Source organism: Musca autumnalis, unplaced genomic scaffold (genome assembly GCF_047663935.1).
Source record: "Musca autumnalis isolate F117 unplaced genomic scaffold, ASM4766393v1 scaffold_1, whole genome shotgun sequence".
Taxonomy (NCBI): Eukaryota; Metazoa; Arthropoda; class Insecta; order Diptera; family Muscidae; genus Musca; species Musca autumnalis.
Genome location: NW_027411644.1, coordinates 228,732,412 through 228,876,590, shown reverse-complemented (window position 1 = coordinate 228,876,590; position 144,179 = coordinate 228,732,412).

Below are 144,179 nucleotides of genomic sequence, written 5' to 3'. Positions count from 1 at the left end.
AAGAGTTTCTATCTGCAGCAGCTATGACAAACTGATCGTTTGCTTTATCACTTTATTGAAGAAAAAACATACAAATAATCACAGACCTACAATATCGTGAGAACTGACGTGCCAGTAGAAAGTAATGGTCCAGTTAAGATAAGATGATATGCACGAAACAATGGTCCGTATTGTCATTAACATATCAAAGTTCAGTGCCTTCCGTTTATAAAAAAGTGCTTCGATGGAATGAATGTGTACCTATGAAGAAATATTTATACCCCTAGTTAAACTAAATACCAAATTTCAGCTTCTTTGTTTGTAACGCACAGTGGTTCAAAATCGTTTTTTCTTTGTCAAAATTGTGTACCTTTTGAACGGATAGAGATATTTTCATATTTCGTAGAAAGTTTTCATCAAAATATGAGTGTTTTTGTGTTTTTATACCTTCCTATATATTAAGAATGGTCAAAATCCAATAAATAAGCTATATAAATACAAAACAAGTAAGAACCGCGTAAAGTTCCCCCGGGCCGAAGTTGCTATACCCTCTCCCACAGTTGTATTGAAGTAAAATGGGATAATCAGTTTCCTTTCGTTTCGTTCGGTAAAACAATGTGGCTAATCTTCAAAATGCCGATTTTCGGGAGGTACCGTTCTATGGGGGCTATATCAAAACGTCGATCAATTCCGACAAATTTCTGGCGGAAAGTTTTTAGACTCTAAGAAGAAAAAATACAAAAATTCCGATATTTCGGTCAGATAATGCGGTATTTTGAAGGTAAGCTTCTATGAGGGATATAGGAATACGTTGACCTATACTGATAATTCTCTTTTGGAATATTTTATAAACACCTGGAAGACGAAACAAAAATTTTTAATAACTTCGATGGGATATTGATGTCACAACCTTCAGAATTACGAAAATCGAAACGTGGACCGAATGTTTTTACCTCCAACATAGACTAATTACCAAATTTCAGCCGTTTCGGTGGGTTGTAGTGGAGCTATGCGAAGGCGTTGACTTATACTTACAAATTTCAGGTGAAAATTTTTATACCATCAATGAACACTAACTACCAAATTTCACCCATTTCGCTGGTATATTGAGGCCACAAACTTTTCACTATTGAAAACCGGCAGGCACCGTTTTATGGGGACTATATGTCTGGGGAAACAACAAATGTCTGAGGAAATGTTTTATACTCTATTTTAATTGTTCCACAAACATCCCATACGAGACAAAGGAGACCTTTCTCATATCAATGATTGCACCCCGATTCATATAGAGCTCAATTATGTGGGACCTACTGTTTATCGCCGAGTCCGAACGGCGTGTCTTAAAACACCACTTGTAGAGAAGTTTTACATGACTGAAATACTCAGGAAATGTTGCCAACATTAATGAGGGGTATTCTGCCACCATTGAAAATTTGATGTTGACTGCCCGGGGACCTCCAGCGTGTATTGCACCACGGTGGTCCCTACTAAGACCAAATACCAAATTTTAACCATTTCGGTGAGTTGTTGTGGCCACAACCTTCAAAATGCCGGAAATCGGGAGGTACCGTTCTATCGGGGCTGTATCGAAACATAGATCAATACCAACGAATTTCTGTCGGAAAAGTTTTTACCTACAACGTAGACCAAATACCAAATTTTAGCCATTTCGGTGGGTTGTTGTGGCCACAACAATCAATCACGATACATTTCTGGGGGAAAGTTTTATACCCGCAACGAAGACCAAATACCTAATATCAACCGTTTCGGTAGGTTGTTGTGGCCACAACCTTCAAAATGCCGAAAATCGGGGGGTACCGTCTATGGACCTGTACCGACAAATTTCTGGAGGAAAGATTTATACCCCCAACGAGGACTAAGTACCATGTTTCAGCCATTTTGGTGTGATAATGAGGCTAAAACCTTCAAAATTCCGAAAATCGGGTGGTGCCGTTCTATGGGAGCTATGTATATCAAAACGTGGGCCGATATAGCCCATTTGTAATATCACACATCCTAGGAGTAATAGAAACTTCTATACTAAATTACAAAGTTCTATCTTTAAAAATTGCGAGCGGTGATTTCAACAGACAGATAGACGGACGGGCAGACTGGCATGGTCATTTCGACTTAGAATTTTACCCTAATCAAGAATATATGAGGCGCTCAGCGCCAAAACGGCCTAACCCACATGCCAAAAAAATCAAACCGACTATAAACATCTAACTAGAACCTTTTGAAATAACTACTAAAAAAATCCATATTTTCGGGTTAGTTAAGCGAAGTCTGGATTGTGGTATATGTTGTATTTAAAGCTTCTCGACATTCAGTTTCCGTTACGTTTTCGACCGTTTGTTTCTAGGTTGTTCGTCTGAGAGAATGCACGTGGCCTTTATATACTGGAATCTGTAGCCGCCTACTACCATGTTTTGCCGTTACAAAGCGATCAGCCTCATTCCGTCGTCGGATGTTACATCATGGAGGCCGACCATGGAGCCAAATATATTTCCCTCCCAATTTTAACAGCAGCCAGTGCGAAAACTGCACATACTCTGTAAAGAGTCCGAATATTTCCGAAGCAGATTCACACATCATTGTTCTTAAAACTTTTGCGGGGGCCGTCAACTTTTTCAAACATTAAAAAATCCCAGCAAAAATCCTCATTACAAACCACCTTTTCCACCCGTTATTTTAACAAGGGCATGTCGCGCGTAATTTCTGGTTATTTTGTAACCACTGAAATAAGTAGATACCGAGTAGATTCTGACTACTTATTTCAGTGGTTACAAAATAACCAGATATCTCGCGCGACATGCCCTTGTTAATATAATGGGTGGGAAAGGAGGTTTGTAATGAGGATTTTTGCTGGGATACTCTCTTGGTTTTCATTAAACTCATATACTTAAAAAATGTCGATTTGTGTAAAAAAGTTAATTAATATGGAAAACGGTATAGAATACGGATACGTAAAATCGATTTCGGTTAATCGATTATTAGCCGTAAAATTTCTAAAAGTCGTACTTTCTAAAAGTCGTAGATAATTGTGGGCGACCATTAGTCGTACTCTATTATTATTCGTAGTTGACAATTATTCGGGGTCCACTATTAGTCGTCGGGGTCCATTAAGGAACGACCATCTTCTACGCTTTATGACCGTATGGGCTTTTTTTAGCTTTTGACAATTTTCTCAGGAAATATGGACGTGCCCGCAAAAAACTTGTACCGTGGTAATATGAACCGCTAGGACAGTAGAAAAATAAGCTAAAAGACATTATTTTTCTATTTTCAGAATTGTTTAGGTGTGAATTTGTTTTAATTTCTAAATAATTCATTTTTTATTTTATTTTGCTCTCTACGGGATATGATCATGCGAACTTCCCCAGCAAAATTTTAAGAAAGGGGTTCCATGCGATGTCTTGATTTCATGGCATCTTTTGCATTGCTTCAAACGAAGTCGTGACAGATCCGATCTTTCATTAGCATTTGAACCAATGCAAAGGAAGTCGTGAAAGATCCGATCTTTTCATTAGCATTTGAACCCATTCCATCGATCCAATAGAAATGCATTTTGTGTTTTTATTTATATAATTTTTTATATATATATAAGATTAATTATTTACAATAGGCTTGATGTTGTCGGAAACTCGAAATCACAACCATCGTTGTAAAAACTCTCGTCGTAATGATAATGTCATTGCAAAGGGTTGGTGAAAATGACATGCTTTGGCTCCAAAAATGAATAGCATCTTTTGGGTTCCACGCTCATATAAAATTCATTGATGAAGATGCTAAAAAGATGACATGCCAGATCACTTGCACCCATGATTGAATGGCATCGAACATTTTGCTGGGTCTGATTTGTAGCCGAACACACAACACACTAGGCGACGCGAACGAACATGTGCCTACATGTGCACCACCAACTGTTCTTTGTTTTGTTTAACAAAAAGTACCCGGCCGGCGGTGAGCTTTGAATACGCAACCCTCTGATTTGTTGTCGGACACACACGCTCTGCGCCACGGTACACATTACTTAGTAAGGAGTAGAGATGTAAATACCCGTTAAATACCAACACGGTGGGTAAATACCCATTTGTGGGTATTTATTTGGGCATTTACTATCTTGGGTATATGTTGTGAAATCGTTTCAAAATGGACATTTTTACAATACTTTATACAAGTGGGTAAATACTTGGGTAAATACCCGAGTATTTACCGATATGGTGGTTAAAAACTCTTTAACTGTCGAACCACTTGATGTATGAGGACGAAAATTGTGTCAAAAATTTCTTATATCAATAGTATTAAAGGTATTGAAAATGGAAAATGAAAGGGTACCCCGATTTCGAGTATTTACCCAAAAGTGGGTAAAACTCTTTAACCGTCGAACCACTTGACGTAGTCTAACAAGATTTGGCTCAAATCTTTCTTATATCAATAGTATTAAAGGTATTGAAAATGGAGTACCTGGGTCCATGTTTTGATATAGCCCCCATATAGCCGTACCTCCCGATTTAAGGTATTTTTTACCCATTAGCCACATTTTATAATCATACTGACTGTAATTTTGTACAGTGAGTTCCCAATATGTATGTCCACGTTTTCTTGTAGCCCCAATATGGGTTTCTGAAATCTGGAGGTAGGGTTATATGGGGGCTATATCAAAACATGGACCCAAAGATCCCATTTTCAGTACCAGAAGCTATTTGATAAAACAAAGATTTCAGTCCAATTTTTGCAACCTACGTCAATTGCTTCGGAAGATAAATAGTTTTTACCCAACATTTGGGTAAATACTCGAAATCGGGGTACCCTTAAAAGGGGGGCTATAAAAAACGTGGACCTATGTTTACAAATCTTTGCAAGGATATTTTCTACATATTGAGAGCTCACTGAGCCAAATTTCAGCCAATATGATTGTAAAATGTGGCTAATAGTTAAAAAGTACCTTAAATCTGGAGGTACGGCTATATGGGGGCTATATCAAAACATGGACCCAGAGACCCCATTTTCAATAGCAGATGTTCTCTTGGTATATGTAAAATTTCAGCCAAATTTCGTCAGCATACGTCAAGTGGTTCGGCAGTTAAAGAGTTTTTACCCAAGGTTTGGGTAAATACTCGAAATCGGGGTACCCTTATGTTGGGGCTAAAAGAAATCGTGGATCTACATTGAAAAATTTGTGCAAGTATATATTAACTCCTTGAGGACTCACTGTGCCAATTACATCCAAATTGGTTGTAAAATGTGGCTAATAGATGAAAAATAACTTAAATCGGGAGGTACGGCTATATGGGGGCTATACCAAAACATGGATCCAGGGACTCCATTTTCAATACCTTTAATACTATTGATATAAGAATGTTTTGAGCCAAAATTTTTCAGTCTACGTCAAGTGGCTCGGCAGATAAAGAGTTTTTAACCACTATTCGGGGCACCCTTATATGAAAAAAAATTTTGCAAAGTTATTTTATACTCATTGATGACTCACTGTGCCAAATTACAGCCCATTTGGTTGTAAAATGTGACTAATAGGTGAAAAATACCTTAAATCGGGAGGTACGGCTATATGGGGGCTATATCAAAACATGGACCCAATTTTAAATACCAGATGTTCTCTTGATGTAAGTAAGATTTGAGCCAAATTTCGTCAGCCTACGTCCAGTGGTTCGACAGTTAACGAGTTTTTACCCAACATTTGGGTAAATACCCGGGTATTTTCCCAAGTATTTTCCCACTTGTTTAAAGTATTGTAAAACTGTCCATTTTGAAACGATTTCACAACCTAAACCCAGAAATAGGGTGTAAGATGTTGTATTTGCTATTCAATATAGTAAATACCCAAATAAATACCCCCAAATGGGTATTTACCCGGTATTTACCCAATTTACCCAAATTACCGGGTATTTACCCATTGGGTATTTACCCACTATCCATCTCTAGAAAGGAGTAATATAAGTAGTTATTTTGGTTTACATTACTTCGTAATAGGTTACATCATGGCTAACATAACCGAATTTTTGCTGGAAGGTTTTAAAAAAATTTACGAAGACCAAATTTTGGACAAAATTGGTTTATCCACACGAGATTTATCGTCCGCTTCACTCAACCGGACAGACAATATTTATACCCAGTAGTCCGATCTGTAGGGGCCGAAAAGAGTTTTAATGATAACTTTTTGTGGACTTTATGCTTTAGAATTCAAAAAAATAGGTATTTTCTACCTCATTTCTTCGGGTCCATGGTCAAACCCAGTTATTCATTGAGAATTTTAAATTTAGCAACAGATTTTGTCTTTAACCTTTCTTTTCTTTTACGGACTTTGTCGGATTTGTTCGTCCAATTATGCTTGTAAGGATTTATTATCGTCCATATCCCCTATCTTTACCTAAAGCGATCTAATTATAAATGTTGAAAAAAGGTAAAGTCAAATTCTCCCGCTTATTGAGACTTATGTTTTTGAACTTCTCCATTTAAGGAAACTTGTAAATATATCGTTTTTCTTAATAGGGGAGATACCGCGCCACCTTCGAAATTCATGCCTACATGCACATTCTATAAAATGTCATGAAAATGGGTTCGTTAGTTTTCGAAATACTTAAAAACTGTCCGTGGTCGGGACTTCGGACACCAAGAGAGAACATTTGTTTGAGGGGCCATCGTTGTCTAGAAAATTAATTTGCAAGCCGATGCTTTCATCAGTTTAGCAAATATAGCGATTATAAAACAATAGGCGAAATTCATAAACATATATAGCATTTTGGACTACGGGACATTCCTGAACATTTCTGAGAATTACATGAAATAAGGTTTAGAAGTTTCGAAAAAATAATGTATTGAAAAGAGTGGTCGTGGTCATCAGTTATCAAGACATAACACATATAAAACAATTGGGCGCTGTCAGGTATTTTGGCTGCAAATATGAAATCGGTTCAGTAGTTTTGGACTATAACATATTTAAAAAAGTAAGCGTGGTCGCGTCTTTATGACCAAAAAAGTACCTAGATTGTAGATTAATTCGTGAATTTTCAAACCGATACATTTATTTTAAATAGCACACAAAACACGCAGCATATTTTCACCGGGGACCATCCCTGTATATTCCCTGAAAATTTCAGTAAAATCGGTTCAATAGTTCTTTAGATGTAACATATTTTAAAATGTGCAAGTTGTCAAGTCTTTGGGTTCCAATTAAGTAGGTAAGGTCGAAGACACAACCACAATTGTCTAGAAAATTAATTTCCATACCGATACATTCGTAATTATTATAAATATAGAATTTTTAAAGAAGTAGGTTATAGGGGAAGTACCCCGCCCTTTCCTAAGTTCAAGTAATATGTAGCCTATTTTCTCCGGGGACCAACCCTGTACATTCCCTCACAATTTCCGGAAAATCAGTTCTGTAGTTGTTGTAGAAAAAATTAAAATTGGAAAAATTGGGCGTAGAAGGGGGGGCGGTCAAATTCCCTTTGCACAAAAACCTAAGTTGAGTTATGGCGAAAATTTCCAAAAAAAATTATCCAAATCGACCTTTCCATTATCCAGCCGTTCTCAACTGATGTCATTACCAACGAACGACATTTGATTTTTATTAAATAGATATAGCACTTTTTAAACAAATAGGGTATCGGGGATGTACCCCGCCTATTTTCAACGGAGGCCATCCCTGTAAATTCCGTGACAAATTCAGGAAAATCAGTTCAGTAGTTTTTGTTTTGCGTATGTCGTGTGGCCCTAAAGTTTGTTTTGCTTACAGTGACTTCATAAAAACTTTAAAAGCGTTTTGTGCGGAAGCTTTCACCTTAGCGAATCACAGTTTAAATAAGATTTTATATAATCTTAGGTAAAAGCTCGCTATAATATGATACTGGGATATGAGGTTTTAAAAAAGTCTTAAACCTAGTATATACCCTTAGCCTAACAGCTGATTGTATAATTCTCTGCATTAAAACAGTTTTTGCCTGTTTTGGTTTTTATACAACATTCATTAAAAAAAAAAAGTAAATAGAAAATGAGACATCAAAGAACATCTCTTTTACTATTTCAATCACCACTGATTTATAATCACTTTAATAGATGACTTAAGAAACAAACTCGAAATTGACAATTTGTGAGAGTGAGAAACTCATTGGTTGAACTTTGCAGAGAGTATCCATTGTCTCCGCCTGAATATTTCGTCAACGGGAACCTGAATGTTTGGTACGAAGATAACAAAATGAGAGGATGAGAAAGAAAATAATTTGTTGTTTATGTGGTGTTATCACCTGAATATTTTGTCAATATCAAAACCTGAATGTTTTGTAGTAAACACAGTATGTTGGTTGTATCAAAACTTAAAACTTTTGTTCGATCCAACACTTTAAATAAAATTTGATTAAGGAGTTATCCCTAGTTGTGCAGACCAAAAAAATTATGATTTTTTTTTAAAAAGACTATCATTATTTTTTAGTAGTTCTTATTTTGGATTTTTTCTTGTTGACAAATATTGCATAGCTTTGTGGTAAATGGCTTGTAAAAGCGTTTTGCGGTTTTTGGATTTTTTGCGGCATACCTGTACTTCAAAATAAGCCTATACGAAGGAGCATTTGAATTTGAGAATGTAATGAATAATCCTATCGCAGGCACAATAAACTTAATTCAGTAATACCCGCTGGTACAATAATTGCTGAACCATTTTCAAACTCGAAAAATTAAACTCTTTTAGGATGCTTTAGGTAAATTCGTAATTAAAACAACAAAACGAATGTAAAACAAGTAAGAAAAGTCTATAGTCGGACGGAGCCGACCATCGGATACCCTATACCACTATCCCTGGACTATCGCTCCCCACGGAACTTCTTTTCAATGATTGTGCAAATTTAATTATCAAATATCAGAGATGTAATGTATAATACTTATGACCAAAACCAAAAAGTTATCTAGCATGACAAAGACATTTTTGTAGCAGGAAAGGAAAATTTAGTTCACACAAACTAAAATGTAATGAAACCCACTCATGTAGTACTACTACATTCGCTGTTTAACCGCTACGTTATTGAAATTTTTACCAATTTCACACAAAAGTTTCAGTCCATTTAACCCGCTAAGTATTATCTGATATTCACGTTGGTTTGTACGCTTCTTCTTCATCATAAACTCAAATTTTGTTTACAACTTTGCGGGTTATTATTTTGACCTACAGAGCCGCTACAAAATTGGTTAAAATTTTGTTTTTGGTCCATTTCATTCCCTGAACATTTCGCGATCATCAGCAAAAACTAATCATTTCTATTTTGGCCCGAACCCAACCTCCTTAAGAAATTCGTTACAATCTGTCCATAATTGCGGCCTTAAGCTTGTTTACAATTTTTAATGGACGGACACACAACGCTAAATCGCTTTATCTCGTCGAGATGTGAATTTTGGCATACCAAATAAGGGGTTTAGGACGAATATTTCGTGGTGTTACATAAACTTTTGGAGAGACAATATGTAGCATGGGACAAAAATGTGGTTCTCTACACAGAACCCATTATATATTAGGCAGTAGGCTCGTTATCTAGCAAACACTTTACTGCAATTTACATCAGAGGAAAGGTCAGTAGTTTTTTCCCATATATGGGCTACTTTGCGAAATATATATGTCCTCAAGGAATTAAAATATCGACCAAAAATAAAATTTTTATATTTTTCATAAAAAAGTAATTGTCCATTTCACCCGCTAAAGAATATCAGATCATCATTCAAAATTGTAGGCATCTTTTTATACCCTCCACCATAGTATGGAGGGTATATTAAGTTTGTTTTTCCGTTTGTAACGCATTGAAATACTCATTTGCGACCCTATAAAGTATATATATTCTTGATCAGGGTAAAATTCTAAGTCTATCTGAGCACGTCCATCCGTCCGTCCGTCCGTCCGTCTGTGGTAATCACTCTAGCATCCACAAAAATGGAGATAGGACGCTGAAATTTTGGGAAAATGCGTCTTTTGTTTGCAGGCAGGTCAAGTTCGATGATGGGCTATATCGGTCCACGTTTTGGTATAGCCCCCATATAACGGTACCCACCGATTTACGGTATTTTGACGTTTTTAGCTACATTTTCAGACCGATTTGGCTATAATTTGACATTTAGGGTTCCTAAGTGTCAATAAACATATATAACAAAACTTGTGGACATAGGTCCACGTTTTTGTATAGCCCCCATATAACGGTACCCCCGATTTGCGGTATTTTGACGTTTTTAGCTACATTTTTAGACCGATATAGCTATAATTTGACATTTAGGGTTCTTAAGTATCAATAAACTTATATAATAAAAGTTGTGGACATAGGTCCACGTTTTGGTATAGCCCCCATATAACGGTACCCCCCGATTTGCGGTATTTTCACGTTTTTAGCTACATTATCAGACCGATGTAGCTATAATTTGGCATTTAGGGTTTTTAATGTCAATAAACTTATATAACAAAAGTTTTGGACATAGGTCCACGTTTTGGTATAGCCCCCATATAACGGTACCCCCCGATTTACGGTATTTTGACGTTTTTAGCTACATTTTCAGACCGATTTGGCTATAATTTGACATTTAGGGTTCCTAAGTGTCAATAAACATATATAACAAAACTTGTGGACATAGGTCCACGTTTTTGTATAGCCCCCATATAACGGTACCCCCGATTTGCGGTATTTTGACGTTTTTAGCTACATTTTTAGACCGATATAGCTATAATTTGACATTTAGGGTTCTTAAGTATCAATAAACTTATATAATAAAAGTTGTGGACATAGGTCCACGTTTTGGTATAGCCCCCATATAACGGTACCCCCCGATATACGGTATTTTGACGTTTTTAGCTACATTATCAGACCGATGTAGCTATAATTTGGCATTTAGGGTTCTTAAGTGTTGATAAACTTATATATTGGAAGTTGTGGACATAGGTCCACGATTCGGTATAGCCCCCATATAACGGTACCCCCCGATTTGCGGTATTTTCACGTTTTTAGCAACATTTTCAGACCGATGTAGCTATAATTTGACATTTAGGGTTTTTAATGTCAATAAACTTATATAACAAAAGTTTTGGACATAGGTCCACGTTTTGGTATAGCCCCCATATAACGGTACCCCCCGATTTACGGTATTTTGACGGTTTTAGCTACATTTTCAGACCGATTTAGCTATAATTTGACATTTGAAGTTCTTAAATGTCAATAAACTTATGTGACAAAACTTGTCGACCTATGTCCACGTTTTGGTATAGCCCCCATATAACGGTACCCCTGATTTACGGTATTTTGACGTTTTTAGCTACTATTTCAGACCGATATAGCTATAATTTGACATTTAGGGTTCTTAAGTGTAACTAAACTTATAAAACAAAAGTTGTGGACCTAGGTCCACGTTTTGGTATAGCCCCCATATAACGGTACCCCCGTTTTACGGCATTTTGACGTTTTTATCTACATTTTCAGACCGATTTAGCTATCAGTTGACATTTAGGGTTCTTAAATGTCAATAAACTTATATAACTAGTGGACATAGGTCCACGTTTTGGAATAGCCCCCATATAACGTTACCGCCCGATTTCAGGTATTTTGAGAAATTTATCAACAAGTTTTAACCGAATTATCTGTAATTTGAACATTTGACATTTGAAATTCTTAGTGGTCACCACACCTCTCCACCAAAAATTGTCAAGAAAGCCCCCATATAACGGTACCTCCCGATTTTCAGTAAATTGATGATTTTAGCTACAATATTAAACCGAACTAGCAGTAATTTGACATTTGAAGTTCTTAGTGGTCGCAACACCTCTCCATCAAAAATTGTCAACATAGGTCCATGTTTGGATATAGCTCCCATGTAACGGTACCTCCCAATTTTCAGTAATTTGGCAATTTTAGCTACAATTTTTAACAGAACTAACTGTAATTTGACATTTGAAGGTTGTAGTGGTCACCACACATCTGCATCAACAATTTTCAACATATCCCCAATACAACGATACTTCCCGATTTTCGGTACTTTGAGGATTTTACTTAAAATGTTTAACCGAACGTAGGTCTATATTTTCCGTACCTTAGCTTTATTTTTTGGACGAACTTTCTGTAATTTGAAATTTAAAAGTCAACAAAAATTCTGCAACAAAAATTGTTCATTTAAGTTCATATTTTCGTATAGCCCACATACCTCCGAACTAGCTGTTAATGACATTTGGTGTCCCCATGTTATGTACCAATTTTCGGTATTTTGAGGATTCTAGCTGCAATTTTTAACCGAATTAGGAGTTTTTTGACATTAAAAGCTCCCATCAAAAACTGTCAACATAGGCCCATGTTTTATTATAACCCCTATATAACAGTACCTCCCAATTTCTAGCCCACCAAAAATTGTCAACAGTTAGATATAGGCACCATAAAAAAGGGCCTCCCGAATGAAGCATTTTATGTACATTATCTGATATTTTAACGTACTCACTTAAAGTTGGGGACAGGAATGGATAACACTGCTCAACAAAATTGAAAAATTTGAATGTTTCAACCGAAGTTGTTGTTGTTTCTAAATGAAATCGGCGAGCTATTGTCAAATCTGGTCACGGTTTTTCTCCATCAGCTCTTGTTCTTGAGTTATAGCTCAAAAACGGTTTTTACGAGTTTTACCCAGAATTTCGTTATTTTCGAATACAAACAACTATTATTTCGGGTTTTTCGACGCTAATATATTAAGAGGATGTTGCTCGCTCGATACAAAACGTTTTTTGAAATAATTATGGCGAGTATTTATCAAAAAATATAGAAAACATAAGATGAATCTCGTAAAAATTGCATATTTTGAGTACTTTAAGCTGTAATTACGTCATCGGGGGAAGTCATAGAAGCTTCATATGGCATTCCGGATATGCTCAGGGTGTCTGCTATATAGTCCTGTATTCAAATATTTAATATAAAGTTCATAGCGCACACGATTGCCCATAACCTAAAAATCGTCATGAAGACTGCCATTGAAAATAGATGGCATAATTGGTAATGATATCACAGGTAAATGATTTCCCTTTAGCAGTCTTCATGACGATTTTTAGGTTATGGGCGAATCGTGGGCGCTATGAACTTTATATTAAATATTTGAATACTGGACTATATAGCAGACACCCTGAGCATATCCGGAATGCCATATGAAGCTTCTATGACTTCCCCCGATGACGTAATTACAGCTTAAAGTACTCAAAATATGCAATTTTTACAAGATTCATCGTATGTTTTCTATATTTTTTGATAAATACTCGCCATAATTATTTCAAAAAACGTTTTGTATCGAGCGTGCAACATCCTCTTAATATATTAGCGTCGAAAAACCCGAAATAATAGTTGTTTGTATTCGAAAATAACGAAATTCTGGGTAAAACTCGTAAAAACCGATTTTGAGCTATATCTCAAGAACAAGAGCTGATGGAGAAAAACCGTGACCAGATTTGAAAATAGCTCGCCGATTTCATTTAGAAACAACAACAACTTCGGTTGAAACAAAAGTCGTGTTGACCAGTGTAATTTATGGTGGAGGGTATGAAAAGTTCCGCCCGGACGAACTTAATGCTTTTTTACTTGTTCGACCTATACTCTTACCCGGTGCAAAATTTCGTGACTATTGATGCATAATTGCGACTTCTAGCGAGTTTATTATTACACTACAAATAACGGAATATATTAGGCTGTAACTCTGTTATCAGATCATGCACACCAACATAATTGGCATCAATTGAAAGGTCAAACGTTCCACTTTCAAGTATATCGCACTTGTCCGGAATGTCACTTCCAGCAATTAAGATATAAGTTGTATATTAAAAATTTTCACAATTTTCACACAAAAGTTTTGGTCCATTTAACCCTCTAAATATTATCGGATCGCCATCTCAAATTGCAAGCTTCTCCTTTGTGATATACTCTTACCTTTTTTAAAATTACGCGTTGATCGGACTATTATTGAGACCTACAGAGCCGCTAGAAAATTGGATAAATATTATGTTTTTGGTCCATTTCACCCGCTAAATATTTCACGATCATCAACAATAAGAATAGGGATCTATTCTGATCTGAACCCGACCGCAATACAAAATTTCGTGACGATCGGTCCATAATTGCGGCCTGAAGCGTGTTTACAATTTATAATGGACAGACGGACGGACGGACATACATCTCAAAATCGCTTTATCTCGTCGAGATATGAAGATTGGTATACCACATCGGAGACCCGACAAATATTTCGCGGTGTTACATGAATTTTTACCAAAACAAACTTATAATACCCTTTTCCACATTGTGGTTATTATTTGGCAAAATAACAAATTTTTCACAATGGTAAAAAGGAAGAATTGTAGTGACAAATATTAAAAAAAAACACACAAAATAGCAATTATTCGAATCTTACTACCAAATATGACTTAAAATTTTTGTAAATTATCATAGTCAAATACAGAAAATTTTCAAGAAAATCGAAGAGTACAATCATTGATAAAAAATTTACTACAGTGCAATTTTTTCCTATCTTTTATTAGATAGCTGGAAAAAAAAACAAAAAATAGAAAAAAGATTTTTTCTATTTGAATCATTATTAAAGAAGATATGAGTATTTCTTTTTCAAAGCGCGAAATCACTGAACCTGTGAGTAAATAAAAAATCTGAAAATATAGTGAAATGTTTCGCTGATGAGCAGTATCGCCACAGTAAAAACTAAGGGATATAAAAAACTAAGGGATATCAAAAAGTGTCCGATTTCACTCTGAGATCTCCATTTGTATTATATGGAATTTAAATGTAAATAAATATACATATTTTAAATACAAGTTTTAATAATTTTACAGTACAAGTTAACATGTTGCTGGGAATGTAACGGAATGAAGATTGTATACTTAAAAAAAGTTCACAGCGGCTGACATCAGTTTGTCTGATCTGTTTTAATGAAGTTCAATGTCACTGTGCACCACTGAAAATGAATATGAAACTGGATATGTTTCTGGTTACATTTGTATCTGTCGTTGATGTTCAACTGCATCGAATCGTAATGGAGTGGTCTTATTGAATTTGTTGTTTTCATTGTTATTGGCAAATGTTGATATTAAAATTGCACACATTCAAACAATAATGATTGCTTTATAATGATGATTCATTTGCATGTCCATGGGCCGATGCCAATACAAATAATTACAGTAGAAAACAAAAATACAATATATGCATATTTTCTAAAAATAATTGAATCATATATACTTCATTTAAACAATAAGTATTTTTATTATATTTCTTCTGATTAGAAAAAATCTATATCAATCTCTGCAAGACAATATGTATATCGAATTGGTTTAATATAACCAAATATGACACATGCACATATTATAATGGCGTTCCGACGTTCCTATCGAATGGCTTATGGTAATGGATAACATCAATCTTGCTGTCTAGTTCAAAGTACTTAACCTCTTTTTATACCCTCAGCATTTATGCTAACGAGGGTATATGGCGAAAAACAAAAATCCTTTGCAATTCCATTTGAAAAAAATTAAAAAAATTTTTTGCGAGCACATCTACAATTTTTGGCATAGAGGTTAAGAAAAAAATTCTGGTTTCAAATCTGTTCGCGTTCACAAAATTGGACGATGCGCGCAAAAGTTATGGCGGTTTTTATTATCATATAAAGAAAAAATATTTAAAAATATCTTATTTGTTGTTATGAGAAAATTTATGCATAAATCGTTAACAGCATTCCATATCTATTCGTAGATGTTTAAATAGTTATTAAATCTATTATTATTTTCGCGGAAAATCAACAAATAGTACAAAAAATTTTAAGAAAATCCAAATTATCCTGTCCCAGAGTCCGTACAAACACTTAAAAATAAATTAAAAAATATATGCGGAATCTAGACAATGCGTATAAAAATATGATACCAAATTTATAGAGATTGGGTACATAAATTGCATATTATAGCAACAACAAAAGAGAAAAACTTATTGTTGAAAAATATTGTTGCAAATATATTTTTTGGTTTGATTCGAAAAATTAAAAAAAATATTTAGGAGTTCTCCAACTATTTTGCTAAAATCCCATACAATAATTAATGTGTACTACTAAAACTTCATCAAGAAATATGGTTTACCATCGTGAAAGCTTATTTGCTTACTGTGATAACTTATAAGGATAGAAAATTAAGAGTAATATTGAAATTACAATCATTCAAAAAATGTGTAAATTAAAAAGCCTATTATTCGCGAATAAAATAAAATCAGTTGATGCGCATTCGTTTTTGGATACAGCGAATCAATCTCTTTCAATATTTATGCATATTTCGATGTTTCACTCTGCGGTCAAAGTGTGCCGCCAGTTGCATCACACAATTCAAAAAACATTAAAGTGGGTAAAAATCGCGCAATTTGCATACGATTTTGATGCGCATCCGGTTTCAGTAGCACCCATCAAAAATATGTTTATCTGCACATATTTCAATCAGATTCTTCAAGAACCGCGGATGTGCCTCCACTTTCTATTTTTGGTAAAAATCCTATATTACTCGCGAATCTCTGTAATTTATGACACGCGTTTTCGCAAATATTGTAATCGCGTATAAAGGATTCCACTTACGTAAAAAAATTTAAAAAAAATCGCGGTTTGGTACGCGGATTTGTCAAAATAAATTTTTGCTGATTTTCCTATTTTCAGGGTATCTATATCCGAGGTTTTAGTGGATGGATTCGATCGCGGATGGGCTCATTAGATCCGTCGCGTAAAAAAACTAAATTCACGCGGGGTACAAGGAAATTGAATGACACTTGTAAATTTTAAACGCTAAAAATAGGTTTTTTAAAAAAAATCACACATCAAATATTGGACTTTAGACTCCAATTACTAGGATGCTGTAAGGAGCACACTCATGAGATAAGCCATAAACGACGTAAAATCACGAGTTTTATAATCCTATTATGAGTTTGGAATATTATCTTGTTGCGCGTCCGGATTATTAAAAAAATTCAAAAAACCCCGAAATTCCGGCTTCAAAATGTCAGCATCAATTTTAGGTGGATGTAGTGGATATATCGAAAAATGATACACTAGTATCATATTGCCCATGAAGTATTCTTTGAGTCTTTCTTTGGGCATATGTCTATAAAATGTAAGGTTAAGCCAGAAATCGGAATGGAGCATAAAAAAACTTGTTGGCTTCAACCCATTTTTACCTATTTTTCTACATTGATGCCAACACAGCTTCCACGTAAATTAATTTTAATGGTCGATATTATGGGATCCCTCCTAAAACACTTCATTTTAAAGAATGTTTATCATACTATATAGAATATGCTAACATTCCGCGAATTCTGAATGGGTGAAACTCGGATTCATCGATTGTAAAACATTTTTGTTTTTCGCCATATACACTTTCATACGGGCAAAATGTGCCTCGATTCGATCCAAAATTTGGCTTTCGTAATATTTTGTCCAAACTTAGTTTAAGTTCGAAGATGGGTTATATCGGTCCACTTCTTCCGGTACCTCCCCCCAGAAGTTCGAAAATGTTCGGAAAATTTGTACGTACGATAACTCTTTAAGGGAGTAACCGATTTGGTACATACTTTGAAAATCGTAAAATGTCTACCAGACTTAGATGAGTTTTCAATATGGACTCAATCGGTCCACTCCTTCGGGTACCTCCCACAAAAAATTTGGGATAAGTTCAGTTTAGGACCTGCTCTCGAATCGCTTTGATTTTTGTTTTAGCAACTTGTATTCACTACCCCCTATACGACGGTACAAGTTTCATCAGGGGCAAGTCCACACTTCCTGAGAAAATAGCCCCAAAGTTGCCAAAAAACCCTATGACACCGTGTGAGGTGGTTGGAGCGCAAGATAACTCCACTCCATTCGGTACCTCCCACACAAAATTTCGGGGCAAATCCATACTTCTTGAGCAAACAGCCCGAAGGATGTAAAAACCCCCTATGGCACCATATGTAGTGGCTGGAGAACCACTTCCATAATGGTCAATGTCGATCCATTCCTTTACGTATCTCCTCCGCAATACTTTTGATCTTTAATCCTAATCAACATTTTTGTCGGTTCATACATCCAAAATTTTTAGAACCCCCTAAATACATACGTTTTCTGAGAAAAAATTGTTTCAATATACACAGGCTGAGGGTATATCTCTGTCAGCAAAGCTGACTGATACTTTTTTACTTGTTGTTTATTTGAAGGGTAAAATTGAAAAACAACTATATTGCATTTCGACAAAAAATTGTAAATTTTTAATTAATTTCTCGTTAGAGACGAGCTTACTGACCAAGATGCTTTTTGAAAAAGGAAAGCCGGCGATACAAACCCACACAACCACCACTGTGTGACATGACATGTTTCACCTTTGGTTTAGGAAGGCTCCTCAGACAAATCGATTGTGGGGCGGCTTCGCTATCATCTAACTTTTTTCCTCTTTCAAATGCAATTTGTTTTTTACAAAGTTAAATTTTTTGTTCAAATCTTTGTATGGCTTTCATGACAAACGCTTATCGTAGCCTTTGAATGTTATGAGTTTGGTCCTGAACACTAACACGTCGTGCCAACACTTTTTTCCATGTGTTTTTCCGTGGGTTCGAACCCCAGCCTGGCTCAAGCTTTACTTTTTCAACGAGAAATTAAATAAAAATTAATAAAAAAGGACCTTCGCTTAATAGACAAAATTTTCAAATAAAAAAAAACAACAAAAATGTAAATATTTTTAAACGCTACTGTTTTATTCATGCCGCAGAGTTTATGTAGATGAGATCGCCATTATTTATAATTGTCTTGTTTGTAAACAAAATATTTATACTTCAACCAAACAACATGATTTTTATTAAATTACAAAAAATTGTTTACAATAAATAACAATGTGTTAGCCCTTGAGTGTATAACTTTATTAAGATATAAAATGTTGAGGGCCAATTAAAAATGTTGGTATCCTTGAATAATTTCGTCCGCACTTTTAACACGTATATTATAGCGACAATTTCTACTAAGTTCGAAGTGGATGAAATGGAAGAAAACGTACAATATTCGTCCTATTGGGAACATTTCGCGCTTATGTATACAAGAATATATTTTTAAATTTTGAATGACATCACGAAAGTAATGATTAAATAAGTCAAGAAAGGATCAAAGTATGGCGAGGTGACTATATGATACCCTGCACTACCACAATATAATTATAATTTATTAAGACATAAAATGTTGAGGGTCAATTAAAAATATTGGTATCCTTGAAAAATACCTTCCGCATCTTAGCTAAAGTAGTTTTATTGTTTTCTTAAGTAGTCTCCAGCATGTTTTATACACTTTTTCATGCGCTCAAACCATTTGTTGAAGCAACCACTCCGATTGAGAAACCTCCAAAATATGGGTTTTAAACGTTTTTACAGCATCTTCTGGCGACGAAAATTGTTGGCCACGACTTTTTATACCCTACACCACTATGTGTAAAGGGTATTATAAGTTTGTTTTGGCAAAAATTCATGTAACACCGCGAAATATTCGTCGGAGACCCCCAATATGGTATACCAATCTTCATATCTCGACGTAATAAAATGATTTTGAGATGTGCGTCCGTCCGTTCGTCTTTCAATTATACTCGTAAATTGTAATCAAACTTTAAGCCGCAATAATGGACCGATCGTCACGAAATTTTACATGGAGGTCGGGTTCAGACCGGAATAGACACCAATTGTTATTGGTGATGATCTTGAAACATTTGGCGGGTGAAATGGACCAAAACAAATAATTTTTATCCAATTTTGTAGCGGCTCTGTAGGTCGCAATAATAGTCCGATCAACGCGTAATTTTAAAAAAGGTAAGAGTATATCACAAAGGAGAAGCTTGCAATTTGAGATGGCGATCGGATACCCTACTATGAGAAAAGGCTATAGTCGGCACGGGGCCGACTATGTGATACCCTACACCAATACCTCTGTGCATAATCTTTTCACTCCAAAACATGTCGTTTAGGGAGATACGAAAGTTTTCACCTATCTGGCTTTTATACCAAATGACTTAAGGCGAACTGAACCAAAATAATTAATATTTAATTTTATATTTGATTACTATCGACATCACCAACATCAATATGCTTCTATCTGTGTGAAAATTTCGTGATCCGATCAAAATTCCGACCTGTAGTGTGATTGCAGAAAAAGTGGAAAAAGGGATGTTTTACCGACTATTGCGATATTTCTAGTATTTGACCACCTACGCCAACCTTCTTTGCATAAATTTAAAGATGGGATTTTCTACTTTCTTAGTCAGGCTTTGCTTTTAGATGGTCCCCAGCAAAAAAAGTCCTGCCAAAATCATGGGTTTTGTAAGGGATTTTTGGCAGCCGTAACTACTCACAAACCCCCTTTCTTCCCCATTATTTCTACAAGGGCATGTCGCACTCAGTTTGTAGTTATTTTATGACCATTAGAATAAGTAGTTATTCTATGGCCACTAGAAGTTGAAAAGTAAGTTGAAAAAAATTCTATTTTTAGAACAGTTGATGTAGAGATTTTTTTTTAATTTCATCACACTTCTTACTTTTATTTTACTTTATTTTATTTCGCTCGCTGTGCGAGTTGAACACATGAACCCTCTGATTTCTAGCCAAAGACACTACATACTATGCCACGCTCACGAACATTAAGGGTTGCTTAAGAACTTAAATGTGCAGTGCACATGTGCACCACGAACTGTTATTTTTTAATTAAAAAAAAACTCGCGTGCCGACAGTGAGCGTTGAACACACAACCCTAGGATTTATAGTCGGACACACACTCACTGTGCCACCGTCCTCATTACTTAGTGAGGAGCAAAGTAAGTAGGTTTGCCTTGTAATTTTTTTAAGAAGTATCCCAATAGTTTTTAGATTACTTGTAATGGGAAAAGAAGCTTGTTTACATTACTTTGTAATGGTTTACGTAATGACTACTGGATCCGAATTTTTGCTGGGTCCCCAACCAAATTATTATTAAAATCCCAACAAATTAAAAGTTGGGTTCTATTAGCGACTATTGCGATATCTTCGTTGTTTGATGATTGTAAAGGTGATATTTTCTACTTTCCTCGCTGCTTTTTACCCCTTACAGACGCTGAGATATTTGCTTTGGAATAAAATGTTGACTTTTTCTCCAAATAATTTTTTTGCTCATTCCGACCCCTAAATATTATCCGACCATCACCAAAATCAATAGTCTTCTTCCTCTATGAGACCTCCATTAACCCTCGAAATTTCGTGACGATCCGATCAGAATTGCGACCTGTAGCGTGATTTCCAAAAAAATTAATAAATGGGATGTATTACCGACTATTGCGATATCTCCGTTATTTGGTCACCTACGAGCACATACTTTACATCATTACTTTCATTGTCAGGTTTTGCTTTTGGTATACCCCATATAGAAGCTGAGATATTCGCTTTGGTAAAAAACGTTGTATTTGTATCCACATAAGTTTTTTTGCCCATTCCGAGCCCTAAATATTATCCGACCATCACCAATAGGCTTCTTCCCCTCCGGGATCCCCATCAACATCCAAATTTCGTGACGATCCGATCAAAATTGCGACCTGTAGCGTGATTACAAGGTTTAGATGGACAGACGGACGGACGGACGGACTGACGGACCAGATCGACTCAGCTTGTCGAGACATTCATTTTGATATATATAAGTATTAAGTATTTCGATGCGTTACAAACTTTTTGGCCAAAACCAACTTATAATACCCTTCCCACATAGTGGTGTAGGGTATAATAAGATAATATTTAGAGGGTTAAATGGACCACAACTTTTGTGTGAAAATTGTGAACATTTTTAATATACAGATTAAATCTTTATTTCTGGATGACACATTCCGGGTAAGTAAGCTATACTGGGAAAATGAACTCTTGACCTTTCTATTGTTGCCAATTGTGTTGGTGTACATGGTCAGATAAAAGAGTTACAGCCTATATATCCAGCTATTTGATTATAGTGTAATCATAAATAAATTTTGTGACTACTGCGCTACAAGTGCGACTTCTAGTAGCGCAGTAGTCACGAAATTTTGCACGAGGTAAAATTTTGGATGATATGATGTTATTTAGCGGGTAAAATGGACCATTACTTTTGTATGAAAAATATAAAAAATTTTATTATTCGTCCAAAGTAGCCTACATATGGAAAAAGAACTACTGACATTTCCTGATACAAATTGCAATAATATGTCTGCTAGGCTAGTTGTAGGGAACTTCATTTTCCTCCCATGCTACAAATTTTCCCTATCATGACAGAGAAAGTCCAGTTTTTGCATTATTGCAAATTACGTGGAGCCATAGCGTATAAATTGACCAATTGGTTTTTTTTATACATATACCACCTTTTTTTAAAAATCGAAACCTTTTTTTCAAAATGTTCTCGATGTCGCTACCATTAAAATATTAATTTTGTTGAAGGCAAAGGCAACCAATTTTAACCGCAAAAACGCGAGTGGACTCACACAAAACGCAAATTAATCCGCGATATTTTTAAAAATATTTTTTTGTGATTTCTTTAATTTTTGCAGTAGCCGTTTCTGCCATCCTTATGGATGGATTTCAAGATCTATGATTTATATGTTCCGGAACAAAAATATCACGGGGTACCAGCACACTCAAAAGGATATTATAAAAACTGCACCAAAAAATAGTTTTCTTAGAAAAAATATTGCACTAAATGTTGGCTTTGACAGTAGATTACTGTGATGCTTTGTGTGCTACCTAGTCAATATACATATCAAATTATGCGTAATCACGATTACTTTCATCCTTTTTCAGCCTTTTTTTTTAAAAAACCCAAATGCGCGTCCCAGTTAAATCAAAAATAGAAAAAAAAGCTTAAAATCAAAATGTCAGCATCCTTAAAAGGTGGATGCAGTGTAATCTTCACTTTGTATTCTCCTACTTTTACTTTGGACATATCGCTCATTTACTCAAAGAGTGACACATTTCCAAAAATCAAGTTTCGAGAAAAACGCGTTTTATGTTGCCGATTGAAAATTGACATCCCAACTTAAAAATACTACTACACAAAAAATAAAATAGCTACTTTCTTGTTGATTTATGCCAAACTCCTAGTAAATAACCTGTAGCTCGTTGAGTTTTAGAGATATCGACATTAAACTTTAACACAAGCTAAAGTAGAAGTCGTAGAAAAAATAGAAATTGCAAACTCAGAAAACGAATTTTTTGAGTTGTGTCACTCTTTAAGTAAATGAGCGACATGTCCATCATTTGAATGGTTTAACAAACAATCAAATAGCAACGTTAAAAAAAACCTCGTTAGCTACAACGTGTTTTTACCTACTTTTATATACTCCACCATAATATGGAGGGTATATTAAGTCTGTCATTCCGTTTGTAACTCATCGAAATAATCATTTGCGACCCTATAAAGTATATACTCTTGATCAGCGTAAAATTCTAAGTCGATTTAGCCCTGTCCGTCCGTCCGTCTGCTGTAATCACGCTATCTTCCGAATAGTTGACATACATGTCTGAAATTTTGCACACATATGTTTTTGGTCTGAACTTAAATCAAGTTCGAAGTTGGGCTATATCGGTCCACGTTTTGGTACAGCCCCCATAGAGCGGTACCGCTCGATTTCAGCTATTTTGACGCTTTTAGCTACATTTTCAGACCGAATTAGCAATAATTTGACATTTAGGGTTCCCAGTAGGGATGGCGATTCCGAAATCCCGAATCCAGAAACCCCGGGTTTTTTCGGTATTACTCAAATCCCGAATACCGGGATTTATTTCTTCCGGGTCCCGAGATTTTTCAAGTTAGTTTTCATTGGGGTTCTTCCACATGTGGAAAAATAATCCTCTGCAAAATGAGTTGTTGAAAATATATTTGATCCACTACGCCACGAAGGGTAGAATTTTAAATACGTTTAGAAAATGTTCCGTAAAGGAATATGTCAAAGACAATTTCTTAAAACAAATAATTTAAATTTGAACGAAAATTTTAGTTTTCAAAAAACTTCGAAAAGAATGAAAAGGAAAGCGCAACTGTGATACGTACTTCAATCGTAAAGCTATACCCACCTAAGTCATCCACTAATGCAGGTCGTTGGAAACACCATTTATAAGCCGTTCGAGTTACAACCCTAGACCTCGCATTGCTTCAATAATCTGTTCCTCAATGTGAAACGACGAAAAGTGAATTATTTTTTTCTATGGAAAACCATGTAAAATTCTGTAATCGGTTCCAGGCTTAAGAAAAAGATGAAAATTTAAAGATCAAAGTATAATAAGATTCGGTTCTGTTCCAGTTTTTGTTTGTTTTGGTAAAAATTCATGTAACATCGCGAAATATTAGTCGGAGACCCCCAATGTGGTATACCAATCTTCATATCTCGACGAGATAAAGCGATTTTGAGATGTGTGTCCGTCCGTCGTCGGGTTCAGATCAGAATTGATCCCTATTCTTATTGGTGATGACCGTAAAATATTTAGCAGGTGAAATGGACCAAAACCTTAATATTTATCCAATTTTCTAGCGGCTCTGTAGGTGTCAATAATAGTCCGATCAACGCGTAATTTTAAATAAGGTAAGAGTATATCACAAAGGAGAAGCTTGCATTTTGAGATGGCGATCGGATAATATTTATAGGGGTAAATGGACCAAAACTTTTGTGTGAAAATTGTGAAAATTTTTAATATACAGCTTATATCTTAATTCCTGGAAGTGACATTCCGGACAAGTGAGATATACTTGAAAGTGGAACGCTTGACCTTTCAATTGATGCCAATTATGTTGGTGTGCATGATCACATAACAGAGTTACACCCTAATATATTCCGTTATTTGTTTGTAGTGTAATAAGAAACTCGCTAGAAGTCGCAATTATACATCAATAGTCACGAAATTTTGCACGGGTAAGAGTATAGGTCGAAAAAGATGCCTACAATTTTGAATGATGATCTGATATTCTTTAGCGGGTGAAATGTACCATTACTTTTGTATGAAAAATATAAAAATTTTATTTTTGGTCGATATTTTAATTCCTTGAGGACATATATCTTTCGCAAAGTAGCCTACATATGAAAAAAAAACTACTAACCTTTCCTCTGATGTAAATTGCAATAAAGTGTTTGCTAGATAACGGGCCTACTGTCTAATTTATTATGGGTTCTGTGTAGAGAACCACATTTTTATCCCATGCTACTTATTGTCTCTCCAAAAGTTTATGTAACACCACGAAATATTCGTCCTAGACCCCTTATTTGGTATACCGAAATTCATATCTCGACGAGATAAAGCGATTTGGCGATGTGTGTCCGTCCATTAAAAATTGTAAACAAGCTTAAGGCCGCAATTATGGACCGATTGTAACGAATTTTTTAAGGAGGTTGGGTTCGGGCCAGAATGGAAATGATTAGTTTTTGGTGATGATCGTGAAATGTTCAGGGGATGAAATTGACCAAAAACAAAATGTTAACCAATTTTGTAGCGGCTCTGTAGGTCAAAGTAATAAATCGCAAAATTTTAAAAAATGTTTGAGTTTATAATGAAGAAGAAGCGTACAAACCAACGTGAAGATCAGATAATACTTAGCGGGTTAAATGGACTGAAACTTTTGTGTGGAATTGGTAAAAATGTCAATAACGTAACGGGTAAACAACGGACGTAATAGTTCTACATAAGTGGGTTTCATTACATTTTACGTGAACTAAATTTTCCTTTCCTGCTACAAAAATGTCTTTGTCATGCTAGATAACTTTTTGGTTTTGGTCATAAGGTCATTACATCTCTGATATTTGGTAATTAAATTTTCACAATCATTGAAAAGAAGTTCCGCGGAGAGCGATTGTCCAGGCATAGTGGTATAGGGTATCCCATGGTCGGCTCCGTCCGACTATAGACTTTTCTGACTTGTTTTATTACATTTTACTATTTTCTTATTTTATATGCTGAAATTTATTTAATTTTTCATTCAAAATTTGTTTATAATCCATAATTAAAATTATGGACATAGGTCCACGCTTTTTTACAGCCCCCATGTGGAGGTAACGCCCGATTTCCGGTATTTTGAATTTTGTAGCTACATGTTCTGGCCGAATTGGCTATAATTTGGCATTTAGGGTTTCTAGTGGTCAAGTGACTTCTCCAGCTAAAATTGTGTGCTAAGAGTATTTCATGGTGGAGAGTATAAAAAGTTCGACCTGGTCTAACGTAACGCTATTTAACTTGTTATTCATTTACGCGGTCATAACTTCCACTCAAATTAGTCGCCACACGGTCAGTTTTGCCGAAGGAACAGGCGACCATTTACTTTGAAGGCCACTTTTCAATTTCCCTTCAAATGGATAAGTTGTTAAATAAAATAATTTTAACTTGAATTTTGAGACAGTTTTGATTTTCAATAAAATATTAAAAAGGATTTATAAATTGGATTAATTACCAAAAATATTACTCGCACGGATTAATGTTTTCTGGTACAACGTCCGATTTTCGGCGACCCTCACGACCTTCCTTTCTTGGCGATTGTCGACCACGATTGAATTATTTAAACCAGTTTTTTATAGTGCTATAGGGTGGTCCTTTATAAAGAGTTAATTTTATCGATGTATTCTAGTCGTGATTATCTACGTCGAAGTTGTGAAAAATTATCGAACGAAAATGTTCACAAGCAAATTTCATTTCATTGAAAAGTGCTTTTATCAAGTCACTGTAAACAACAGAACACAAGGTCGTATGTCAATAAAACTGTGGTAAATATTCGCGTTTTCGTGCAGTCCTCGTTCAATTTGGCAAACTTATTTCCGAATACGATGTCATTTCCCAAATTTCATAAAAATTGGTCACAATTTGCGTGTTCGGTGCACCAAATACCTCAAATCGGGCGAACATACATGCATATAAATATTGGAGCTATACCCACATCTGAACCCATTTCAATCTAATTTGAAAAATTCGATGACATTTTCCAATTATAATGAGAATTGAACAGAACATGCGTGTAATTTGACAATGTAATTTGGAAATCTTTTTTTCTAGAAAAAACAATCCGTCACACGTTTTAAATTCCATCAAAATTTCACATAGATAACATGATTGGTGCATCAAATATCCCAAATCTGGCGGAAATATGTTCAACAAAAGGGTAGCAACTCAGAATTTTGTATTTTTCAGTAGAGACAAAATACTGTGGATACACAGATAGTAACTCTGAAGGAATGCAAAATGGCATAGTTCGTTTCTGAAAAAGGAGTAGACAAAAACAAATTGAAATATTTACATTTGTTAGAGTTGATCTTTATTTATCGTTTTTTAAACGAAAAGTGAAAATTTCAAAATTTTGAGTTACTACCATTTTGTTGAACAAGTGCGATATATCTTACCAAAAGCAATAGCGTTCTTCCTATGGCTAAAAAAATGATCTTCCCCAATTTTCAGCTGAATCGGACAAATGCGACCTGTCTGTTGCGAACGGAGGGACCGACGGACGGACCTGCATAAATCGACTCAGAAAGTGACTCTATGTATATCTCCAAAAGGAACTATGGGGCTATCTCGGTTTCTTTTGCATATGCCATACATATGCACAAAGACAAAATATCACTTACCAAAATGTTGTGTAGGGTATAAAAATACGATTTCAAGTATTTGCGTCATTCTGGAACCTATGAATATTATTGATTCCTCTGAGCCTATCGGTCTTATATTTCCCTGTTCAATTGATTGCTATAACATTTATATTATCATGGTTAAAATTTCTCAAAACAATAGTGGCAAATTCATTATGCATTGAATGCAATGTTGTCGTTCTCAGCTGTTTTTCTCACATAATAGGGTATGACTCTATTATGGCTATTAAGAGGCTACTACCGAGAGTGGTGTTAAGCTTATACATAGTCGGCACAACTCGACTTTAATAATTTTTAAACTATATTATTTAACAAATATAAGCAAGTTTTGGCAAAACTGTTAAACTATTCACGCTTAATTACCTCATGTCAAAAACATGATTGCAAACTTCTGTAGAAATTCTAAATACGTTGTAATGTAATTTCCACTAAGAAAGCATGTCACCTAAACTAAACATATATGTACATTTTAAATAAGTTGAACATTCCTGTAAGTATATGCATGCAATTCCATATAGTTCCATGATGTTTTTGTCTTTAACTAACAGAACTAACATAATTTCATTTGAACACTTTTTAGTGATGTAAATTATAAAACGGATAAAGGTTTAACAAGAAAAAAAGTATCAGTCGGCTTGACCGAAAGGGATATACCCTCAGCCTAAGACCTAAAGAAAATATGTAACATACAATATTTCTAACGTCTATATAATACGATGTACAACGTTTGGACCAAATTTTTTTTACAGCTTGCGGACCATTTTTTCAGGTAGTATGGGCTTGCCCCTGAAAAAAGCGTGTAACGTCGTAATAGGGGCAGCGAATCCAAGTTGTTACAACCCAGCAAAAATTTGGATCCGGTAGTCATTACGTAACCCATTACAAAGTAATGTAAACAAGCTTACATTACAAGTAATCTGAAAAGTAATGGGTTACTTTCTAAACAATTTACAAGGCAAACCTACTTACTTTACTCCTCACTAAGTAATGAGGACGGTGGAACAGTGTATGTGTGTCCGACTATAAATCCTAGGGTTGTGCGTTCAACGCTCACCGTCGGCACGCAAGTTTTTTTTAATTAAAAAATAACAGTTCGTGTTGCACATGTGCACTGCACGTTTAAGTTCTTAAGCAACCCTTAATATTCGTGTGCGTGGCATAGTGTGTAAAGACACTACACTAGATATCAGAGGGTTCGTGGGTTCAATTCGGGCAGACAGCGAAATAAAATAAAGTAAAACCAGTAAGGAAAGGATCAAAGTCGGGCGGGGCCGACTATATGATACCCTACACCACTGTGAATATGTATACCAGATCTTAGCCGATTTGGATATAATTTGGCACATTTATTTACAGACCGAATTCAGTCACACATTCCAAATATCATTGAAATCCGACTTATATAGGGTGTTCGGTGCAGCAAATACGCGAAATCGGCCGAAAATATATATTGGAGCTATATCCAAATTTGAACCGATTTCGATATAATTTGGTACATTTATTTCTAGACCAAATTCAGTCACACATTCCGAATTTCATTGAAATCGGAAATATATAGAGTGTTTGGTACAGAAAATAAATAAAATCGGCCGAAAATATATATGGGAGCTATATCCAAATCTGAACCGATTTCGATATAATTTGGCACAATTATTTCTAGACCGAATTCAGTCAATCGTTCCAAATTTCATCAAAATCGGACGTATATAGCGTGTTTGGTGCAGCAAATACGTGAAATCGGGCAAAAAAATATATGAGAGCTATATCCAAATCTGAACCGATGTCACTATTATTTGGCTAGTGTATTTCTAGATCTAATTCCGTGATATATTCCAAATTTCATAAAAATCGAACGGACATTCTGTATTTGGTGCATCAAACACGCAAAATCGGACGAAAATATATATGGGAGCTATATCCAAATCTGAACCGATTCTCACCAAAATAAATAGCGTTCTTCCGACGGCTAAAAAAACGAAATTCCCCAATTTTCAGCAAAATCGGACAACAAATGCGACCTGTACGTTGCGAACGGACGGACGGACATGCATAAATCGACTCAGAAAGTGATTTTATGTATATCCCTAGAAGGAACTATGGGTCTATCTCGCTTCCTTTTGTATGTTACATACAAATGCACTAACACATATTACCCCTTATCACATAGTGGTGTAGGGTATAAAAAGTTTTTAAAAACTGCAGAGTGCCTAAAATCTAGCGGTACTTTAATATGGAAACTATACCAAAAATCGGGGCTATATCAAAACGTGGACATATGTATGTCCATAATTTTGAATTTATTAAACTCCAAATGGTAAATTGGAGCCATATTTGGGGAAAATCATTAAAATACCTAAAATCGGGAGGTACCGTTATATGGGGGCTACAAAAAAACATGGACCTATCTTAACAATTTTAAGTGGCGAAATTGGAAATTGGCCGCTGGGAACCACATATGTAAAATTTCAGCTAGTTCAAGCAAAAAATGTGGCTAAGATCCCTAAAATACCTTAAATCGGAAGGTATCGTTATATGGGGACTATACCGAACCGTGGACCTATCTTGACAATTTTTAGGTGAGCAATTTCGCGGCCATTGAGAACCTCAAATGTAAAATTTTAGCTAGTTTGGGCAAAAAATGTGGCTAAGATCCATAAAATACCTTAAATCGGAAGGTATCGTTATATGGAGACTATACCAAACCGTGGACATATCTTGACAATTTTTAGTGGAGCAATTTCGCGGCCATTGGGAACCTCAAATGTAAAATTTCAGCTGGTTTGGGCAACAAATGCGGCTAAGATCCTTAAAATACCTTAAATCGGGAGGTACCGTTATATGGGGGCTATACCAAAACTTGGACCGATATAGCCCATCTTCGAACTTGATCTTCCGACGGCTAAAAAAATGGTATTCCCGAATTTTCAGCGAAATCGGTCAACAAATGCGACCTGTATGTTGCGAACGGACGGACGGACGGACATGCATAAATCGACTCAGAAAGTGATTCTATGTATATCCCTAGAAGGAACTATGGGTCTATCTCGCTTCCTTTTGTATGTTACATACAAATGCACTAACACATAATACCCCTTACCACATAGTGGTGTAGGGTATAATAAAAGTAAGAAGTGTGATGAAATTAAAGAAAATCTCTACATCAACTGTTCTAAAAATAGATTTTTTCCAACTTACTTTTCAACTTCTAATGGCCACAGAATAACTAGTTATTCTAAAATAACTACAAACTGAGTGCGACATGCCCTTGTAAAAATAATGGGGAAGAAAAGGGGTTTGAGAGTAGTTACGGCTGCCAAAAATCGCTTTCGAAACCCATAATTTTGGGAGGACTTTTTTTGCTGGGAAGAAGCAGCAAAACGATTCGAGAGCAGGCCTTAAACTGCATTTTCCCAAATGTTGTGTGGGAGGTACTCGAAGGAGTAAACTTATATAGTCCATATTCAAACTTGATCTATGTCCGGTAGAGATTTTCCGATATGAAAAATATAACCCAATCGGTTTCTGCCTTTGAGAGTTGTCGTGCGCACAATCTTAGGGGAAAGTTTTGACCTTTCGTGGGGGAGTTACCTAAAGGAGTGGAACGATATGGCCTATCTTCGAAGTTATACTAATTTTGGACAAAATATTACGAAGACCAAATTTTGGACCGAATCGGCCGATCCGTTCGAGAGTTATCTTGCGCTCCAACCACTACTTACGGTATCATAGAGGGTTTTTCAACCTTTGAGGCTATTTTGTCAGGAAGTATGGACTTGCCCTGGGTAAAACTTATACCGTCGTATGTAGGGCAGTAAATATAAGTTGTTACAACAACAATCAAATCAATCAATCAATCAGACAGACGGACAGACATGGCTAAATCAACTCCAAATTGTCTGCAACGGATTTCGTCCAAACATACTTGGGGTCTAAAACCATTATTTCGATGAGGCACATTTTGCCGGTATGAAAGTGTATACACCCTCGTTAGCATAAATGCTGAGGGTATATAAATTTAGTACGCATTGGACATTTTACGATGTTTATAGGACTATTCCGCTCTAATAAGACAGAGACGCATAGATATAACGATCGTAACCAACAACTATGGTAACAAACTTTTACGGAATGACCAGAGAATATCGTGCAGTTGGCTGACTTGACTTCCTATTACACAATTTTGTGTATTTTGTGGAAGGAAATAAGCATCTGGTGTTAAAGGGATATCAAAGTTATTAATACTTTGAATAAACTCCCTTCAACGATTAAAAAATATTTGTATAACTCTCTGAAAACTACTTTAGTTTCACCAGGTCCGATGCATGATTTGTCTTGTTGTATCTCATTAGTCATTATCACTGTTTCATTGTCGTATCTGATAGCAGACCACGAACATCAGAGGTATTGATCCCTGTATGCGTATTGAAGTTGTTTTTGGCTCTTACTGATAAACAACTCGTAATTATCGAACTGCATATTGTTATAATATACCGTGATCCACTGCTCTTTTTGGTACTATTAGAAAGTACAACATGCCAGCTCTCATTGCGAAGGCAATATATCCCGCCGCTTGGTGTACATCAAAACCTTGTATTCACTATATGGATCGATGCCTAATTTGGGATATCCTAAGGATTTGTGGTCAAAATGGGGTTGACATATTATATGACAAAAACAAGTAAAAAGCCTTGAGTTCGTCCGTGCCGAACTTGACATACTCTATACTATAAAATACATATACATTTACTCAAAAAGTGACACATCTCAAAAAATCACGTTTCGAGAAAAACGCGTTTTAAGTTGGCGATTGAAATTTTACTTCCCAACTTATAAAGATTATAACACAAAAAGTAAAATAACCACTTAGAACATATTTTGTAAACAGATAGCCAGATATCAGTGCTAAATTTTGTGCAAGATCAATAATGATTGGAAGTGTTTTAGTGCTTCATAAACTCAAAAAACTTTTTTGTTGAATTATGCCATACTTGTAGTAAATCAACGGTAACTTGTTGAGTTTTAGAAATGTCGGCGTGAAAATTTGACACAAGATGAAGTAGAAGTCGTAGTCTCTTAATCGGGACCACAAAGAGTAGCATCGGTATAATTTTCCAATAATTTTCGAACAGAATCTAAACTGCACTTAAACAAAAATGCTGAATTTTTGTGTGTGAGATACCCTAAGAAGAAGGCCGATTTCTGAATCAATATTATATTTGGACAAAATATAAGATGATCCAAAGCTTGGACGGTTGCTCCGTTCAACAGATATAGTGCGTATTGATATTTTTTTAACTTTTCGGGGATGGGGTTGGTGGCGGAAGTTGCTCACTGATTGTGCCCACCTACGAACAAAAACAAAGTTTGGGAAAAATATTAAGAGAGCCAAATGTTGGGCCGAATCGGCTTCGCTTCAGCCACTATACTACTATTTCCTCAGGACGTATAGACCTTTGCCGTCGAAATTGAGGCAGCGAATGCAAGTTACTTTAACAAACATGAAAGTGATTCGAGAGCAGGTGTTAAAGTGAACATATCCGAAATTTTGTGTGGGAGGTACCCGAAGTAATGGACAAATATAGTCCATATTCGAACCTGATCTACATCTGGTAGATATATTAGGATGTGTACAGTATGAAGCAAATCGGTCACTCCCTTCAAGTGTTATCAAGCGCACAATTTTTCCGAAATTTTTTGAAATTTTTTGGGGAAGGTTGAGTCCATATTGGAATCTCATCTAAGTCTGGTAGAAATTTCACGATGTGCAAAATATGTACCAAATAGGTTACTCCCTTCGAGAGTTATCGTGCGCACAAATTTTCCAAACATTTTCGAACTTTTCTGGGGGAGGTACCGGCAGGAGTGGACCGATATAATATATATCTTCGAACTTAAACTTATTTTGGACAAAGTATTACGAAAGCGAGAGTTATTGTGCGCTCCAGACAGACGTCTGTCGGCTCCAAATTGTCTGAAACGGATTTCGTCCAAATATTCTTGGGGTCTAAAACCATTATTTTGATGAGACACATTGTGGTCATATATATGGTAAAATCCAAATACCTTTTACAATTCCATTTGATTGAATTCTGGTTTCAAATCTGTTTGCGTTCACAAAATTGGCCTATGCACGCAAAGGTTATAGCGGTTTTTATTCTCTTATAAAGAAAAATATTTGAAAATTTCATATTTGTTGTATTGAGAAAATATATGCATATATCAGTAACAGCATTTGTAGATGCACCAAAATTTCTAATTTTTTTTTCGCTGAAAATCAAAAAAAAATTAAAACATGTAAAAAAGTATCAGTCGGCTTGGCCGACAGAGATATACCCTCAGCCTGTGTATGTATATTGAAACAATTTTTCCCAAAAAACGTATGAATTTAGAGGGTTTTAAAAATTTTTGGGCGTATGAAACGACAAAATGTTGATTAGGATTAAGGATCAATAGTTTTGCGAAAGAGATACTAAAAGGAATGGACCGACATTGACCGTTATGGAAGTGGATCTCCAGCCACAACATATGGTGCCATAGGGGATTTTTACACTCTTCGGGCTGTTTGCTCAAGAAGTATGGACTTGCCCCTAAAAAAACTTTTACCATCGTAATTGAGGCAGCGAATGCAAGTTGCTTCAACAAAAATCAAAGTGATTCGAGAGCAGGTCTCAAAGTGAACTTATCCGAAATTTTGTGTGGGAGGTACCGGATGGAGTGGACAAATATAGTCCATATTCGAACCTGATCTATATCTGGTAGATATATTAGGATGTGTAAGGTATGGACCAATTCGGCCACTCCCTTCAAAAGTTACTGTACGAACAATTTTTCCGAACATTTTGAAATTTTGTGGGGGAGGTACCTGAAGGAGTGGACCGATATGGCTTATCTTCGAACTTAAACTACGTTTGGACAAAATAATACTAAGACTAAATTTTGGACCGAATCGGCGGATCCGTTCTAGAGTTATCTTGCGCTCCAACCACCTCACACGGTGTCATAGGGGTTTTTTGCAACTTTCATGCTATTTTCTCAGGAAGTATGGACTTGCCGCTAATGAAACTTGTACCGTCGTATGGGGGGCAGTGAATACAAGTTGCTAAAACAAAAATCAAAGCGATTCGAGAGATGGCCCTAAACTGAACTTTTCCGAAATTTTGTGTGGGAGGTACTCGAAGGAGTGGACCGATTGAGTCTATATTGAAACCTCATTTAAGTCTGGTACAGGTTTCACGATGGAGAAAGTATGGACCAAATCGGTTACTCCCTTCAAGAATTACCGTGCGCACAAATTTTCCGAATATTTTCGAACTTTTGTGTGGGAGGTACCGAAAGGAGTGGACCGATATAGCCCATCTTCGAACTTAAACTAAGTTTGGGCCAAATATTACGAAAACCAAAATTTGAACCGAATCGGTTCATCCGTTCGAGAGTTATCGTGCGCACCAGCCAGCCAGACAGACAGACAGACGGACGGACATTGCTAAATCAACTCCAAATTGTCTGAAACACATTTCGTCAAAACATACTTGGGGTCTAAAACCATTATTTCGATTAGGCACATTTTGCCCGTATGCACAGTGCAAAATATGAGCACTTTAGCGGAACTTTACTAATAACTTTTAAGGAAAAGGTGTAGATTCCTAAAATTTTGCACAAATGTTTCTTATGTTAGTGGACAGTGTGGGGCTCAAATTGGACCACATAGACCCGCGGTTTCCTGTAGCGCTCATGTAACGGTGGCTGCCGTTTTTACGTTTTACATTCATTTTTCAATCGATTTTGATGCAAATTGGTATATTGAGTTTTCAGCGGATAGAAAACTTATGTACAACATATTTTCAATATAGGTTCGCGTTTTGGAATTGCCCCATATGCCGGGTTCCCTCATATTGGGTATTTTAAAGGATAAAGACAGAAATTGCAGCCGATTTTGATGCAAATGTAAATTTTAAGATGTTAGCGAATAAAAACCTCCTCACACAAAAGCTGTCAACATAGGTCCACTTCTGGTTGAAGCCCCACAACCCTACACATCTATTAAGGAGTAAAATGTCAATATTTTTTGTTTTCATTTGTATCTATAATGTTTATTGGTCCATTCAGCAGGTCTGTACCATTAATTTTGTTAATAATGTCTTTCAGATCAAGTTCAGGTCTGCACTGCATTACAAATATTAACGTATTTTGGTATTTGCACCGCAGCATCTAAATATGTTGCATTATATGTAAATCACCAACATTTAGAGGTCAAAACTATGAAAAACTGCGAGAGGTTTCTTAATTTTACAGAAATTATCATTGTTAGAATTAGTTAGTCCATTTCTTCAAAACACAGTCAACAATAGCGTTCATTGTCGCGTTTACCTTCCACTTTTGGAAAATGCAACTGAATGAAATTCCCGAAGTCTTTTTAGAAAATCTTGAATATCTCCAAAGACCGCGCAATACCGCACCAGTTTTATAGCTTTGCGAACAGAGGAGAATCCAATCTTTCAGATTATATATATCTTAACACGTGAATGTACGGAAGTCACTTTTGAAATGTCCACGGAAAATAAAAAATTTTAATTTTGAAAACTTCAAAAAATCACTTCTTTCCGACTAAAATTGCACGAAAACAATAAGGGTTTTTGCATTTTAAAAGGTGTAAAATATCATAATAGTTTTGTAAAATATAAAGAAAAATAAATCATGGCATACTGACTTACCATTTGTCCGCGCCACTCCATTTTTTTAATGAATCAAAAATACATTTCTTACAAAAAAAAAATTACTAAACAAAAGTGCAACTTTAAGTGCATTTTTTAGTCGTTTCGTGGAGTAAATCGACAAACTGAGTATGGACCATTTGCAGTAGAGTACTTAGCTAACGAATTCAATAAAAGTTAATTAATTTCATGTACTTTGAAAATCCCTTAAAGTTCCACTAAACTTCCCAAATTTCGCACTGTGGTATGGCACATTTTACCCTTTCTAGCCTAAAGGCTGAGGGTATAAAAATCTGGGAGTAAATCAAAGTTATACTACCTCAGCGTCCGTAAAGACCTTAAAAAAAACAAGTAAGAAAGTATCAGTCAGCTGAGCCGACAGAGATATACCCTCAGCCACGTACCCGAAGAAAAAAAGTTAACACAACACTTCTGTAGGTTTTTTAGCTGTTAGGAAAATTTTCCAGGGTGGAAAGGGCCTCAAAAAACTACATGTTGCAACAAAATTCAGAATTATCCAAGACGAGTGCATTTTTCCAAACTTTGGGTAGGGTGTACCCATAGGAGTGATCCGATGTAGTACATATTCGGACCTAATACAAATCTGTAGGAAATAATTTTTTTCTTTTTTAGTCTATTGATATTTTCCTTAAAAATGTTGCACTTAATTTTCTGAATTTAAATATATTACAATTCTACTTTTCAATTTACAAAGTTTGAGCTAAATCGATTTCTCTCTTAAAGGGTTATTGTACACATTAGCCAGTTTAGGTGGTGCCGGTAGGATTTTCTGGACCTTTTTGGGTCATTATCTCAGGAAGTATGGACTTGCCCACGAAAAAAAATTACATCGTCGTAACAGGGGCCGCAAGTGCAACCTGCTGCATCACAAATTATTAAGATCAGAGAGGAGTTGTTAAACTATACTTTTTCCAAATTTTGTGTGGGAGGTACTCAAATGAGTGGACCGATATAGTCCATATTAGAACTCGATCTATGCCTGAAAGTAATATTACCAATAGCAAAGTTTGGCTCAATTCGGTTATTCCCTCCTAGAGTTATCATGCCCACAATCTTGGCGAACAATTTTGAACCTTTGTGGGGGTGGTACCGGAAGGAGTGGACCGATATGGTCTATCTTCGAATGTAAACTAAGTTTGGACAAAATATTGAGACACCCAAAATTTAAAAAAAAATATGTTCATCCGTTCGAGAGTTATCGTGCACTCCAACTACGACACATGGTATTATATGTGTTGTTTGCAGTTTTCGTGCTGATTTCCGAGGATATATGGACTTGCTCCTGAAAAAAATTATATCGTCGTAATAGGGGTAGTGAATTCAACAAAAATCAAAGCGATTCGAGAGCAGGCCTTAAACTGCACTTAAGCAAAACTTTGTGTGGGAGGTACCCGAAAGAGTGAACCAATAGGGTCCATATTGGAACCTCATCTATGTCTGGTAAAAATGTCACGATGTGCAAAGTATGGACTAATTCGGTTACTCCCTCCAAGAGTTATCGTGCGGACAATTTTTCCGAACATTTTTGAACTTTTGTGGGGGAGGTACCTGAAGGAGTGGACCGATATGGCCCATCTTCGAACTTAAATCAAATCTGGACAAAATATTTTGATACCCAAAATTTGAACCGAATCGATTGATCCGTTCGAGAGTTATCGTGCGCACCAGCCAGACGGACAGACAGACAGACAGACAGACGGACGGACATTGCTAGATCGACTCAAAATTGTCTGAAAAGGATATCGTACAAACATACTTGGGGTCTAAAACCATTACTTCGATGAGGCACATTTTTGGCCGTATCAAAGTGTAAATACCCTCTATAGCCTAAAGGCTGAGGGTATAATTAAACAAGTAAAAAAGTATCAGTCGGCTAAGCCGACAGAGATATACCCTCAGCCTGTGCAAATTGAAACACTTTTTTCACAAAAAAACGTATGTATTTAGGTGATTTCAAAATGTTGGTCCTATGAACCGACAAAAATGTTGATTAGGATTAGAGATCAAAAATTTTGCGGAAAACGTACTTAAAGGAATGAACCGACATAGACCATGGGGTCGCCATAGGGGGTTTTTACACCCTTCGGGCTGTTTTCTCAAGAAGAATGGACTTGCCCCTGAAACAACTATTACCATCGTAATTAAGGCAGCGAATGTAAGTTGCTTCAAAGCGATTCAATAGCAGGTCTTAAAGTCAACTTATTCAAAATTTTGTGTGGGAGGTACGGGATGGAGTGGACAAATATAGTCCATATTCGAACCTGATCTATATATGGTAGATATCATGAGAATGTGTAAAGTATGGACCAAATCGGTCACTCCCATCAAGAGTTATCGTACGCACAATTTTTCCGAATATTTTTGAACTCTTGTGGGGTAGGAATCGGCATTTCCGTTCGAGAATTATCTTGCGCCTCCACCCATAAACATGGTGTCATAGGGTTTGGTTTTCAACTTTCAGGCTATTTTTTCAGGAAGTATGGACTTGCCCTTGAGGTAACTTGTACCTTCGTATAGTCGACAGTGAATACAAGATGTTACAACAAAAACCAAGGTGATTCGAGAGCAGGTCCTAAACTGAACTTTTCCAAAATTTTGTGTGGGAGGTACTGGAAGCAGTTTACCGATTGAGTCCATATAGAAACCTCATCTAAGTCTGGTGGAAATTTCATAATGTCCAAAGTATGGACCAAATCGGTTACTCCCTTCAAGAGTTATCGTACTCACAATTTTTCCGAACATTTTCGAACTTTTGTGGGGGAGGTACCGGAAGGAGTGGACCGATATAATCCATCTTTGAACTTGAACTAAATTTGGACAAAATATTACGAAAGCCAAATTTTGGACCGAATCGGCAGATCCGTTCGAGAGTTATCTTGCGTTCCAACCACTACACACGGTGTCATAGGGTTTTTTGTAACTTTCAGGCTATTTTCTCAGGAAGTATGGACTTGCCCCTAATGAAACTTACAGCGTCGTATAGAGGACAGCGAATACAACTTGCGTAAACAAAAACCAAAGCTATTCGAGACCAGGTCCTAAACTGAACTTTTCCGAAATTTTGTGTGGGAGGTACCCGAAGGAGTGGACCGATTGAGTCCATATTGGAACCTCATCTATGTTAGGTAGGAATTACACGATGTGCAAAGTATGGACCAAATCGGTTATTCCCTACAAGAGTTATCGTGCGCAAAAGTTTTGAGACAATTTTTGAACTTTTGTGGGGGAGGTACCTGAAGGAGTGGACCTATATGGCCCATCTTCGAACTTAAATCGAATCTGGACAAAATATTTCGATAGCCAAAATTTGAACCGAATCGATTGATCCGTTCGAGAGTTATCGTGCGCACCAGCCTGCCAGACAGACAGACAGACGGACGGACATTGCTAGATCTACTCAAAATTGTCTGAAACGGATATCGTACAAACATACTTGGGGTCTAAAACCATTTTTTCGATGAGGCACATTTTTGGTCGTATCAAAGTGTAAATACCCTCTTTAGCCTAAAGGCTGAGGGTATAAATACGTACAGAATCTAGACAACGCATAAAAATATGAAAACAAAATTATAAACATTTCGCTCATTTACTCAAAGATTGACATAACTCAAAAAATTGGGTTTTTTTCTACGACTTCTACTTTATATTGTGTCAAAATTTTCAAGTTGATATCTCTATCATAAATCATCAAAAAAGTTTTTTGAGGTGTTGCACAGAAATTTAGCACTGATATATGGCTAGCCCTTTACAGAAGGTGGTCCAATTAGTTATTTTATTTTTTGTGTTAAAAAATTAAATTTTTCTGTAATCAAATTTCAATCGACAACTTGAAACGCGTTTTTTTTCGAAACTTCATTTTTTGAGATGCGTCACTCTTTGAGTTTATGAGGGATTTGCTTTATAAATTTCATATTATAGCAACAAAAAAAGAGAAAAAAACTTATTGTTAAATAAAATATTATTCCTAATATATTTTTTGGTTCGATTAGAAAAATGAGAAAAAAATATTTGGGAGTTCTTCAACTATTCCGCTAAAATCCCATACGAATGTATTAATGTATACTGCTAAAACTTCACCAAGAAATATGGTTTGCCATCGCGAAAGCTTAACTGCTTACTGTGATTACTTTTAAGGATAGGAAATTATGAGTAGTATTGAAATTACAACCATTCGAAAAATATGAAAACAAAAAAGCTTTTTATTCGCGAATTGGTTAAAGTCGGTTGATGCGCGTCCGATTTTGGATACAGCTAATCAATCTCTTTCAACATCTATGCATATTTCGATGTTTCACTCAGCGGCCATTAAAAACTTAAAGTGGGTAAAAGTCACGTAATGTGCATACGATTTGGATGCGCATCCGGTTTCATTAGCGTGGATCAAAAATACATCAACATACACCTATTTCAAACACTACTCGCGTATCTCTGTAATTATGTAAAATTTATGTAAACATTTTTTAAGAAAATCGCGGTTTAGTAGGCAGAATTTTTAAAATATATTTTTGCAGATTTTGCTATTTTCAAGGTATCTATGTATATCCGCGGTTTTATCGCTGTAAACAGGGCTACAAGGGGTACCTTCGATTAAAATGTCCAAATGACTCGCGGACAAGCCCTTAACAGCTCTTAAACAAAAATGTTGAAAATTTATGTGGGAGGTATCCTAAGGAATGGACCCATAGGGTCCACTTTTAAACATAAACTAAGTTTGTACAAAATATTTCGAGATCCAAAGTTTGGACCAAATCGGTTGCTCCGTTAAAGAGAAATTTCGTACTTTTGTCGGGGAGCTACCGGAAGGAGTGGACCTATAAGCACCATCTTCGAATTTCATTTAATTTACGAACGCAGTATTTGGTTCAGGAGTTGTCGTGCGCATCAGCCACTAAACATGCTGGCCGTGGTGTTTTTTTTTACAATTTTCGGATCATTTTCTCAAGAAGTATGGACTTGCCATTGAAAAAAATTTTACCATCGTAATAGGGCCTTGAGTGCAACCTGTTACAAGAAAAATTCGAGAGGAGGTCCTAACCTGCACTTTTCCCAAATTTGGTGTGGGAGGTATCTGAAGGAGTTGACATATATAGTATGTTTTCTAACCTGATCTATGTCTCGTAGAAATATTACGATGTCAAAAGTAAGGGCCAAATCGGTTACTGCCTTCGAGAGTTATCGTGGCACCATTTTAGCGAAAAGTTTTGAACTTTTGTGGGGTGGTACCCAATCGAGTGGACCGATAAGGCCCATCTAAAAACATGATTTAACTTTGGGAAAAATATGGATCGAATTGGTTTATTCGTTCGAGAGTTACCGCGCGATCCATCCGCAACACATGGTGCCATAGCATTCAGGGCATTTTCTCAGGAAGTATGGACTTGCCCGTCGTAATGGGGACAGCGACTACAAGCAGTTACAACATCAAAGGGATTCGAGAAGAGGTCTTAAACTGCACTTTTTCGAAATTTTGTGTGAGAGGTACCCGAAGGAGTGGACCGATATAGTCCATATTCGAAACTTATCTATGTCTGGTAGATATATTACGATGTGCAAAGTATGGACCAAATCGGTTAGTCCCCTCGAGAGTTTTCGTGCGTATAATATTTGCGAAAAAACTTTTGTGGCCCATCTTCGAACGTAAACCAAGTTTGGACAAAATAATACGAAAGACAAATTTTGGACCAAATCGGTTAATCCATTCGAAAGTTATCGTGCGCTCAAGCCAGACAGACAGATGGACAGATATTGCTAAATCGTCTCCAAAGTGTCTGAAACGGATTTCGTCCAAACATACTTGAGGTCTAAAACCATTATTTCTATGAGGCATAGTTTCCCCTATGAAAGTGTATATACAATAGGTACTTTTTGACATTTTTTCTCAAAAATTATTTCCTGTAGCAGGGATGAATGAACTTTTGCCTAATAATCGTTTATTCCATTGAAATATAAAAAAAGTTCACGCACAAATCGATTTTAAAAATATAATTTTTTGAAAAAATTTATGAAATGAAAAAAGTTTTTGTTTCAAAAATTATGTTTTGTTGCACGAATGAAGAAATATAGGCCTACTTATAACTATAATAATGTTTATTTCATTCAAATATTGAAAAAGGTCATGCACAAACCACTTTGAAAAATTTTAAATTTTTTGTTTTTGTTAAAAAATTATATCTTTAAATAAAAGCGTTTACGACATTTTTACGATTCTCAGAATTGAAGAAAATTAGTGAGAAATAAATGTTATGTCAGTTTAATTATCTCATGTGACTCTAAAGTTTATTTTCAATTGTATATCTGCTTACAGTGACTTCAAAAAATTGTCCATAATTTTGATAAATTCAAATTTTAAAATCATTTTGTGCGTGAGGTTTTTTCACCGAATCACCTTATAATTATGATTTTATGTAATCTTATGGCAAAACTCATCACGCTATGCTACAGGGACATGAGGTTGTAAAAAAGTCATAACCCTAATATACAATCGTTAGCATAAATGCTGAAGGTATAAAAAGTCGAAACGACATCTCCCGAATTGGCAGCTTTTTAATTCCTTTTAAAATATTTTATTTATAATCAATAAATTTTACAAATTTACCAGAAGAAAAATCAGACTGTTCTTATTATGTCATTGGACTTCGCAATTTTCAAGACCCGTTGATATTGAAAATAATAGTATATCTAGCTGAATCCTTTTAGTCAAATTAGTACAATTGGATGGCTACAATATAAATGTAGAAAAATATACTTTGTGTTTAATTTTAAAGGTTTTCATTTCAGTCTATAAATTCGATTTTCCCAACATATTGTTAAAAATGTCTTAAACATATCTATTACCCTTACATAAAACTTTTCGAGTGTATACGACACATAGTTAATTTACTTTTTTTTTCAATCCATTATCTTTCAAATGAAGATACGGTTTTATGCGACTATCGGTTTTTCACATCAGAAACCTATCTATTCTTCAGTTATTTGCAAATGACCGAAATGCAATTTCCTACAATGACAAATCAAAAATGTTTAAAAGACTACAAACGGAAGTTGTTGCCAAATCATACTTGTGGCTGTTGATGATGTCCTTACTGCTACAGCTGATGATGACAATGATGTTTGCGGTGGTCATTCGACGAGATAAAGGGATAACGACGTACAAGAGGATACCAATGACTTTTGAAGATGTTGATGTTGTCCTTGCTGATTGTTCATATTAAACATTTGATTGTTTCCTTTCTTATAGTGCTGTTCATTTTTCGAATCTGTATTTTTTCAACAATTGATTGTGGGTGCCTGCTCGTGTGGGTGTTTGTTTGTGTCAGCTATGGGCGAATGTTTGTGTGATGTTTGCATGAAATGATATGTCCATTATCCATGGGCTATATCTGTGATTCTTGGGGCAAAAATTTGTCACATTCCAACAAAAAGGATATCTATCAACATAGATTTTTCGTTAGCAGAACACCCTTATTTCAAATCTGAACATAGCTTTTTTTTCTATTTCTTTTCATTTCGTCTCAGTTTTTTTGTGTCATTCAATCTTTTGTTTATTTTCCATTTGATCGAAGCTCCAAGTTGGGTATTTGCAATGTATTTGTGTGTGTATGTGCCTTTGTCCGTTTGTTCTAGTATTTGTTTGACTGTATGAATTTGCATGATAAGCAGAAATTATTATGGTAGGAAGTGATGAGTGTGCAAAAAGCTGTAAAGACCGGAAACGGATATGTTTGTAATGCAATTGAATAATGCTTGAATACTTCTGTTTCACTATATATTCTATTTTATTCTTTTGAATGTTGTTTTTTACTATTCATCCAATCCAAGTTAGTGTTTTATTTCCTTCTCTTCGACAGCGACAATATGAATTCAATTTTATGTAAATGTCTCGAAATTAGTTCGAATCTGCAATATTTTTATTTATGTATGTATGGAATGTGCAGGGGAAACACAAGAATCAATCAATAAAACGGATGAGGAAATAAGTTCGAGTGGCTTTTATAAGTTACTTGATTTCCGGCATCATTTGTGGCAAACCTTAAAGGGAATTTCCTTGTGGCTGTCATATTTAACATTCATTACATACCGACATTTCATTATGTTGGAATATAGTTTTATTTGTTAAACTCAAAGGGGGTGGCAAGTAATTGTGTCTGTACGTAATTTAATCGGAAGAAAACATAGCATGCACATGAACATGGTGTACAGTAATGTATTTGACAGACAGTAACATCTTCTGTGAAATAATAATAAAAAAACAAATTGGTTACAGAGACAAAAAATGTTGAATTTAATAAAATCAAATAAAAACAAGTAAAAAAGTATCAGTCGGCTTTGCCGACAGAGATATACCCTCAGCCTGTGTATATTGAAACAATTTTTTTTCCAAAAAACGCATGTATTTAGGGAGTTTTAAAAATTTTGGGCGTTTGAACTGACAAAAATTTTGATTAGGATTTAATATCAAAAGTTTTGCGGAGGAGATACTAAAAAGAATGGATCTCCAGCCACTACATATGGTACCATCGGGGGTTTTTAGAACTTCAGGGATGTTTGCTCAAGAAGTATGAACTTGCCCCTGAAACAACTTTTACCATCGCAATTGAGGCAGCAATGCAAGTTGCTTCAACAAAAATCAAAGTGATTCGAAAGCAGGTCTTAAAGTGAACATGTATCCGAAATTTTGAGTGGGAGGTACCGGATGGAGTGGACAAATATAGTCCATATTTGAACCTGATCTATATCTGGTAGATATATTAGGATGTGTAAAGTATGGACCAATTCGGCCACTCTCTTCAAGAGTTATCGTACGCACAATTTTTCCGAACATTTTTGAACTTTTGTGGGGGAGGTACCTGAAGGAGTGGACCGATATGGCTTATCTTCGAACTTAAACTATGTTTGGACAAAATATTACTAAGGCCAAAATTTGGACCCAATCAGTAGATCCGTTGGAGAGTTATCTTGCGCTCCAACCACCCCACACGGTGTCATAGGGGTTTTGTGAAACTTTCAAGCTATTTTCTCAGGAAGTTTGGACTTGCCCCTGCTGAAACTTGTACCGTCGTATGGGGGGCAGTGAATACAAGTTGCTAAAACAAAAACCAAAGCGATTCGAGAGCAGGTCCTAAACTGAACTTATCCGAAATTTTGTGTGGGAGGTACCCGAAGGAGTAGACCTATTGAGTCCATATTGGAACCTCATCTAAGTCTGGTACATATTTGATGATGAGCAAAGTATGAACCAAATCGGTTACCCCCTTAAAGAGTTATCGTGCGCACAAATTTTCCGAACTTTTTCGAACTTTTGTGGGGGAGGTACCGGAAGGAGTGGACCGATATAGTCCATCTTCGAACTTAAACTAAGTTTGGGCAAAATATTACGAAAGCCAAAATTTGAATCGAATCGGTTCATCGGTTCGAGAGTTATCGTGCGCTCCAGCCAGCAGGACAGACAGACAGACAGACAGACAGACGGACGGACATGACTAGATCGACTCCAAATTGTCTGAAACACATTTCGTCCAAACATACTTGGGGTCTAAAACCATTATTTCGATGAGGCACATTTTCATCGTATCAAAGTGTATATACTCTCCTTAGCCTAAAGGCTGAGGGTATAAAAACGAGTCTCTAGCAATTTCAATATGCCTTCTTATTTCCTTGGAGCAATCCCATTCGTCATTTAAAGTTATTCCGAGATATTTAATGTTTTGGAATCTTTCGATTGAGAAATTTTGTATTTTAAGGGAAATATTGCCGTGGCTATTCTTCCTGCTCACAACCATATATTTTGTTTTTCTTGTGTTTATATTTAGTCCATATTGGTTGCTGCATGTCACCAATTTGTCCATTAATTCTTGCAGATTTGAGATACTATTAGCTAGTATTGTAGTATCATTAGCGTATCGTATGTTATTGATGTATCTACCACCAATGAGTATACCTTATACCAATAAATATACCGTATTAAAAAGTATTGTTAGTATCTCAATATTGTTAGAGTCTATAAGTGGCGATTTTTTGTCCTTAAGTAATGCTATAGCGGATTCTATTTCACTTCTCGTTATAGGGGTTCCAGACTGTTGCAATTGAACCTCTTCGCTGCTGTCTGATCGGCTATTATCTGTGAACAGTTGTTGAACATATTCTTTCCAGACTTTTTCTTTTCTTCTATTGATAATATTGGTTTGTCCTTACTATTGTATAAGACTTTTCCTATACACTCCCGCTGCTTCCTTTAGTTATTTACGTAAAGTGAAGTCGTCGTGTAGACTCTGAAGCTTTTCGATTTCTTGACACTGCAAATTTAGTTGTTCATTTTTGGCAATTCGGATTTCGGCTTTTATTTCCTTATTGATGTTGTGATACAAATCGTAATTTTGATTTTTATATTTGCGTCGCTCTTCCATTAATTGTAGTATTTCATTTGTCATCCAACCATTTTTATTCGGCTTATTGTTTTTGCCAAGGCTGTTTTCGGAGATTGATCCCATGGTATTTTTTGTTTCGTTTGTATCAACATTAGATAGTTCTTCGTTTATCTTCTCTTTTATACTCGCTTTAATTCGTGGATCTCCTAGCAGTTCTGTGTTTAGCTTTTTCCGAGTCTTTTTCTTGGTAGTAGATAGTTTTATCTTAAGCTTCATTATTAGAAGTATATGATCTGATGGGACATCTGCCCCAGGATATGTTGAGGTTTTTGCTACCGACGAGCTAAAGCGCCGATTTATTAATATGTAATCTATTTGATTGCGTACGATGTTTCCTGGTCTATCTTGTGGCGATTTCCAGGTGTATAATCTTCTCTTTTTGAGTTAAAATCACCTTGTACAATAGTAATTTCATGGGGCTTTGTTAGTTTCAACAACTCTTCAATGTTTTTATAAAAAGTGTATATTTCTTCTTTGCTTTTGTCGGCAGTTGGAGCATATACTTGTATGATATTTATATTTATTGGTTTAGTTTCCAGCTTTAAAAGCATAGCTCTGTCAGTTTTGGGATGAATCCCCCTTTAACAAATTTTGCTATATTTTGTTTCAGTATTACTCCAACGCCATTTCTGTGATTTTTTGTAAGATTTCCTGAATAGAACATTTTAGCGTTTCGAGTACGTGAGACCCCCATAAACCTCCAAATTTCGTGAGGATCCGATCAAAATTTCGACCTGTAGTGTGATTGCACAAAAAATAGAAAACGGGATGCATTACCGACTATTGCGATATCTCTGTTATTTGACCACCTATGGCAACCTATTTCACATCGTTGTAAAGGTGATATTTTCTACTTTCCTTGCCAGGTTTTGCTTTCGATATACCTCTTATGGAAAGGATATATTCGCTTTGAAATAAAACGTTGGCCTTTTCTCCAAATAAGTTTTTTTTTCACATTCCGACCCCTGAATAATATCCGACCATTACCAAAATCAATTGCTTATTTTCTTGACGATCCTAACCAAATTGCGACGTGTAGCGAGATTACAAAAAATTAAAAAAATTGGTGTATTACCGACTATTGCGATATCTCCGTTATTTGCCACAAACGCCAACCTGTTTTACATCATTGTAAAGATGGGATTTTTTACTTTCATTAGCAGGTTTTGCTTTTGATATATCCCTTGTAGAAGCGGAGATATTCGCTGTGAAATAAAACGTTGACTTTCTCAACAAATAAATATTTAGCCCATTCCGGCACCTGAATATTTTCTGACCATCACCAAAATCAATAGGCTTCTTCCTCTGTAGGACCCCCAGAAACGCCCAAAATTTCGTGACGACCTGTAGCGTGATTACAAAAAAAATGAGATGTATTACCGACTATTGCAATATCTCCGTTATTTGGTCACCTACGCCAACATACTTTGCATCGTTGTAAATATGGGATTTTCTACTTTCAAAGTCAGACTTTGTTTTAGGAAGGTCCCCAACCAAAGCTGTGATATTCGTCATTATTATAAAATCGCAAAAATGAAAAGTTGGGTTCTATTAGCGGCTATTGCGACATCTTCGTTGTTTGATCACCTACGACAACCTACATTACATCGTTGCAAAGGTGATATTTTTTACATTCAGTAGCAGGTTTTGCTTTTGATATACCCCTTCTAGAAGCTAAGATATTTGCTTTGAAATAAAATGTTGACTTTTTCTCCAAATAAGTGTTTTGCCCACTCCGAACCCTGGGTGTTATCCGATCATAACCAAAATCAATAGGCTTCTTCCCCTCCGGGACCTTCATCAACACCCAAAATTTGGTGACGATCGGAATAAAATTGCGACCTGTAGCGTGAGTACAATCCCCACAATACCATAATATGGACATATGTTTGAAAAATTCTTATGGAGAAGATTCGTGACTACATGGAACATCAAATGGCAAATTACAAGTAGTTCCGTCCAAACATGTAGCTAAAATCCTGAAAATACCCAAATTCGGGAGGTACAGTTATATGGGGGCTATGCCAAAACAAGCACCTATGCACAGTGGATCCACTTGTGTGGAGAAAGTGGCCAAAAATATTTATAGTGTAAAAAACAAGCCAATGTGCCGGTTACAGCGTTGTGCTGCTGCGAAGAGTGTTTTAAGAAACCCCCTTTTGGAGGGGGTATACGGTAAGAATTGTTTTAAGCAGTTGATACAAAATGACATGCAAAAAATAGGCTTGGGAAACAAAACAATCTCCAAAACAACATAAAACCCAACCAATTTAGCGGATTAAAAAAATCAACATTTTTGTCTGAAAATTGGTAAATTTTTTAATATAGCTCTTATTGCGTTCTTCCTGGAAGACACGTACCGCCAACGTAAGACAAATTTGAAAGAAGGTTTAATCATCTTGCCACTGATACCAATTATGTTAATGTACGTGGTCAAATAACAGAGTTATACGAAAATATATGCATAGAAACCCTATTCTAGGGCAGCTTTAGTCAGCGGCCCACCATTTATAGTCTGGCACTAGATGGCAACAGATTTTAATACTGAGTAATCTTAAACCCATGAACTACTTTGGAAAATTATTACCGAGGTGGGTACAGCTGGGCATCATGACTAAAACCTTAGGTCAAATTTAAGTATATGATCGAACTAACTAGAATTCCACAACACGCTAAAACACTATTTTTTAATAAAAATTAAGCTATTACCTCCTCCTTCAAAATCCAATATAATATTTTGCTATACGTATTAGTTTCGCAATATTTTGAATATAGTTACTTGCACTTAACATATAGGTTGTACTCACAACAAAAATATTAGTCAAATGTTCCGATTTTTGAAGCTATTCTTATGAAGATCGCGTTCGAATGAAACAAAAATTAATATATTTTTAAAAAGGTCCATGTCATGTCTGTCGGAGTTGCCAGATGTTGTACCAAAATTTTAACATTAATTTTTTTATTTTTGTCCAATTTATTAGAAAGGTTTCGTGACTGCAGGAAACCTCAAATGGCAAATTACAACTAGGTCGGTCAACAAATATAGCTAAAGTCTTCAAACTTGACCAAAAATTATGATAGTTAAAAATGTTGTGTCGCATTACGTTAAGCTATTTTAAAGGTTTTTTAGTTGATTTTATATGCAATATTGCCACAAAGTACATACCACAAATATTGTCAATTATTTCATATTCCATTTCAAAAAAAGGTTAATTTTTTTCGCGCTACATCAAAGATTTTTGGTACATAGGTTAAGAAAAAATTCCCAAGTACGAATCTGTTCACGAGCCAATTTTGAGTTGTTGCGGACAAAAGTAACGGCGGGTTTTTCGTATTTAAAGAAACAAATATTATGAAAATGCTAATTATTTTAATGAGCACAATTCTTATTCAAAAGCTATCTCGAAGTGACTTCAGCGAGTATATTGCATAATACATGTAAAATGTTGCTCAGAATTCGAGGAATGTACATAAAATTGATAAATTATTGAATTTAAGTCAAATTTTGTCATAAAATTACATAAAATTTTTTGGTGGATCACAACTTCACTGCGAATCAAATGATACCGATTGGTGTTAAAGTTTCGATGTCACAGCCAAAATAATTCATTTTGACCCCAATGACATTTTGGTACGTAAACGTAATAATTTTTTGGGGCCAAATTTTTTAGTTTGGGGCCTTTTTGTATTGTGGTCATTTTAAAATTGAAAAAACACCTAAAAAATTGGGGTTCATTTTTATTTCCGTTTGGGGTGTTATTTCATGGGGCCTTATTTTGGTACGCCATAAAATGTCCCTCCCAGAATTTTGTTGGTATGGGTCCTCGCCTTCATATAGCCCCCAAAAAACGGTACCTCCCGATTTCCGGTATTTTGAAGGTGTTATTTCATGGGGCCTTATTTTTGTACGCCATAAAATGTCCCTCCCAGAATTTTGTTGGTATGGGTCCTCGCCTTCATATAGCCCCCAAAAAACGGTACCTCCCTATTTCCGGTTGTGGCCTCAATATTCCTCCGAAATTGTTGAAATTTGGTATCTAGTTCTCATTTGAGGTATACAGCTTTCCATATGAAATTTGTCGGTATAGGTCAACGTCTTCATATATAGAACGGTACCTCCCGATTTTCGGTATTTTGAAAGTTGTGGCCACAACAACCCACCGAAATGGTTGAGACTTGGTATTTAGTCTACGTTGGAAGTAAACCCTTTCCGACTGAATTTCGTCGGTATCTGTCCACCAGGACTATAATCAAAAAATACCACACCAGTACCATGTGCGGAATATTGTCCTGATAATGAAAACAAGTGTTTTAGTTCGATTCGGTGAAAAAGTTTCCGCACCGACTGCAATTACTAAAGCTCCTTAGATTTTTTTTTTAATTTTTTTTATATTCAAAAATTTAAATTTGCTTTGTTTGAAAAGAAATTTATAGAAAACAAATACGATTTTCCTATAAACAGTTTGTAACTTTCTCGATTTCGTTGCAAATGGCCACATATTGGCTTGCCCGATAGGTATAATAAATATAAACATCAATTTCATATCCACTGTAAAACATTTTGTTGTTATTCAAATACTTGAATACAACAAAATATGGACTAAATCTGAAATAAACACAAAGATATAAACATAACATTCGCGAGTTTATAAAGAAAAACAAAAAATTACAATATTGTCAAATTTGCATTAAATGCTCTGAAATATCGCGATTTCATAACAAATTGGTCCAGAATGGTTTCATACTGATTTTAAATTAGATTAAAACTATTAATAAGTTATTACGAAAAGTGTATATGTCGTTATAACCAATAAAAATAAATAATGCATTACTGACCTTCAATGCATTTGGTGAGGAAACTTTTTTCGCGATAGAAAAAAAATGACACCGTTTTTGATAGTAGTTTTTCATGCTCTACACGGCTATCCGGTGGTATTTTTGATATTTGCAAAAATTGCAAACAAATTATATCCCTACTGTCCACGTTGCGACAAAGCCCCCATAGAACGATACCTCCCGATTTTCGTAATTGTGAAAGATGTGACGTCAATATCCCATCGAAATGACTGATATATGTTACTTTGTTCCAGAAAAGAATTATCAGTAAAGATCCGCGTCTTTCTATATCTCCCATAGAAGCGTACCTCTTGATTTACTGTATTTTTAGGTTTTAACAACATTATCTTACAAAAATATCTGAAATTGGTTTTAGTCTTCTTTGAGTACCTCCCGAAGTTAGCGACATTGTTTGACCGAAATTGCTGAAATTTGGTATTAGGTCTTCTTCATGAACGATTTGAAATTAATTGTTCCATTTTACTTAAATATATATAACAAGTTCGGCGCGGCCGAACTTAAAGAAGTTCTTACTTGTTTTAGGGAAGTTTTGTAACCAGTGGGAACCTCATCTGACAATTTGCATTGCTAATATGTTATGACGCTTTGTCGCATGTAGTATTAACTATATAATCTTAAATAGTATAAGTTTTCTATTCATTTATACTATATCACACTTGAATTGCCTTGTATAAAATAATTCTCCTTAATTTAAATAGGACTTGAAAAAATATGTCGCACTGAATAAATATACCTTAACTTTGACGTGTTTACATATACAACTCACGAACATGTTGGGGATTATTTTTTTCCATTTGCCAAAAAAAAAAAAAAATGTAAAAAACGTTGATATGAAGAGAAAATGTTTACGGAAAACAAAACCAAACTAAATTTCCTGTTGCATGACTACAAACATGGGGTGTTAGTATCCAGCTGTGAAGTCTATGTGCGTAACAAAAATCACTTGTGGCAAGAATAATGCCAAAAACAAAAATAAATTCCACAAAAAACAAATCGTCGTCACAAATACCTACCATGTACAACACATTCATAGGTAATTTTTAAAGCAAACACATACTGAGTGAATACAACGAAAGGAATCTTAGCAAATCTCAAGGTGTGTATGAGAGTTATTTGTCTTTCGGCAGGGGGAAATATGTAGAAAGTTAAAATAACTAAACCGGAAATTTTTCCACACGCACTCGAGAAAAGTGTCTCCTTTTATAATTTATGTGTGTTACACTTTTCAATACATTCATTTCCGCACGTACTAGACAATGCAGGAGTACCAAAAAAATTTGGGAGTGTTTTAATAACTTGAATAAACAACAGTTGATGGAACACGTATTCTTATCGGAGATATTACAAACATTTGCATGATTTCAAAGAAAATCAAAATAATGTGCACATTGTCTATATTTTATTATCAAAGAAATAAACGTTTATTAATTTCCTGTTAATTTTAATTATAATATACACATTCTGACATATAATAAATGTAAAGAACAATGAGAAAAATCAGATGGGAAAAGTAGAAAATATTCAAACCAAATTTCCTGTACTTTGATGTATAAGATTCTCTCTGTATATAAACATTAACTTACACAAAATATAAAATATAAAATATGAAATATCTATCTATATATAAAATAGAAAATTGTTTGTTTGTACGTTTGTTAGTGACTTAATAACTCAAAAACCGCTGGACAGATTTTCCTGGAGTATATTCCAACATCGTCTGAAAGTAACATAGGCTATATAAATTTTTGAAATTCCGCGGGAATCTGGAGATATAGCATCAGAATCGGAGGTACCTCCAAAAAATGTTAATTTTATATGTGAATATCTATAGAACAGTTACCGATATTGTCTCTAGATTTTATCAACTTAAGCTGGAAGTATGTGCGCCTCATCTCTTATACAATAAGCGTGGTGGAGTCAAGGGGAGCGGTCCTCCCCTTAGTGCTGCATATATCAAATATCATCAATTTGAATCACTATAAGCTTGAAATACTTTAAGCTCATAAGAAGTTATGGTCAAAACAATCTAATGTGCCACGAGCAAAAAATCATGTTAGATATCGGGGGTAGTGGCGACAGAGGCCTATTAGAAATAACGCGTAGACGTTATTCTTCGACAAAAGACTAATGACAAGTGAACGCAGAGGTTCTGAGTGATCGCAGAGGATCTCATGTCATATACTAATACAATTACAATTATTCCAGTGAGAGCAAAGTGTAACAAAGTGAGCAAGCCGTCAACAACCGATGCCCAGCGGCGATCCGCACACTACGGTCTCCGCAGAGGGAGTTGTAGAGGTGATGCCAGTACGCCAATCAGCATCCGTGATTGATCGAGCAGGGGAAGTTGAGGGACAAAGTATCTAACTTATACAGTGTCACTAATGAAAAGATCTGAGAGTAGTGGCATGGGGAAAGTACCCCATAATCCATTAAAATAATAAATTTAATATATCAGACTCATTTTGTGTTTGAGAAATATCAACCTCGGTAAGGATCAATCTTATAGCAATATATGAAGTCGCGAAAAAATGCGGGTTGCCTCAGGGTAGGTAACAAAGAACCAAAATATCAAATTTGGTCCTTTTTATTCATCGCTGTATTAAGTTTGATATACATAATTCAAATAATTAATATTATATTTATTAACCACTATTTGCGCAGAATCATTCAAAGTTGTAAGAGGTTGCCCCTTATGAAAATATAATAAGGGAGAAATATCCCAAATGGATATGGTATATATTTGAATCATTATTAGTTTTAGAGTGCTTAAACTTATTAGAAGTAATGCAAAAAGCAATCTTATGCGTCACAAATAAAAACGGCGGTTTGTCAAAGAGAGACAGGTAACTCCAATAGGATCCAAGTAAAACTTTATAGACGATTCGAAACAAAATTTGGTCTATATGGATAGCCTATATGGACAGGGTAAGCTGGACATCGCATCAGACTCACTATAAGTGTGAGAAATATCAACTTCGGCAATAATAGCTGAAATAATATAATACTAAATACAAGTGAGAGTCACCCTAAGAACAATTTAGGGTGCCATAGCACGATGGAACTGGACAACGTTACTACCATAGGATAAAAGATTAAAATAATTTATAATTATCCTCAAGTTTGAAGCAATCAAACTTAGTGCCATTCCTACTGTAACGAATTTCTTGATAGGATAGATTAGCCTCAGGGGGAATGTACCTCTAATCGGACGAAATAACCTACAAGTCCTACATCTTGATAAATGTAACCCTTAAATTAATGTATATATAATATAAAATTTAATATATAAAATACAAGCAAATAATTCTAACTGCATACCGCCAACCAATATTAATTTTAGTACCATTTAGTAATTTTCATAGCCCTATAGCAGTTATTTCATTTCAAATTTCAGAATTTGTACATATTTCAAAGAACTCATTATGTTATCGATTATGAAATACCAAAATGTTTCCAAATTTAGGAATTTTTGTACACCTGTATATAGGCTTCAAACATTGCCTTTTTATATCAACCCTAATTACAAACCGCGTTGGTTTTCCTCCAAAACCAATCATGAGTATTATTTTACCCTATACGAAATTTAGAACGATTTAGTACTTTTCGTATATGTATTTATGGCACGTATTTCTTAAACCACCAACGCTTCACACCAACAGCTCTGTTCCAACACCCGATACATAGTTTTGAACGATTTAAAAATTTATTTATGGTACATATTTCTTTCCTCCATATAACAACGCTACACACCAACACAGTTTTCAGCTCTATCCCTACACCCAATAACAAATTGAGTGTCATTAATAATTTTCGTATACTTAGCAATTTTCGTATACCATTTAGTACTCTTCGTACCCATAAGTGCGATTTTCCAAAACTACCTCAATCATTCGCTTCAAAAGTAACATTAATTCCAAGTAACAGGAAGCCAGAGCTTTCCGTGCACTCAAAATCAAATTGTACCATTTAGTACATTTCGTACCCATAAGTACGACTTTCAAAAACTACCTCCATGTCTCAATCCTATACTCCAAAAGTAGCCTTATGAATTTCAAGGATTCCAGCTATATCCGTACGACTAATCTAAATTGTGCCAATTAGTATTTTTCGTACAACCAAGTACGAATTTTCACAACTACCTAAGTCCTACACTCCCACAGTAATCTTAATTCCAAAGTTCAGGAATCTAGCTCTATCCGTTTGTGCCAAATTTTGCCAAATTTAGTACCATTTAATATTGTTGTACCCATAAGTACGATTTTCCTAAACTTCCGCAATCCTACAATCCACACAGTAATCTTAATTCCAAATTTCAGGATTCCAGCTCTATCCGTTCATTCAAATCGAAATTTTGCCAAATTTAGTACTATTTAGTATTGTTGTACCCATAAGTACGAATTTCCCAAACTTTCTCATTCCTATACTCCAATAATAATCTAAATTCCAAATTTCAGGATTTCCGCTCTATACCTTCACCCAAATCCAAATTGTACCAAATTTATTACATTTCGTTCCCATAAGTACGAATTTCCAAAACTACCTCAATCATACACTTCAACAGTAATCTGAGTATAAAACTTCAGGATTCCAGCTCCATCTTTTCACCCAAATCCCCATTGTACTTAATTTAGTACTTTTCGCACCCATAACTACCAAAACTACCTCAATCATACACTCCCATAGTAATCTCAATTCAAAAGTTCTCTATTCGTTCGCCCAAACCCAAATTGTATCAAAGTTAGTACCATTTATTACTTTTTGTACCCATAAGTACGAATTTTCAAAACTATCTCAACCCTACACTCCTACCTTCCAACAGAAATCTCAATTCCAAATTTCAGGATTCCAGCTTTATTCGTTCGCCCAAATCCAAATTGTACAAAATTTAGTAACATTTCGTATCCATAAGTACGAATTTTTAAAACTACCTTCAGGATTCCATCTCTATCCGTTCACCCACATCCTGCTTTTACCAGTTAGTACTTTTCGTATACCTACGAATTTCCTGCATATCTCAATCCTACGTTCCTACTGTGATCCTAACTCCAAATTTCAGGATTCCAAATCTATCGGTTCACCCTAATTTAGCACCATTTAGTACTTTTCATATACAAGAGTACACATTTTCAAAATCACCGACTTCTCAACCTTGATTCTCCTTCCAAATTTCAAGCTTTTAGCTCTATCCGTTCACATAATATTAAATGGTACTGAATTTAGTACATTTTAGTACATTCATTTACTTATAGTTGGAGCTTTTACAAACCGTTTGATCATATTTTCCATCAATGACACTCGTTTCAAATTTCAGAATTCTAGCTCTACCGGTTCGCCAAATACAAATGATACCATATTTAGTATATTTTAGTACTGTTCGTACCCTTCTAGTTCGAGTTTCCAAAAACCAAACTTTATCTGACCCCTACGGACCAGGAGTGACCCTCATCCAAAATTTCAAGATTCTAGCTTTAGCAGTTTAGCCTGGGCGTTGATTACACTGTACATCAGCCAATCTGGGGTGTTGAAAATTCCAAGTGGAGGTGATAGTATTCGGTTAGTAGATCAAAACCCCAAAAGGCCTTTGGGTTCTCAAAGACAATGGATCCCCAATATTATGAGCTAAACTTCGCAAAATTAAGATAATGCTTTGAAAATTGGTACAGGCCTTTTGATTACATATAGATTCATTGGTACAAAAAATGGGTCATGTCGGTCCACTTTTTGGTATAGCCCCCATATAAGAGTATACCCCGATTCCCAGTTTTTTTTTTTACGTTTTACCCATATCATCCAACAAATTTCGCCAAATGATATTTTGAGTTCTTAGTTAAAACAAACCAACTATGTAAAAAAAATATAGGTCCACGTTTTGGTATAGCCTTCATATATAGGTATTCCCTGATTTTACCTATTTCGAGGGTCTTGACCCTATTGATGAAGCTCTAAGTTGGCATCTTCGTTTCTCAGGGGGTAGCACACCTATGTAGGTCCTTGTTTCGGAGTAGCGTCCATATAAAGATTTGAGGATTTTCAATATACTCGTAGGTATGTATAGATTTTGGTGTAGGTCCCTTATGGTATGGTATGGTATGGTATCGATTTGGTATGGGGTTGACCACACCCCCCAAAATGATTTTGAATTTTCAGGCCAATTTTTCATTTTATGATAAAGTCCCATATAAAGGTACGTCCCAAGTCCAGGTTCCAAACCGATGTTGTAAGGGTTGTGGTAAATTCGCAATTGAGGTGATGGTATCAAGTCAGGTGTGCAAAACCCCAAAAGGGTTTTGAATTCTCAGGCCAAATTTTCATCGTATGATAAAGACCACCCAAGTCCAGGTTTCGAACCGATTTGGTATTGGATGTGGTCAATTCCTAATGGAGGTGATGGTATTACGTCAGAAGGCAAACCCCCAAAAGGGGTTTTAATTCTTATGCCAATTTTTCATTTTATGATAGTGTTCCCATATAAAGGTACCTTTGAAGTCCACGTTTCGAACCGATTTTTCATGGGGTGTGGTACATTCCAAATGGGGGTGATAGTATTAGGTCTGAAAAGCAAACCCCAAAAAGGGTTTTGAATTCCCAGGCCAATTATTCAATTTATGATTTTTTTTATTCTTAGGTAAAGGGTAACAAAGTTCACTTGAATGTTACCTTGTTAAAAAATATAAAAATTTCAATAATTTAGTATTATTCATAAATATGCCGGAAATTCCTAATAGTTAACTATTGAAAAAATGTAGCAAGTTTTATAAAACACAATAAACTCCGCCCATGCACCAAAAGTGCAATTACCTTTTGCTAAGAAAATAGGCAGCGTATGTAGATAAAACATGGACCAATGAATCTATATGTAATCCAACGGCCTGCATCAATTTTCAAAGCATTATCTTTAATTTTTCGGAGTATAGCGCATAATATTGGGGACCCATTGTCTTTGGTTAAGGTTATAAAGGGTGATCCATATAGGGGTCCCTACATTCTTTAAAGAAAAAACTTAGAAAGAAAAAACAAATTGAAGTGGGAATGTTTATTATTATTTGAAAGAACATTCGATGGCATTTATTTATTGCAGATTATGTCTAACAAATATTGGCCGAGGCTACGTCTCAGACGATCCATCCGTTGAGTCCAATTTTCAATGACTCGTTCAAGCTTTTCGACTGGTAACTGGCGAATGGCACATCTGATGTTTTCCCCCCTATTCCGGAATAGAAGCGGCTTTATCCGCATATAATTTTGACTTTACATATTCTCAGAGGAAAAAGTCTAACGGAGTGATATGTGACGATCTTGGTGGTCAATCGACTGGTCCAAAACGTGCTCACCGAAGTGTTCTTTCAATAAATCCATTGATTGATGCGATGTGTGGCAAGTGGCGCCGTTGACGGTCGCCATTGACGATGAAGTTCTAACCGGCATCATTTTGAAGAAATAGGGTCCGACGATTGCGCAAACCCACAAACCGTTATTTTTTCTGGATGAAGTGGCAGCTCTTGAATCTCTTTAAGTTGTTCTGCTTCCCAAATGTGGCAATTGTGCTTGTTTACATACCTATAAAGCTAGAAATGTGCCTTATCACTGAACAAAATTAGGCTCGAAACAAACTCCCCATATAACGCGAATTTTCGTAATAACGTTGAGCGATTTCTAAACGTTGTAGAGGCGTAAGCTTTTCCACGTTGAAAAAAGTACTTCTTGTTGGATCAGGCGTTATATAAGGGGCTCTAAAAAAAGATTGGCCTGAGAACCAAAAACCCTTCTGCGGTTTTGATCTACTAACCGAAAACTATCACCTCCACTTGGAATTTTCCACACCATGATCCGTAAATTGTGGCACAGTATTATCAGTCAGTCATCATTAGACAGCGGAATCCTATGCAAATGCATATATAGTTAGGATGGTCCTAGAGAAAATCTGATTCGACAGAAACTCGTTTTATCACAAAATAAAACGAATTAGACCCAGAAATTTTTGCATATTTTGCATATCGTGCATATTTTGACATATTTCTACATATTTGCATAAAATGAGAATATGCAAAACCATATGCAAAAATATATACACGGATTTCTGGTTTAAAAATCTCACCGAATTGGCTGAAATGTGCTATTAAGTCTTCGTTAAGGGTATGAAACTTTACACCTGAAATTTGTCCGCATGGGTCCACGTCTTCATATAGCCCCCATAGAACGGTACCTCCCGATTTCCGATATTTTAAAGGTTGTGACCTCAACATCACACTTAAATGGCTGACATTTTGTATAAAGTTTTCGTTGGGAGTATAAAACTTTCCACCTGAAATTTGTCAGTATAGGTCCACGTCTTCATATAGCCCCCATAGAACGGTACCTCCCGATTTTTGGTATTTTGAAAGTTGAAGCCTCAATATAGCACCGAAATGATTGAAATTTGGTATTTAGTCTTCGTTGGGGGTATAAAACTTTCCACCTGAAATTTCTCGGTATAGGTTCACGTCTTCATATAGCCCCCATAGAACGGTACTTCCATATTTCCTGTATTTTGAAGGTTATGGCCTCAATATCCCTCCGAAATGGCTGAAATTTGGTATTAAATCTTCCTTAAGGGAATTAAACCTTACACCTGAAAATTCCTGATATGGGTCCACGTCTTCATATAGACCCCATAGAACGGTACCTCCGGATTTCTGGTATTTGAAGGTTGTGGCCTCAATATTCCTCCAAAATGGCTGAAACTTGGTACTAAGTCTTCCTTGGCGGTATAAAACTTTCCACCTGAAATTTGTCGGTATAGGTCCACGTCTTCATATAGCCCCCATAGTATGGTACTTCCCGATTTCCGGTATTTTGAAAGTTGTGGCCTCAATATCCCACCAAAATGGCTGAAATTTGGTATTAAGTCTTCCTTGGGGGTAATCAACTTTACACCTAAAATTAGTCGGTTTAGGTTCAAGCCTTCGTATAGAACGATACCTCCCGATTTTCGGTATTTTGAAGGTTGAGGCTGTGTTTATACATTTCTCTATTTTATTGACTTGTCTGAAAAGAATTTTAAACAGAAAAATTTTACATACGTTTTTGTACCTCTTATTGAAATATTTGTTGCATACGAAAATTTGTAAAATTCATCAATTTAGCATTTTGCATATGTCATATGTTTCGATTGCAATTGAATCAGAAGCCAAAAATATGCCTAGTCCCAAAATTTTACCTGAATCGGACCAAAAATAGGGGTTGCATAAAATTCCGCTGTATAGTCATCATTACTTAACTCTTTTATAAGTATAGATAAAATATAAAATGCTTGTGTACATATACATATGTTAAATTTCTTATAATATTGACCATATAGATTTTCTATGTTATGTACAGGGATGTGAAGGACTAGCAGCAAGAGAAGAATATCTTAATTCATTGGAAAAAAAAAAATTCAAGAGAATAGAAATCATGGACTATCTGTATGAAGGTTTTTTAGGTTTAGAACAGAGAAGGCAAACGCCCTTTATTATCACTGCATTATTTTGATCTAAATGCCGATGAAATGTTACCTTGAGCCCATTGTATATTTTAATTAGTTTTAACAGCAGTCTAATTTTGAAATGTTTCGTATTTATTGTTCACTAATTAATGAGCAATCTCAAAATAAAAACAACAAATCATTTAAATACCAAACAACCAATAGTAAATTATTGTTATTATTGCGCACTTGTGTAAATTACAAAAATTGATCTGCATTCGGTCATGAAAGTTTAACCAATTTATTCATATTCCACTTTATGGACACTTGAATGGACATATTAATGTTTAAGTGCATCCGAAATATAAACAAAAATTAATGAAGTATTTAACTCAACAATGGCAATGACATGTAATAATGACAAATGTTTTTGGAGTACAAAATTAAAATACTTCATGCAATGGCACTTCATTTAATATTAAAAGATAATTTTCATGGAATTTAAATTTTATATGAATAAATAAATACTATGAAGAAAATACAAAAATTTACCCTTTATTTAGGCATTTATATTTTCACCTTAAATTTCCCCCATTTTAACTTTTAATAAATACTTGATCAATTTAACCATGAAATACGAGTTGTCATCACTCCCCTTAAATTCCCCCTTTCACTTTTAGTGATCCGAAAAAATGATGCTCGCATAATATTACAACAAAAGTCTCGGGTTATTTACTTAGGCTTCTGTGTGTTTATTGTTTTTACAAATAATTCGTTCATATAACTTTTTGGTGACACAAGTGTTCGTGTGGTACTTGAATCAATCTTGAAGCACTCATCGTCTGTTGGCTATACCACTCCATAACAACGACATCATCAATCGACAATGCACTTTTGGCTTCTGTTAAGTGTTTGCCCAATTCACATATCTCATTTTAAAGTGTTATCGTTTGAGATGAGAAATCGAATAAAAACATTCCACAGCCAATAGATGAAGTAATCGAAAATGCACAAAATCAATAGAGATAAATTTCGGCGATATCTTAATAGATTTATGATTGTATATTTCAATGAGCATTTATAAAGGGACGCACTTCTTTGCAAAGACAGTATAGTGAGGGCGCCCTCTGAGTTGTTTTTGCATTTGCTTCTCTCTCTCTCAATTTCAGTGTAAGTGAGTGAAAACAAACAATAAAAATCATGTGGTTGTTGTTTTCTTCACACATACATACACACATACTAAAACATTGATGGAAATTCTTGGGCGACGCTGATTTATAAAGATGATTACGGGATTTACTCGTATACATAGACAAGTTATAATTCTGTTGAAATTCCATTAACGATAAATGGAAAAATGTATATATGTCTTACTTCTAAGAGTACAATTTAAAAAGTATCATCCTGCTTTCCCTACAGAAATATATCCACAGCCTGTGACTGACAACTTTCGCACTGGATACTGCGTTTGTCTAAGCTTAGCATGTTGTAATATTTCTGCGAATTTTAGATAGAGTTCGAAGTTGGTGCTCATCGGTTCAATCATCGTCCTAGAAATCTCTTAAACGGAATAACCTATCTGGTCAACATTTTGGATCTCGTATTAATTTGTCCAAATTTAGTAGTACCATGGTGACTCCCATTCCATTCCTTCAATTACATCTTCCGCAACACTATTGAGCAAAGCCGACTGATACTTTTGTAGTTCGTAAAGTCTTTGGATTTAATTTTAACAAATATTTTTTTCAATCTAAAAACTAACAGTCTGTTTATGTATGTCGACCGAAAGGTTTCTTGCGAAGAAAAAGTGAAAAGATAATAATTTTCTGTTCATGTAAACACCTTCGAAACGAAAATCTATGCGACCGACAAGCCATACGAAATAATACGTAAACGTACACTTCTCCATGTAAATTTGGGTTTATGTATTTCGAAAGGACTGTCTTTTGTAGAAAGAGAATGTCAAAATCACTCACTTGCTTTGTAGCTGTCGAGTAGAACGTAAACTCGCGAATAACACCGAAAATCTTAAAACAAATTTATGCAACACTTTCTTAAAACAAAATAAAAAAATTATAGACACGATTTGAGGGCGGTTTCATTCATTATTTAGATTAAAATTTTTTGAAGAAATTAATTAAATAAAATAATTCACAATACTGACACATTTTATTTTTTGGAACAAACAAATCACACATATTCCAATGTTTGTATGTATATGTGGATTTGGTTTTCAATTCTCATTTGGCTCTCATTTATGGAAGATAGTTGTACAAGTGTACATTCAAATTAGTAGTATTTCGCATAGGATACGTAACGGCAGTCGCACGGTAGTTTGCGAAATACATGAACGCCTTTTTAGACGGAAGTGGGTGACTGCTATCCTTTCGTTCGGGTTTTCGTGCGAGATACATGAAGAGGCTGTAAATACCAAATTTCAGTCATTTGGATTGAACAATGTGGGGCCCTGCCCTGCGTACATTTCAGTGCATTATTTACGCTCAGTAAGCGCATACTTCCTGTCGCTGGAGCAAATATTTGGCTAACGTGACCTTACCTAAACACTTCTCATATGTTTTGACGAAATACGCTTCAAAAAATTAGGAGTCGATTTAGCAAAGAGCGCCGTGTCACAGTGGGAAAAATGCAGATCTATCGTGCAGAAAATAAAAGTCGATTTTTTATTGTATATTTATCCATAGTTATATTAAGAATAGCTTCAGATTGACAATTTTACTTCATTTATTGATATATTTGGCCGATTTGTATTATCTATATATATATTTTTTGAAATAACTCCTATAGGGCGATACCTCCCGATTTATGTAATTCTGATGATTTTAGCCGCATTATCTAACTGAAATGGCTGATATTTGGTATTTAGTCTTCGTTGGGGGTATAAAATATTCCGACAGAGAATTGTCGGTACAGGTCCACTTTTTGATATAGCCCCATGGGAAGGTATCACCGGATTTTGGTAATTTTGAAGATCTTAGCGGCATTATCCAACTGAAATGGCTGAAGTTTGGCATTTAGTCTTCGTTGGCGGTATAAAATATTGCAACAGAGAATTGTCGGCGCAGGTCCACTTTTTGATATAGCCTCCATAGGAAAGTACCGCCCGAATTTGGCAATTTTGTAGATTTTAACCGCATTATCCAACTGAAATGGCTGAAATTTGGCATTTAGTCTTTGCAAGGGGTATAAAATATTCCTAGAGAGAAATGTCGGTGCAGGTCTACTTTTTTATATAGCCCCCATAGAACGGTACTGACCGACTTTCGGTATTTTTATACCCTCAGCATTTATGCTAACGAGGGTATATATTTCATACGGGCAAAATGTGCCTCATCGAAATAATGGGTTTAGACGCCAAGTATGCTTGGACGAAATGTGTTTCAGACAATTTGGAGTCGATTGAGCAATGTCCGTCCGTCCGTCTGTCTGGCTGGAGCGAACGATAACTCTCGAACGGATGAACCGATTCGGTTCAAATTTTGGCTTTCGTAATATTTTGCCCAAACTTAGTTTAAGTTCGAAGATGGGTTATATCGGTTCACTCCTTCCGGTACCTCCCCAACAAAAGTTCGAAAATGTTCGGAAAATTTGCGCGCACCATAACTCTTGAAGGGAGTAACCGATTTGGCCCATACTTTGCCCATCGTAAAATGTGTACCAGACTTAGATAATGTTTCAATATAGACTCAGTCGGTCCACTCCTTCGGGTAGCTCCCACACAAAATTTTGGAAAAGTTTAGTTTAGGTCCATATCTCGAATCGCTCTGAATTTTGTTTTAGCAACTTGTATTCACTGCCCTCTATACGACGGTACAAGTTTCATTAGGGGCAAGTCCATACTTCCTGAGAAAATAGCCTGAAAGTTGCAAAAACCCCTATGACACTGTGTGAGGTGGTTGAAGCGCAAGCTAACTCTCGAACGGATCTACCATTTCGGTCCAAAATGTGGCCTTCGTAATATTTTGTGCACACTTAGTTTAAGTTCGAAGATAAGCCATATCGGTCCACTCCTTCAGGTACCTCCCCCACAAAACTTCAAAAATGTTCGGAAAAGTTGTGCGTACGATAACTCTTGATGGGAGTGACCGATTTGGTCCATACCATACCATATATACCAGATATAGATCAAGTCCGAATGCGGACTATATTTGTCCACTCCTTTGGGTATCTCCCACACAACATTTTGGATAAACTCACTTTAAGACCTGCTCTCGAATCGCTTTGATTTTTGTTGAAGCTACTTACATTCGCTGCATCAATTACGACAGTAAAAGTTTTTTCAGGGGTAAGTCCATACTTCTTGAGAAAACAGCCCGAAAGTTGTAAAAAACCCATATGGGTGCCATTTGTAGTGGCTGGAGAGCTCGAACCGAATACTGCGTTCATCCACACTTTGGATATTATAATATTTCCTCGAATATTAGATGAAATTCGAAGGGGTTGCTTATAGGTCCACTCCTTCCCGTACTTCCCCCACAAGAGTTCGAAAATATTCGCTAAAATGGTAGGCGCGATTTCTCATAGATGTAGCAACCGATTTGGCCCAAACTTTGGATCTCTAAATATTGTCGAAACTTAGTATATGTTAAAATGTGGGCCCTACCTGTCCAATGCTTGTGGTACCACCTACACAAATGTTCAACATTTTGTGTGGTTAAGGGTCTGTTCGAGGATCCTTTGGACATTTTTACCGAAGATTTTCCTAGTGGCCCAGTTTACAGCGATATTTTCTTTTTCGTAGGCTAGTGTGATAAAAAAACCCTATATATCGTTATCCCCACAAATTTTTGAGCTTTAAACCAATCCTTAATTTTGTCGGTTCATACGCCCAAAATTTTGAAAACCCCCCTAAATACATGTTTTTTTTGGGAAAAAAGTATTTCAATCCACACAGGCTGAGGGTATATCTCTGTCGGCAAAGCCGACTGATACTTTTTTACTTGTTTTGATATATATTCACCATAATTATTTCAAAAACTTTTTGTATCGAGCGTGCAACATCTCCTTGATACATTAAGGTGGAAATCCCCACAAAAAATATTTGTTTGTGTCCGAAAATAACGAAATTCTGAATAAAACTCGTAAAAAACGATTTTGAGCTATATCTCAAGAACAAGAGCTGATGAAGGAAACCCGATTCCGGATTTGAAAATACCTCGCCGATTTCAGTTAGAAACGAAAAAAATTTCGGTTGAAACATTCAACTTTTTTCAATTTTATTGAGCAGTGTAATCATACGCCTGCATAGAAACTTGTACGTTACGAAGCAGTTTATTATCCGACATTAATATAAAATATATATTTAAGGCCGCGCAAGGAGATATATGGTCATATCGTAACAACATCGTAACATCGTAACATCCCCCCACACCCACCTCCTTTTTCATTAATATAACCACAACCAACCACACACAATTCTATACTAACCAGCAATGAGGTTGGCACAAAATTTCCATATAATTTCGCACAATGATTAGTTAAACTTCACCATGTACGGAAGGCATAAATCATAGTTTCTGATATGACAACAATGAAGTTGAATTGAATGATTTGTGGCCATATATCCGGAAATGATTGTTTTCCAGGTGAATGAACGCTGATATGCTTGCTGCTGCCACTTGCAATTATAAATTATAAAGGATGTATGCCCCATGAAAATCTGACACGAATTCATTAATTCTTTGTACCAATCATCCAAGGGATATCCAACTAAGAACTGTATGTACATATGTAAATACACGTATATATGTATGTATGTGTGTGTAAATATTCCATGATGGTGATGCAGAATTATGCTGAAATTCCTTTGATTGGCGCTACGAAGAAATTCAGGTATTATAATTAGCTTCAGTTTTGTCACGTTTTTATGGATATCCATACGATTTTCAGATCAGGCTAACAATGGTCCACCCAAAAAAAACCGTTATAAAGATTTAGTAATTATACCTCCAGTTTTTAGACAAATGTGTGTTTACATGCTTTCATATGGCCACTATAATGGTGTTACAGTCTGTTTTTATAAAAAAATGTTTTTGAAATGAATGTTTCGTAAAAAACGAATTTGTTTTAAATTTGGTTCTTATAAAAAATTGAAAATCATTCGTCTGAATCGGTAAAATTAAAACGCAAAATTACGAATGAAAAGTATAATAAAAGTTTACAACGCTGTCGGTAGGAATTAGCAACAACTTTATTTTCGTTGTTAACATACCGAAAAAATTCGTTAATTACCGAAATTATAAGCATTTTCATTTTACCAATTTTTTTCGGTAACTCAAAAAATGTGTTGCAGAATTTCACTACCGATTCCGAAATGCTTTTTATATCAGTATTTCCAATAAGTTCATTTTGAACATTTATTGAATTGTTCTCATTGAAAATTGTGTAATTTGTGGCAAATTTTCAAAAAATTTCAAAAACCATTTTGGGAAGTTGCTAATATTTGTCCTGTACGACGCGATTTTACAATGTATGCAAATAATTTTCCTATCATATGCATGTGTTTTCAGCGAAATTCTTTAACAATCAACCAATTTCGGTCCCAGCAAAATTTAATGGAAGTGGTTCCATGAGATGCCATGATTTCACTGGATCTTTTGAATTGGTTCAAATGAAGTCGTGAAAGATCCGATCTTTTCATCAGCATTTGAAACCATTCGAAGGAAGTCGTCAAAGATCCGATCGTTTCATCAGCATTTGAACCAATTCAAAGGAAGTCGTGGTAAATCCGATCTTTTCCTTAGCATTCGAACCCATTCCATCGAGCCAATAGAGATGAATTTTGTGTTTTTATGTTTAGACATGTATATATTCTTTTATTAAACGGTTTTATTTAGTTCACCCCGTTTGTTTTATTTATCTAAATATGTACGTTTAAAGCAATGTAAGATTTATTATGCTAGGAAGTCCCAATCATTGAGCTAAAAGTAGAGTCGGACTGCACTCTTTGGTATTAGTCGTGTTCCTTTACGTGCCTAAGGTTACCAGTTTTTACCCGCAAAGTGTTTCCTTACTTTTAAAAGCATACAATTTATATGAGAGCAGTTTACCACTTTTACCATTTTTGCAACAATTACCATTTTTAAAAGTACCATTATAAAAGTTTTCTTGCCTGCTCTAGAGAACCCTGCTCAACAAGTCGGAAACAACAAAAATTTCCAAAACGTTCTAAAATAAAATTCACGGAATAGTAATCTGCAGTTGGAGTCAATGTCGAAATCTGCACTGCACTGATGGGAAATGAAATCCTTTTGTAAGATGAATCAAAACCTGTTGCGAAGGAAGTAAACTCTGTTGCGTGCAGCGGCGGTGTTTAGACTGCAACAGCTGGACGGCCGGAAGTCAAGTTTCTCACTTAAATTTACAACATGTCGCTTGCCAAACACATCGTTCCCGAAGTCTGGAAAATAGGCCAGCTACTGAAGCCCGAAAAGGATGCCAGCAAAGGCGAATCTTTCAAACCGATTTCGCTTTTGTCGCCCGTAGCAAGGACCCTTGTGGCTATAGTTCTTCCAGCACCAGAAATAACTTTCCATTTGCCGATCAATAGCATAGGATCCGTAAGCAGCACAACAACTGCGCTGAAGGCCATCTCCATATGAGGACTCACTCAGAGCAAGCCGTGCTCATAATCTAGAAAGATAAGTCTAAGAAGTCCATACAGCACAGGCCCCCCACGACACACTGCTCCTTTTCAATTGCCCTACCAATCCTGCGAAGAAACTTAAGTTTGCAGCTTTGTGGTTACAAACCATATAAATAGCGAAATAGCCACATTCTTACGACTGATAGAGCCAGAGTCAGATTAAGCTGAAAAATGAGAATACAAACATATTAACTACTATTACAACAACGAGAACAAACTGCAATTATAGATGTAAACTTTATGATGATAAATAAATTATAGTTATTTCATTAATTCCTTTGAATTAATAAAATAAAAAAAATGAAAATCATTTTTCAATACAGCATTTTCCATTTTCCGAACAAGATGTGAAAATTACATGCCAAAGGTTTGGTGAAAATGCATGCCAAAGATTAGTGAAAATACTATTCTTGGGAATTGGTTAAGATGGCATGCCAAAGGATTGTTGAAGATGCCATTCCATCGAGTTAGTAAAGATGACATGCTTAGGATCTGAAAATGAATTGTATCTTTTGGGGGTCACGCTCTTGTAAAAAGAATGAGTGAAGATGCTGAAAAAATGACATTCCATTTCACTTGCACCCATTCCTGAATAGCATCTTTGGCATCGAACATTTTGCTGGGGTTCAAAACGATGGGTCTTTCTCCATCGCTTGTTTTTTCAGACGTATTCGTTTGTTTTGTCGTTTGTTTAAGTTTGTTTTAGTAAAAATTCATCGGGAAATATTCGTCGGAGACCCCCATTGTGGTATATCAATTTTCATATCTCGATGAGATAAAGCGATTTTGAGATGTGTGTCCGCCCGTCCGTCCATCCGTCTGTCCATTATAAATTGTAATCAAACTCCAGGCCGCAATTATGGACCGATCGTCACGAAATTTTGTATGGAGGTCGGGTTCAGACCGGAATAGATCCCTATTTTTATTTGTGATGATCGTTAAATATTTAACGGGTGAAATGGACCAAAAACATAATTTTTATCTGACTTTGTAGCTGTCGATCGCCTCGACGTTTTAAATAAGGTAAGAGTATGTGACAAAAAAAAGCTTGCAATTTGATATGGCGATCAGATAATATTTATTTATTTGTTTGTAGTGTAATCATAAACACGCTCAATAATCACGAAATTTTGCACGATGTAAGAGTTTAGGTCGAAGAAGAGGGCTACAATTTTGGATAATGATCTGATATTATTTAGCGGGTGTAATGGACCATTACTTTTGTATGATGCATGTTTCGACAAAGTAGCCTTTATTTCGGAAAAGAACTACTGACCTTTCCCCCTGATGCAAATTGCAATAACGTGTCTGGTAGATAACAGGCCTACTGCCTAATATATAATGGGTTTTGTGTAGAGAACCACATTTTCCCATTCCGAGTTTTTGCATTATTGTAAATTACATGGTGCCTTAACGTATTAATTTTCCATTTGGAATTTTATACATACATTGCAGCATGGGTCGCTTTGCCACCTTTTTTCAAAACGATACCCCAGTCAGGCAACATCAAATTTTCAACGGTGGCAAAATACCCTTCATAAAGAAATTTTGATTTGTGAAAAGCTAATTCCCAGGGGTAAAGGTGTAGGGTATCAGGGTCGGCCCGTCCGACTATAGCCTTAGCTTTCTTGTTTTGTTATGAAAACCAAAAATGTGGGGAAAATATATGAAAAATCAAAAGTTTCGGTTGCCGATTTTTAGTTATGGCTACTTTTCTAAATTTTGATCTACCTTCGGTAATTTTGTCGCATAGCTTTATGGCAAATGGGCACCTACGAGAAACTGTTTAAGAAAAGCGGTTTGCGTTATCTGCTCCAGATCGGAAACGACTGGACGGAACATCGCATATTTCTGTAGGCTTATTAAGTACCTAATAATCTTGTCTTTAGGGCAAAACCTAAATTAGTGCCTGTTACGTTATTCAAAACAAAAACAAAATACATGAATTACAAATTTGAAATACATGTTTTTGTTGTTGTTTTGAATAACGCCCACGCAATAATTTAGGTTTTGCCTTCAGACGAGGGAATTTAAAAAAATATTTAGTTAAAAATTGCTGCAGTGTCAAAATCAAAATTTGTTATAATATTTGGTAGTTTTTTTTGCCAAAAACAGATATGTATATGCAAAAAACATTTATATTTAGACATATGTTACATTGTTGCCCGGGTGACGTAGGGGATGGAAGATACCAAGGAACGGTCCTGACCGGTTTTAACATGGCAAAGCCCAGGATTTATCTTGGTCCCTCTTTCATCTCAACATCCGTTATAGGTAGTGAGCTAACATGTGCCGCGCGTTCACCCATAAGAACGTTAAAAACTTGGGTTTGGGCGTCGGGTTAGTAACCCTCCCCTAGAAAAAACAGCCTACTATGAAAAAACGAAAGAAAGGAAAAACAAACCCCTCTAAAGTTGACGAACCCCGCAAACGTTTTAAGGACCATGATCTGCGAATCTGCATCTGGAATGTTCGCAATCTTTATAGAGAATGTGCAGTCTTCGCATTGGCAGACATACATCTGGTATCCAGCTTCACCCCAGTGAATGAAAGACTTGCTGCAATTCGAATAAATGCTAAATTCTTCAACATCAGCTTTATTTGCGCTCATGCTCCCACTGAAGAAAAGGACGAACAGACCAAAGATATATTTTACGAGCGCTTAGAAGAAACATATGACCGTAGCCCTGCCCATGACATTAAAATCATTCTAGGCGATTTTAATGCCAAAATTGGAAAGGAGAATATCTTTGGCCCAACAGTCAGGAAATTCAGTCTCCACAGTGAAACATCTGACAATGGTATGAGGCTGATAGACTTTGCAGCTGCAAAAACATGGTAGTTAACAGTACCAGATTTAATCATCTCGATATTCATAAGGGCACCTGGCTGTCTCCAGATCAGAAAACAAGAAATCAAATTGATCATGTTGTGATAGATGGAAGACATTCATCGGATGTACGATCGTTCCGAGGCGCAAACATTGATTCGGACCACTACCTTGCTGCAGCAAATGTACGTACCCGTCTAAACGTTGCAAATAAAGCACGAAGAGACACAACGCGGAAGTTGGACATCGAACACAACAGATAGCCACATCATATTCCACTCAACTAGCCCAATTGCTTAACGCGAGCACTCCTTGTCCCGATAACATAACAACACAATGGCAAAATATTGCCCACTCCATGCAAACAGCCGCAAAATCCATACTTGGATACCAGAGACCTCCACAAAGGAATTCATGGTATGACCAGGAGTGTCGTGCTGCTACCGAAAAAAAATGCGGCATATAAAGCTACTTTACAGTCAGTAGCAACACTTAGCGCACGAGACAGATATCGGGAGAAAAGGAGAGAAGAGAAACGTCTTTTCCGCAAGAAAAAGAGAGAAATGGAAAAGCGGGAGTGTGAAAAAATCGAGATGTACAGGAGCCAGAATGAAGTCCAAAAATTTTACAAAAGAGTGAAAAATCAAACAGATGGCTTTGGTACAGGCACATTCTCCTGTAGAGACCAGCAAGGTAATCTGGTAACAGATACAGATAGCGTGCTCAGGATATGGAAGGAACATTTCTCCAATCTGCTGGTATCCAATAGTAGCGAAGACGATGATACCACAGATCCAATCCCAGAAGATGGTATAGAATGTATACCGCCCGGCCAAGATGAGGTAAAGACAGCAATAAAGAATAAGGCAGCAGGGGCCGATGGCTTACCAGCCGTGCTGTTCAAAACCGGAGGCGACACGCTGATAAGGTGTATTCATCAGCTAGTTAGCACCATCTAGCCAGAAGAACGAGTACCCGACGATTGGAACCTGAGTATATTGTGCCCAGTCCACAAGAAGGGAGATAAGACTGTATGCTCTAACTATAGGGGCATAAGTCTACCCCCTATTGTCTACAAGATCGTGTCAGGGATATTGTGCGAACGACTAAAGCCAATGGTCAACGAAATAATTGGACCATACCAATGTGGCTTTAGACCTGGCAAGTCCATCATTGACGAGATATTTACCCTGCAGCAAATCCTAGAGAAGACCCAAGAGATGCAGATCGACACATATCACCTTTTTGTCGATTATAAAGCAGCATTCGATAGTCCCCTCCGATCAAAGGTATTCCAAGACATGTCTGAAAATGGTATCGCCGCACATCTCATCCGGCTTTGTAAAATGACTTTAACTGTCACGAGGTCCTCCGTTAAAATAGGAAAGAACCTCTCCGATGAGTTTGGTACCAAAAGAGGTTTCAGACAAGGAGACAGCCTTTCCTGTGATCTCTTCAACATCCTGCTGGTTATACGAGAGGCAAACGTCAAAAGAAGTGGCACAATCTACACCAATAGTAACATGTTACTTGCTTATGCTGATGGTATAGACATCATGGGCCGATCAGTAAAAGAAGTAACTGATACCTTTATGAAGGTCGAAGGAGAATCTGATAATGTGGGTCTGGCGGTAAACAATGAGAAGGCCAAGTTGATGGTGTCGACGCGCAATGCGTCCATTGAGATCCGACCAAATGTGGAAGTTGGTTCCTATAATATTGATGTAGTAAAAGACTTCGTCTACCTCGACACCTCCGTAAACACAACAAACGACATCAGTTGTGAAATAAAAGAAGAATTGTATTGACCAACAGATGCTACTTTGGTTTAAGTAAGCAGTTTAAAAACAAAAATAACGCTCTACAAAACACTGATACTACCCGTGCTGATAAATGGCTCCGAAGCCTGGGTACTTGCGCAAGCAGACATGGCAGTGCTTGGAGTGTTTGAGAGAAAAATTCTTCGAAAGATCTGAGGACCAATCTGCGTTGACGGTGAATATCGACGTCGCAAGAACCACGAGCTATAAAACGACATCAATACTCGTATTGTTAAAAGTATCGAGATGATGAACACGCTAAAAAGGCGTATAAATACGGACTGTTTGGCGGTGCACGCAGAATTGGCAGGCCAAGGAATAGATGGTGCAAATACGTGGATGATGAGATGAAAAGGCGCGGTATTCCAGAGTGCGAAGCTACAATTAGAGAGAAATGGAGATCTTTTCTTAGTTCGGCCTATGGAACAAATATTCTGTAATGGGCCAGCTAAGTAAGTAAGTAAGATGTAAACTGCATTAAAACCTATACTGGAAACAGATAGCAAACATTCAAGTAGATAATGAAATAAATGACTATGTTCCAATTTCAAGAGGTGTAAGATAAGGTTGCATTGTGTCCCCTCTTGTATTTAACATATATTCGGAGAAAATATTCGAAGAATCTGTACGTGGAAATAAATATACGTTATTGCCGATGACACCGTAATAGTAGCAAGCCGTATAGCTGGACTACAAAAATTAATAGATGCAGTAACACAAAATAGCGAAATATACGAATTAAAAATCAACGCCAAGAAGACAAAATATATGGTAGTAAGCAGCAATCATGCCGACAATAATACGCCACTAAAGATAAATAACGATGAAATAGAGCGAGTGACAACCTACAAATACCTCGGAATTCAAATCAATGATAAATGGGACATATCAAGAGAAATTAAATGCCGAATAGAAATGGCAAGAAACAATGTTTTCAAACATAACAATGTTTTTCTTAGCCACGAAAAAAAAACCTGCCCCCCTATTGTGTAACTTTTTAACAACTTTACTCATTATTTATTTTACAACAATTTCATTTGTTTGTTTTGTAGTTGTTACAATAATAAAAGAAATTTTAACAGAATAGGCATACTGAATACGGAATGGCAAATAAAGAAGAAGATCTGATTTTGTAGCTGTCGATCGCCTCGACATTTTAAATAAGGTAAGAGTATGTGACAAAGAAGAAGCTTGCAATTTGATATGGCGATCAGATAAAATTTATTTATTTGTTTGTAGTGTAATCATAAACACGCTCAATAATCACGAAATTTTGCACGAGGTAAGAGTTTAGGTCGAAGAAGAGGCCTAAAATTTTGGATGATGATCTGATATTATTTAGTGGGTGAAATGGGCCATTACTTTGGTATGAAAAATAAAAAAATATGTTTGGTCTATATTTTATGGATATTTCCTGGAGGACATATACCGGTAAAGTAGCCTACGTATCGTCGCTTAAATGTTCCATACGCCATTTTCCCGTTTTGAGATAATGGCATGTTAATGTTTGCGTCACAACTGCGTGGTGCTAACTGAAGAAAATATTTTTGACTTGAATTATTTATAATAGTATACAGTACACCTTTGAAAAAATAAAGAGGAATATCTGTCAAAATACCCTTCAGTAATGTTAGCGACATTTTCTGAATATTTCAGCCATGTAAAACTTCTCTACAAGTGGTGTCTAAGGACACGCCGTTCGGACTCGGAGATAAGCTGTGGGTCACATATCATTGAGCGAATATGAATTGGGGTACACTCACTCATTGATATAAGAGAAGTCTCCCTTTTCCCTATTGGGAAACAATTATTGTATTATGTCCGACGACAATAATTGTTCCACAAACATCCCATACGGGACAAGGGAGACTTCTCTCATATCAATGAGTGCACCCCGATTCATATTAGCTCAATGATATGGGACCTACTGTTTATCGCCGAGTCCGAACGGCGTGTCTTAAGACACCACTTTGTAGAGAAGTTTTACATGGCTGAAATACTCAGTAAATGTCGCCAACATTACTGAGGGGTATTTATTATGTCCAACGATAGCCTTGGCTTACTTGTTTTGTTTTGAAAACCAAAAAATGTGAGAAAAATATATGAAAAATCAAAAGTTTCTGTTGCCGATTTTTAGTTATGTACACTTTTCTAAATTTTGATCTACCTTCGGTATTTTTGTTGCATAGTTTTATGACAAAGGGGCACATGCGAGACACTGTTTAAGAAAAACGGTTTGCGGTATCTGCTCCAGCTTGGAAACGACTGGAGGGAACATCGCATATTTCTGTAGACTTTCTAAGTACCTAATAATTTTTAAATAAATCGCGATCAAAATTCACAATTTTAGGGGGTTTTTTTAGGTTTTCGCGATTTTGCTTGGAAACCGCAAGTCGGATCGAAATGAGTCTAAAGACTCATTTCTCATCTAAGAGCATTGTAGTTTCAGAATCTGCAAAAACTTCCCAGGTGTAAGCACCTTCCATTTAAATTTGGTTAAGGCACACCGTGACATATGTTACATTACTGCCCTGTTTTATTAATAAGTAATTGTTTTCTTTTCTTAACATTTTATTTTTACAGTATTTTATTTAACTTGCTTTGGTGTCCGTTTAGTTCAAATCTGGTAACTCATCTTAAACACAGTTGCAGTTGACGAATCGAACTAAAATTTTGCACACTTTTCAGATTTGGATGACAATACACGAATATGAAATCAAAACCGATATAGGTCCATTTTACACTATTTTACAGCGTTTTATCTAATTTGCTTTTCATATCAGGTAAATAATTTTTCACACAGTTGCAGTTGACCAATCGAACTAAAACTTTGCACACTTTTCAGATTTGGATGACAATACATGAATATGAAGGGTGCCGTCGTGGTGCAATGATATGCACACCCGCCTTGCACACATAAGGTCGTGGGTTCGATTCCCCGGCCAGGCAACATCAAAACACTTTTCAACGGTGGCAAAATACCTATCAGTAATGTTGGCGACATTTCCTGAGTATTTCAGCCATGTAAAACTTCTCTACAAAAGTGGTGTCTTAGACACGCCGTTCGGACTAAAAAGAATCGGGTGCACTCATTGATGTGAGAGAAGTCTCCCTTGTCCCTTATGGGATGTTTGTATTATTACATGAATATGAAATCAAAACCAATATTGATCCATTTTTATACAGTTTTACAGTGTTTTATCTAATTTGATTTTCAAATCTGGTAACTCATTTTCCACACAGTTGCAGTTGACCAATCGAACTAAAACTTTGCACACTTTTCAGATTTCGATGACAATACATGAATATGAAATCAAAACCAATATAAAAAAAAATTAAAAAAACCAATTTTTATATTGGATCTAAAAACATTTAATTAATATCAATATGGCTGATCCATTGCCTGCAGATGAATGGATATCATCTGAAAACGTGCCTCCTGACAAATCCGGAGATATCAGAAAGTCAAAAAGAATCAACACGAAGATAAATGCAGATATTTCTCAAGATGAATTAATGAATAATTCTGAAGTTTCCATCAATAATTTAAAGGCTAAAAATGCTATTATTAGATCAAGGACCAAACACAAAGATATTGACGAAAGAAGATTCCATGAAGATGATTCTCAAACTGAAATTTCGGCGACTTGTCCGATTGCAAAGGTTAGTAATAAAGATTCTATTTCGAACGATTTTGGCCAATCTCACACTAAACGGCCAAGGATCAATGAAGCCTCAGAAGTTCTACTAAATTTAAATCAAAACTCTCAAAATCGTTTTTCTCTGCTTGGAGACATTGATATTCTTTTTGAGCCCTTAGTTCCAAGGGCCCAACCTTCTCAAACACCAACTGAAAATGTGACAAATGAACAAAACAAGACACCACTTAGAAGTGAGTCCACGCCTAAATCAATAATTAACCTTAAGGGATTTTGTCCGCCAATTTTTCTTTTTAATATTAACGTAACAGATCTCATACATACACTGAAACAAAAAAATGTAGTTTTCAAAATTGTCAACAGAAGTCAAAGGAAGTGTAAACTTTACATAAAAGATCCTTCTGTTCATGCAGAAATGTTTGAACTTCTTAAACATAAAGAAATCCCTGCATACACATATACACCCAAGCAACTATAACGTACCAGATTAGTCCTAAGGGGACTTCATTATAAGACAGATTTAATTTACATTAAAGAAGATATTGATTCTATGGTTCCCAATACGGTGGACACCGTTACAAAGTTTACCACCGAATTTTCACGGAAAAATAATACTGACACTGGTTTGTTTCTAATTACACTATTACCCGGAAAATCCGCCAATGAGCTCAAGGGTATAAGATATGTTTGTGAACAAAAAAGGACTTGGGAAACCCCTAAATCAAATTTAAAGGTTGTCCAGTGTTATCGCTGCCAGCAATGGGGTCATATTTCTAAAAATTGTAGCAGAGTGAATGTTTGTATAAAATGTGATCAAAAGCATGGACAAGGTGAATGCAAATTTGTGTCTAGCGAAGAAAATAAGCCTTATTGTGCTAATTGCAAAACGACTGGACATCCTTCTAATTACAGGGGTTGTCCTGCATATAAAGAGTATGTAAGGAAAAAGGAAGAAATTAAGTCACATGCGAGGGAAAAACTTTTTCTAGCTAAAAATAATGTTATGAATAATCTTGGGTCTATAGAACCTAGACGAACATTTGCAGATTGTTTTACTGGTTCGACTAAAATCAGACGCAAGCCTCCCTTAATTGAAGAATTTTTGAAAATAGCAAACTCTATTTGTCAACCTGATACTCCGACATTAGAAGACAAGATAGAAACATTCCTTAGAAATTTTAGAACTTTAAAAAAAGAAGAGGCAAAAAGTCAATGTCTAGAAATTCTAGAAGAAATTAAACATAAATATGGGTCGTAATTCACTAAATTTTCTCACATTTAACGTTAGGTCACTTAGAGAAGTGAGCCGGAGAATTGAATTGACAAACATACTAAATGCAAACAAAATTGATTTTGGTTTTATACAAGAAACGCATTTAAGAGATAATCATAGAGTTACACTAGAAAATTACACATTCATTAGAGACAACAGCTCACAAGGGGTTGCTATAACTTTAAAGAAGTCTTATAAATTTCGTAGGGTTCAGGTATTAGGTTTTAATTTCCCAAGCTTGTTTTTAAGTATTAACATTGTTTTAGATGGTATTGAACGGAATATATTAATTGGATCAATTTATATATCTTGCAATGCAGATCGGGCTCAATATTTAGATAGTTTAACAGCTCTGTATAATGCTTCCCAAAATTTTTACGGATTAGTAATAGGTGGTGATTTTAACTCTAGGCATTCCTTTTGGGGCGACACATTAAACAATGTAAATGGTAATATCTTACATACATGGCTTCAACAATCGGTAGATTTTGTAAGAATCTCAGATACAATTCCATCTTTTCCTAATGGAGATTCATTTTTAGATCACTTCTTAGTAAGTACAAATTTGGTTGATCCAGTGTCACGAAATTTTCATATAAATACACTACCTACGTTTTCAGATCATTTTCCCCTCAAATTACATTTAAAGTTATCTTCCCTATCAATACTCCTAAATCCACCAAGATATTATACGTCATATAAAAATACTAATTGGAACACCTTCCGAGATGATGTAAGGGATGAGTTACTGATAAATTTTCCCAATCCAAACATAAATCTTTCTAACTCTGAATTTGATAATTATATCGAAAATTTATCTGATGTTATAAGTTGCAACCAGACCCGACATGCTGAATGCATTAATGTAAACAAAAGGGTCGTAGTTTCAGATTCCATAAAAGCTCTTTTTAAATTAAAATATTCCTGGCAGAAGGAATTGAAAAGATTATTTAACAGGAATTCCAATTGATTGGATGCAACTTATCGTTTGTTATCAAAACAAGTCCAATTATTAAATATTATCATCAAACGGCAAGTCGAAATTGAACAGTCTAGATTATTTTCCGAAAAGCTTAAGAAAATAAAACCGGGACCTATGGCACATAAAGCAGTATATAATATCATCGGTTACAAAAGAAAAGCAAATATTAATAGATTATCCGAGAATGGAATTATTATAGAAGATAATTCAGTAGCATGCGAATGTTTAAAACAATACTTTGGTAATGTGTATAATCATTTGCCTACAAGTGAAACCATTAGCGAAATGGAGAATGTTGTCAGTAGTTATGTAGCCAATGAGTCTAACATATTTACTTTTAATGTTACTGAAACATCGCTTAATAATATGGGAAACCCTAGATTAACAACAATGGATGAAATTGCCGGCATTTGCAAGGACATAAATAATAAGAAATCCTGTGGGCTAGACAATGTATCCAATTTTATAATTAAAAAGCTCCCTGCTAAAGCTGTAGAATATATAACTATTATATTTAATAATTGTCTGAACAACTCATATTTTCCAGATAAATGGAAAATTTCTAAAATAGTCCCTGTGGTGAAAAAGCCAAACAATTTTGACATTAACAATTTAAGACCCATTTCTCTACTATCCAATTTAGGAAAGTTACTCGAGCGAATTGTTCGTATTAAGATGGATCATGGGATTAGTACATCATATATCCCAGAACTTCAATTCGGTTTTAAAGCAGGTCATTCTACGACGGACGCTCTTCTGAAATTTCAAAACGATATTGTTTGTAAACTGCGAGAACGGTAATGTACTGTAGCTCTCTCACTGGATGTCGAAAAGGCTTTTGATCACACATCACACATAGGAATCTATATATATAAAAGAGCTTAGTGATAAGTGAGTGAGTGAGTGAGTGAGTGACTGACAGATCATCGCCCAGACGAAACGGCTGAAGCTAGAAGCTTGAAATTTGGAGTGTAGGTTGCTGTTGGTATGTAGGCATGAGATAAGGCTCGGTTTTTGGAAATTCGAACTGGAAGGGTACGAAAAGTACTATAAGGTACTAAATATGGTACCCTTTGTATAAGGCAAACGGGAAGAGCTAGAATTCTGAAATTTGGAATGAGGGTAACTGATGGAGAGTTAGAAAGATGTACCAAAGGGTTTTTGGAAATTCGACCTATAAGTGTACGAAAAATTACTAAATTTGGTACCAATTGCATATTTTGAGTGGATATAGCTACAATGTTTATATTTGGTATGGAAATCAAGGTTGGGAAGTGGTGTTGATATAAGGAAATGATTTTGGAAGTTCGTACTTATGTGTACGAGTAGTACTAAATGGTACTAAATTTGGTACAATTTGGATTTGGGTGAACGGATAGAGCTAAAAACCTGAAATTTGGAATTTAGATTACCGTTGAAGTGTACGATTGAGATATGGGGGTAGTTTTGGAAATTCGTACTTATGTGTACGAAAAGTACTAAATGGTACCAAATTTGGTACATTTGGATTTAGATAGACGTGGAAACCTGAAATTTGAAATTAATATTACTGATGGAGTGAAGGATTTAGGTAGTTTTGGAAATTCTTACTTATGGGTACGAAAAGTAGTAAACGGTACTAAATTTGGTACAAATTATATTTGGGTGAACGGATAGAGCTGGAATCCTGAAATTTGGAATTTAATTACTTTTGGAGTGTAGGATTGAGTTAGTCTTGGAAATTCATACTTATGGGTACGGAAAGTACTAAATGGTACTAAATTAGAGTACTAAATAGAGTTGGAATCCTGAAATTTCGAATTAAGGTTACTGATGGAGTGTAGGATTGAGGTAGTTTAGGAAATTCATACTTATGGAAACGGAAAGTACCAAATGTACTAAATTTGGTACAATTTATATTTGGATGAACGGATAGAGTTGGAATCCTGAAATTTGAAATTAAAATTACTGATGGAGTGTAGGATTGAGGTAGTTTTGGAAATTCATACTTATGGGAACGGAAAGTACTAAATTTGGTACAATTTTTATTTGGGTGAACGGATAGAGTTGGAATCCTGAAATTTCGAATTAAGGTTACTGTTGGAGTGTAGGATTGAGGAAGTTTTGAATATTCGGACTTATGGGTACGAAAAGTACTAAATTTGGTACAATTTGGATTTGGGGGAACGAATAGAGCTGGGATCCTGAAATTTGGAATTAAGATTACTGTTGGACTGAAGGATTGACTGTCTTGGAAATTCGTACTTATGGGTACGGAAAGTACTAACTGGTACTAAGTTTGGTACATTTTGGATTTGGATAAGCAGATAGAGCTAGAATCCTAAAATTTATAATTAAGATTACTTATGGAGTGTAGGATTGAGGTAGTTTTGGAAATTCTTACTTATGGGTACGAAAAGTAGTAAACGGTACTAAATTTGGTACAAATTGGATTTGGGTGAACGCATAGAGCTGGTATCCTGAAATTTAGAATTTAGTTACGTTTGGAGTGTAGGATTGATTTAGTCTTGGAAATTCATACTTATGGGTACGGAAAGTACTAAATGGTACTAAATTTGGTACAATTTAAATTTAGTTGAACGGATAGAGTTGGAATCCTGCAATTTCGAATTAAGGTTACTGATGGAGTGTAGGATTGAGGTAGTTTTGGAAATTCATACTTATGGGAACGGAAAGTACTAAATGTACTAAATTTGGTACAATTTATATTTAGGTGAACGCATAGAGTTGGAATCCTGAAATTTGAAATTAAGATTACTGATGGAGTGTAGGATTGAGGTAGTTTTGGAAATTCATTCTTATGGGAACGGAAAGTACTAAATGTACTAAATTTGGTACAATTTATATTTGGGTGAACGGATACAGCTGGAATCCTGAAATTTCGAGTTAAGGTTACTGTTGGAGTGTAGGATTGAGGAAGTTTTGGAAATTCGTACTTATGGGTACGATAAGTACTAAATTTGGTACAATTTGGATTTTAGGGAAGGAATAGAGCTGGAATCCTGAAATTTGGAATTAAGATTACTGTAGGACTGTAGGATTGACTTAGTCTTGGAAATTCGTTATTATGGGAACGGAAAGTACTAAATGGTACTAAATTTGGTACAATTTTAAATGGGTGAACGGATACAGCTGGAATCCTGAAATTTCGAGTTAAGGTTACTGTTGGAGTGAGGATTGAGGAAGTTTTGGAAATTCGTACTTATGGGTACGATAAGTACTAAATTTGGTACAATTTGGATTTTAGGGAACGAAAAGAGCTGGAATCGTGAAATTTGGAATTAAGATTACTGTTGGACTGTAGGATTGAGTTAGTTTTGGAAATTCGTACATATGGCTACGGAAAGTACTAAATTTGGTACAATGGTACTAAATTTGGTGCAATTTAAATTTAGGTGAACGGACAGAGCTTGAATCCTGAAATTTTTAATTAAGATTTCTATTGGGGTGTAGGATTGAGCAAGTTTTGAAAATTCGTACTTAGGGGGTACGAATATTAATAAATGGTACTCAATTTGGATTTGGGTGTACGGATAGAGCTGTAATCCTGAAATCTGGAATTAAGGTTACTGATGGAGTGAAGGATTGAAATAGTTTTGGAAATTCATACTTATGGATACGAAAGTAGTAAATTTACTAAATTTGGTACAATTTGGATTTGGGTGAAAAGATAGAGCTGGAATCCTGAAATTCATAATTAAGTTTACTTATGGGGTGTAAGATTGAGGTAGTTTTGGAAATTCGTACTTATGGGTATGGAAAGTACTAAATGGTACTAAATTTGGTACAATTTATATTTGGGTGAACGGATAGAGCAGGAATCCTGAAATTTCGAGTTAAGTGTAGGGTTAAGGAAGTTTAGGAAATTCATACTTATGGCTACGAAAAGTACTAAATGGTACTAAATTTGGTTCAATTTGGATTTGGGTAAACGGAGAGAGCTGGAATCCTGAAATTTAGATTACTGTTGGAGTGTAGGGCTGAGATAGTTTTGGAAGTTCGTACTTATGGTTACGAAAAGTACTAAATGGTACTAAATTTGGTACAATTTAGTTTTGGGTGGACGGATAGGGTGGAATCCTGAAATTTGAAATTACTGTTGGAGATAGTTATTGAAATTCGTACTTTCATACGAAAAATATTAATGATATTAGAATAGAGATGTAATTCGGAAGTTTGGTATTATACACCCTCTTGATGTGTAGGGTTGAGATATGGATGTGGTTGTGGATATACGGGATTATATAATTAGTGTGTGAAATGTACAAAATTGCAATAAATTTGGTATTGGGCTAAGGAACAGGAGTGGAATTCTGGTATATTATTTATTTGTTAAGTTTATTGTTAGAAGTAGTCGTACAATAAATGTACTAGAAGTATTAAGTAATACTAAATATTGAATCAATGGTATTGAGTGAATCGATAAATGAAATTTGTTCTGAGGATCACTGTTGAGATTGGATCAGAATGTTTATTAAAATCCACCTTTAAATGTATGAAAGGTTTCTACATGTAATACCATTGGCATTGGTTAAACAAGTAGAGCTAAAACTTTAACATATGAGCTAAGGTTCTGGATTCTAAAAATTGTACTGAATAATGTACTATTGTTTCTATGTTAACACGAATTCGGTTTCAAAATAATGTAATAATTGTTCCACAAACATCCCAGACGGGACAAGGGAGACTTCTCTCATATCATTGAGTGCACCCCGTTTCATATTAGCTCAATGATATGGGACCTACTGTTTATCGCCGAGTCCGAATGGCGTGCCTTACGACACCACTTGTAGAGAAGTTTTACATGGCTGAAATACTCAGGAAATGTCGCTAACATTACTGAGGGGTATTTTGCCACCGTTGAAACTTTGATGTTGCCTGACCGGGGAATCGATCGCTTTTCTACATTTTGATATCACAAATTCCAAAATTCGGTTGGAAAATGTAGATAAAATTTTCAAAATACCCATACCGTTCTAATAAAAATAGGACTGGAATTTAAAATGTAGGCCGCTGTTGGAGTGTAGAGGTCTTTTTTTTGAGATTCGAACAAAACGTATACGAACAGTACTTCAAAGAAATAAAATATCAATTCAAATAGGTATTAGTACATCAACATTTTCACTGTTCTGCATATTAGATATTGTTTATTTGTATATTATTCATTTTCCGCATACGAAGTAGCGGGCATTTTGCTAGTATTGTATAAGATGGTTCAAATTCGCTTCGACCCATTTGTTATTAAATTATTTTACAGTTTTTTCTCAAATAGAAAGTTTTGCGTGCAATTTCATCAAGTAACATCTGGGTTAGGGGACGTTAAATGTGGCGTTCCTCAGGGATCTATCTTGGCGCCACACTTATATAGTATATTTATGTATGATTTCCCTCATATAGATACAGATTCTTGTGGGATTCTATATGCTGATGATTCCCTTCTATATGCTCACGATGAGTCACCCCACACAGCATTGTGCAAAGTGAAACATCACTTAGAAAATGTTTCAAGGTTTTACAATGATTGGGGCATCAAAATTAATCCTTCTAAAACCGAGGCCATATGCATAAGGAACGCTTCCGGGAAATGCAAAAGAACTGTGGTTCCCGAAAGTAAATCTTTAAAATTATCTCTAAATGGGGTTGATATTAATGTAGGAAAAACTATGAAATATTTAGGCATTACATTTAATAATTTATTGAAATTTAATAAACATGCCAGGCAGGTCTTAGGAAGGGCATATAATATACTTGGGTCTTTTTCTAAAATATTGGCAAATAAAGATCTTCCAACTAAGACCAAATTACTGTTGTATAAAACAAGTATAAGACCAGTTTTTATGTATGCTTTTCCGATATGGTTTAACATATCCCCTGTAGTTATCGGTGAAATTGAAATTTTGGAACGAAAAGTTCTTAGACACTGTATTGGGAAATATTTTGAATCAAGCAATAAACGCTATTCTAATAGGGTAATTTATGGGGAATCCAAAATTACACCTGTTGGTTTATATATTTGTGACATTATTTCAAAATTTATTCAGCGAATTCGCGATCATGAAAACAGCTACATATCACTCATCTATGACACACAAAAACACTATAGCTGGTCTAATACAAATTATTTGTCTCCAATTGGATATATAAATGAAATGCCTCCGAACTTTGACATTAATGTCAATATTCGGTAAGCATTTTACGAAAGAGCTTTATCTGGTACACACAGGGGGTAACATGCAGGCTGTTTATTTTGATATATATTTCCTTTGATTTTTTTTTTTAGTTTAGTTTTTTTAATTTAATTTGTAAGATTAATTAAGTTTTAACACTTAAAACATTGTATTCCCGGGAGCAAGGAATTTTAAATTACGTCATGATTCACTTATGTACTTTTTACTTATTCAATAAAAGCACGGTGCTGTATACACAATATATTGTAAATTTTGATCATACATTATAATCTTAAGTTTTACATAATTTTATAACAACTCTATCTTATTATAACGTTTGTAAAAAAAGGCTCAATAAATTTAATCTTAATCTTGGTCCATTTTACACTATTTTACAGCGTTTTATCTAATTTGCTTTTCATATCAGGTAAATAATTTTTCACACAGTTGCAGTTGACCAATCGAACTAAAACTTTGCACACTTTTCAGATTTGGATGACAATACATGAATATGAAATCAAATCCAATATGGGTCCATTTTTTTCCTATAGCTCCATAATTTATAATTTAAATGCAAGCGTTTTATTTGAGAGATTCCATCATGAGAAAGAATATATTTATTGAGGCTAAGCGACAAATTATAATTTATCTGGCATCACTGGTTTACAGCGATATTATGTTTTTGGTGGGTAAGTCCATGCATCCTGACATAGTGGTCCAAAACCTCTAAGTTATGGCTTGACCAACTAAAATGACCGGAGGGCGCGCTATTTATCGACAAGAAATGACTCCCAAACTAAGTTCCACTTCCAAAATGGACTATGCGGACGTATTCCTTTAGGAACCTTCTCCGCAATACTTTTGGGGTTTAATACAAATAAATTTTTGTCGGCAAAATATAATATATTATTGGGGAAAAGGATTTCGGTTGTGTAGCCGGTATTCAATACGATATTGTCAATAGATGGACGTTTTATTCACACAGCCTTATTGGTATAGAAATAATTAAATTTAGGGAATACCTATGGCGAGATCTGAAATTATAGTCTTCAATTATGGACGCACCTCAACATAATTTCCTGCCTAGCCGCTTGGTAAATAGAAACATATTGCCTCCACTAATAAATTAAAATTGCTTAATAAAATATAACTGATAATATGCCTGGCAATTTTGAAAAAGGGAACCAAAATGCAAACCCCTTTCGAATTGAATTAATTAATTAAACTTTTATTTAAGAATTTTAAGTGGATAAGGTTTGTACAAATATCCATTACCATTAACACACAATTTCTCTTACTCCACCCATTATTACTGATTTCTATTTGTTTTTAGTTTTCCCTCCCAGCCTGTCACCATCTATATTCGAACAATAGCTCGAAATCATGTTGTTCATTATGATTGGTATTGTCATACAATTTGTTATGTCGTTTAAAATCAAAATATTTAATAAATTGTGCATTGACATGCTGTCACATTTTTTTCGATTTCTTTGGCGGTTAGCAAGCGTAAAGTTTAGACATGCATGTAAGGCAAATTAGGAACGGGTTTTCGTTTTCTTCTAACCAAAAATTTTAGTCTGTCATAATGAAGCAATCATTATGCAGATAAATGGATATGGGCATAAACATGAAGGGTATGGATTGGCCACCACCATCATGCCCATCATACGAAGATGAGCTGACACTGACGATGATGATGACCACTTAGATATTTGTTTGCTTTTAATATGCAAATTGATAGGCGACAGTCTTTTGTTGAATTTTGTTGAGCAAACAAATTATGCATTTACAAAATGTTATTGACATTATTAGTTAGTTGTAATAATAAATTTTGTACAAGCAAGCAAGTTTTTAATGATTTTGAATAAATTCCATTTAAACTGGAACACTTGAAGTTAAGCTTCATTTTAGTTTACTCATTTTGGGTAAGGCATTGGCTCCAGTAATGACCATTGCTGTGGCAGGGGTTTTTGTTATTTATTTAATTGCTTAATTTGTGGTAGAATTTATTTTTATTTATTTTGTTGTAGCATTGATTGCTTTAATGGTATTTATCTTAATTTCTAATTTATATTTCTCAATTGGATTTAATGTCAAATGTACAATGAAAGAAAAAATTAATACAAACCTTCAGACGAAAGATACTCTACATAAATATAAAATAAACAACATAAAAATAGGTTAAGAGTACCATTGATCGGCACCATTAGTCAAAAAAAAAAATATTTTTTATATGTTTTTTTTTTAATTCATTTTAAATTAATTTATTGAAATTTGTTATAAATGGTCCTAGCATTTTCTACGTTTGTAACTACTCGAAATAATCATTGTAGACCCCACAGACTATATATATTCTTGATCAGCGTGCAATTCTACATCGATATAGCCATGTCCGTCCGTCTGTCCGTCTGTGGAAATCACTCTAGCGTCCGAACGGATTGACGTAGGTGGATGAAATTTTTGGAAAATCTATTATTTGTACGTAGGACTTTTGGTATTGAAAGCGGGCTATGTAGGTCCACGCTTTCGTATAGGCCCCATATAACGCCCCATATAAAGTACGCGTCATTTTAATATATTTTGAATGTATTAGTCCCATTTGACAACAGAATCGGTTGTAACTTTGTATTTTGTGTTTCCAGAGGCTAAGAAACATTTCTACCATAAAATGTTTATATAGACCCACGTTTTGATATAGCCCCCGATTTTCGGTATTTTGAAGGGTTTGGCCTCATTATCACACCGAGATGGCTGAAATTTGGTATTTAGTCTTTGTTGGGGGTATAGAACTTTCCCCCCAGAAATTTGTAGGTATAGGTCCACGCCATCATATAGCCCCCATAGAACGGTACCTTCCGATTTTCTGTATTTTGAAGGTTGTGGCCACATTAATCCACCGAAATGGCTGAAATTTGTGGTGGAGGGTATACAAACTTCGGCCCGACCGAACTTAACGCTTTTCCTACTTGTTTCAAATTTCGGTCCGTTTATTCTTATTCAAAGTTCGGCGGGCTGAACTTTTTATACCCACCACCATAAAATATTCTGAACTAAAACAAGTAAAAGGCTATAGTCGGACGGGGCCGACCATGTGGTACCCTTCACCACTTCCCCTGGACACTACTATTCCACGGAATTTATTTATATAATTGCGAAGTCTCCCATTTTCGTTCGGGGATAAATAAACTTCAAATATAAAACTTCAAAACCCCGTACAGCATCATATATTGCACTAATTAACAAAAAAAATTTAAAATCCTCTATCATGGTTTTAATGCCTTTCTATCATGATTCCGAAATTTTGTAGCATGGAAGGTAAACGTAGTTCTTAATAAACTATAAAGGAAAACACACTTATATGTCACGGTGCGCCTGAACCAACTTTAAATGGAAGGTGCTTACCCCTAGTAGGTTTAAAGATGAAAAAAAAAAACAAAAAAATCGCCGGATTGCTTTTTAAGTTAATCGGGATCAAATTTCACATTTATAGATTTTTTAGCTTATCACGATTTTGTAAGTCCCATTGAAATGGGATTGGAGCAACTGTTGTAGCTATGAAAATTCTCTACAAGATTGACCTTTCTGACCTTTTCCCTATGTTTTACCATTTTTATACCCTCCACTATAATATGGAGAGTATAACACCATGTGTAATTTTAAATCATGGTTTATTAACCACATTCTGACACCGCAGCGTAATAGAAGAACAAAAATAAGAACACACGTGTCCGGCCTTTTTCTCTATCACTTCAACATTCGCGGTTATTGGCCCCCAAAGACCTGAGGCCTTGATGTCAAAAGGGATCATTTTGTCAGGCTCATATCTTCTAAACCGTTAAAGATTTGGATTCACTCGCTGAAGCAAAGTTGTAGCTCTCGTCTTAAAGAATAATAATTGCGAATACATAAAATCCATTTAGCCTCATCTTCAAGGCGAAAAACGTCAATGTCAAATTTCAGTTATATTTTTTCTCGGATTTTAGTCTACCTTACCCTGCAGTCACACATGCCAGTAAATTGGCAATTGAGTTCATGTATATAACACACAAAATTGCATTATATTTTAGATTTAAAACACAATTCGCAACAAGTTTTATTATTTTTATTTTATTTCGTTTATGGCACAATTACCCAGGTAGTGGCATCGTTATGTTGTTGGGGAAATTACAACAAAAATATATTTTTTTAAGGGATTTGACTTTTCATATTCGATCAGCTATTGTGATACCACTACCTGGGTAATTGTGCCAAGATTTCGTTATAAAAAGCTTGTTTTTAATCATAAACATAATGAATCTGGTATTGCCGTATTTTCACTATTGTATAATCCCAGAGGGGAAACTATTTGTCAACCTAAATTTTCATGAAAAACATCAAATTTATGTCTTTATTTACCGTAAATATTTTGCAGCTACCGAGATGTATTATTTGCATTTCAAAACCTTTTTGAAAATATGCATTACATTTTTGCGTTCTTAAAAGAATCAAAAATGTACATGGATTAAAAAATAGTCTCGGCAACTCTTTCGTCATTTTCGGTGGAGTCGACAATTCAAAAAATGTATTGTGGCTGTAAAATATTGTGTATGCATTGAATATTTCGAACTGTCGCTGGTATGTGTGAATATACGAACTCTGTAGAAACGGTTCTTAATGGCCAAAGCAGCAAAACAAATGTGATTTGTATCCTCTTTTCTCGGTTTCTGCTGCATAGATAAAAACCGTTCAAAATTCAAGAAAACAATCAACCACAATAATGTCAGTAAAAAACTTCCTTGAACTTACGAACTGTCTATGAATGGTTCTTAAAGCCGAAAATAGCAAAAAAAAACTTTAAAAAATATTTAATTTTTATACTTTTTTTCTCAGATTCTGCTCCACAAATACCGAACCGCCCAAAAATTAAAATTAAGTATACAGTCAACAACAAAAATTTACCTAAGATCTCAATAAACAACTTTCTAGAATATATGAACATACTAGGAAAGGTTCTTCAAGCTCAAAATTCGATAATTTTAGATCATTCAGGTTCGTAAACAACAAACCTTTCAAATTTCCTTGAGTTTTTAACAGTTTGTTATTTGCAGACCTGAGTAGGGAGAAACGTTAAAAATAATTTAATTGTTTCTGAATTTCAGCTTAAGGCATCACTCGGAGATTGTTCATGTTTTCTAGAAAGTTGTTTATTGAGATCTTAGGTACATTTTTGTAGTTGACTGTAGCCTTAATTTTTGGTATTTATAAAAATCGAAAAGTTTTTGCTATTTTTGCCTTTAAGAACCGTTCGTAGACAGTTCGTATGTTCAAAAAGTTTTTTTACTGAAGTTTTTGAAAAATTATTGTGGTTAATTGTTTTCTTGAATTTTGAATGGTTTTGTATCTATGGAGCAGAGGCGGAGAAAGTGGATAAAAATCGCAATTTTTTTGCTATTTTGACTATTAAGAACCATTTCTACAGAGTTCGTATGTTCCAGAAAGATGTTTATTGAATTATAAGGTACATTTTTGTAGTTGCTTGTTTGCTTCAATTTTGATCGGTTTGATCTCTGTAGACCAAAATCCGAGCAAACATTAGAACGGAAATTTGACCTTGATGATTTTTACCTTGAAGATGAGGTTGAATGGAATGTGTTCGCAATTATTATTCTTTAAGATGAGAGCTACAACTGACAAAATGATCCCTTTTGACATCAAGGCCTCAGGTCTTTGGGGGCCCATAACTGCGAAAATTGAAGTGATATGGAAAACACCGGGACACATGTCGTAATTTTGGTCTTCTTTCACCCTGCGGTGTCAGAATATGGTTAATAATTTTCGTGTCGCATAGTGTAATTAAATTTGTTATTCCGTTTGTAACATATCGAAATATTCATCGGAGACCCTATAAAGTATATATATTCTTGATCAGGGTAAAATTCTAAGTCGATACAACCATGTCCGTCAGTCCGTCCGTCTGTTGAAGTCAAGATACAGCTCGAAATTTTTAAGATAGAGCTTTGTAATTTGATGTAGAAGTTCTAATTACTCCTAGGATGTTTGGTATTGCAAATGGCCTATATTGGTCCACGTTTTCATATAGTCCCCATTTGGGTTTTCCCGGTTTTTATCATTCCCGGGAAACGGGAATCAAAAAATCGGCATTCCCGGGAATCCGGGATTGCCCGGGAAATTTTAGAATACGAGAGTGGATCAATATTTCCGTGATTTTTTTATCTTCTCATAGTAACTTATATGAAATACAATATTTTCAAAGAGTTGCGGGCTCAAAAATGGACGACACGTTTTCGCTCTATCGATTAAAAACGAAAAAATATGGAAAATGCACCATGTTGCCCGGATTTTGCCCACACTGGCCATTTCCATTATTCAAAGCTAATGAAATCGCTCTATGGAAAGTGATTTGGCTCAAACAATGAAGTTATTGATCAGAAATTCCAATTTTATGGACCTCGAAAATCTTATGTTTTATTCTTATGCTTAAGATTGCGGTGCCGACTGAGATATACCCTCAGCCTGGGACCTAAAGAAAAGGATCAAACACAATACTTTTGACGTTTCTAAGGACTTTTTGAGCTTTTGAACCAATTTCTTAGGAAGTATGGATTTGCCCCCAAAAAATTGTACCGTTTTAACACACAAAACATGTTGCCAAACATTTAAAAGAGGGAGTGTGGGAGATTTCTCCCTTCGACGGCTATCTTACGTACTACCCAATGTAGTTGGTATCGGCAGGCTTTTTTTGAGATTTTGTGCCTTTACCTCAGGAAGAGTGGACATGCCCTCCCAACAAAAGTTGCGCCGTCGTAACAGGGCCTTCAAGTAGAACTTTTTGGAAAGAATTTCAAAACGATTCGAGATGAACTGTTAAAGTGCACTTTTCCTAAATTTTGTGTTGGAGGTACCCGAAGGGCTGGACCGATATAGTCCATATTCCAACCTGATACATGACTAGATGAAATAATACGATATGCTACGTTTTACCAATCAGAAACTTCCTGTCAAGGTTTCTTGGAGCTTTTAAGAAATTATCTCAGGAAGTATGGACTTGCCCCCGACAAAATTTGTACTGTCGTAAAGAGAACCGTAAAGACAAATTGCTGAAAAATGTCAAATCGACCCGAGAAGAGCTCTAAAACTCCACTTTTTTCGAATTTTGTGTCAAACCCGTTCTATGCCTGGAACTAATATCACCATATGCAAAATTATGACCTATTCGGTTATTCCCTACAAGAATTATCGAGCGCACCATTTTAGCGATAATTGTTGTACTTTTGTGGGAAGGTACCGGAAGTAGTAGACCACCGATATGGACCATCTTCGAACTTAAAAGTAAGTTTGAAAAAAATTTTGACCTGATCAATGGCTTCGTTCGAAAGTTATCGTGCGAACCAGCCAGCAAGCCGGACCCTATTTAGCCCAATGGCTGAGGGTATAAAAATGGGTCTTTAAAATAAAAAATACTCTTCCGCACTTTGGTGCTGCTCTTATAACTTTTTCCCTGAAAACACTTTTGTAATTTATTGCTTCTGCAAAATCTAATCGGTATAAAAGTGAAGGGCATAGTTTATTCATTAATTCAATATTAGTTGTGAAAAATGTAAAAATCCCGGTGCGGGATTTCCCTACCCAAAACCCTATTGGTACATTATCTTCGTTGGGGTACAACATTTTTCTCAGAAATTTGTCGGTATAGCTTCGCCTTCATATAGCCTAGCGATACCTCCCGATTTTCAGTATTTTGAAGGCTGAGGCCAAAATAACCCACCGAAATGGCTGAAATTTGGTCTTTATTTGGGGTATCAGACGTTCCATATGAAATTTGTCGGTATATGTCCATGCCTTCATATAGCCCCCATAGAACGTACCTCCCGATTTTCGGTGTTTTAAAAGTTGTGGCCTCAACGTTAATCAGAAATGTCTGAAATTTGGTATTTAGTTTTCGTTGGGTGTATAAATTTTTTGTTTTTATACCCTCAGCATTTATGCTAAAGAGGGTATATACAAGGTGGCGCAGAAGTAAACTTCCGATGTTGTTTGACTGTAATTAAAACAAAAAATTAAAAACTTTGAATCTTCTTGTGGATTATTTTTATTTGGTCTTTTAATTTTTTTACATCAAGTCAAGAATATGATGTCAGATAAATAGCCGCCCCCACAGTTTATTGTTATTTGAGCCCTTTTTATGGCATTTTCCATCACTTTGGCCAAAACTTTCGGCTATAGGTCCTCACATTCTTGACGGATATTGTGTATTGTATTGTCTTTAAGAGCTGAAAGAGTCTGTGGCTTGTTGACATAAACCCGCGACTTCAAAAACCCTCAAAAAAAGAAGTCTGATGAAAAATCATCATAATGAAATAATGTATCATCATGATGAAAAATCATAAATAGTAACATTGTTTATTAAGTGTATTTTGCATGTGTTTACTACACAAATGTCAAAACAGAACTGACATTAGGGGCCAATCGCAAAATTTATAGCATTTTCTGATAGGAGGATTACTTTTGCGCCACCTTGTACAATGTGCCTCATCGAAATAAAGGTTTTAGACCCCAAGTAAGTTTGGACGAAATGTGTTTCAGACAATTTGTAGTCGATTGATAAATGTCCGTCTGTCTGGCTGGCTGGCTGGAGCGCACGATAACTCTCGAACGGATTAACCGATTCGGTCCAAAATTTGGCTTTCGCTATATTTCTTCCAAACTTAGTTTAAGTTCGAAGATGGGTTATATCGGTCCACTCCATCCGGTACCTCCCCCACAAAAGTTCAAAAATGTTCGGAAAATTTGTGCGCCCGATTACACTTGAAGGGAGTAACCGATTTGGTCCATACTTTGCACATCGTTGTATTTCTACTAGACTTCCATGAGGTTTCAAAATTGACTCAATCGGTTCACTCCTTCGGGTACCTCCCACACAAAATGTCGGAAAAGATAAGTTTATGACCCGTTCTTGAATCGCTTCGTTTTTTGTTGCTGTAACTTGTATTCACTGTCCAGCATACGTCGGTACAAGTTTCATCAGGGGCAAGTCCATACTTCCTGGAAAGTACAATTTTTGTAGCACTTGTCATAAAGAATATAAATTCTGGACACATGAAATCCACCAAACCTCATCTTCATCATCTTCTATAACTTTTTCTGGGGGTTTGACCTTGGCGATTTTCACCTTGAAAATGAGGTTTGGTGGATTTCATTGTCCAGAATTTGTTCTTTATGACAAGTGCTACAACTTTGCCTTCATGAGCAAATTAAAATTCTTCGTGGTTTAGGAGATTTGCGCCTGCCAAAATGCCACTTTTGACTTAATTTTTCAAGGATATTTTTGATATCCTTTTTATCCTCGAAAGCAATAATTTATAAATATTATATAAACCCTTTACTCTCCTCTTTAATATGACACCAATACCAGCATCGTACGACGATTGCAAGTATTTTAAATATTTTTTTGAAAAATGTTGACCTTTGAACTTTGTTTGACCTCTAAAAGGGTCAAAACGATGAGAAGACGAAAAATTAAAAATACCTTAAACTCCATTTTGCCTATACTTTCAAACGTATGTAGTCCGGTTTAAGTATAACAAAATTTTTTGAAAATTGTCGGACGGTGTAATTGTCAGTATAAGTCCGCGGGTTCCTATAACCCCCATAAAAGCGTACCTTTTGATTTTCAGTATTTTGAAGGTTTTATCGATATAATTTGTTATTTAGTCTTCTTTGAGTCTAACAACTTTTCGCCAGAAATTTATAGGTATAGATCCACGTTTTAATATAGCCCCCATGGAACGGTAACCACATTGTTTTACCCAACTTGCTGAAATTTGGTATTTAGTCTTCTTCATAAACGAAAGGAAACTTATCGTTCCATTTTACTTCAATACAACTCGTGGTGGAGGGTACGACAAGTCCGGCCTGGCCGACCTTAACGCCGTTCTTACTTGTTGAGATATACAAGTTGAAATTGGGACCATGAACTGACTGTATCGCCTCCTTTCAAAACAGTGTCAAGCACGGTTCGCCTTAACTTACACTTGGGAAGTTGTTGCAGATTCTGAACCTACAATGTTCATGGACGGGAAAAAATAAAAAAAAAAAAAAACAAAAAAATCGATGAAGGGATTTTGAGGTAAATAACGGCCAATGTCACATTTCTAGGGCTTTTTAGGTTTTCAGGATTTTACTTGGAAATCGCAAATCCTATCGAAATGGGACTAAATAAAATGTTGTAGCAGTAAAAATGATCTACAACACTGTTTTAAGTGTCATTGCAGTAGAGCTTGAGGTTTCCATGTAAAATCCTGAAAACCCAAAAATGTGAACTTTTACCGCGATTTATTTAAAAATCCCTCTAGGTAGTTTTTCTTGTTTTTGGATTTTTCTCTTTTATGAACATTGTTGTTTCAGAATCTGCAAAAACTTTTTAGTTAAGGCACACCATACATGCCATTGTTTTATAAGGAGTCGATACAGTTTTATAAGGAGGCGATACATTGTCCCAATTTGAACTTCTATATCTCGAAAATGGTAAAACCTACGAAATTTTATCATGAAGGTCAATCTTGTAGAGAACTTTCATAGCTACAACATTTGTTATAATCACATTTCAATAGGATTTGCGGTTTCTAAGCAAAATCGTGAAAACCTAAAAACTTTGACCACGATTTATTTAAAAACCCCTGGTCTATTTTTTTTTTTTTTTTTATTTATCTCATCTATGTACATTGTTGATTCAGAATCTGCGAAAACTTCCCAAGTTTTCTTAAGTTGTCCGAATATGCCCCCAGAAATTAAATTACTGATTAAAAATTAAATTTTCATATTTTTCCAACAAATCCGATCATTATCAACAATTATTGACACCATCCTTGACAAAAACTACTACCTCGTGCAAACATTTGTCAGTATTGAATAATAATAAGGTTACACTATCCACAATTAAAACTGAGGGATCCCTGTAGTCCATAGTCTATCTTGAAAGGGGATCTAATTTTGGGAGTCATTCCTTTCGATAAACAGTAGTTTTAGTTGGTCACCTTAGGTTTTAAAGACCATTTGGTCCGAAATCGCATGGATTACCTTTGATGGCAATTTCAAAACAATCCTAAAAAGTTCTTTAGCAAAACTCTTCAACTTTTTATGGGAGGTACTTCAAATTTAAGAAAAATATGGATCATGTAGAATTGATCTATGTATCGAATATATTACAATGTGTTGATAGTAATCGGGCGCATCATTTTAGCGAATAACATTTGACACCCGTTAAAGGTATTGAGCTAAAATGTGCCGCGCGTTCATAAGAACGTTATAAACTTGGGTTTGGGCGCCGGGTTAGTAACCCTTCCTTAGAAAAAAAAAACAGCCTACTATGAAAAAACAAAAGAAAAGGAAAAAAATCCCTCAAAAGTTGACGAACCCCGCAAACGTTTTAAGGGCCATGATCTGCGAATTTGCACCTGGAATGTTCGCACTCTTTATAGAGAAGGTGTCGTTTAGGCATTGGCAGATGTACTTCAAAAGTACAAGGCCGACTTTACTGCCATACAGGAAATACGATGGATTAGGAAAGGCGTCACAACAACACCTAATGGTGACGCACTGTATTGTAGCTGCCATGACACAAAGCATGAGTTTGGTTGCGGATTTGTAGTTGGTCGGAGGTTAAAACATGTGGTCTCAGCTTCACCCCAGTGAATGAAAGTCTTGCTGCAATGCGATTAAAAGCTAAATTCTTCAACATCAGCATTATTTGCGCTCATGTTCCCACTGAAGGCAAGGACGAATAAAGATATATTTTACGAGCGCCTAGAAGAAACTTGTGACCGTTGCCCTGCCCATGACGATTTAATGCCAAAATTGGAAAGGAGAATATCTTGGGCCCAACAGTCGGGAAATTCAGTCTCCACAGTGAAACATCTGACAATGGTATGAGGCTGATAGACTTTGCAGCTGCAAAAAACATGGTAGTTTGGAGTACCAGATTTAAGCATCTCGATATTCATAAGGGCACCTGGCAGTCGCCAGATCAAAGAACAAGAAATCACATTGATCACGTTGTGATAGATGGAAGACATGCATCAAGCGTGTTGGATGTACGATCGTTCCTAGGTGCAAACATAGACTCGGACCACTACCTTGTTGCAGCAAAGCTACGTACCAGATTAAACGTAGCAAATAAATTGCGAACGGACACAACACGGAATTTGGACATCGGTAAGCTGCAATCGCAACAGATAGCCACAGCATATTCCACTCAACTGGCCCAATTGCTTAATCAAAGCACTCCTCGTCCCGATAACACATCAGGACAATGGCTAACCATTGTCCACTCCATGCAAACAGTCGCAAAATCAGTACTTGGATAGCAGAGACTTCCACCAAGGAATCCATGGTATGACCGCGACACGCCGATGAGGTGTATGCATCAGCTAGTTAGATCCATCTGGCAGGAAGAACGCGTACCCGACGATTGGAACCTGAGCATCCTGTGTCCCGTCCATAAGAAAGGAGATAAGACTTTGTGCTGCAACTATAGGGGCATAAGTCTTCTCCCCAATGCGGCTTTAGACCTGGCAAGTTCACCATCGACCAGATATTTACCCTGCGGCAAATCCTGGAGAAGACCCAAGAGATGCATATCGACACCTACCACCTTTTCGTCGACTATAAAGCAGCCTTCGACAGTCCGCTAGGTTCAAAGTTATTCCAAGCCATGTCTGAATTTGGTATCCCCGCAAAGCTCATTCGGCTTTATAAAATGACTCTAACTGACACAAAATCTTCAGTTAAGATAGGCCGAAGAAGAATCTGCTAAAGCGGTCTGGCGGTAAACGGCGAGAAGACCAAGGTGATGCTGTCGACGCGAAATGCGTCCATTGAGCTCGGATCAGCTGTAGAAGTTGGTTCCTATAATTTTGGGGTAGTAAAAGTCTTCGTATACCTCGACACCGCCGTAAACACAATAAACGACATCAGTTGTGAAATAAAAAGAAGAAGTGTTTTGGCCAACAGATGCTACTTGGCTTAAGTAAACACTTTAAAAACAAAGCCACAGCTCGTCAAACAAAAATAACGCTCTACAAAACACTGATACTACCCATGCTGATGTATGGTTCTTGGCGTGTTTGAGAGAAAAATTCTTCGAAAAATCTAGGGACCAATATGCGTTAAGGGTGAATATCGACGTCGCATGAACCACGAGCTGTATCAGCTATACAACGACATCAGTATAGATAAACGTATCGAGATGCTGTGATTGCGTTGGCTAGGCCATATCATAAGAATGAGCGATGATGAACCCGCTAAAAAGGCGTATAAATACATGCCACATGGCGGTGCACGCAGAATTGGCAGGCCAAAGAATAGATGGCGCAAGCAAGTGGATGAAGAGATGACGGTATTCCACAAAGCGAAGCAATAGACAGTGAGAAATGGAGATCTTTTCTTAGTTCGGTCTATGGAACAAATGTTCTTGTAATGGGTCAGCTAAGTAAGTAAGTAATATGTATAATATATGTTTTCCCAAATATATAACCTACTTTGCGGCAAATTTCACCCGCTAAATAGTTTTCTGTTATCATCAGAAAATTGTGTTGGGGAAAAGCAGACTATATTGGTTTTGTTTCTTTTTTGCAACAGGTTGAGGATGTATACAACTTATTATTTATTATATATTATTTCCTGTGTTTTTTTTCAGTGTATTTGACATGTAATCCACTTGCCCTTTATGGATATAAGATTACCGATGTTTTGCTTACTTTTAAAATTATCCAATGCAGACAATTTCACATACCTACAAAATGTATGTAGAAATGAATGTGCTATGTCGATGCAGGTGAGTATTGAACAAACACTCAATTATTGATTTTATGTTTTCGGTCTGGTTTTGTTATTTTTTATTTACATTTGGCATAACTTATGATACAGACATGCAATAAAAGAAGAAGCAACACCAGCAACTGAGTTACTTGCTAAATGTCTGACTGACTGGCTAACTGACAAAAATAACTGGTTGTTCCATTGCTTGTTGTATGCCTTTTTACCACACAACACCTTGGAGTGTTGTTCAGTTATTGAATATGCAAGATGTATTTAAAGTCAAATCTGCATACCTACTAGTCAACCAATACGCCTCCAATACCTGTTGCTTGTTGGTGCAGTGTCTTTCTGCTGTTGCATACATGCAGTATGTAGGTATGCATATGTATTTATTTATTCCGATTTGTTTGTTGTGTAACGTACATACATGTGCATTTAAAATGCTTTGCAAATTGCAAATCCACAAATACATGCTCTTCTCGGCACACAACTGCAAAAATATTATTTATTGAATAAGCAAACAGTAAAATAAGTGCATTTCTGGATTAACTTTTTCACTTTGCATCTTCTTGCTAAAGATGACGATAAAAAAATAGTATGTAAATATTTGCGTTTGAACTTATAGTCAATTGATGCCTTTTGCGGCAAAAGAGAAAATGTTTCGTATTTGCAGATCTTCTTCTTATTTTTAGGTTTATATTTTTTGTCAGTAATGGATTCTGAATTGAGAAAAAAGAATTTCCTATTTAATATGTGTGCAAATATAGTTTGTATGTCTTTCAACATTAAGTTTGGGTATATTTTTGTAGGGTCGGAAAAAGCATAATTGTGAAGAGAAGGATAACAATAATCGTTTATATACTACGAGGACACCATATGGGCGGGATCTTTAGAACATTGCACTCAGATGGTGATCCTATATATTGGCAATTTTGGGGCCCATATCTCGGTAAGTTGTGGCTTCCCTTAGTGATGGTCTATTAACATTTCACATGATCCCAGATGCAGTTTGCACGCTGGCGGATGTACTTGGAAAATATAAAACTGATATTATCGCCTTACAGCAAGTGAGAAGGGAGCCATTGTGATCCATTGGTTAGCACGTCCGCATTGCACTTAGAAGGTCCGCAATTAGACCCCCGTCCAGAACATAAAAATTTTCGGCTTTGATAATGTAATGCTGGGTTACATTTCATGAGTATTTCAGACATAAAAAACCTACTCTACTAGTGGTCTCGCACGACTCACCGTTCGGACTCGGCGATAAAAATTAGGTCCCACATTTTTGAGTCAATAGGAATCGGCATGCACTAATTGATAGGAGAAAAATCCCCTTGTATCTTCGGGGATGTTTTGGGAACATATGCATGTACGTACAGGAAGTGCGATGGAATCGGTCCGACGTAAAGATCACAAACGATTACGCACTAGAGTATAGCTGTCCTTAAACAAAGTATGAGCTAGGTTATGTATACATGGTAAATCAGAGTCTTAAAAATCTGGTCTCCATATTTACCCTGTAGATGAGAGAATTGACACAATCCATATAAAAGCAAAGGTCATGAACATCAGTCTCATCTGCGCCCACGCCCCGTACGAGCATATAACCGCTGCCCTGGTCATGGCATGGTCATGATGTCCCATCGATTCGAGGAGCAAGCATCAATTCGGACCATTTTCTTTGTAGCAGCACTCGTCTTAATGTTGCGGCAAAAGAGCGATCTATCATAGGACCGAAATTGGATGTCGAGAAGCAGCAAACGCAACAAATGGCACAAGCCTACTCCGATCGATTCACTCAAATACTGGAACACAGCGCTCCTTGTCGAGATCATGTGGAAACGCAGTGGCAAAAATAGCTCACTTCCTTCAAACTGCTGCAAAATCTCTACTTGGTTATCAAATACCACCGCCTAAAAGCTCATGATGTGATCAGGAGTGTCGTAAGCCTACTTAAGAGAAGAACAAGGCATACAGGGCAACCCTCCAGTCAGTTGCAACACAAAGCTCCATGGAAAATATCATGAGAGGGGGTAGAGGAGAAGCGTATTTTCAAAAAAAGAGTATGCAAAAGCACACTGTCTTTCAGAAGTACCCCTTCTTACAGAAATAGTGTAGAGAAGCATCTTGTCTTTCAGAAGCAAACTTTCTTTCCGAAAAAGTCTATAAAAGCACACTTTCTTTCAGAAAGGGTGTACAGAAGCACCGTTGTCTCAGATAGGGTCTATAGAAGCATATTTTCTTTCAGAAAGGTGTATAGAAGCACATTGTTTTTCAGAAGCACCCTTTCTTTCAGAACGGATCTTCAAGAAAAGGTCTAGAGAACCACTCTGTCGTTCAGAAATAACTTCCTTTCAGAAAGGGCCTACAGAAGCACCCTGTGTTTCAGAAAGGGTCTATAGAAGCACACTATCCTACGGAAAGGGTCTATAAAAGTACCCTTTCTCTCTGACAGGGTCTATAGAAGTACACTTTCTGTCAGAAAGGGTCTATAGTAGCACACTGTATTTCAGAAACACCCTCTCTTTCAGAAAGGATCTTATAGAAATGGTCTTCCAAAAAGGGTGTAGAGAAGCACCCTGTCTTTCAGAAAGGGTCTACAGAAGCACCATGTGTTTCAGAAGTACCCATTCTCCCAGAAAGGGTCTATAGAAGCACACTATCTTTCAGAAAGGGTCTGCAGAAGTTCCCTTTCTCTCTGAAAGGGTCTGTAGAAGGACACTTTCTTTCAAAAACGTTTTGTAGAAGCACCTTTCTTTCGGAAATGGTCCATAGAACCACCCTTCCTCTCAGAAACTGTCGATAGAAGCACCCTGTCCATAAGAAATGGTCCATAGAAGCACACTTTCTTTCGCAAAGGGTCTATGGAAAAACACTTTTTTTCGGAAATGGTCTATTGAACCACCCTTTCTCTCTGAGAGGGTCTATAGAAGGACACTTTCGTTCAGAAACGCTCTATAGAATCACACTTTCTTTCTGAAATGGTCTATAGAAGCACCCTTTCCATAAGAAACAGTCTGTAGAAGCACACTTTCTTTCGAAAGTGGTCTAAAGAACCACCCTTTCTCTCTGAATGGGTCTATGGAAGGACACTTTCGTTCAGAAACGGTCTATAGAAGCACACTTTATTTCGGAAATGGTCTATAGAACCACCCTTTCTCTCTGGAAGGGTCTATACAAGCACACTTTCTTTCAAAAACGGTCTATAGAAGCACCGTTTCCATAAGAAACAGTCTATAGAAGCACACTTTCTTTCAGAATTGGTCTAAAGAATCACCCTTTCTCTCTGAATAGGTCTATAGAAGGACACTTTCTTTCAGAAACGGTCTATAGAAGCACGCTTTATTTCAGAAATGGTTTATAGAAGCACCCTTTCCCTCTGAAAAGTTCTATAGAAGCAACCTTTCCATAATAAACGGTCTATAGAAGCACACTTTCTTTCGGAAATGGTCTATAAAACCACCCTTTCTCTCTGAAACGGTCTATAGAAGCACTCTTTCTTTCGGAAATGGTCTATAGAACCACCCTTTCTCTCTGAAAGGGTCTATAGAAGCAACCTTTCCATAATAAGCGGTCTATAGAAGCACACTTTCTTTCGGAAATGGTCTAAAGAACCACCCTTTCTCTCTGAATGGGTCTATGGAAGGACACTTTCGTTCAGAAACGGTCTATAGAAGCACACTTTATTTCGGAAATGGTCTATAGAACCACCCTTTCTCTCTGGAAGGGTCTATAGAAGCACACTTTCTTTCAAAAACGGTCTATAGAAGCACCGTTTCCATAAGAAACAGTCTATAGAAGCACACTTTCTTTCAGAATTGGTCTAAAGAATCACCCTTTCTCTCTGAATAGGTCTATAGAAGGACACTTTCTTTCAGAAACGGTCTATAGAAGCACGCTTTATTTCAGAAATGGTTTATAGAAGCACCCTTTCCCTCTGAAAAGTTCTATAGAAGCAACCTTTCCATAATAAACGGTCTATAGAAGCACACTTTCTTTCGGAAATGGTCTATAAAACCACCCTTTCTCTCTGAAACGGTCTATAGAAGCACTCTTTCTTTCGGAAATGGTCTATAGAACCACCCTTTCTCTCTGAAAGGGTCTATAGAAGCAACCTTTCCATAATAAGCGGTCTATAGAAGCACACTTTCTTTCGGAAATGGTCTATAGAACCACCCTTTCTCTCTGAAAGGGTCTATAGAAGCACACTTTCTTTCAGAAACGGTCTATAGAAGCACGCTTTCTTTCAGAAATGGTTTATAGAACCGCCCTTTCTCTCTGAAAAGTTCTATAGAAGCAACCTTTCCATTATAAACGGTCTATAGAAGCACACTTTCTTTCGGAAATGGTCTATAAAACCACCCTTTCTCGCTAAAAGGATCTAAAGAAGCACACTTTTTTCAGAAGCACCCTTTCGATAAGAAGCAGTCTATAGAAGCACACTTTCTTTCGGAAGTGATCTAAAGAACAACCCTTTCTATCTGAATGGGTATATGGAAGGACACTTTCTTTCAGATACGGTCTGTAAAAGTACGCTTTCTTTCGGGAATGGTCTTTAGAACCACCCTTTCTCTCTCTATAGAAGCAAACTTTCCATAATATAGAAGTACAGTTTCTTTCGGAAATGATCTATAGAAGCACTCTTTCTCTCTGAAAGGGTCTACAGAAGCACACTTTCTTTCAAAACACGGTATAGAAGCACACTTTTTCGGAAATGCTCAATACAAACCCTCTTTCTCTCTGAAATGGTCTGTAGAAGCAGACTTTCTTTCAGAAGGGGTCTATGTAGGCACCATTTTTTTAAGAAATGGTCTTTAGAACCACACATTCCCCCTGAAAGGATTTATAAAAGCACACCATCTTTCAGAAACGGTCTATAGAAGCACCCTTTCCAAAAGAAACCGTCTACAGAAGCACACTTTCCTCCGCAAATGGTCTATAGAACCACCTCTTCTCTCTGAATCGGTCTATAGAAGCACACTTTCTTTCCGAAACGATCTATAGAAGCATACTTTCCATAAGAAACGGTCTATAGAAGCACACTTTCTTTCGGCAATTGTCTATAGAAGTACACTTTCTTTCTGAAAGGATCTATATAAGGACACTTTCTTTAAGAAACGGTCCATAGAAGCACCCTTTCTATAAGAAACAGTCTATAGAAGCACACTTTCTTTCGGAAATGGTCTATAGAACCACACTTTCTCTCTGAAAGGGTCTATAGAAGCACACTTTTTTCGGAAATGGTCTATAAACCACCTCTTCTCTCTGAAATGGTCTGTAGAAACATGCTTTCTTTCAGACATATAGGCACCATTTCTTTAAGAAAGGGTCTAGAGAGAACCCTGTCTTTCAAAAAAGGGGTTATGTAAAGGGCGCTTCTATAAACCGTTTCTGAAAGGCGCCATTTCTTTAAGCAACACTTGTTTCACAAAAGGCCCATAGAAGCACCATTTCTTTCTGAAAATGTCTATTGAGGCATCCTTTCTTTCAGGAAGGGTCTTTGGAAACACTATAGGGCCAGATGGGGTATGTACAGGTAGAAATTTTACCAGTCTACCGACACTGATGTAGGAGGATTTAAAATGTTCTTGGGTAGAATTGTCGGTGTAGGTCAACGTTTTTTTTTATATCTTCACGTAGAACGGTACTTCCCGATCTTTGGGATTTTCCAAGGTTTTACTACCCACATTATGCAACTGAAATTGCTGAAATCTGTTTTCAATATAATTTATGGCGGAGGGTATAAAAAGTGCGGCCCTGCCAAACTTAACACCGTTTTTTGTTGTTTTAAACTGCGTTTTTCTCGATGAATCCTAATTGTGCACATTAATCTTAAAGAAAGAAACCAAAATATGTTCCGAGAAATTCAATAAGTAATTTAAAATGAATGGGAAATTATAATTGTTCACACACGTCAACAATAGCCAACACACACCACCAGTAATTTGTGTGAATGCAGCCATTCCAGAACATATGAACATCTCATTTATGAATTCTGATGAAATGTAAACAGATTTTACCTTACCTTTACATAAGCAGAAAAACTGTCAGAGCAATAAATGATTATATAGCATCACAATAGCATACTAAGATTATATAATCGATAGAGTAAATACCACCGCCAGTCACAGATGTCTTCTTCATCTACAAATGCGCGGCGCATTAACTCGAAATCATCAATCTTATGGTTCTCACATTTCTCATTCTTTTGTTTATCGATTAAATAATTTTCATTGGCATATCTGCATGGATGCTTCCAACGAAATTTGACTTACTGGTTAATACATTATAGTCGAAAAATAAAACGTCTGAGTGCATGTGTGGATATCAAATGACATACACGAAAGAAGGCAGGCAAACAAAACAAACTGTTAAAGATACCAAATAATTATTAGCTTTTAATTTCACGATTACACTTTATTTTCTATGCATGGATGTGGTAAATATGTGTGTGTATGTACAAATATATTTATCACTCAGTCAATCACATAACTCTGACATTCATCAGTGGTTAATCATGCTGGGAAGTCTTCGCCCTTTTCCAAAAATAATTTACTCAGACTACGAACGGAAAAGCATATATAGGCATATGTCACCTCTAATGATGTATGATGATGATGTTAATTTATTTATTTAAGCCGGTTTTATGTCAATGCATTTTCTTTATGCTTCTTCTACTGTGTGATAGCAATGTTAAGATTTCGTTTTTTTGGTTTCATTAAATTCCATTTGCCTCTCTGGTGTTTCCCTAAAAAATGTGTTGATTTTTACTTCGATCTGTCATAAGACTGTGTAAATATTATATTAGTCGCTAAACGAAGATATCTTGTTTTGTCAGCTCATCGTCGTTGGCACAGTGGGTAGCAATATTTGAGTGATGAGTGTGTCTGTTCTTATTAAATATCAATTTACCTTGAAATTGATGTGTATCAAACAGAAAGATATTTTTCTAACTTTATTACTTTATTGTTTTCATTGTCAGAGAATTTTTAATCAAAACGCCTCCACTCTTTATTCAATCATATTTCAAACATTAAAAATGGGAATAATAATAATGTTCGTAATGTAAAATAATTTGTATTAATTTGTGTGGTTGAAACGTTGTTAAATTGCTTCAATTAGCGGGTCCGAAAACTCCCCTGAAATAAAAAATTTTAGTGGGAAAATGCGTTTGATTACACTGTGTGTCATTTTTTGAGTCATGGTTTATTAACCATATTCTGACACCGCAGCGTGATAGAAGACCAAAAAATATAAGAAACGTGTCTCGCCGTTTTTCCCTACCTCATCAACTTTCGCGGTTGTTAGCCTCCACAGGTTTGAGGCTTTGATGTAAACATGGGTAATTTTTCAAGACTATGTCTTCCAAACTGTTAGGAATTTTGAATTTATCTCAGAGGCAAAGTTGTAGATCTGGTCTTAAGGAACAAAAATTGTGAACACATATAATCCATTAAACTTCATATGCAAGGTCAAAATCGCCAAGGTCAAATTTCTTTTAAAATTTTTTCTCGGGTTTTGGTCTGCAGCTATCAAACCGATCAAATTTGAAGCAAACAACCAACTACATAAATGTACCTCAGATTCCAATAAACATCTTTCTAGAACATACGATCTCTGTTTTCTCTGGTTCTGATCCACAGATACTAAACCGTTCAATATTCAAGAAAACAACAAACTGCAATAATGTAGCAAAGACATCAATGAACAACTTTCTGGAATATGCGAAATGTATATGAACGGTTCTTAAAGGTGAAAATAGCAAAAAACATTTGAAAATATTCAATTCCAAAATTAATGATACCGTCAACTACAAAAATTTACCTAAGATTTCAGTAAACAACTTTCTAGAACATATGAAGATTCTAGGAACATTTTTGTAGTTGGTTGTACATTTTTGTAGTTGGTTGTTTGCTTCGAATTTGATCGGTTTGATAGCTACAGACCAAAACCCGAGGAAAATTTTTAACATAAATTTGACCTTGGCGATTTTGACCTTGCATATGAAGTTTAATGGATTATAAGTGTTCACAATTTTTGTTCCTTAAAACAAGATCTACACCTTTGCCTCTGAGATAAATTCAAAATTCCTAACAGTTTGGAAGATATAGTCTTGAAAAATTACCCTTTTTTACATCAAAGCCTCAAACCTTTAAAGGCCTACAACCGCGAAAGTTGATGAGATAGGGAAAAACGGCGAGACACGTGGCTTCTATTTTTTGTTCTTCTATCACGCTGCGGTATCAGAATATGGTTAATAATTTTCGTGTTGCACAGTGTTAGAAAACATTCTTTAAAAATGTATTAATGAAATATGGTCCCAAAATTTGTTTGATTAAATTTGATTGGAATGCAACAAACTAATTTCGGAATTCAATTTAATTTTAAACAATCTTTAACTATTTAAAATAGTTTGAAAAGTATCAGTCGGCCTTCTCAACAGAGATATAACTACTCTCAGCCTATAAACCGATAAAGTCCGTCTTCGAATTTCAAGGAATTTAAGGATAGAAGAACGATAACGAAAGATTTGACCAAATCGAGGACTTCCTTTAAAGCCATATTGGTGACAGTAGGGTGTTCACAGCTTTTATTCACATCAGTCGGTATGGACTTACTTCCTATAATAAGTATACCCTCGCAATATGAGCCGCAAGGACCTACCCTACAGGAGTAGTTTTAGCTCCTTTGCTTCTAGTGGTGAAAGGGATACTCAAGGGATTTTATTGATTAGGAACTAGATTAGTCGCCTTTGCAGATAACGTTGTCATTTTAATCAGTGGGATTTTTTGGATACGCAGTGTGAACTGATGCAAGGTGCTTTAGTGAAACTCTATCCTGGGCTCTCCAAAATGGCCTTGGTGTGAACCCAGCAAAGACGGAGTTGGTACTATTCACCAGGGAAAGAAATATAGCTGATTTTGTACCACCGACACTAGATGACATTCAATTGAATCTCTCTACAGAGGCGAAATACCTGGGTGTGGTCCTTGACCATCGGACACTGGGGAGGGCACCTGGGGTCATAACTACACTTTATTCGTGTAAGAACTCCAACGACAAAAGTTGGCGTCTCAGACTGCAGGTTGTACACTGGCTGGCCAAAGTAATAATTTCAACCTGTCCAGGTGCGCAACGAGCTGCGTCAATTCGCATTTTTGGAGAAGTAACAAGTAAGAACGGCGTAAATTTCGGCCGGGCCGAACTTGTTATACCCTCCACCACATGTTGTATTGAAGTAAACTGGAATAATTTGTTTCTTTTCGTGTATGAAGAAGACTTAATACTAAATTTCAGCAATTTCGGTAAAACAATGGCAGGCACGATTCTATGGGGGCTATTTCAAAACGTCGATCTATACCGACAAATTTCTTACGGAAAGTTTTTAGGCTCAAAGAAGACAAAATACCATATTTCCTATATTTCGGTAAGAGAATGTGGCTAAAACTTGTGGCTAACGTGGACCTATATGTATATAGGATATAGGAAGACGTGGACCTATACTGATAATACTCTTCTGGGATATTTTATAACGAAATAACGAATTTCAGCCATTTCGGTTGGATATTGACGTCACAATCTTCAGTATTACGAAAATCGGGAGGTACCGTTCTATGGGGGCTATATCGAAACGTGGACCTATATCGACGAATTTTTGCCAGAAATGGGGCAATATGAAAGCGTGCACCGGTACAGACATATTTCTGGCGAACAGTTTTATATCACATTAAAGACTAAATATCAAATTTCAGCCATTTTGGTGGAATATTGAAGACACAACCTTCAAAATACGAAAAATCGAGAGGTACCTTTCCATGGGGGCTATATGAAGGCGTTCAAAATACCGAAAATCGGGAGGTACGGTCCTATCGGGGCTATATGAAGGCATGGACCGATACCGACAAAGTTCTGGGGGAAAGTTTTATACCACCAACGTAGACTAAGTACCAAATTTCAGCCATTTCGGTGTGATAATGAAGCGACAACTTTCAAAATACCGAAAATCGGGAGGTACCGTTCTATGGGGGCTGTATGAAGGTGTGGACTGATGCCGACAAAATTCTGGGAGAAAGTTTTGTACCCCTAAAGAAGACCACGTACCAAATTTCAGCCATTTTGGTAGGATAATGAAGCTAAAACCTTAAAAATACCGAAAATCGGGAGGTACCGCTTATTGGGGGCTATATCAAAACGTGGACCGATATATCCCATTTTCAATACCAATCATCCCGCAAGTAATAAAAACTTCTATACCAAATTTTGACTCTCTACCTTTGATATTGCGAGCTGTATCTTGATTTCAACAGACAGACGGACTGACGGACGGACGGACGGACATGGTCAAATCGACATAGAATTTTATGCTGATCAATAATATATATTCTTTATAGGGTCTCCGATGAATATTTCGATGTGTTACAAACGGAATGACAAATTTAATTATACCCTCCATATGGTGGAGGGTATAAAAATATATTTGATGGTAAAAATTCGCGTTTTCATTATTAAACCACAAAAGTTTTGTTGCATTAACCGGCAAAATATTATTTGATCACCATCAGAAATTGCAATCATCGTCTTTGTCTTATAGTCATACCATATTTATTTCGAAGCGAGCCACTGTTGTCGAAACCACTGATCTAGCGGGGAGAAATTAATAACTTGCAAACGAATTAAGATATATTTCTGAAATTTAATTTAGTAATGGGTCGAATATGAACAATATCGGCTAGTGTTTTGGTATAGCCTCCACATAACGGTACCTCCAGATTTTCAATATTTTGAGGATTTAAGCCACATTTTCTTAGTGGTCACAAAAGATTTTCACCAAAAATTATGGGCATAAGTCTACGTTTTGATATAGTCTCCATGTCACAGTACCCACGTATTTAAGTTATCTTGAATATCATATATCCAGGGATAGGACTCCTCCTTCCAAAAAATTATCAAGATAGGTCCATATTTTGATATAGCTCCCATAAAAATGCACTGCTAAATATGTACTAATTTCAACCAAATCCAATCTTTTAAAAGTGCGATTATAAGAAGATTTGCTACTATTTGCAGCCGTAATGTGGTTTTTTGATATACAGAGAGTCCAATTTAATTCACTAAAAAATAGTCGAACCCAAGTTCGGTCAAGTTTGCAAGATGTTTACAAGACTCTATGGAACAAGCCCTTAAAAACACTAAAAAAATATTTCTTGAAAATTGTATGCTATGTAACTATGTACCTCTAGACCACAAACTATTTTTTATAATTTACATCATACCCTCCGCTATCAATAAAAAATAAATTAAAATCTCATGCAGCAAAATATCTTTTATTTGATAGTGAATAACAGAGTGAATATTTACAACAACAAAAAATTAAAAACTAAATTTTAGTCAGCAGAGTGTCTGTAATCGATACAATGAAAATGTTTTCGCAATTTTATAGTTTGATTTTTTGACTTTCGCGCCGCTAGATCAGTGGTTTCGACCAGTGTGCGATCGGACGATTTTTGCTACCTACAGTGCAGCTATTAAATCGCATAAACGTTATGTTTTAGAACAATTTCACTCACTAAATATCTTATATCAATAACAGTTCTTATAATCCTCCATACAAAGCTTCGTGAGATTGGTCGACTGTAATTTTTAAAATTTATTGCACTCATTTAATCAAAATTTCTTTATTCAATTATGGTAGCATATGTTAAGAAACATTTTCTTCTGCCACCCAACACTAAACAGAGTTTGACTTTAGATGTTGACCCGAGGCTATTTCATTAAAAATGTTAGTTTTTTGTGTTTTAGTTTAGTTTAAACTTTTATCATTATTTGGAAATCTTTATTGGGGCAGATAGTTCAGCGGATTAAAAAGATATGTCCACTAAGCCAATATATTTCCAAACAAAAGCGGCAATAAATTAATTTAAAATATAATAAGCTATTGTCTTTTTATCTAATAAAAATTTCATTTTCAAAAGATATTTTACTCAGAAACAAAACTCGCATTTGTTGCTGCAACGATCTCGGTATTATGTGCATGTTGTATTGAAATTTCATCTTTATCGGGTTTGTGGTGGGGTGGGCGCCTTGTATGCGCCAACGCTTTTATCACAACATTGCATTGACTTTGATGAATTTTCTTGAGATTCTTTTGTGGCCATTGAATTATGGCTTTTAATTAACACGCTAATACAAAAAAGCAATTTCTTAGAGTTCCTCTTGCTGTGGGGGGTTTTCATTAAAGTCGAAACCAAAGAAAGAAAGAAAAGGTCTTGAAGCCAGCAATAAAAGAGAGCCAAGACAAAAGCCAAATATGTATGACAATATTCCTGCTACATAGTAGCATTCAATTAGTTGACCAAATCGCCTCTTTAAATGGGGTAATTTTTCAACGAAATCTGTGAAATAATCTCAGGTGGTATTGATAGTGTTTTCTAATATCGATTCTGTTGTTTGTGGTATGTAAATGGGCCTTTAATGTGTTTTGATGTAAGCATTTTCTTATAGCATTTCTTCGGATTGCAGTTGAAAGATAAGCGATAATAAAAATGGAAATTGTGATAACAACGAATTAAGAAAAACATGACCCATTTTTAAGGTGAGAGATAATAAACTGCCGCCTTGTGTAGTTGTTGCTGTCGTTGGCATCGTTTTGTTGCACTCTTTTCAAATTCGAACAAAACACACATGCACATATACACACGCACACATTCACTTGTTCCATGTTAATCCATAGGCTATAAAGTGTTTATCGTTCGACTTAAAGATATCACATTTTTGTGTTACAGCATTTAATGTAAAAATGTCTTTTTAAATGTAAATTTTTCGTTGATCTAAAAGCCCACGCCGAAAATCTTAACTCAAATCAAAGGCCACACTTTCACACTGAATGTTGTTATGTGGACATAACTGTTGGCAAATGTCCAGTAGATAAATGTTTAAACGTTTTAAGTTTAGTTTTAAAATAAAGAAAATCTGTTATAGTTTTAACGGTGTCATTAAGGAAATGTCAACAAATCTACTTGAGAAGTAACACCTTCCAATAACAATTAAACGATTGACATTTTAATGGTTTTACGGCATAGAAGAGAAAAAATCCCTTAAGATGTTCAAACTCAAATTCGACTGATTTCAATTCGATAAGGTTGCGTTGACGATCGACATTTACTTTGAAATAACCGAAAATATCGCCCATCGGGTGATATTGTCCCTAAAAAGCAAACAAAAATTGGAATGTATAACCTACGGATTTATTCCGTTTTATGCAAGAACCTTTTCATAGTATGGGGACAATACGCAGCGGTTCCAGCCATTGACCAAAAATAAAAAAGTTAATGTCAAAATTTTGGTACAACATCTGGCAACTCTGACAGCCCTGACATGGACCTTTGTAACAGTATAAAGCAAAGGCCCCTATTATTTTTTTTTGCGGCTAGGGATGGGAAAATGCGTTACGCATCTGGCGATGTCGTCACAATCGTCGTATGCCGGACTCAGATCTATACCGGCTAAAAACCCACCACCTTCCTCCTCGGGGTCGGCTGCACCTCGGAACCGCTCGCGCATTACTTCGAGGTGGACCCCTAATTTGGTGTCTCACCTATTGCCTGCGTCCAGGCACCGCTATTGTATTTTAGTGGTCCATATCAAGATCAAACTTTTTCTTGCGGAAAACGTATTCCACATACTTACATGCCTCTTTCCACACTATTCCAACTTCACCAATCCCGGTTTCTAGTGTTTGTCGTCTTTCTGACCATCGGCTACACTTAAAGAGCGTGTGTTCCGCGTCGTCAAGCACCTCATTCTCTTCGTATATGCAATAGGTTGCGCTGCATTTGCCCATTCTATATAGGTACTTGCGGAAATATTCGTGACCTGTCAGCATCTGCGTTACATAATAGTTGAATTCCCCATGCTTCCTCTTGTACCAGCTCTGTACGTCTGGGATTAACCTCCGTGTCCATTTACCACTATTTTCGGCTTGCCACCTTTGTTGCCATACTTCCATTGTTTTTTGTTGAAAAGCCGGGGTGTATTCAGTTTCTAATGCATTTTGCTGCTTCGCGGTAAAGATTTTATGGCGCCCCTTTGCTTGTAGATCGAAAGGGATCATTCCAGCTATTACAAGTACGGCTGCTGCAGATACCGTGGGGTATGCTGATGTTACGCGCAATGCCGCTGTTCTTTGCACCGATAATAGTTTATTTGCTCTCGAGCGGGTTTTTAGAGCCGGAGCCCAAATTTCCGAACCGCACAACATTACACTATTGCACGCCTCCATGAGAATCTTCCTCCTACTTGGCAGAGGGCCGCAAATATTTGTCGTCAACTGACTCAATAGTGAGGTTATTTTTGCAGCTTTAGTGATTGCATACTCAATCTGCTTTGAGTATGTCAACTTTGAGTCCAATCTCATGCCTAGGTATGTAAGGAATTGCTTTGTGGGGAGTACAATGTCGCCTATGTTCATCTCTATTTCGGTGGGAATATGTCGTCTGGTAAACAAAATAAGTTCTGTTTTTTGCAGTGCTAATTGAAGGCCGTGTTCATCAAGCCAATGTTTTGTGCGAATCATAGTTTGTCGCAGTATGCTTTGGTCTTCATCGGTGCTCCTGGCTTTAATATCTGCTGCAATGTCATCTGCGTATCCCACAAGGTAGGTGTCATGTGGCATTTAAATTTTCAGAATTTCGTCGTAGGTTGCGTTTCACAAGTCAGGTCCGAGTATAGACCCTTGGGCTGCTCCCGACGTGATCTGTATGTTTTTATTACCTTGTTTGGTATCATACAACAGCGTTCTATTTCTTAGGTAATCTTGGATGATACTGAGTAAGTATTTCGGAATATTGAAGATTTTATCTAAAGCTTCTATAACGTCGGCCCAGCGCACAGAGGACGAAATCATTGATCTAGCGACGCGAAAGTCAAAAAATCAAAGTATAAAATTGCGAAATGTTTTCCATTATATCGATTACAGACACTCTGCTGACTAAGATTTTGTTTTTACTTTTTTGTTGTTGTAAATATTCACTCAGTGTCAAGTGCAAGAAATTTTGACGGACCAGATTTTAATAAAATTGTTGCTAAAAACCTGATCTCATATTTGTTTAATTGTTAAATTAATTCGAAATAAAACTAAACAAAGTATATTTTTTATTGATAGGGGAGGGTTTAAGTTAAATTAAAATAAAATGTTTGGGGCCTGAAGTTACATAGTTATAAAGCAATAAATTTTCAAAAATTATTATTTTTTGTATGTTTTTAGTGCAATATACTTTTGTTGGATGGAGCGTAACTACAAAGGTCCGCCGAGGTTCGGTCCAGTTATGTTTTTAATAATTAAATTGGACTCCGTAGATTCCGAATAACCAAAATTTAGCTGCAAATCTTGCTGATAAATGGTCTTGAAAAATAGCTTAAATCCTCAAAATACCCAAAATCTGTCGGTACGGTTATATGGGGGCTATATCAAAATGTAGACCTATGTTCGCAATTTTTGGTGGAGAATTTTTTTTGTCGTCTGGGAACCGCAAATACCAAATTACACATAATTTGGTCGTAAAATGTAGCTTTAAATCCCCAAACTACTGAAAGTCGTGAGGTACCTTAAAAGGGGCCTATACCCAAACGTGGACCTATGTCCACAATTTTTTGTGGAAAGGTTTAGTGATCACTAGGAACCCTAAGTACCAAATTGCAACTAATTTGGAAGGAAAAGGTGGCTTAAATCCTCAAAATATCGAATATCAGGAGGTACCGTTATATGGGGGCTATACCTAAATATTTGCCTATGTTGTTCATATTTAGTCCATAATTACCCACAGACACAGATTGAGTTTGTGCAAAATTTCAGAAAGATATCTTCATTCGTTTCCAAGTTATTAATTTCGCGCCGCTAGATCAGTGTTTTCGACCACTGTGCAGCGCAGGCTATTAAAAACGTTTTTTACATCCAGTGTGGCTAACAATATAATAGACCGGGAGTGATGATTTCCAATTTGACTGCCTTCTACAGTGTCTATCACGTCTTTGAGGGCTCCTACAGTTGATTTGCCTGGACGAAACCCGCATTGTCTTCTGGAGAGACCGCCTGCGGCTTGTATGGCTTCATTTAGTCTGGGCTTGATTAGCCTCTCTAGTAGTTTCCCAGCTGTGTCAAGCATACAGAGTGGTCTGTACGCTGATGGTTCTGTGCTTTCGTCTTTTCCTTTACCTAGGAGGACCAGTTTTTGTGTTTTCCATGGATCCGGGAAAATGCCTTCCATTAAACATCTATTGTACATTGTGAGTAGTACATCAGGGCGGTTTTTTGCAATTGCTTTAATAACTTCGGTAGGTATGCCATCGGGGCCGGGTGCTTTTTTAGTTTTGAGCATCTGCTAGCAGTTCGTCCGTGGTGAACAGTGGTATGTTTGTGGGGGATTCTGGTTCAGTTGATTCGTCTCTAATGGCGTGTTTTGGAAATAATGTGTTCACAATATTATCCATAATGTCTTCATCCATCTGGCCAACCGTGGTTTTTGATCCGAGAGATTTGACGACATTGTAACCCAGTCCCCATGGATCTTGGTTGATGTCTGCTCTCATTCTTCCTATTTTTGTTTTTTACTTCTCTCGACGGTGTTCTGCAGATGTTTTTTAGCATCCTTGTATGCCTCGTGTTCCATATGTGCTTCGCCTCTTCGTCTAGGTCTTGTGTATTTTCTCCTCATCTTGAGACAGTTTCGGCTGGACTCATCGATCGTGGTATTCCACCAATAGACCTCTTTTGCAGTCCTATTGCATATGACCTGACTCGAAACATCTGTAGCAACACTTCACTTCTTGTTTGTATTTTATTTGGGCATATCCCAATCCAATAAATATCCTTCGCTTATCGATGAGGCACATTTCGAAGTGTTTTACATTGAATTTTACGCTCCCTTGCTCTCAGTAAGCGCCCACTGGTGCATGTGTTTGTTTTTTTTTGTGCCTTTTGGGTTTGTACTTTTTTGCACCCAAACATATACAATGTTTGCACCCAAACATAAAATTGTTTCCACCCAATCATATCTTTGTTTGCCCCCAAACATATATATCTTTGCACCCAAACATATATTTGTTTGCAGACCCAAACATATATTATATATATGTTTGCTGCAAAATATGTTTGGGACATATGTTAGAGATGCCGTTTTTTTTTGCGTGTACAAATTGGCTTACTTGTTTGTATGGATCAGTAAGCAACTGCTTGTAAAATGTATCGAACGGAGTGCCTTTTTCACGACTCCCTTGAACTGTATCCGGATGCAATTTAAATGTGAGAAATATATGTCAATCGTTGGATCGCAGCCAAATGCTGTTAAAATGTAAGGATTTGGAGTGCCTTTATCACGACTCCGATTGAACTGCATATAGATGATATTAAAATATGAGGAAATTATGTAATTCGTTGGATCGCATCCGAATGCGGTTAAAATGTAGGGAATGGAGCGCCTTTTTCACGACTCTGTTTGAACTGCATTAAAATATGCCGTGAAAGATCCAGTCTACATTGTAGTACTTCCAACTTATTTTGCTGGGTATAATCTGAAAGATTGGGGTCCCCTCTGTTCGTAAAGCAATAAAACAGATACAGAAGCGCGCAGTCTTCGGAGATATTCAAGATTTTTTTTTTAAATGACTTCGGAAGTTTCATTTGATTGCATTTTCCAAAAGTGGAACGTAAATGCGGCAATGAAACCCATTGTTGACCGTATTTTGAAAAAATTGACTCACTAATTCTAACAAATTATTATTTCTGTTAAATTAAGATACCTCTCGCAATTTTTCATAGTTTTTGACATGTAAATGTTGGTGATTTTGCAAATACCAATATAGGATAAACATTTTAAAGCAATGCCAACCTGAACTTGATCTGAGAGATATTACTAATAAAATTAATGGTATAGACCTGCTGAATAGACCAATAAACATTATAGATACAAATGAAAACAAAAAATTATTGATATTTTACTCCTTAATGGATGTGTAGGGTTGTGGGGCTTCACCCATAAGGGGACCTATGTTGACAGTTTTTGTGTGAGGAGGTTTTTTATTCGCTAACATTTAAAAATTTACATTTGCATCAAAATCGGTTGCACTTTTTTGTCTTTAACCTTTAAAATACCTAATATGAGGGAACCCGTCGTATGGGGACTATACCAAAACGCGAACCTACGATGCTAATATTCCGCACAGAGGTTTTCTATCTACGAATAACATAAAATGCCAAACTACAACCAAATACGTTGGAAAATGTGTCTGTAACATTTAAAATATTTCCTATAGACCGGTACCGTTCAATGGGGGCTATACCAAAAGGTGAACCTTTATTGAAAATATTTTGTACATACGTTTTATATCCGCTTAAAACTATAGCAGTTTGCAATATACCAATTTGCAGCAAAATCGTTTGGAAAATGATTGTAAAACGTAAAAACGGCAGCCGCCGTTAAATGAGCGCTACAGGAAACCGCAAAATGTAACGAATCTACGCCCTTTCCTTTAAATTAATTATTAGTAAAGTTCCGCTAAAGTATCAATATTTCGCACTTATTTTATTATTTTATTTTATACATTTCATCATAGAGGGTATAAAAAGTTGTCCTGGCCGAACTTTTCACTATTTTATGTTTTTTTCCTCTTTCTTCCCGATATGTCAAATTGCGAAGAATAAGAGCTATCTGAAACCTTAAAACTACAAATAAAGCGGTTGGTCCCGATATACTGGCTCTCTCTCTCTCCATGTTTTGCTTCCAGGTTTCCTTGGGCGAAAAGATCTGCATTCTCTTTGAAAATTCCACTGTATATATATTGTGTGCAATACTTCCTTGAATGCTCTTAGTATGTGTTAAATCACGGATCTTTTAAGGATTTGAAGAATTTCAATTCGAATTGTTATTTCGAGCTTTCAGAGTATTAAATTAATGTTAATTGTTAAAGCTTAAACTTTGTCCTTACTATTCAGTGGACAAATAAATAAACATTTTTGTTACTGCAAAATCTACACAATTTGTATATTCCCATATAAATCCTTTAAGCCCGTCATACGCATCTTCCTAGGGATGTCAAGTTCTATAATAGTTTTTCGCCACACACTTCATATAAAATGTGCTCAACATTTGCTTGTTTATCCATCCTACGGCAATTACTATCCCCGATCTTAACTACTTGGAAAAATGTATGTCATGTTTTCATAAAACTAATTGTTTTGCCTAAATGGTGTATTAGGGCCATATATTTAAAGGGTATTATCACCCCACAAAGAAAGACAAATTTAAGAGGGAAAAAGAGACGACGTTAGCCAGACGTTCCCCATCGTCATGGTTGGTTGGGGTATCCCTTTTAATTTATGGCGTGAATTTAATTCAACACTGCGAACCATTGTAATGGGGAGTGTTCAGTGTTCTTACCAAACAGCAGTAGTATTCAGTAGCACTAACACTCTTGGCCATTTAGTTTGTTTGGGGTGGACTACAAACAGACATACACACATGCTTCGAAAACTACGACTACAACACAGAAATGCGACAAAGTTATGATTCCTAAAAACCTAATTCGGTTTTTAGTTCATTTGTTTGCCATGTTAAACTTTTTTACGATGTTAAAATTATTATTTTATGAGAGGGCATTAGAAGTGCTATTGTTGGTACTTTATGCGGAGCATCAAGCATAAAAACCGTTAAATACTTAATTCATGTAGGTAAAATAAACATGGTTGGGTGTTAAGTAAAAATAATAATATAATGATGATGTATAGCTTGAACGGTGTGTTGTAATAAATTAAAAATAACAGGTGGTCATAAAAAATACCCTATTTTTGTTATGGCTAAAAACGATAAGATGTTTGTTCGACAGCCCTAGGTGCGAAACTGTTGTTAAAATGGGTTATATGAAAAAAAGTTGTTTAAGTACCTTGAAATGTTTATAGCACATATTAATAATATAATAACCTGATTAAAAGTTTTATATGGGTTAGCAAACGCTAAGCTAGGGTTTTCGAAGATACATGCGTATAGTTGAGAAGTGGAGAAACGAAGATACCTCGAGGTGGAAATAGAAGAATAGAAAGAATAGAAAAATAGAAGAATAATGTGCCATAATATATTAATTATTTGTAGAATATGGTGATGTATTTTCGAATTTTTTCTTAAGATGTTTCTCCTAGCAGAACTGAATGAACTTTTGCCTATAAGTGACAAAAATAACGTTTATTACATTTAAATATTTACCAGTAAAAAACTTTAAATTCGGCCAGGCTAAACATTTTATATCCTCCAACTTGAAATATTCTAAACTAAAATGAAATAATTAGTTTTGTTTTCTGTCCACAATTTCAGGTGGAGATATTTTGCGACAACCAATACCCCAAATATCGAAATTGGGTCAGAAGATGTGTTTAAAAATATTTTAAATCAGGCAACGCCTTCATATGGAGCCTATGCCAAAGTGTGGACTTATTTTGTTTTTGGTGGGCAGGTTTTGTGATCATGAAATGTCAACAAATATAGGTAAGCTCCTCAAAACATCTAAAATTGGGAGGTACTGTTATATAGAGGGCTATCATGGACTTATGTTGTATCTGAAACCATACGAAATGACGGAAATGGTTAGGTAACGTTATAAAAAGGCGATACCAAAACATGCAAATAACAGGTCTGAAAATCTAGGTAAAATCCTGAAAATACCTTAAATCCGGAGGTACCGTTGTAGTCTAAATCTAAACTATGCGGTCTATACTAAGAACGTCAATTCCCAAATTACATCTAGTTGTGCGTAAAATAGCTAAAATCCTCAAGATACTGAAAATCGGAAGGTATAGGAATATACAAAAACGTTGGCCGATATAGCCAATCTTAAAACTTGACTTACTTAGCTGGCCCATTAAAGAACATATGTTACATAGACCGAACTAAGAAAAGATCTCCATTTCTCTCTGTCTATTGCTTCGCTTTTTGGAATACCGCGCCTTGTCATCTCTTCACCCACTTGCTTGCGCCATCTATTCTTTGACCTGTCAATTCTGCGTGCACCGCCATGTGGCATTATTTATACGCCTTTTTAACCCGCTAAAATCATCGTTCATTGTTATGATATGGCCTAGTCTACGCAAACGCTGCATCTCGATACGTTTATCTATACTGATGTCGTTATATAGCTGATACAGCCCGTGGTTCATGCGACGTCGATATTCACCGTTAACACAGATTGGTCCGTAGATCTTTCGAAGAATTTTTCTCTCAAACACGACAAGCACTGCCTTATCTGCTTGCGCAAGTACCCATGCTTCGAAACCATATATCAGCACGGGTAGTACCAGTGCTTTGTAAAGCGTTATTTTTGTTTGACGAGTTGTGGCTTTGCTTTAAGCATATGTTGGCCAAAACCATTCTTCTTTTTATGTCACAACTGATGTCGTTTGTTTTGTTTACGGCGGTGCCGAGGTATAAGAAGTCTTTTACTACCTCAAAATTATATCAACCAACTTCAACAGCTGGTCCGAGCTCAATGGACGCATTTCGCGTGGACACCATCAGCTTGGTATTCTCGCCGTTTACCGCCAGACCCACTTTAGCAGATTCTCCTTCGACTTTCATAAAGGTATCGGTTACTTCTTTAGCATAAGCAAGTAACATGTGGCTATTGGTGTAGATTGTGCCACTTCTTTTGACGTTTGCCTCTCGTATAAGCTTTTCAATCAGGATGTTGAAAAGATCACACGAAAGGCTGTCTCCTTGATTGAAACCTCTTTTGGTACAAAACTCTTCGGAGAGGTTCTTTCCTATCTTAACTGCAGATCTTGTGTCAGTGTGAGTCATTTTACAAAGCCGAATGAGCTTTGCGGGGATACCAAATTCAGACATAGCTTAAAATATCTTTGAACGTAGCGGACTCTCGAAGGCTGCTTTATAATCAACAAAAAGGTGACAGCATCTCTGTATCTCTTTTGTCTTCTCCAGGATTTGCCTCAGGGTAAATATCTGGTCGATGGTGGACTTGCCAGGTCTAAAGCCGCATTGGTAAGGACCAATTATTTCATTCACCATGGGCTTTAGTCGTTCGCATAATATCCCTGACACTATCTTGTAGGCGATAGGGAGACGACTTATGCCCCTATAATTGGAGCACAAAGTCTTATCTCCTTTCTTATGGACGGGACACAGGATGCTCAGGTTCCAATCGTCGGGTACGCATTTTTCCTGCCAGATGGAGCTAACTAGCTGATGCATACACCTTATCAGCGTGTCGCCTCCAGTTTTAAACAGCACGGCTGGTAGGCCATCAGCTCCTGCTGCCTTATTATTCTTCCGCCGGTTTATTGCTCTCTTTACCTCATGGCTGGGCGGTATACATTCAATACCATCTTCTAGGATTGGATCTGTGGTATCTTCGTCGACTTCACTACTATTGGATACCAACCGTTTGGAAAAATTCTCTTTCCATATCCTTAGCACAGTATCAGTTACCAAATTTCCAAAATTTTAAAAATGTGTTAAACGGACGGAATAAAAAGGGTACAGACGTATATATGGGCTAAAAGAGGACTCTCTCCGGCATTATTCTGTGAAAATAGAACTTTGTTCCAAGCTGTTCCCTAAAAGTTCTAGTCCACTAAACTTGGAATTTCACTAAAATTTAGTACCTGAGGAAAAATAAAATAGCTCACTTCGTGTAAACGCTACGGTAATTTATTGAAACGATTCCTAAAGGCAACAATCCTACCCACCTAACAGAAAAACAGTGAACACAATATATGTTATAGTTTCGGAGAAATAGCTGTTTCTTTCTCCAGAAATTTGCAAAAATTACGTATTTTCCAAAATTGGGAAACACCATCCATCCAATCCAATATTTTGATATAATTTGTTGCTTTACTTAGTTTCAATATGCTTACTATCTAGCCCCATATATAAATTAACAAACGGTGACAACAAAAATGTGGGGTTTTGTGCAGGAAAATCGATTTCTGAACCACTGTGCGTCGGTAAATGTAATGTAATCTTTATCTTCGCTAACTTAGCGATTAAAATAATAGCCGCTATATGGTACATATGTATATTGAAGACTAGAATCATTCAATGTATGACCAAAAAAAATATTGCAGAAAATTACTACTTATTTCTGGGAACATGCCTGTGTTAGAATAATGGGTTAGTATGGAGATTTTAAATGAGTTTCTTTACTGTGTTAGATCAAGTTCGGAGACGTGGTTTGCAAATGTCTTTCCTTGGATGATTTAAAAAAGTGACTAACATCGTCAAAATACCTCGTATCATACGGTGTAATTGGTTCCTAATTTTGAACCATAATTACGATTTCTTGCCAGAAGTTTGTTTCCCACCCAAAATTCTACATGCCAGTTAAATCGAATAAAAAATGTGTCTGTAAACTTGAAATTGCTTCAAACCGGAGGGTACAGTTAAATATACCTGAATGTGGTTCAATTGTGATAAGTTTTTTTCTCTATTATGTTTAACTCAATAGGAACATCTGTTGAAAAATCCCATCGGTCAAATGTAATGGACATAAATTGGCAATTTTTATTCTCTGTGCACAGTGGATTCGCCCAACGACAAAAATCAAAAAATTGTCTGAAACTCAACTTTTATACCCTTAGCATTTACGCTTTCGAGGGTATATACACTTTCATACACGCACAATGTGCCTCCTCGAAATAATGGTTTTAGACCCCAAGTATGTTTGGATTAAATGTGTTTCAGACAATTTGGAGTTGATTTAGCCATGTCCGTCCGTCTGTCTGTCTGGCTGGTTGGAGCGCACGATAACTCTCGAACGGGTCAACCGATTCAGTCCAAAATTTGGCTTTCGTAATATTTTGTCCAAACTTAGTTTAAGTTGGAAGATATGCCATATCGGTCCACTCTTTCCGGTACCTCCCCCACAAAACTTCGGAAATGTTCGGAAAATTTGAGCGCACGATAACTCTTGAATGAAGTAACCGATTTGGTCCCTACTTTGCACATCGTAAAGTTTCTAGTAGACTTAGATGAGGTTCCAATATGGACCGAATCCGTTCACTCGTTCGGGTACCTCCCACACAAACTTTTGGAAAATTTCATTTTAGGACCTGCTCTCGAATCGCTTTGAATTTTGTTGTAATAACTTCTATTAACTATCCTCTATACGACACTACAAATTTCATCAAGGGCAAGTTCACACTTCCTGAGAGAATAGCCTAAATGGTGCAAAAAATCTTGAACGGAAAAATTGTGCGCACGATAACTCTTGCTGGGAGTGACCGATTTGGTCCATTCTTTACACATCCCAATATACATATCTACCAAATATATATCAGGTTCGAATATGGACTATATTTGTCCACTCCTTCGGGTTCCTCCAACACAAAATTTTGGATAAGTTCACTTTAAAAACTGCTGTGGAATCACTTTGATTTTTATACCCTCAGCCTTTAGGCTAAGGAGGGTATATATACACTTTGATACGATGAAAATGTGCCTCATCGAAATAATGGTTTTAGACCCCAAGTATGTTTGGACGAAATGTGTTTCAGACAATTTTGAGTCGATCTAACCATGTCCGTCCGTCTGTTTGTCTCTCTGTCCTGCTGGCTGGAGCGCACGATAACTCTCGAACGGATGAACCGATTCGGTTCAAATTTTGGCTTTCGTAATATTTTTCCCAAACTTAGTTTAAGTTCGAAGATGAGCTACATCGGTCCACTCCTTCCGGTACCTCCCCCACAAAAGTTCAAAATGTTCGGAAAGTTTGTGCGCACGATAAATCTTGAAGGGAGTGACAGATTTGGTCCATACTTTGTATAGCAAAAACTTTCTACCACAGTAATATGAGGTTTCAATATGGTCTCAATAGGTCCACTCCATCGGGTACCTCCCACACAAAATTTCGGAAAAGTTCAGTTTAGGGCCATCTCTCGAATAGCTTTGATTTTTGTTTTAGCAACTTGTATTCACTGCCCTCCATACGACGGTACAAGTTTTATCAGGGGCAAGTCCATACTTCCTGAGAAAATAGCATGAAAGTTGCAAAAAAAAAAACCCCCTTTGACACCGTGTGAGGTGGTTGCAGCGCAAGATAACTCTCGAACGGATCTGCCGATTCGGTCCAAAATATGGCCTTAGTAATATGTTGTGCAAACATAGTTCAAGTTTGAAGATAAGCCATATCGGTCTACTCCTTCAGTTACCTCCTCCACAAAAGTTCAAAAATGTTCGGAATAATTGTTCGTGCGGTAACTCTTGAAGGAAGTGGCCGAATTGGTCTATACCTTACACATCCTAATATATCTACCAGATATAGATCAGGTTCAAATATGGACTATATTTGTCCACTCCATCCGGTAGCTCGCACACAAAATTTCGGATAAGTTCACTTTATGACCTAATAACGAATCACTTTGATTTTTGCTGAAGCAACTTGCATTCGCTGCCTCAATTACGATGGTGAAAGTTTTTTAGGGGCAAGTCCATACTTCTTGAGCAAACAGCCCGTATAGTGTAAAAACCCCCCTATGGCACCATATGTTGTGGCTGGAGATCCACTTACATAACGGTCAATGTCGATCCATTCCTTTTAGTATCTCCTCCGCAAAACTTTTGATCTTTAATCCTTATCAAAATTTTTGTCGGTTCAAACGCCCAAAATTTTTAAAACCCCCTAAATACATACCTATTTTGGGAAAAAATTGTTTCAATATACACAGGCTGAGGGTATATTTCTGTCGGCAAAGCCGACTGATACTTTTTTACTTGTTGTTAAAGCAATTTTAACTCGCTGCCTCAATTACGACGGTAAAAGTTTTTTTCAGGGGCAAGTCCATACTTCTTGAAAAAAACAGCCCGAAAAGTGTAAAAACCCTCTATGGCACCATGTAGTGCCTGGAGAGCACGACAACTCTCGAACCAAATACTGAGTCGATTCACACTTTGCATATCGTAATATTTCTTCGAATATTAGATTAAATTCGATGGTGGTGCTTGTAGATCCACTTCTTCCAGTACCTCCCCCACAATAATTCGAAAATATTAGATAAAATATTACGCGCGATATCTCATAAACAGAGCAAATCGGTTAAGGGTCTGTGCGAGGATCCTTTGAAAAAATTTACCTAGTGGTCCTGTTTGCAACGATTTCATGCTTTTCGTAGGCAAGTACAAGCTTCCACATATAATGGTCCAAAATCTGTGAATTATATGGTGACCAACTGAAACGACAGGTGGTCGCGATATCTACTGAGGGGAACGACACCCAAAAAAGACCCACTTTCGAAATGGAATATGTCGATCCATTCCTTTCGATACCTTCCCCGCAAAACTTTTTGAGCTTCTATCCGAATCCATATTTTTGTCGGTTCATACGCCCAACGGTCTCCATCCGGTAGCTCGCACACAAAATTTCGGATAAGTTCACTTTATGACCTAATAACGAATCACTTTGATTTTTGCTGAAGCAACTTGCATTCGCTACCTCAATTACGATGGTGAAAGTTTTTTAGGGGCAAGTCCATACTTCTTGAGCAAACAGCCCGTATAGTGTAAAAACCCCCCTATGGCACCATATGTTGTGGCTGGAGATCCACTTCCATAACGGTCAATGTCGATCCATTCCTTTTAGTATCTCCTCCGCAAAACTTTTGATCTTTAATCCTTATCAAAATTTTTGTCGGTTCAAACGCCCAAAATTTTTAAAACCCCCTAAATACATACCTATTTTGGGAAAAAATTGTTTCAATATACACAGGCTGAGGGTATATTTCTGTCGGCAAAGCCGACTGATACTTTTTTACTTGTTGTTAAAGCAATTTTAACTCGCTGCCTCAATTACGACGGTAAAAGTTTTTTTCAGGGGCAAGTCCATACTTCTTGAAAAAAACAGCCCGAAAAGTGTAAAAACCCTCTATGGCACCATGTAGTGCCTGGAGAGCACGACAACTCTCGAACCAAATACTGAGTCGATTCACACTTTGCATATCGTAATATTTCTTCGAATATTAGATTAAATTCGATGGTGGTGCTTGTAGATCCACTTCTTCCAGTACCTCCCCCACAATAATTCGAAAATATTAGATAAAATATTACGCGCGATATCTCATAAACAGAGCAAATCGGTTAAGGGTCTGTGCGAGGATCCTTTGAAAAAATTTACCTAGTGGTCCTGTTTGCAACGATTTCATGCTTTTCGTAGGCAAGTACAAGCTTCCACATATAATGGTCCAAAATCTGTGAATTATATGGTGACCAACTGAAACGACAGGTGGTCGCGATATCTACTGAGGGGAACGACACCCAAAAAAGACCCACTTTCGAAATGGAATATGTCGATCCATTCCTTTCGATACCTTCCCCGCAAAACTTTTTGAGCTTCTATCCGAATCCATATTTTTGTCGGTTCATACGCCCAACACGGTGTGCCTTAACAAATTTAAATGGAAGGTGCTTACACCTCGGAAGTTTTTGCTGATTCTGAAACTACAATGCTCATAGATGAGAAATATCAAGAAACAAAAAAAATCGCCGGAGTGATTTTAAAATAAATCGCGATTTAAGTTCACATTTTTAGGGGTTCTTTAGGTTTTCACGATTTAGCTTGGAAACTGCGAGTTCTATGTAAATGGGTCTAAAGAAAATGTTGTAGCAGAGAAAATTCTTCACAAGATTGTCCGTTATGATATTTTTGTAGGTTTTACCGTTTTTGAGATATAGAAGTTCAAATTGGGACAATGTACTGACTGTATCGTCCCCTTATAAAACAATATTATGCACAGTGCCCCTTAACTAATTTTTAATGGAAACCGCTTACACCTAGGAAGTTTTTGCAGATTCTGAAACAGCAATGTTCATAGATAAGAAAAATAGAAAAACAGAAAAAATCGTCGGAGGGAGTTTTAAATAAATCGCGATCAAAATTCACAATTTTAGGGTTTTTTTAGGTTTTCACGATTTTGCTTGGAAACCGCAAGTCGCATCGAAATGAGTCTAAAGAAAATGTTGTAGCTGTAAAAATTCTCCACAAGATTGGTCTTTATGATATTTTCGTAGGTTTTACCGTTTTTGAGATATAGAGGTAAATTTCAAAATTTTAGGTTTGTATCTTAAATCTTTACGATTTTGCTTGAAGACCGCAAGTCATATGAAAATGGGACTAAAGAAAATGTTGAAGCTGTGAAAATTCTCTACAAGACTGGATGATTTATTTTTTTCTAGGTTGTGCTATTTTCAAGATATATAAGTTTAACTTGGGAAATTGCAGTAATGACATTGTTTTATAAGGAGGCGATACAGTCAGTGCATTGTCTCAATTTGAACTTCTATATCTCAAAAACGGTAAAACATACGAAAATATCATAAAGGTCAATCTTGTTAAGCTACAACATTCTCTTTAGTCCATTTACATAGGACTCGCGGTTTCCAAGCAAAATCGTGAAAACCTAAAGAACCCCTAAAAATGTGAACTTAAATCGCGATTTATTTGAAAATCCCTCCGGCGATTTTCTTCGTTTCTTGACATTTCTCATCTATGAGAATTGTAGCTGCAGAATCAGCAAAAACTTCCGAGGTGTAAGCACCTTTCATTTAAATTTGTTAAGGCACACCGTGCCAAGTTTTTCAAAACCCTTTAAATATATACTTTTTTGAGAAAAAAGTGTTTTAATTCACATAGGCTGAGGGTTATGCCGGGGCGATTTGAAAACCTTAATGGACCCTTCGCGTTTCTGATTCCTGGGGTTGAACTGAGCAATCGAGCCTCCCGATTTTGACTTTAAGTTTTTTATCTACGTTTTTTGACATCTTGGCATATAACAGCCAAACCATTGAGATTTTCGAGCCAACACAAAGACAAAAATTGTAGCCAAGACAGTAATTAAGAACTCTCTAAAACATCGCAAAAGCATTGGAACGCTTTTTCAGGCAGTTTTGGTCTTGAGAAAGTGCAAACTTTTCGGAAAATGTCGATAAATGGCACTGTGCTATAAAAGTTGACCAGAAAAATATTCAAGAGTTCTAATGCAAAATTCCATCGTGTTAGGATCCATGGAAAACGAAAATGCCTTTAGTTCATTTGGGTCACTTCGTTTTTTTTTTTATAACGGTAAAAGTAGTGAAAATCTGGGTTTCTTACATTTTCAAATTTAAACGGACATATCTTCTTTTTTCACAACAGATTTCTAGTGAGCCTTCTTCCTTTTAAAGTGGTGAATAATGTCTTTTGAATAAGCTATCATTGTTTTAAATCGGTTAACAAATGGCTAAGTTATAGTGGTTTATGTCTGAAAAACCCCACAAAAAACCTATAAAGGAATTTCTCATAATTTTCAAAATAAATATTGAAAAAAAAACATTATATTTTTGAAACTTATGAGAAATTCAGTTAAAATTTTTTTTTTTGTAGGGGTTTTCAGAAATAAACCACTATAACTTAGCCATTTGTTAACCGATTTAAAACAATGATAGCTTATTCAAAAGACACCATACGGGACAAGGGAGACTTCTCTCATATCATTGAGTGCTCCCCGTTTCATATTAGCTCAATGATATGGCACCTACTGTTTATCGCCGAGTCCGAACGGCGCGCCTTAAGACACCACTTGTAGAGAAGTTTTTCAAGGCTGATATACTCAGGAAATGTCGCCAACATTACTGAGGGGTATTTTGCCACCGTTGAAAAATGTTTGATGTTGCCTGGCCGGGGAATCGAACCACTGACCTTCTGCGTGCAAGGCGGGTGTGCATACCATTGCACCACGGTGGCACCCACTACTACCGCTACTTTTACCGTTATAAAAAAATAAAACAAAGTAACCCAAAAGAAATAAAGGCATTGTCGTTGTCCATGGATCCCAACACGATATAATTTTGCATCAGAATATTTTTCGGGTCAAATTTTGTAGCACAATGTCATTTATCGACTTTTGTTAATTTTCTCGTTTAGAGTTAAGCTTGATGATCTGAAATTATTTGCAAGTGGAAAAGGAAAGCCAAGGACTCGAACCCACATAGTCACCAAATTACGTTACCTGGTTTCATTGGTGGTAAAGCAAATCTTCGGACGTATCGACTATGCAATGGCTTCTCTGTCCTAGAACTTATCGTTTTTCAAATGCAAATGTGTTTTTGTACATTAACGCGGATACTTGGCCACAGAAATGTATTCTTCATGACAAACGCTTTTTGCGCTGACTTTGAAGTTATGAGTTGGCTTTGAACGCTAACACGCCATGACAACATTTTGATATGTTTTTCAAGGGCGTGGGTTCAAATCCCAGCCGGGCTCAGCCTGTTTTTTATTTTTTGAAATTTTGCCTTTTTATGGCGAAGATCATTTTTTAATGATCGACATTTTCCGAAAAGTTTGCACATTCTTAAGGCCAAAACTGCCTGAAAAAGCGTTCCAATGCTTTTGCGATGTATTAAAGAGTTCTTAATTACTGTCTTGGCTACAATTTTTGTCTTTGTGTTGGCTCAAAAATCTCAATGGTTTGGCTGTTATATGCCAAGATGTCAAAAAAACGTATATAAAAAACTTAAAGTCAAAATCGGGAGGCTCGTTTTTTACGGTAGTCATATGGTCCAGTGGACTTTTTTGCTCAGTTATCGAAGGGCTCATTAAGGATTTTTTCCTTCCACACTAATCGCCCCACCCTACTGAGGGTATATATTTTTTCAATTTTTCGCGGTTCTTATGGAGAAATAGCCCTACAAACATGACTAATTTTAAAGAAAACAAGTAAAAAAGTATCAGTCGACTTTGCCGACAGAGATATACCCTCAGCATGTGTATATTGAAACCATTTTTTCCCAAAATACGTATGTATTTAGGGGGTTTTAAAAATTTTGGGCGTTTGAACAGACAAAAATTTTGATTAGGATTAAAGGTCAAAAGTTTTGCGGAGGAGATACTAAAAGGAATGGATCGACATTGACCGTTATGGAAGTGGATCTCCAGCCGCAACATATGGTGCCACAGGGGGGTTTTACACTCTTCGGGCTCTTTGCTCAAGAAGTATGGACTTGCCCCTAAAAAAACTTTTAACATCGTAAATGAGGCAGCGAATGCAAGTTGCTTCAACAAAAATCAAAGTGATTGGATATCAGGTCTTAAAGTGAACTTATCCGAAATTTTGTGTGGGATTTACCGGATAGAGTGGACAAATATAGTCCATATTTGAACCTGATCTATATCTGGTAAATATATTAGGATGTGTAAAGTATAGACCAATTCGGCCACTCCCTTCAAGAGTTACCGTACGAACAATTTTTCCGAACATTTTTGAACTTTTGTGGGGGAGGTACCTGAAGGAGTGGACCGATATGGCTTATCTTAAAACTTAAACTATGTTTGGACAAAATATTACTAAGACCATATTTTGGACCGAATCGGCAGATCCGTTCGAGAGTTATCGTGCGCTCCAACCACCTTACACTGTGTCATAGGGGTTTTTTGCAACTTTCATGCTATTTTCTCAGGAGGGCAGTGAATACATATTGCTAAAACAAAAATCAAAGCGATTCGAGAGATGACCCTAAACTGAATTTTTCCGAAATTTTGTGTGGGAGGTACCCGAAGGAGTTTACCTATTAAGACCATATAGGAACCTCATATTACTCTGGTAGAAAGTTTACACTAAACAAAGTATGGACCAAATCGGTCACTTCCTTCAAGAGTTATCGTGCGCACAAACTTTCCGAACATTTTCGAACTTTTGTGGGGGAGGTACCGGAAGGGGTGGACCGATGTAGCTCATCTTCGAACTTAAACTAAGTTTGGGCAAAATATTGCGAAAGCCAAAATTTGAACCGAATCGGTTCATCCGTTCGAGAGTTATCGTGCGCTCCAGCCAGCAGGACAGACAGACAGACAGACGGACGGACATGGCTAGATCGACTCCAAATTGTCTGAAACAAATTTCGTCCAAACATACTTGGGGTCTAAAACCATTATTTCGATGAGGCACATTTTCATCGTAAGTGTATATACCCTCCTTAGCCTAAAGGCTGAGGGTATAAAAATTATATAAAAATGATGAAGAAAATCATTATATTATATGAAAAGAAAATGATTATATGTTTCACGACTTAACTTAAATGGAATGATTTAGCAAATTTCCTATGATATGTTCCTCTACTTAACAGAATTCCTCTAAATTACCAGGGTTGCCAAATATTTTGGTTATAATATTGCTCAAAATGAAAATATTTAATAAAGATGTATGCATTTTCTTAAAGGTTTAGTTACTTTCCAAGAATATGCAAAAATCGCCAAATGTACCAAATTGAAAGCAAGGGTCTGCAGATTTCAAAACTGTTTAAACATTTTGCGGATATTTGCGGTTTTTTCATTTATGACCAAAAGTTTAAATCACTTTTTAGGTGGTGAATTTATATTTTTATACCCTCAGCCTTTAAGCTATGAAGGGTATATGGTAATATTCAAAAATGTTTTACAATCGTTGAAGTTGAGGTTCAGCATTTAATAAGTCGCGAACTGTCAATATATTTTATACAATATGAATATATTTATATTAATTGAAGTGTTTTAGCCGGGGTCGCATAAAATGAACCATAACAAATAATTTATGTGGACGCTGTGTTGGTGGTAATATTAAAAAATGGGTAAAAATGTGTTGAAGTTTACAAGTTTTTTTTGTGTTCTTTCTTGATTTCTGGTCAAACCACGGAAAATTCAGACGTGAGCTCAAAGAAAGAATTGAAGAATACCCCTTGGGCAACATGGTTCTAATGTATGACTTTTCGATATATACACGTCATCCCCCTAAAATCGATGCTGACATTTTGAAGTTTTGAAATATGGGTTTTTTGAATTTTTCTTATAATTGGAGGGCGCAACCAGATAATTTCCCAAACTATTTATTGGATTGTAGAACTCGTGATTCCACGTCGTTTGATGTATATCTCATGAGTGGGCTTCATACAACTCCCCAGTAATAGGAGTCCAAAGTCGAAATTTTGGTGCGTAAATTTTCTTTAAAAACCTATTTTTTGGCTTCAAAATTTACAACTGTGACTCAGGTACCCTTGAACCCCGCGTGATTTTAGTTTTTTTACGCGCTGGATCTAATGAGCCCTACCGCGATCGAATCCATCCACTAAAACCGCTGATATAGATACCCTAAAAATAGGAAAATAAGCAAAATTTTATTTTGACTAATCCGCATACTAAACCGCGATTTCCCTTAAAATGTTTTACATAAATGGAATCCTTTATACGCGATTATATTATTTGTCTTAAAGGTGTGTCATAAATTACAGAGATTCGGGAGTAGTATTCGTATTTATCCAAAAATAGAATCAGGTAGCACATCCGCGGTTCTTGACGAATCTGTATAAAATTTGTCTTATTGACGTATTTTTAACAGGGGGTCACTGAAATCGGATGCGCCTTATAATCATATGAACATCGCGTTATTTTTACCCACATGAAGCATTTTGGTGTAGTAAGATGCAACTGATAGCACACTTTTGTCGCTGAATGAAACATGGAAAAATGCAAACATATTGACAGAGATGCACTAGCTTTATGCGAAAAGCACATGCGCCTCAACTGATTTTAACTATTTCGCGCGTTATACGGGTTTTAACTTTGATGTTTTTTCTTTGATTGTAATATCTATATCACTCTTTATTTCCTAATTATATTGCTTATCAGACTAAGCAAATATACTTTCACGATGATAAACTATTTTCCTTGAAGAGTTTTTAGAAAAATAATTCAGGTTTTGTTTGGAAATTTAGCGAAATAGTAGAATAACTCCCAAAAAATTTTCTCAAATTTTTCGTCTTAAACCAAAAAATATATTCTTGAAATAATGTTCCAACGATAAACTTTTGTCTTTTGTTGTAGCTGCAATATGCAATTTAAAATCCTAATCTATAAAATTTTGGTCTCACATTTTTCTGGACATTGTCTAGATTCTCTACGTATTTTTAATTTATTTTTTAGACATTTTTATGGACTCTGAGAAAGAATAAATAAAATTTACTCCAAGATTCCTTCATTATTTTTTGATTTTCCGCGAAAATGAAAATAAATTTAGCAAATATTTAGGGTCTACGGATAGATATTAAATACTGTCGCCGATTTATATATACATTTTGGTATTACAACACAAAGGGAATTTTTAAATATTTTTTCTTTATAAGGGAATAAAACCCCCCATAACTTTTGGGCGCAGCATCCAATTTTGTGAACGCGAACAGATTTGAAACCACAATTTTTTTCTTAACCCATGTACCAAAAATCGTGAATGTGCTTGTAAAAAAATTTTTTAATTTTTTTTTCGATGGAATTGTAAAGGAAATTTGAAATTTACCATATACACTTTCATACGGACAAAATGTGCCTCATCGAAATAATGATTTTAGACCCCAAGTATGTTTGGACGAAATGTGTTTCAGACAATTTGGAGTCGATTGAGCAATGTCCGTCCGTCTGTCTGTCTGTCTGGCTGGAGCGCACGATAACTGTCGAACGGATGAACCGATTCGGTTCAAATTTTGGCTTTCGTAATATTTTGCCCAAACTTAGTTTAAGTTCGAAGATGAGCTATATCGGTCCACTCCTTCCGGTACCTCCCCCACAAAAGTTCGAAAATGTTCGGAAAATTTGTGCGCACGATAACTCTTGAAGGGAGTAACCGATATGGTCCATACTTTGCCCATCGTGGAGCGTGTACCAGACTTAGATCAGGTTTTAATATGGACTCAATTGGTCCACTCCGTCGGGTACCTCCCACACAAAAATTTGGAAAATTTCAGTTTAGGACCATCTCTCGAATCGCTTTGATTTTTGCTTTAGCAACTTGTATTCACTGCCCTCCATTCGACGGTATAAGTTTCATCAGGGGCAAGTCCATACTTCCTGAGAAAATAGCCTGAAAGTTGCAAAAAAACCCCTATGACACCGTGTGAGGAGGTTGGAGGGCAAAATAACTCTGGAACAGGTCTGCCGATTCGGTCCAAAGTTTGGTCTTAGTAATATTTTGTCCAAGCATAGTATAAGTTCGAAGATAAGCCGTATCGGTCCACTCCTTCAGGTACCTCCCCCACAAAAGTTCAAAAATGTTCGGTAAAATTGTGCGTACGATAACTCTTGAAGAGAGTGGCCGAATTGGACCATACTTTACACATCTTAATATATCTACCAGATATAGATCAGGTTCAAATATGGACAATATTTGTCCACTCCATCCGGTACCTCCCACACAAAATTTCGGATACATGTTCACTTTAAGACCTGCTTTCGAATCACTTTGATTTTTGTTGAAGCAACTTGCATTCGCTGCCTCAATTGCGATGGTAAAAGTTGTTTCAGGGGCAAATCCATACTTCTTGAGCAAACATCCCTGAAGTTGTAAAAAATCCCTATGGTACCATATGTAGTGGCTGGAGATCCATTCTTTTTAGTATCTCCTCCGCAAAACTTTTGATCTCTAATCCTAATCAACATTTTTGTCAGTTCAAACGCCCAAAATTCCCTAAATACATGCGTTTTTTGGGAAAAAATTGTTTCAATATACACAGGCTGAGGGTATATCTCTGTCGGCCAAGCCGACTGATACTTTTTTACTTGTTTGAAATAATTTAAAGTAATTTTATTATCATCGCCATTGTTGTTTTCATATTCAAAACAACTCGTTTATTAGTGGAGATAGTTTGGCATTGTTCGCTAAGGGGTAAGGCAGGGAAGACTAGTTTCGACCCTCGCCACTGGATCTCATCAGTTCCCTTGTTTCTTGTGTGTGGATATTCTCCACCGAAGTTATTTTTCAATAACTTCTGACGATTGATGTTTGGGTATATAAAGTTTTTTTGTTGAAGAGGTTATTCAAAAATAAATCGGTGGAAAATATCCACAAACAAGATACAGGGAAACTGGCGAGATCCTGCTCGAGGATCCCTGCCTTACCCCTTGGCAAACAATGCGAAACTTTCACCAGTAATAAATTAGTTGTTTTAAATATTAAAACAACAATGGGATTAAGCCAGACTATTTTCAAAAAAAAAAAAAAATAATAAACTCCAAAAACGCTTAAAAATAATAAAACATGTTTTTAATAAAATCACATTTAATTTTATCATTTTATTTAAAAAATTCGCAAATGTTTATTAACAAAAACAATTATTAACAACGTATTAGTAATAAATTTTATCAATTCAAATATACGCTTGCACGTTTGTAATGGAAATAAAATTTCACTGCGTGGCATAAGTATTTTGACAAAATTGTTCTATAGAGTTTTACACTTCAACAATTAAAAAAGTCTTTTTTAATATATCAGTTACGGTAAAAATAATATATTTCACAGACACATGTGCCATTATGGACCAATTTACGGATCGATATTTCAAGAATATAGGGATATTCAAGAGATTTATAATTAAACAATATTGGGTGCCACCGTGGTGCAATGGTATGCACACCCGCCTTGCACACAGAAGGTCGTGGGTTCGATTCCCAGGCCATGCAACATCAAAACACTTTTCTACGGTGGCAAAATACCCCTCAGTAATGTTGGCGACATTTCCTGAGTATTTCAGCCATGTAAAACTTCTCTACAATAGTGGTATCTTAGACACGCCGTTCGGACTCGGCGATAAACTGTAGGTCCCATATCATTGAGCTAATATGAATCGGGGTGCACTCATTGATATGAGAGAAGTCTCCCTTGTCCCTTATGGGATGTTTGTGGAACAATTATATATAATATTTTCTATGGTTTTCTCCCATTATCTCGGAATATTTTGCGGATTTCGATTTTTTTTATGAGAATAAGAACATATTTTCTCTTGCATATGTGATATTTGAAGGAAATAACTTTGAGTTTGAAACCGAAATACGCTCCAAAAGTGCTCCACAAAATTCAGCCTTACCATAGTAGCAGTGTTCTGCAAATAAATACATAACACTTCGATCAGTTTACTGCCATGTTGTTGTGAAATATCGTCTAAAGTGCCAAAATATTCATTATGGTCCACGTTATTAACGATAAAAATTAAATATCCCAGTATTTTAAATAGTAGATCAGACTATTCTGATGCCTGGGAGCATTTAGGCATGGAAATAGCATCAGAAGGACATTTATTTATCAAAGATACCCAACATTTTGACGCAAATATATTTTTATCAGTCCACAATATGCTCTGCCACAATGATTATGGGTGGTAAATTATTTTTATTGAAAATCTAATTGACAATTTTTGTAGATATTCCTTATCAACCGAGTGGAATAGCAAAATATGACTTAAAAATATTTTTTTTCTAATGTCTAGGGATTCTAGTCTTAATAGAAAACATGTTTTGACATCGAAATTAATCAGAAGATGAGGATTTGGGTGCATAAGTAGGATTGGATTTGTAATTCTACACTATTTACCTGAGAGCAACTTCTGTAATTTCACATTTTCTGCCTAGATCGTGCATATTTACAAAGTTGTCCATATTTTAATATTTATTCGTTACAAAATAAATAGATAACTGCAGCAATTTCTAATCATTAGCAACAAATATCGCCGAAACTGTCATTTTAAATTTCGTTACAACTTTTTACACCAACATTCCCTATTTTAATTTAAAATCTATGACTGTCAAGTAAATTTTTACTTAAATATTAATAATGTAGCTAAAGCATTTAATTTTGGTACCAATAGGTACGATTAAGTACCAAAAGTAACACAATTATGACGTGTTAAAATACTTACGCTGTTTTGCTTTTGCCTCCCTTTTTAAACATTCGTCTACCTTATCACAAATTAAGATGGAATTTCTTTGATCCAGTAATTTTTATTTAGCTGAGAGGTCAAAGAAAACCCCTAAACTGTTAATATCCCGTATTATGAATGCTTGATTGATGATTTTTGGTATTTAAAGCGGGCTATGTAGCTCCACGTTTTCGTATATCCCCTATACAAAGTGACACGTGACCCGTCGTTGTTTTAAGGAATTTTTAAGATAGTTGTTCCATTTTACCACCGAATTGGTTGTAATTTGGTATTTTGTGTTTTATATAGGTCCACGTTTTGGTATGGCCACCATATAGTACGCGTCATTTTAAGATTTTAAGATACTTTGAATGTATTAGTCCCATTTGAGCACCGAATTGGTGGTAATTTGGTATGTTGTGTCTCCAGAGGTTAAAAAACATTTCTACCAAAGTTTGTTTATAGAGGTCCACGTTTTGGTAGAGCCCACATATAACGCACCATATATAGTACGCGTCACTTTAAGATATTTTGATGTATTAGTCCCATTTGACCACAGAATCGGTTGTAAGTTTGTATTTTGTGTTTTCACAGGCTAAGAAATATTTCTACCATAAAATTTTTATATAGGTCAAGGTTTTGATATAGACCCCATAGGACGATATCTCCCGATTTTCGGTATTTTGAAGGTTTTAACCTCATTATCGCAGCGAAATGGCTAAAATTTGGTATTTAGTCTTCGTTGGGTGTATAAAACTTTCGCCCTGAAATTTGTAGGTATTGGTCCACGCCTTCATATAGCCCCCATAGGACGGTACCTCCCGACTTGCGGTATTTTGAAGGTTGTGGCCTTAATATTCCACCGAAATAGCTGAAATTTGGTGGTTATTCTTCACTTGGGGTATAAAACATTCCATATAAAATTTGTCGGTATAGGTCGCACCCCCTCATATAGTCACCATAGGACGATATCTCCCAATTTTCTACCAGTTTTGAAGGGTTTAGCATCATTATAACACCAAAATGGCTAAAATTTGGTACAAAGTCTTCGTTGTGGGTATAAAACTTTCCACCTGAAATTAGTCGGTAGCGGTCAACGTCTTCATATAGCTCCCATAGAACGGCACCGCCCGATTTTTGATATTTTGCCACCTAAGTGGCTGAAATTTGGTATTTAGTCTTTTCCGGGCTACAAAAATTTCCCTGAGAAATTTGTCGGTATACGTTCCTGTTTTGGGGGGTACCCCATAGAACGGTATATCCCAATTTTCGGTATATTGATGATTTTAGCCTCATTATAACACGGAAATGGCTGCAAGATGGTACTTAGTCTTCTTTGAGGGTGTAAAACTTTCCACCTGAAGTTTGTCGGTATAGGCCCATGTCTTCATAGAACGGTACCTTGTGATTCTCTACATATAGCTCGTTCTCCACCAAAATAGCTGATATTTGGTATTATGTTTTTGATAGAGGTATGAAACATTCCAGCCGAAATGTGCCGGTATAGGTCGACGTCCTCAAATACCCCCATCTGACCGTACCTTCCGATTTACGGTATTTTGAAAGTTGTAGCCTCAATACACCACCGATATAACTGAAATTTAGTATAAAATATTGCAGAAGAGAATTATCAGTATAAGCCCTTTTCTTTAAATAACCCCATAGAAGTGTACTTTCCGTCATCAATATCCCATCGAAACGGATGAAATTTAATATTTAATCTCAGTTGGTGGTATAAAACTTCCCACCTGAAAATTTCCGATATTGTTCCATGTTTTTTTATACCCCCCATAGAAAGATCCCTCCCAATTTTCGATATTTTGAAAGTTTTAGCCACAATATTCAATGGGAATAACTGAAATTTGGTATTTAGTCTTCTTTCCATGTTTTGGAAAGAACAAAAGTTCAGTTCGTGGTGGAGGGTATAGACAGTTGGGGCCGGCCGAACTTAACGCTTTTCTTACATGTTATTCAAACTAAATGGCTATTTTTTTTAAAAAATAAACAATCTGGCATTACGAAAAACAACAACAGAAACAACAGAAAAATTGAAAAAATTTAAAATCAAAATTAACCTTCTTTTCCCACAAAAACAGTTTTTTAAACAGAATATTTTCACAAATCCCAATTCTGCAGTAATTTCTAATCATATGTTTTGGTTTTGATTCCTCTAATACTGCTATATTTTTAATAAATACGTAATAAGATTTCCTAAATTCACCAAATCGATCGAAATTTGAAGAAGCTAAAAGAAAATCGATTGAAATGAAATTAAGGAATTGAAACCATTCCGGATCGGAATCTGTGACATGCCACATAGTCTTATTATTTAAAGGTATCGGTGTGATATGTTATTATTATTATTAATATTATTATTATTATTATTATTATTATTATTATTATTATTATTATTATTATTATTATTATTATTATTATTATTATTATTATTATTATTATTATTATTATTATTATTATTATTATTATTATTATTATTATTATTATTATTATTATTATTATTATTATTATTACTATTATTATTATTATTATTATTATTATTATTATTATTATTATTATTATTATTATTATTATTATTATTATTATTATTATTATTATTATTATTATTATTATTATTATTTTTCCCGGATCCATGGAAAACACAAAAACTGGTCCTGCTAAGTAAAGGAAAAGGCGAAAGCACAGAACCATCAGCGTACAGACCACTCTGTATGCTCGACACAGCTGGGAAACTACTAGAGAGGCTAATCAAGCCCAGACTAAATGAAGCCATACAAGCCGCAGGCGGTCTCTCCAGAAGACAATACGGGTTTCGTCCAGGCAAATCAACGGTAGGAGCCCTCAAAGACGTGATAGACACTGTAGAAGGCAGTCAAATTGGAAATCATCACTCCCGGTCTATTATATTGTTAGCCACACTGGATGTAAAAAACGCTTTCAATAGCCTGCGATGGGCTGACGTTATAGCAGCTTTAGATAAAATCTTCAATATTCCGAAATACTTACTCAGTATCATCCGAGATTACCTACGAAATAGAACGCTGTTGTATGATACCAAACAAGGTAATAAAAACATACAGGTCACGTCGGGAGCAGCCCAAGGGTCTATACTCGGACCTGACTTGTGGAACGCAACCTACGACGAAATTCTGAAAATTGAAATGCCACATGACACTTACCTTGTGGGATACGCAGATGACATTGAAAGCCAGGAGCACCGATGAAGCCCAAAGCAAACTGCGACAAACTATGATTCGCACAAAACATTGGCTTGTTGAACACGGCCTTCAATTAGCACTGCAAAAAACAGAACTTCTTTTGCTTACCAGACGACATATCCCCACCGAAATAGAGATGAACATAGGAGACATTGTACTCCCAACAAAGCAATTCCTTACATACCTAGGCATGAGATTGGACTCAAAGTTGACATACTCAAAGCAGATTGAGTATGCAACCACTAAAGCTGCAAAAATAACTTCACAATTGAGTCAGTTGATGGCAAATATTGGCGGCCCTCTGCCAAGTAGGAGGAAGATTCTCATGGAGGCGTGCAATAGTGTAATGCTGTACGGTTCAGAAATTTGGGCCCCGGCTCTAAAAACCTGCTCGAGAGCAAATAAACTATTATCGGTGCAAAGAACAGCGGCATTGCGCGTAACATCAGCATACCGCACGGTATCTGCAGCAGCCGTACTTGTAATAGCTGGAATGATCCCTTTCGATCTACAAGCAATGGAGCGTCATAAAATCTTTACCGCGAAGCAGCAAAATGCATTACAAACTGAATACGCCCCGGCTTTTCGACAAGAAACAATGGAAGTATGGCAACAACGGTGGCAAGCCGAAAATAGTGGTAAATGGACACGGAGGTTAATCCCAGACGTACAGAGCTGGTACAAGAGGAAGCATGGGGAAGTCAACTATTATGTAACGCAGATGCTGACAGGTCACGGATATTTCCGCAAGTACCTATATAGAATGGGCAAATGCAGCACACCCCATTGCATATACGAAGAGGATGAGGTGCTTGACGACGCGGAACACACGTTCTTTAAGTGTAGCCGATGGTCAGAAAGACGACAAACACTAGAAACCGAGATTGGTGAAGTTGAAATCAGAAACATCGCAATGAAAATGATCGAAAGAGAAGTAGTGTGGAAAGAGGTATGTAAATATGTGGAATACGTTCTCCGCAAGAAAAAGTTTGATCTTGATATGAACCACTAAAATGAAATAGCGGTGCCTGGACGCAGGCAATAAGTGAAGATGTTGGTGCGAGACACCAAATTAGGGGTCCACCTCGAAGTAATGCACGAGCGGTTCCGAGGTGGAGCCGACCCCGAGGAGGAAGGTGGTGGGTTTTTAGCCGGTATAGATCTGAGTCCGGCATACGACGATTGTGACGACATCGCCAGATGCGCAACGCATTTTCCCATCCCTAACCGCAAAAAAAAAAAAAAAAAAAAAAAAATTATTATTATTATTATTATTATTATTATTATTATTATTATTATTATTATTATTATTATTATTATTATTATTATTATTGTTATTATTATTATTATTATTATTATTATTTTTATTATTATTATTATTATTATTATTATTATTATTATTATTGTTATAATAATTAATATTATTATTATTAGTATTATTATTGTTATTATTATTTATATTATTATTATTATTATTATTATTATTATTATTATTATTATTATTGTTATTATTATTTATATTATTATCATTAGTATTATTATTATTATTATTATTATTATTATTATTATTATTATTATTATTATTATTATTATTATTATTATTATTATTATTATTATTATCTGAGTTACTACATTCTCAGCTTTGCTGGAATTTACGCACCGGGTCATTGACCAAAGGTTGCGCTCAGTTGGGATGTTTGACATCCATTACTTATCCTATCGTTTCTCTTATTATTGATGTGGCTTTTAATATTACTGATTTTTGCATTTCTGTTAGTACTTTGGTTTCTAGATTTAACTCTTTTATGTTGGTTGTTGTTTCTTTGGGTATGGTTCCGAGTGAACTTATTACTACAGGTAGAATCTTGATTTCTTGTAGGTTTTGGGTGTTCTTCAGGTATTGTGATAATGGTTGGTATTTCTGCTTCTTTGTGTTTATTGTGTCCACAATGTTGTTGTTATTATTATAATTATTAGTAGTATTATTATTATTATTGTTATTATTATTTATATTATTATTATTATTATTATTATTATTATTATTATTATTATTATTATTATTATTATTATTGTTATTATTATTTATATTATTATTATTATTATTATTATTATTATTATTATTATTATTATTATTATTATTATTATTATTATTATTATTATTATTATTATTATTATTATTATTATTATTATTATTATTATTATTATTATTATTATTATTATTATTATTATTATTATTATTATTATTATTATTATTATTATTATTATTATTATTATTATTCTTAGTATTATTATTATTATTATTATTATTATTATTATTATTATTATTATTATTATTATTATTATTATTATTATTGTTTATTATTATTATTATTATTATTATTATTATTATTATTATTATTATTATTATTATTATTATTATTATTATTATTATTATTATTATTATTATTATTGTTAATTATTATTATTATTATTAGTATTATTATTATTATTATTATTATTATTATTATTATTATTATTATTATTATTATTATTATTATTATTATTATTATTATTATTATTATTCTTAGTATTATTATTATTATTGTTTATTATTATTATTGTTTTTTATTATTATTATTATTATTATTATTATTATTATTATTATTATTATTATTATTATTATTATTATTATTATTATTATTTTTATTATTATTGTTATTATTGTTGTTGTTGTTATTATTATTATTGTTATTATTATTGTTGTTATTATTATTATTATTTTTATTACTACTTCGTCTCGCAGTTTGTTAGGTACAGAACTTGATGGCTTTGGTTGAAATCTATAATACTATTATTGCTATCACCTTGTTCAATGCCAATTATTTCTTTGTTTTGAACTGTTTAGGACGATATTTGAAGCAGATGCACATTAGACAATTGTCAGTTTAACGAAGAGAGAAGGTACTCAGAGGCAAATGTTTCTATTTTCCTCGACTCTCTCTTCTTTAAACTGACAATAGCCGCGAAAAAATTAGGCAACTGTAAATCGGGACTAAGATATATTTTTTAAGCAAATAACACGGTTTGCGATATAAATAAAAATATTTGGTAGCACAGTTGAAGCAAAATAATATCACAACGCCCCTATTCGTTTCATAATCGATGTTTTTCTGCAATTCTTGTTTTCGCCACTGAACACGATATTTCACTCAAGCAATTGAATACGAAGGAAGGAATGCGATCGAAGGAATTTGAATTTAATGCTTATTTAAATTTGCGTTTTAATCAATTAACCTATCGTTATCAGGTAACCACCTTCGTCTGTTTTTTTTCTGACTTCTGATTCTGAAACTGATTGAATTTATACACCTTTTCAGTGGGGACATCATTTTTTAGTATCATGACAGGATCTAAACAGTATCAATATATATTTGGTACAGCTTAAATTTTACACCGCATAACTCGAAAGTTGATCTTTTGAAGATATTTTAACCTACGGTTTAAAAGTATACACATATGCCACAACCTCACTTCCAATGAAAGAATTCCTACTCCTTTTCTAGTGGGGACATCATTTTTTAGTATCCTGACAGGATCTAAATAGTATCAATATATATCTGGTACAGCTTAAATTTTACACCGCATAAATCGGAAGTTGATCTTTTGAAGATATTGTAACCTACGGTTTAAAATTATACACATATGCCACAACCTTACTTCCAATGAAATTACCTCCAAGCTCTTGATTTTGCAAATAATTTTGTAGATTTGTACCTTTTTCCTCAAAACTGTGGAAATCACTTTCGGCGTTATCACCGTCATCTTTTCAATCGGAATCAGAACGAAACCACCACTAATCTTTACAAACTCTAAACTAAGCCTTCTCCTTTTAACGATTTTTCGCTGTTAATTTCTTAAAAAACGCTTGAAAATAAATGAAAATCGATTTGA